The 144,179-nt window shown below is 32.1% G+C and overlaps 9 protein-coding genes across 10 annotated transcripts; 6 read left to right on the forward strand and 3 right to left on the reverse strand.

The window, feature by feature from the left end:
- Positions 1-11,419: 11,419 nt before the first annotated feature.
- LOC109801000 (two-component response regulator ARR16) lies at positions 11,420-12,877 on the reverse strand. Its single transcript, XM_020361957.3, has 5 exons — positions 12,604-12,877; positions 12,415-12,500; positions 12,249-12,329; positions 12,085-12,155; positions 11,420-11,969 (listed from the first exon to the last, which is right to left on the reverse strand). Exons 1-5 carry the CDS (start codon positions 12,860-12,862, stop codon positions 11,627-11,629), a joined length of 840 nt encoding a protein of 279 aa, XP_020217546.2. The 5' UTR covers positions 12,863-12,877; the 3' UTR covers positions 11,420-11,626.
- Positions 12,878-25,856: 12,979 nt separating this feature from the next.
- On the forward strand, positions 25,857-30,329 carry LOC109799814 (zinc ion binding protein). 2 transcript variants are annotated; one of them, XM_020360450.3, is made up of 11 exons: positions 25,857-26,096; positions 26,188-26,301; positions 26,405-26,523; positions 26,739-26,785; positions 26,878-26,978; positions 27,375-27,462; positions 28,015-28,123; positions 28,216-28,387; positions 29,123-29,194; positions 29,348-29,461; positions 29,865-30,329. In XM_020360450.3, the coding sequence occupies exons 1-11, from the start codon at positions 25,995-25,997 to the stop codon at positions 29,955-29,957; spliced, it is 1,131 nt and encodes a 376-aa protein (XP_020216039.2). In that variant the 5' UTR covers positions 25,857-25,994; the 3' UTR covers positions 29,958-30,329. The 2 variants fall into 2 exon arrangements, with proteins under 2 accessions (XP_020216039.2, XP_082923681.1); XM_083067555.1 differs by having other exon boundaries at positions 25,956-26,096; positions 26,160-26,301.
- A 2,519-nt stretch (positions 30,330-32,848) lies between these two features.
- On the forward strand, positions 32,849-37,657 carry LOC109800862 (zinc finger MYND domain protein). Its single transcript, XM_020361771.3, has 7 exons — positions 32,849-33,437; positions 34,571-34,711; positions 34,812-35,177; positions 35,454-35,696; positions 36,207-36,299; positions 36,851-37,051; positions 37,133-37,657. Exons 1-7 carry the CDS (start codon positions 33,123-33,125, stop codon positions 37,343-37,345), a joined length of 1,572 nt encoding a protein of 523 aa, XP_020217360.1. The 5' UTR covers positions 32,849-33,122; the 3' UTR covers positions 37,346-37,657.
- A 5,946-nt stretch (positions 37,658-43,603) lies between these two features.
- On the forward strand, positions 43,604-45,163 carry MMP (matrix metalloproteinase). The gene has a single exon (XM_083066941.1). The coding sequence runs from the start codon at positions 43,811-43,813 to the stop codon at positions 44,939-44,941; it is 1,131 nt and encodes a 376-aa protein (XP_082923067.1). The 5' UTR covers positions 43,604-43,810; the 3' UTR covers positions 44,942-45,163.
- Positions 45,164-56,995: 11,832 nt separating this feature from the next.
- Positions 56,996-61,022, forward strand: LOC109800350 (metalloendoproteinase 2-MMP). The gene has a single exon (XM_083067018.1). The coding sequence runs from the start codon at positions 57,189-57,191 to the stop codon at positions 58,098-58,100; it is 912 nt and encodes a 303-aa protein (XP_082923144.1). The 5' UTR covers positions 56,996-57,188; the 3' UTR covers positions 58,101-61,022.
- A 2,469-nt stretch (positions 61,023-63,491) lies between these two features.
- On the forward strand, positions 63,492-66,279 carry LOC145953499 (uncharacterized). Its single transcript, XM_083067467.1, has 5 exons — positions 63,492-64,344; positions 64,405-64,542; positions 64,690-65,163; positions 65,266-66,069; positions 66,176-66,279. Exons 1-5 carry the CDS (start codon positions 63,492-63,494, stop codon positions 66,277-66,279), a joined length of 2,373 nt encoding a protein of 790 aa, XP_082923593.1.
- A 22,616-nt stretch (positions 66,280-88,895) lies between these two features.
- On the reverse strand, positions 88,896-89,282 carry LOC109793204 (zinc finger protein 6). Its single transcript, XM_020352669.2, has one exon. It carries the CDS (start codon positions 89,280-89,282, stop codon positions 88,896-88,898), a length of 387 nt encoding a protein of 128 aa, XP_020208258.2.
- Positions 89,283-93,786: 4,504 nt separating this feature from the next.
- Positions 93,787-94,242, reverse strand: LOC109793205 (zinc finger protein GIS). Its single transcript, XM_020352671.1, has one exon. It carries the CDS (start codon positions 94,240-94,242, stop codon positions 93,787-93,789), a length of 456 nt encoding a protein of 151 aa, XP_020208260.1.
- Positions 94,243-132,176: 37,934 nt separating this feature from the next.
- LOC109801280 (uncharacterized) lies at positions 132,177-133,684 on the forward strand. Its single transcript, XM_020362309.3, has one exon. It carries the CDS (start codon positions 132,240-132,242, stop codon positions 133,515-133,517), a length of 1,278 nt encoding a protein of 425 aa, XP_020217898.1. The 5' UTR covers positions 132,177-132,239; the 3' UTR covers positions 133,518-133,684.
- Positions 133,685-144,179: the final 10,495 nt, after the last annotated feature.

A 144,179-nucleotide genomic window follows, 5' to 3' on the forward strand; every position in this document is an offset into this window, starting at 1 on the left:
TAAAGATTTGCACAACAAATGTAACGACCCGGCTAGTCACTACACACGGCATCGCATACTAGAAACTCCAGATAGATAGAACAAGTATATAAATATAGGATCTAGAATATATAAATATACAAAGTTCTAGTCTGACTAGGGTTAAAGTGTACCAAAGAAAATTACAACCAAATGCTACTATCCCAAGTAGCTACCAGCAAAATATCCACACAAGCAAAACAGCTCCAAGGTCCGCCGGAGACTCACCACTAGACGCCCACCTATTCCTGTTCTACTCCCATACACAGTATGATCATCGCAGTCCAAACACCATGGAAAAACAATGAAAGGGTAAGCTAGTGTAATTAAAAATCAGTATACAAATAGCTACATAGCAATGTAATTAAATTTCATCATTATGAGTATCAGCTCATCTGCACAGCTTATATCACGCATCAATACCAGCACCACGATGTGGCTACATCAACACTGTAGAACAGCAACAACAGCACCACGTCAAGTGGTTATAACAGCACCGCCTAGCGGCAACATCAGCACCACCTCAAGTGGTTATAACAGCACCGCTTAGCGGCAACATCAGCACCACCTCAAATGGCTATAATGGCCTCTCAACTAGGCACACATCAGCACCAGCTAGCGGTTATTACAGCACCACGATAGTGGCTAACAGCACCGACATAGCGGCTATAACAGCACCACACTAGTGACTAAACACAACATACAACTCAGCAATAAACAGCACAGCAAAACAGCTCACAGCACAGCACAGCAAAATCAGCATACAGCACAGCCAAGTAGTATTCAACACAGCTTACTACTCACAACTCAGCTCATCATTCTAGAGTACAGCCATATTATAAATTAGCATTTAAAATCATCAATAACAGACCAGCTCAGCATAGCAAGACACATCTATTACAACTTAACATCATCTTTCAACATTTACATCTAGTCAGCACAACTTATTTATCAATTTCATCTCAGCTCAGCAATCACAGCAAAATTCAATAATGATCAGCCTATAATTCAGCTCGACTCAAATAATAAAGTTTAGCATTAGCATCACATAGCACAACCCAGCGTTACATCATTAACAACATACCGCACAACACAACTTTTCATCACACAGCATTGGCAACATTAATCAGCACAACCTATCGTCTTACAGTACATCTAAGCATCTTATAGCAACATACACCTAACACAGCTCAACATCATCAAACAGCAATTTCAGCTAGTCATCACATCATAATCAACAGCTTCTCCTTAAACTCAACATAAACAACCTCTAACATCCATTAGTGAAGTCACATCCCCGCGCCCGGCACACTCGTGGTTGCGCCCAGCGCAGTGCAACCAGAGAGCACCAGGGGGCCAGCGCGCCCAGCGCAAGCATGCCCGCGCCCGGCGGGACCCAGCCAGAGAGCCAAAGGCTCACTCACGCCTGGCGCAACACCAATTGCGCCCAGCGCCCACAAGGCAGAGACTCCCAAGGAGTCTCACACCTAGCGCGACAAGGGCCGCGCTCAGCACAGCACATCAACATCATCATTCAGCTCAATAATCATTCATCACTAACAGCTTAAAACAACATGATCAACACCTAATACGACCCAACCATCTTATTTACAACTCATCTATCTTGTCCAATTACTCACCCAAACAACAAAAGTACACCTAAGCACCTAAAACAACTTTCAACTTAACCAAATCACTAAATGTGAAATGGCAACCATCACAACAAACAGCGCATCGGGAGTTATACTACTCCTACCATGCTCATCCTTATCTAATATGAAAGATAATCAAATTTCCTACAACTCTCATTAAGACACCAAGTCCAAATTCCTTCATCTACCTTGTTAAAAATGATGAAAACCGCAACAGCTATAACCAAAGCTGACAGCTCGACCCCTCTTCACTAAAACAGCCACATTTAGAGTTCTACAAATCCTTTTTGAGTGATTCCAACTCCATTGGAAAGCTAACATCCAAGGCTACAACTTTCATGAAGACCTCAAAATCAAAATACTCACGCCCGGCGCGCTAATATCACGCCCGGCGCAAAACTCAACACAGACGCGACTTTAAATTGAGCCCGGCGCGAAAAACTGCGCCCGGCGCAAATTCAAACTGCAACTGCCCCCAGATTCGAAAATTTCACAAAACCTGCAAGAATCAACCAAAAATCCACATGCAAACGGTCCAAAACATCACATTTTCATCAAACAACCCAAAAGTACCAGCTTTTTCAACATGCAACATCAAACAAGGAAAATCCCCAAATTTTCACTCAAACCCCGAAACCCCGGAAAAATCCATTTTCATCAACCTCAGCTCAAATCATCCAACGTTCAAACAACAATGAGCTACTAGAACTCATTTTCAGCAATTAATCTGCAAAAGAAACTAGCTTCCCTTACCTTAGCTTGAAGATTCGAGCTTCGAGAAGGAAAACGAAGAAGAAGAAGAAAAATGAGAAGCTCCGCACGGTCCGGGTCCAGAAGAGAATCACCTAGTCGGTGCCTTGAATTTGAATGGAGCACCAGCAAGAGAGCACAAAGTCAGCCTCAGAGAAGTACAGCGAGAAGTGAACGAGAGGAGAGGGTTAGCAATGTAAGGAAGAAGGAAATGAGAATGGGCCTCGGGGGAGAAGGAAATAATAAGGGGGTCTCACAACAAATACCGAAATTAACTTTTTAAGTTTAGGGTTTAGGGTTTAGGGTTTAGGGTTTAGGGTTTAGGGTGAAGGAGGGGACATACCTAAGACTGCTTTCAGGACTAGGTATGGTCACTATGAGTATGTTGTGATGCCGTTTGGTGTGACCAACGCCCCGACAGTGTTCATGGATTACATGAACAGAATCTTCCGGCCCTTCTTGGATAAATTTGTGGTGGTATTCATTGATGACATCCTTATTTATTCAAGAACCCCGGAGGAACATGGAGAGCACTTGAAGTTGGTGTTGGAGATTCTGAAGGCGAAGCAGTTGTGCGCCAAGCTGTCGAAGTGTGAGTTCTGGTTGGAAGAGGTGAAGTTCTTGGGACATGTTATTTCAACTGAGGGGATTATAGTTGATCCGACTAAGGTAGAGTCGGTGTTGCAGTGGGAACGTCTAAGAACTGTCATAGATATTCGGATCTTGGTGGGTCTAGCGGGTTACTATAGGAGGTTCATTAAGGGATTCTCCAAGATAGTAGCGCCTCTAACCTAGTTGACTAGAAAGGATCAGCCTTTCATTTGGACAGATGCCTGTGAACGGAGTCTTGATGTGATGAAGAAGACGTTGACTACTTCTGCTATATTGGTGTTGCCTGATTCTGGTGAGTCTTTTGATGTGTATTGTGATGTTTCTCACCAGGGACTATGGTGTGTGTTGATGCAGAACAGGAGAGTGGTGACATATGTTTCAAGGTAACTAAAGAACCATGAGAGGAATTATCCTACTCATGACTTGGATTTGGTAGTAGTTGTTTTTGCCTTGAAGATATGGAGGCATTATTTGTATGGTGTTCGGTTCAGCGCCTTCAGTGATCACAAGAGTCTAAAGTACTTGTTTGATCAGAAGGAGCTGAACATGAGGCAGAGACGGTGGATGGAATTTCTGAAGTACTTGTTTGGCTAATACACTTTTTTATTCATAAATGACCTCCATTTTTCATTTGATAACATAATACAAAGGAAAAAGTAAGGGTATTTACTTGTATTTTTATTTCCATTTTTTGTTTTTCTTTAATTAAAAATGATTGCATCATTTTCAATTTACTTCACATTTTTAAAGATTTGCACAACAAATACCGAAATTCTTTTTAAGTTTCTATTTTTATTTTGTTGGTATACAAGTGAATGAAAATTCTTCAATTGAATATATTAGTATGTTGAGTAACGTTTAAGTGAAAATAACTCATAAGCCTAGTGCTTCGAGGTTTTATGTTAAAATGTGATATCACATTCACTTGTGTGGTTTGCTCATGACTTATTATGGAGTTTTCTCTAGATTTAAATCCCTCTTGTGTGGTTTGACTATATAATTAACTTAGATAAGTATTACATAATGGAAGATAGTAAATCCAGGTATGAAATCCCTTGTATTAAACATTTTTCTATAAATATTGGGTAAAGGTTAGGGTACATGTTCTATTGATGTAAGCTAATGGTGATACAGATACAAGGGCATATCAATGACAATGACCATGCTTAGAGACATAACAAACAATGCAAATATCTAGAATATATTGATGATAATGGCTAATGATTAAACTTTGTGGCCTAATGGACAATGCAAATATTTAGAATATATTGATAACAATAACTAAGTTTTACAACATGATGGTGATACAAAGTATCTTAAACATATGTAAAGGATCACCATGTGAAAGAGACTCATTTGATGCAGAGATTGTTTATATACAAATGTAGATAAAAAGAATTACATTGGATAGAGATGTGTATGTTTAATAACATATCAGCGAGAATAAGTCATTATTCATTAATAAAATTCTTCCTAAATTTTAACTCTCTCGTATTTCTAATAATGTCATATATAAATCTTTGAATAAAAAAATATGAAAATAATATAACAATTTTGTAATTAAAAATTGAAAAAAGAAATAAACGTGCCTAAGTTTATTAATTTGTTTTTATGTAAGAACAAAGAGGTTAATTTCGGATTCTCAACTAATCTTATAAAATTTATCATAAATTTTGACTTTCATTCAGATCATAAATTTTAGGAAATGAAGGTGGGCATCTTTTTTAGTTATATTTATTATAGATGATGATGACCTCCAAACCACCGAAAAGAGAAGAAGCTGTCCCTCAACGATCTTCTAGTTTAGCCTTTATTAGTTTAAAACAATTCATTTGTTTTCCACCTACAAATTAATTTGCAAGGTGAAAGCGTGATACAATTATAAATAATCTATCAGCCATTTTTAAAAGGAAATTTTATTTTAAATGATGACTCCAAAACTTCCTAATACGAAAATAATATATAAAAGCTTTATTTTTTATTTTATTAATTTTTTTTACCATATATAATATTAATGAGAGTATATATCTATTTCGCCTCAAACTATTTTTCTTCAAAACCTTAATTGTTGTATGACTATCTCTCTTAATATATTTTTTATCAAATTTAAAATTCAAACTCAAAATCTTGACAGTCGAATCACTTTTTAATCTTGTTTTTATTAATTAATTCGGACGAGGTCACGCTGAGATTGGAAACCCAAATTAAATGTGAAAATAAAAAATAAAAATAAAAACTTCCCTCACTATCAATAGCCACATATTCCACCAAAAAAATATGTAATATAATCATTAATTTTTTTGGTCGGGAAACCCGTGGCAGGAATTTTATATTTTCAGCCCCAATAAGGTTTTCTGGGGTTTGTTAAATATGGGGAAAGGTAAGTGTCTTGAAATATATATTATGAAATATGAATATATTATCATAAGTATGGGAAACGACCTAAAACAATAGTAAAGTTTAGTGATGCCTAATTAAATATCCTGTAGCCAGAAAATGGGTTTGGTACTTTAACACACCGTAAGGAGTTCTTGTTCAACTGCGCTAGTTTTTAGTTCATAAATTAAAGCAAGTTATTTTTTATATTCATAAGAATCAAATTCAAATAGCAAGTAGTTTACAAGAACAATTCGTGCATGTTACTCCATCAATTTTAATTGAGTCAGGCTCCTTCAGCACGGCTATGTATTTTTATTGAAGCTAAAAGGAAGATAGATCATAGGAAACAGTGCATGGATTTTGATTCTTTGAATGTGAAAAATGTTATCAACTTTATTTTAATATTTTTTATTATATTTTTATGTGAAATTTTATTTACAATTAAGAGAGAAAAATTGTTATAAATGATGTGGAAGAAAGATGTAGATAAAATAAAATAAAAAAGTTGAAATTTTTATATGAATAATATAACTGATTTTATTTGTTAAATATAAATTTATTTAATGAGACTTACATAAATAAAAAACATTGTATAAAAAACAATTTAACTAAGAATATGACATTATTATTAATATACTTCCTTCATTCCAAAACTCTAAATGTTTTAGACTTTTTTTTATATATTTTAAAATTAGTCATTTTCAATTATTAAGTCCAATCAAGCCTTTTTTTTTCATACATTCATTTAATGATATTATAAAGATAATTAATTTAAAATTATTTTAATTCATTAAAAATTAAAAAATTAAGTAAATAAGATTTCAATTAAGGTATGATGAAATTACAAATTACTTATTAATTTCTTAATTTATGTGTATTAATTTAAAAGTTTTGGATTTGGCTCATCTACACTAAGAAAGTGTATTTAGATTTTAGAAGAAGATGAAGAATATTCACAATCATATATTTAAATTGTTAATTATGATAAAATCACACACATTAAAAGTTATAAACAATTAAAATCTCAATAATTAGTTTTATTTAATTTTGTTATTATATTTGTTATAATAAAATTATATATGTAAGGTATTTATTAACTTTATTAATGAGTAATATTTATGGAAGAATTTGATTAATCATATATCACTATTGAAATTTTTTCTTGTGATATATTTTTTTCATAAAACTTTAATTATGTTGATTTGATTACACTTTATCATTTAAAATACTATCTTTTCACTTAAAAAATCAAATCTCAATAATTAATACTTCTTCTATTCTATAATTAGTGTCATTTTATGTTTTTTTACAATCCAATAAAAAATAAATAAATGGATTAAAAATAATGATAATTTTATAAAATAATATTTTTATTAATCTTTTTTTTTATTAAAAATGATTTAACACGTGAATAATTTTTAAAAATATTGTTAAAAAAGTAATATCACATTGAAAAATTAAAATAATATTTCTCTTTTATTCAATATTTATTATGAGACAATGGAGCAGTGAAGTTGTTAGAAGGTTCTTTGTAATGCAAAGTTGTTTAAAGTTGGTGCATGAGTGATGGGTCAGCTAATTTGACGCACAAAATCAAACCTCTCAAAACATTGCGTCAATTTTGCCTTTATAGTCGCCACCAACATCTTCTCTGTCACCAAGTTATTACACCATGACTCTTAAGTGTAGAACTAGAATGTCTTATACATGAAAAAAATTTATTCTTTGAAATATGGAGATTTATTTAAATAATTGGTTAATTTTTTAATAAATGTTTATATATATATATATATATATACATGCATGAGAATCAATTTCCTTACGTATTTAAGAAATATAGTTATGTTTGTATATGATGTGAATTATTTTGAAACAGTAAGAAAGGGAATAATTGTGTATAGAAGAAAATTTAACATGGTTTTGACGAGTTAATAGAGTCGCTTGGCGTAATTAGTGAGGTCCTACATTATCAACTTAAGCCAGCTAAACTAATAATCATGAATATAAAGTCAGTCAAGTGGACATTTACTCGGTTGGTACCAAAATAATATTAGATAAACAAAAATCCAACTATACTATATAGTGTTTTAAATATTAATAAACATTTTTAATTCAAATAATAGTATATTCTTTCGAGCAACTTCATAAGTAAAATATAAAAATAAAATTATGTTGTCTATACCAAAATCATTTCAAGTGCCAATTGTAATACATATATAACTTTTCTCATATTTTAAGCGTCAATTATATTATATATATATATATATATATGTCATTTTTAATTATGGGATTAATTTTTATTTGTCGTATTAAGATTATGTCCCCCTCAAATATTTTAAGTTAAATAATATTTTTATTCTTTATTTTATTTTTTAAATTCATTTTAGTCTTTTATCAGTTAAAAATATTTATTTTAGTTTTTTTATTTTTATATTTGGATCAACTTGGTTTTTTTTAGATAATAATTATTTTGAATTTTGCAACACAATTTTGAATCAACTGATCCAAAATATGAAACTTGTAACATTAAATTTAACTATATAAAAACTATGAAATTCAATACATAATAAAAATTGTGTGAAAAATATGTCTCGTAAATAATTAAAAAATAGTATGAAATTATATTCTTAAATTTTTTTAATTATCTTTTGAACTTATTTTCATTCAATTTTTATCATGTTTGTAACCCTCTTTTATTTGAATATACAGATGAATATAATTAGACAAGTTTCAAAGTTTTAAATTAGTTAAAAGATGATCTAAAATTATATCTCAAAATTAAAAATTATTATTTCAAAAAATTTAATTGGTTTAAATTTATAAAATAAAATACTAAAATAAATATTTTAAAAAACAAAGAACCAAAATAAATTTAACAAATAAGATTAAAAAAAAATGAAAAGTATAATTTAGTCAATATTTTATTATGAATTAAAACCTTTAACTATTAAAAATGTCCTTCAACCGCTGAAACAGTTTGAACTTAATTAGTAGTTGAAACACTCTTTATAAACTATAAATAGTTTTGAAAACGCTGAGCATTGACTGAGGGTATTATTGAATTATATATAAATAAATAAAAATAGTTTCTCAAAGTCATTATATAAAAATAAACAACAAAGTTGTAATGAATTCCAAATTTTGATTATGTACAAGCAGAAATACCCTCTAGCCAATAGGCATGCAGAATAATTGTTGAATGGTGAGTGAATGTGAAGGAATTTCTTTATTCTGCAACTGGCTCATGACGATTCCCATTTAAGCATCTAAATTTAGCCCAATTAGGTAACAAAAAATGCATTTCAGATATGAGTCTTTTGTCTACAATGATAACAACAAATATTACAAGGCCCAGATATGAGATATGGCATAGTAACAGAATCAAACAAAAGAAAGCAGATTTTACGTATCATATTTTTGCCAAACATGAGGGACATGATTAAAACCAAACTTTGCACAATTATCATTTAAAGGGCACTGGATTATTATGGGGCCAGCCGACAAATACAATATTGGTGGCTAGTGGAAACTTTGTCTGCATCTTTCTTCTATTATGCCCTGCAATTTGGGTTTTATGGACCCCCAATATAACTATCCATGTTTGATTAGATAGGCCCAACTTCTATATATTCAATTGAATGAATTATAATTACTTCACATGCACCTCTTTTTATATATATTTTATCATTTTTTAACCTATCCTAATATTATTTAACATCTGACTAATTTAGGAGTTAAATATGCTATCAATAATGCTTTTAATGCATTTCCATTCTTAGAAATTTAAAATTAAGACTCTTGAAAAAACTAGAGTGGTCCCCATCATTTAATATACATATTTATTAAATTAGTTATTTTTATAGTATGATAAAAGTATATTTTAGATAGATTTATACTTGAAAGAAATTTTACTTAGAACCAATTATTTTTTCATGCCACCAACTATTGGATTAACCTATTAATATCTTCAAACTCTTGACTTTTAGTCAATAACATTTATCTTGAAACAACTACTTATTCGCTCAATGTACATTTATTTTTTAAAATCACTCAACCACTATTGACACAATAATATACATTATATACAAAAAAAAAAATATTTAGCATCACTTATGATCTAAAGTAATCTTTAGAACAACTACGATGGTACAACAAAGTTAAATTACAAAAATGTCACTTATTCACTTCTATAAATACTATGTAATTACCTCTGAGATATTATCCTTTGTTACTTTATTGACTTGGATGTCAAAGTTTTTTTCTATTTGATAAAGAGGTATAATTCCTTCTTATCAAATCTTCCCTATAAAAATAAAGTGATACTTCTAGTCACAATTTCATATCCAAAATGAGGATCGATCTCGATCTTTAATTAAAAAGTACAAGTATCAAATCACTTGAGTTAAAATCTTTTAGATGTAAAATATTTTATACGTGTACTTTGACACTTCAAAACTTTTGAATATGAAAGTTTTTACATGTATGTCTTAACATTTAAAAGACATCTTCCATACATTACTTTTCAAAAACAAATAAGTAAATCTTTGACTACATAATGTCCTTTTTATCTTTAAGATGACACTTATGATGAATAAAAAAAAACAAGTGTAAGTTATACTTTAATACCCTTATTTATTTACTTAAATTGTATTTACAATATAAACACATTTTTGATATACATATTTTTTTCCTAGTTCACTATACCGAAAGAAAAAATTCTTTAAAGTTGGTATAGAGAAACTTCAAAAGCATTTCACCTATTTAGTGGTAAATTTAGTGTGAGCAAAATCTTTACAACCACATCAATTGTAAGATGCAATTAGGGGAAGCTGTAGCTAGGGAACTCGACTCCCAGTCCACTTGTTTTGGCATTGGAACCCCCACCGAATGGTTGTTCATTCAACTATTGATATTTTTTCTTGAAACAATTGCTTTGCAAAACGTGATTCTCCAGTTAGCAAGCCAGGGAAATCCAAGACAAACAGGCTATCAGTGGTTGAGATTGCTTCCAAAAGAGAAGGTGGTCAAGCAAGTAAAACTAACAACTGTGAATATGGGATGTCACATTAATTCAGAAACTGTTCTGTGCAATTGTTGAAATTTTCATTAGTTTTTTTAATTTTGTAAATTTATAGTTTAATTCAGAAATTGTTTAGAGTATATCTTGACGAGTAGATGACACATTGTATAAATATAAATTAGTCATTGAATTATGAATTTTAGGACATTAGATGAATCAGGTTTATAAACACACACATATACATATATATATATCAATTTAAGAATGTTTCACCTAAGATATTTTTATATATATATATAAATTTGGAGTATATTTTCTCATCATATATTTAAAAAAAAAAAAAAAAAGATTATCCTCAAATATGTTATATGGAATTAAATTTTTTTATTAAAAATTTCATATTGATTAATAAATAATTAAAATAAAATATTTGAAAATAATTCTTATAATTATTATCTTATAATATTGAGTTAGATTCAAAATACATATTTTATAATAATTTAAATTTACATGATCACCTAATGAAGTCTAACCAAAAGATATGAACCTGTGCTAGTCAAACGTTGTGTTCCGTCCAAAAGGTACGAGGAGTGAAAAAAAAAAAAAAAAAAAAGATGGGAAAAAGATGAAAAAAGGAAAAGTGTGAAACAGGGCACATGTGGATGAGTATGGTCCAGTATCAACAACCAAATATTCTGGTTCCTCTTCCACATGACAGAGGCAATGTTTTCTGATATGGCAGAAGGTTTATTGCACCCAAACCTCCTCCATTAGAGACAACCAGACAAGTACATCAGTTCCAAGACCCCACCCTTCTTCCCTCCCCAATTCACATCCCCATTCTTTACTCCACACAATATCTTGCAAAACTATATTCCACATCATTTCCACACCATATATTATTTTATTATTTCCTCATTTTCATCTCACCAAAAGCCCATAATCTTTTTCAATTCAATTTTTCGCTACCCTTTCTCCCAAAACAAAGAAAAACAACATTTTTTTTTGCCACATAATATACTTTAATAACTTTATAACCCACCTTCGTACAAACAAACAAAATAAATTAGGGGCAATATTGCAACAAAAACCGTTACAGACAACGGGTAATTGCGGTTCCAACCCCGAAAGAGGAAAAACAATAAATCTTAACAAAAAAAAAAAGAAATGCAGCTGTGGATGGCGTAACAGAGAGTCAATCGGTGGTGCTGCTGCTCATTTTGAGCCGTCTGATTGGAGACGCGAGTACGCTGGGCGAAGACGTGGGAGAAGATGACGGCGACGGCGACGGCGAAGAATCAGACGGTGATGATGAAAGCGTAGAAATGGACGGCGGTGATGATGACACGTCGGAGATTTCTTGCTCTTCCAGCTTTCTTTTGTTGTTGATCTCCACACCACCACCACTCCCCTCAACACTTGTTCTCTCTTGGCTTCGCTCTCTAACCTCTCTCGGTGTCATGTAACCCTTTAACCGTTTCACGTCGGATAACTTCACTGGCTTCACTATGAAATCCTCTGCACCTTCCTCTAAGCATCTACACGTTTTCAAACATTCCAAATTCTTTCAATTTTCTAATTTTAGTCTATAGTGTTAAAAAAACTAAAATGCAACCATGTATCTAGAGTTTCATAATGACAATACATTGATACCTGTCTATGCGCGGCAAAATGTTTTCAGAAGACATAATCACTACCGGGATTTCTCTGAACGTGGTTGATTCCTGCAACAAGTTAAATTTTCTTAAGTTTTCACTTAAAAATTATATCAATAACACGAAAAAATGAAGTTTTTTTTATTTGAATATTTAATTAACCTTGATTTTCTTTAACAACTCATAACCGGTCATTTCGGGCATGCAATAGTCTGTGATAATTAGATCCACCTTCAAACTCGGCTAAAGAGAGAAAAAAAAACAACAACAGAAAATTAAGGTCTGGAAAATAAAATTCCATGAAAATGAAATTTCTTATGATACATACGACAAAACTATCAGATTCAGAGGCCCTTCTCTGTTCGTCCAACCCCAGGAATTGCAGTGCTCTGATTCCACTATCCACAGCCGTAACTGCAAAATTTTCCCATCCAGACAAACAAACGAAAATCCTTAGCCAAACACTGATAAAAGAGTAAAAAATATAATAAAAAAAATGTGCCTTATGTTTAGTTACCTTTACAAGCTGAGATTTTGAGCAAGCGTTCAATGACCTTTCGATCAACGAGGCTGTCGTCGACGGCCAAAACGTGAACCTCGTGGGAATCCTCCGGCGAGACATCAAAGGAAACGACGCCGTTGGTGTCCATGGAGGCAAAAGAGCAAAGATCGATAATTGAAAGCGAAAGAGAAAGAGAAAGAGAAAGAGGAGAAAGAGGATTCCTTAACGTGGGTGGGCAAATCTTAAATACGGTGTCATATAAATCTAATACCATAATGTACAGTGAGTAGTAATGTAATGTGACATGTTATGTTGTTGTTCTATATCCACCTGTCACCGCTCTATTTTATTTTTATTTTTTTTATGATAATAGTAATAATAATAAAGTCTCTTTTGGAAAAATCAAATCTTCTCTTTTTATTTATGTTTTTTGGAAGATGGCGCTGAGATTCTGAAATCCACTTTCGTCTGTGATCTCAACACACATTTTTTGTGATTCCTACACTATGCTACTAAGTAAGGTATTAATGACACGTCACCAACCCCAACGAAATCTCGCGAGATTTTGGTCAATCTTCGGAACTTGTGAACGACGTCGCACAGTGATTGGCAGCGTTGACCGGAGTCAATGCCGCGCCGTCAAATTTACGAATCGTTTTCACGGCGTCGTTTTACTCCGTTTCTTCTTGGTCAAAGGCGAAGAGAACGGTGTAATGAATGGTACGAAGATTGTGTGTGTATCTTTCTTTTTCTGTGGGGTTGTGATGAATTAGAGAGTATTTATGCTAAGCTTGTTTGAAGCGATATGACACACGTGCTGCTGCCTCGTGTGGGTTATAAACATTTTTTCTTGTCGACGTCGATGTGCCATTTGTGGTAAAAGGTTGCTGTTTACAATGTACTAGTAGAAGATATGCTGATGTTGGAATTAACATCAAGGAAGTGAAATATCGTTGGGATTTGCATTCTATTTTGTTCCTATTGTTGTCTGTTACACTGAATTCTTTGAATTTTAATTTTAAGCCTGTGTTTATTGATGTTTATATTTTAAAGAGATTTCTTCGTGGAGAATGATTGAAGAAGATTAGTCAAGATCGGAAAAACAATGTTAGCTCAAAATTCTACTAAACAATTCTCTTTGATTTTAGGCGTTGACCATGATACATTTTATTTGATTAATAATGTATCATGAGTATATCTAATTATAACATTGATAGAGAGGTATTCTGATTTAGTATCACCACTTTTTAAGTTTTTATATTTTTTTTAACTAATTTATTTAATTATTTTATTCTTTTAAAATTAACTGAACAATTTTTTTTTCAGCAGTGCTTTTTTCTCGCTAATTTAAAATAATAGTAATATGGAAAATTAGTGACTTGTAGTGTGAAGGACGTGAAATAATTATTAATCTTCATAAACCGGAGAAAAATATTAAGGGTATTACTATTAAACTCTCTATAAAAGAAATGTTTTAATACTATAAGTGATATACAGCTTATGTGTATTTATGTGTCATTATTTAAAATTCACGTTAGTTTTAAGTTTTTATTTATTTAAAATTTACGTCAGTTATATTATAGAAGTTCACATTTTTTTTATTTTTTTTCGTATCTTTCTCGGTTCTTTCTTGCTTCTTGGTTTTTCTCTGTTTTTTTTCTTTATGTCTCTCATGCTGCCATGCTGGATTCAATTCCGGGAGTTTAAGGTTTTTATTTTCCAGGTTTCCCTCTATCTCTTATGGGTTTGATGAACTATTTTCTTATTTTTAACTTTTCTTTATGTAGTATTCATGGATGGTGTTTGATGTTGCTGTGAACGATTTTGCATGTATAAATCATTTTTTTATTTTTAATTATTTAAATTTTATTTATTTCATCATATTTGCACTTATTTTTTAGGATTTTTGTGATTTTGAGAATGGTGCATTATGGTTAATAAACTTACGATCTTCATGTAAGTGACCAACTTTTTTTCCTATTGTCTAAATCCCCTTCTTTGATCTGTTTCTGTCGACTACTCTCACATGTTTTTCTATTTTCTTTTACTTAATTGCAGTTTATTTCTGATTTTTGATGCATCATTTTTAATTGAATTTTCTGCAATTGATTCTGACCTGTCCCTAGATTCCTGTGAGTCTTGATATTGCTTGTGGGTAAAAAATGAAGATGCTTGTTTTGTGATGTTTTTTATTGTTCCCTATGTAGGGCTATGAAGTTGAGCAAGTGTTGGAGGTGTCCTTATTAGAGATATTGTCATCTTGTATATTCAAAATTCTATATAAAATTTAATAATTTTTTGTAAAAGTTACAAGTGTCCAGCTTAAGTACTATAGTGGTAGCAACTAAGAAAATGAATGGTGAATAAATTCAGTTTTATGCTTTTTTTTATGCTTCATACAAGATTTTTCAATTTTGGTATTGTGGTTTAACATTCATTGATTCTGTACTCATTTCTTAAATTCTTGGGGGTGATGAAATATTTTCATTTTGAAATACTCCTTCCTATTCATAAAATATATATATATATATATATATATATATATATATATATATATATTTTATATATATTTTAGTTTGCATAAAAATATTTGTTATTTTAAATGTATATGAGAGATGAGTAACAAGAAGTAAATCCTTTGTGCTATAATCATAAGAACTCTATCTGAGAATGGAAAGATCGATATTTAGGATAATGGCTATAAGTTCCATCAGGATCTTTTATGAGCTCAGCATGTATACCTAATCAGTTGAAAGATATAAGAATGCAATAATCAAAGATGCATATGTGAAGGAAAAACGATAGCATTTGTGTTAGTGTGCGAGAGAGAGACTTGAAAAAAAACTGCCATAATGAGTTTCATTTATGTGGCAACATAGTATATATCTACCATTTTCTACTACTGTTCCTTGATGAATATCAGCAATCATATCAACATTCGTTATTGTGCTAAGGCGGTGTGCTACAATGATAGTTGTTCAGTTTATCATAATTTTCTCTATTATTTCTTGCAACATCAAGTACCATCCATGAATACTACATAAAGAAAAGTTAAAAATAATAAAATGGCTCATCAAACCTATAAGAGATAGAGGAAAACCTGAAAAATAAAAACCGTGAACTCCCAAAATTGAATCCAGTGTGAGAGAGATAACATAAAAAAAGGGGAAAAACGAGGAAGCGAGAAAGATATGAAAAAAAATATAAAAAAATGTAAACTTCAGTTATAATATAACTGACAGATTTTAAATAAATAAAAACTTAAAATTAACGTGAATTTTAAATAATAACACATAAATACATATCAACAACACATCATCTACAATACCAAAACTCCTTAAAGTTTACACTTATGTATATTGTATATTCAAATTTTGAGATTTTAAGAACAATCTTCTAAAATCTCAAAGTGGCTATCTCTATACTGTATACTGAATCCAAACATTTATGAAGGTAATTCATGAGACATCAACATATATTATTGATATGTCTATGTCAAACTTGAATCGGGGTAAATGATATCTCTAAATTAAGATCATGAGTGACACTATTTGGTCAATAAAAAAGTGGTATGTCAAGAGAGAACTTTCACAAAAATATACAAAATAATCTTCTTGGATTATCCTAAAAAGGTACACTGGTCTTTTAATCTCGAGCACAAATACAAAAAGGTTGAGACAATTTTCTCAAAATATTTTTCAAGAAGGTACAACATAATCAAAATATGAACTATTTATTCTAAATTATATATACACTTTTATGCAAATTTGATGGATTAATTCTCTTTAATTCTTAAGAAAACTTATTGAAATTAATTGAATATTTTTTTAACCATTAAAAAAAAACAAAGTTAGATTGTCAATCAAACCAACCACAACTTAACTAGGTATATTTGCAATTGGATACCAACTTTTGTGTTACTTATTAGCATATAGTCAAGATTCTATACAATCTTGATCAATCATAGATTAAGGGATACCAATTTAGTAAAAAGTCTAGTCAACTTTTATGGACTTTGTATTTTTTTATAAATAAAAATTATAATAATGATAATTATTATTATCAAACGTGTAAATCAACTAGTGTTTTAGTGATGTTAAATTTAAAATTAAAATATATAGATATGAAAACTTTTTCCTTCGTAATAATCCCGTTAAATACATGTGATATAGAAGAAAAAAATAGTGATAAAAAGTAAATATTTATATAATTTTATATTTTTAATTTCAGTATTTTTTACTAACCTTTTTTTTTATACGAACATAGCCTTAAATTGCATGGTGTTGGACTTTTGGCAAAAAATAATTGAAAAGTGTTGAGATTGAGGATGAAATCAATCTGGCAAGGTGTGGATATTTTTTGATGTAGTTGTTTTCCCAAGATTGATTTTGTTCATAAATTAATATCTCGTAGTCAGATCAGAAACACTGCTGAGAATCCGCCATTCAAGGCCGATTGACGCGTAGATGAGAATGTCTCACTGTGTTCTGTGTGCTTCTGCTTCATACTTCATCCCTCAGGTGTCCCTACTCCTACCGTCATACTAGTCTACTCCAACATCTCTTAACTTTTCTTTCTTTTACCCTTTCATTCACCCTCTCGGTTATTACTTATTACTCAAACCTAATTCGCATTTTCCGGATTTTATTTTCATTTTGCCATATAAAAATTTCATCTTTTAGAAATTTAAAAACACAATAAAAATTTAATTTTTAATTACGCCACATTCATAAAATTCAATTTTTATATTTTGTTGTAAATGATCAAACCACAACTTAAAAATAGTATCATAATAATAAGTAAAATGAGGATTAATTTTTATTTTATAAAACTAATTAAATTTTTAATTCACTTTCTTAAAATAATATTAATGTTTATCTTATTAGTATTATTAATCTTATCAAATCACGTGCTAAATATTTTATATATTAGAAATAGAATAATCTTCAAACATAATTTATTTTATTAAAATTTTTGTATGATCTTACTATTGTGATAAATAATATGAAAAGATTCAAATTATTTACTTAATATGAATTTAAGAGACATCACTAAAAAAAAAGAAGAGAAAAAATTATTTTTTATAAGAGGAAATAATATTTTGAATTAGAAAGTTATATTACCTTTTATATAGCACTTAACTAAAAAGAATTTGTTTAAGGAAATTTTCATGATTTTAACAGTTTCTTATCCTTCTTTTTTTTCTTCTTCGTCTTTTTTAAGATAAGGCGAAATGAATTAATTATTTTTTCATTCTACCATATATATATATAATGAGAATTGAACTTAATATCAATAACTCTACGACGTTCATTATAATTAATTAATTTAATTAGTCTCTTTAATTTATTAAATAAAAATAAAATTACATATTCTTATTCATAAAATTCGTTTGTTTGATTATTTTCTTAAAAAATGCTTTAAAAATATTTTAACCAATTTGGATTAAAGTTTTTTTGGAAGAGCTAAAATAAAAAATACAATATTTTCAAAAATTATAATGAATAGTTTGTATAAAAACTATAAAAAAATAATACTTTTGTTTCCTTTAATGTAAATTTATTTTCTTAATTTTAAACTAATTAAATCTAATAATCAATGTTAGTTAGTATTGATAGTAACTTATGTTCTTGAATTAAAATATTTAGGATTCGAATTCTGTATGGAATAGACAGTGTTGTTGAAAAGAAAATATTTATATTGTATATGTTTACGTTTTTCAACAAAGATTGATGATTTTTTTTTAATAAATATTTTTCATTGATACCATGATAACTTAAAAAAAGAATCTTCTTCAAAGGAATAATAACATTTTTATATATATTTTTCTTTTTAATTTAAGCTTTGTTCAAATCATGAAACATCGGAGACAATTTCACTTCAATTTTAAACTTTTATTTATAAAGTAATTTTTATTTAATAAACAATTGAAATCTACGAATCAAGATTGAAACCAATCACCGAATTTACTAATAAATTAGCACCGACTGAAATCATGAGTTGGTTTATATGCCATTTTCTAGCATGACACTTGACATTTTTCCATTTTTTAATCATCAAAAAGGTCAAAATACATTTCGAAGGAGATAAAATTAAAAATTGAAGAAATCGGCCTTATTCTAAAGTATAAACCACTGGTGACTACAAATCTACAATCAATGAACTCAGCCCTATAGTTTCTTCAAACTTAGCCATCTAACTTAACACCCATTTTGTTTTTTAAACGAGACATAGAAATTATTTAGATACTAACTCAGTACACTGAACCAAGATCACTCCTATGATAATAGACATTATATATAAATACAAATATATTAGACAACCCTAACTTTGATTTCTTGGTACCCTCCAAATCCTAGCTACTTGGTTAATTAACCTTTCCAAACAAGATTTATCCACATATATAAGTCAAAAGAACTAACAATGATGAATAGTGTGATAGTGATCAACATTTATTTTAGATTTAGGTCTACTTTATTATTGGTCAAACAGAATCTCAGATTATGCTCCCCTCTTTTTATTTCCATCCATCCTTCCATAGTTGTGGGCCAGTGACTACACACAACAAAGTTGAATAGGTCAAGTTCATATACTTTTGTCCCTTGGAACTTAATTTTGTGAGAGGGGTTTTGCTGAATGCTAAGGTTGGGGTTAATAGGCTAATAGGTATCATATATAGCTCATTTGGATATTACTATATTATATTCATTCACTACATGGAAATGGAATGTATATTATGCCCGACCAACTGAACAAACTGTTTGGATTAGATCCGATCAATTTAATTCGAGGTTCAAATATTCAATAGAATCATGGACTATATAATAACAAATATTAGCTACCTTTTGTAAAGGGGGAAAAAAGGAACCCACCGAATAGTTGGTATTTTATTTGATCGCTTAAGATTTGGCATCTCTTTTTTTTCAATGTCCGTTGTGATTTTGGGGTATCTTTTTTATTTGCTTGTACTATAGCAATATCATAGGAACTTTGGATCTCACTTTACCAAACAGGTAATCAAAGCACAAAGCATTTTTCTTGGAACGTCAAGCAGAATAAGAAAGTTGGTAGCATCCTTCATCTTTTCAAACACTAAAGAGATAAAGGTGGAATTCATGGATATGCTATAATATTATAGGAATACCAATGTTTAATTAATTACTAGGATTGTGAATATAAATGGCCTTTCGAATTAGAATTAATGGTTAAAGTGTTGTGTTTAATAAAGTTATGATATGATGGCCAGGAACTTGTTGAAAGTTGAAATAAAGCAGATAAATGTGTACGTGATTTTTTTTTTTCCTTTTTCTTTTCTTTCTATCAAGCGAAAGAGTTGTGCCCTATTTAGGTTTTGGTTAAAGAGAAACCTTGAAGGAAAAATTTGAAACGTCAAAAAAATGCTTTGTTCATTTTAAGAATTATTCATCAAGTGTTTAGAAACATGTTTGCAACACAAAATGTGTGAAAATCCATAAGCTACAATTAGCCGTGAAAATCCAATAAAAATAAATTATTAAGTCTAACTATTCACGCGCATATTCATTATTTATGTATGTAGATTTATCTATTTAATCGATGATATCTCACCTATATGCACACACACACACAAAAAAACATTTATGAAAGTGTTGAAATTTGGAAGAGTCTTGGATGCAATGACAACAACGTAGAGATGTTTTATTGAAGTGAAGATCGAAGTTCTCTTTAGCGAAAATCTCTAGCTTTGTTCTTGGGAATGGTGGTTACGCTAATGACAATTTGAGAAGTAATTTTATATGTACCCAATCCCAAGTGGTTGTGGTTATAATGTGACATGGACTCGACTTCAGTGCAAGAATAAAAACAGTGGATTGGTAGTGACAACTTTGCCACCATGAAAATCCTCATACCTAAATCAGTATTCTTTTTTCCATTGCTTTGCCTCCAATGCCGACACAATAATCCAACATCTTATTCAAATAATTTTTAATTATTCAATCATTAAATTAGAAATTTAAAAGGTAAAGATTAAGTTTAATAGGTAAAGATTAAGTTTTTTTTATGTTGTAAAAATTAAAAATCACGTTATATTTTGTTGTCTAGATTAAAATTAGTATATAATATTTTTTTGAATATATGTTAATTTAAATTATTATAATGAAGTATTAAATAATTAATTTTCAAATTTTATACAAATTTGTGAACCTAATTTATTCATTAGTATTTAATAATTAAATCATTAAAATTAAATATAAACATGAATTATTAACTAAAATAATTATATTATGACTTGATTTTAATTAGAATAAATAGATTCATTCCCATAAATATAATTCTTTTTTATCAATCTATTATAGCTACGTTATTTCACAAAATGTTTTCATTCATTGATCCACTCACATTATCATTGATGGTAATTGATTGAACTAGGATAAAAAATCAACCGTATTATAAAAGCCTTCAAATTTATAAAGATATCATAGAGAAAATGATATGAAAAACCATATCTCAAATCCATTTCAAAATGCACTATTACGATATGTTCTGTTTGGATGATTTTAAAGAGAAAAAATGTAAGTGATAAAGAATTGGATGATTTTGAAGATAAAAAAAAAAGTAAGTGATAAAGAAGTGTTAAAAAGAATGTCATTTTTAATTATTTGGAAAAGAAGAAAAGTGAAAAGAGAATGAAGATAAGTGAGACCCAAAAAAATCTCACAACATTTTGATGAAATTTTGTGAAAAATTAAAGAAAATAAATTGTAATTTTTTTTAAAATAACATATTCATATTTCTATGTAAATATATCATTAAGATAAATATGTCTTTATAATACACACTTGCTTTTCTTTTTCATTCATTTCTTTTTCACTTTTCTTAGTCATAATAATTTTAAATTTATTTGTATTCTTATAATACATGTGTACTTTTCTTTCTCTTCTTAATATTTTTCATCTTGTGCTCTTGGTTTGACACTTGAGGCATGAGATCCACACCTATTGAGAAGGGGAAAAAAAACTCTAACTCTACTCTAATTTTTTAAAAGAGTTTGGTGTGAAAATCTTAAAATACATAATAGACATGTAAACTAACAACGTACATTCTTATTTCTATTAGTCAAAATAACCTTAAATTTATTATAACACACATTTACTTTTTATAACACATATTTACTTTTCTTTCTTTTCTTAATATCTTTCATCAAAATATTAGTCTTGAACTCTTGGTTTGACATTTGAGGCATGAGATTCGTGCCCATTGAGAAGGAAAAAAAAATACTCTAACTCTATGAACATAAATATAATCCATATAATTTTCCAAAGTTAATAATTAGAAATTAATCTATGTTGACAGGAGGTGACTTCTGCTAATCAAATATTATTTTAACACGGACAAAAATCAAACATGGGAATATCATACATTTAAAAAGTAATAATTAGAATAAAAATAATGAAAATAAAAAATGAACTTAAGAAAAGAGAGCGATTAAATTATTTAATAAATTTTGTTTTTTGAAATATGTATTTTAAAAATGAGCAAAATATGCGTATGAAAAGAAAGCAATTCTCTCTTCTTTTTCTTATACGCTTGTTTAAATACTTTTATTGATTAAAGAGAGAAATAAGAAAAATACAAATGATAAAAATATATATATAAAAAAGTGAAATGACAATAACTAATGAAGAGAGTATTTTATATCATTTTATACAAACTTACATAAAAGATATAATAAGAAATTTTTAATTTTATAAATTTTTAAAGATGTCAGTGATATTGAACCCCATGAAAATAACGAAAATTAAAATATCATATTAAAAACTACTATAACGTTATCAATTAAACATGTATTTATAAAAATTTTTCGTCTGATAAAGACAGGTAATAATCATACTCAAGTCAATTAATTTTTTTTATATTTTAATAATAATTTAAGATTCATAATGAATGACAAAAAATCTTTCTTCAAATACTTAATTATTTTTTAAACTCAGCTACATACTTAATATTTGAATTCCATATCATTTCATTAAGTTAAAAAACTCCAAACTCATTGATTAATGTGTTTGGTGATTATAACTATTTTATGATTAATTGTTATATTAGTTGCATATTATTAAAAATCAAATTGTTAATTATGCGTGAATGCGCAGGTAACCTGACTATAATTATTTTTAACAAATCAGAGAGAAATGATTCGTTTAAAAACTTAAGCAAAGTTTTAAAGTAAAACTAATTATTAAACTGGTAAATTAAGGTTTTTATTTATTGTTCGCTACAAGAAGATGATTATATATAATTAAATTGTAAACAAATAGATAATAAATTGTATAAAATTATGCATGTATGTTAGTATATTTTTACTTCAATTTTTCATCTCTTTTCAGTTTTTGGACAGGATATTATTATTTTCTCAAATTTTACGTGACTTTTATCTCGTTTTTTCGCAAAAATGCGAGGATGGCATCTCGGCTTCTCCCCCTTTTCTTCGCCATTCTTTCTTTGCAAATTACCGAAAATAAACACTCAATTTCTTCACCTTTCATTGCTCGTAAACAGTAAATCACCGAAAAACACATTTAAAAAAAAAAGTCTGACACTATATAGTAAATAAAATAAAATATCCGAACATGTAACATAGATAAAAGTTAAGAGTACATGTACTATCTGAAAAAGAAAACAAAAAAAAGTACGTTGTACTCGCAATTCCCGTGTGAAATAGTAGGCTTTTTTGGCCATTCTAAATTAAAAAATAAATATTAAAAATTAAAATTTAAAAATTATTTGTTAAAACAAATAATTTGTGTAACATCGGATTAAAGAAAATGTCTCTGGAGGTTGACTTCTTCTGAATATAGAATATTTGAACAAAAATATCTCTCCCTTAAACGTCTTTTATTCAAAGTTTTTAATTTTTTTGAATGCTTAAGTTGTAATTTAATTTAATTTTAAAAAATATATTTATATTTTTATATCATTAAATTTTAAATTTATAAATTTAAATATTAATTTTATTATATGTACATATTTGAGGTAATATTTATAATTTTTTTGTATTTAATATCAATGACATAAAAGAAATTATTTCTTTTTATCACTAATTCTTAGCGATTTCATTATTTATTTATTTTTTAATGGGTTGTTGTGAGTTACAACAATCCTAGTTTTATTTATTTTTTATTTCTTTATTGGGTCATTATGACCCATATTTTTTATTATTATTAAAAATAGAATAAAAAGTAAGATTAAATAATTTAAAAAAATTGGAACCTTTTTAGTTACAATTTTTAAAAATTTATACTAGTATATAAATGGACCCTTTTAATAATTACATTGGTCTCTACATTTGGTAGACCATTATACATTTTTATTATTATAATTTTTTTTATCAAACTCAAATCTTGAACTAAAGACTTTCAAGTTTAAGGACCAACTAAAATATCAGTTGGATCAACATATTTTTATTACTTAATTTTAATTTAATTTAATTTTTAATAAATATGATATGATCCATATTGATCTTATAAAAAAATAGAGATGATATGAGTCATAATGACCAAATAAAAAAGTAGAGATACTATGAATCATAATGACCGAATAAAAGAAGTTTGAAAAAATAGAGATGATACAGGACATAACAATCTAATAAAAAAATATTTTAGAATAATACATGGTTCGAATGGCATGTCACTACAATCAATGACAATATTGACAAAGTTGCTATTGGTTGTAGTAACTCCAATATGACTTAAATGACTCTACTAACTTACAAAAATATAATATAGATGTCACTTAAGTCGTTATGACACATAACCATACTATGTAAAATAATTTTAAAGGCATAAATAACTTTAAAACAACTTCACTTATATAACTAGTTTCAAAAACTACCCTAGAAAGGTTAAAACGCCTTTAGACAAAGTTAAAAAAAAAAAGTGTGTCAATTTTAGCTAAATTCTAATATGACTCACTTATCCTACGAATTAAATGAGTTTGAGCTTAAATGAGTTGAATTAGTCCATTTAACCCACTAAAATTAAAAAATAAAAGTATATATTTATGTTTTATATATTTATCATTTAAAATTTTGATTGATATTTTTCTTTTTATATTTAATTCGAGTGAATAATAAACTTAACTTTTTGACAAAAAATATTTTTATTTTATTTATTAAAAATATAAATGTGTACTATTTTTTAATTTAAAAAATTTAGCAAGCCAACCTATCAATCTGTATCGAGTCGAGTTAGGTTAAAATTTTTATAACTTACAAAAAAGTGAACTAAATTGAATTAGTCTATATTTATAACAACGATAATTGTTATTGACAAATCTTAAATGTCATCCAAAAATGTCTTTTGATAATGATAAAATTATTGTCCTATAATGTAACAAAAAGTTCTGCAAAGACATTTATTGTCCCTTCCATAACTTTTATTTTAACAACAAAAATTGTTGCTTTCATATCAATATTTTTTTTATATTATCATTAGTAATTTTTTGTAACTATTAAAATCGTTGTCATATTTCACATATCTTATTATTATCATTGTGAAAAACACGTTAACAAGATTAAATGAATGTTCAGAATTGAAAAATAGAACAATAATTATGAATTAATATAAAATTTTAACATAAAAATTGAAGCAAAATAAATGAGTCTTTTCTTGTACGTTTGTTAGGAACAAATGTTTGATAGAGTAACATTTGCTAAAGTTGAGGAATTAGAAACATGACCTAGAATTCAAAGAGGTGGGATTGTGATGGTTGATTGCTTTTTATATGAAATAAAATTTTAAACATAATATTAAATATTAAAAATATTTTTTTTTGTAATACATAATAGGTAAAAATTCAAATAATATATATAAATAATTAAAAATTGAATTTTATAAAAATATGCATTATTAATTCACATAAAAAAAATCAATTTAAAAATAAAATGGTTGTGATTCAAGGAGAAAATTTAATGTAAACAAGATTTCAAATTAACTTGAGAGATAATTCTTTTTAAATAAAAATAATAATAAACAATTTAAAATTTTTAGAAAAATATAAACTTTATTTTCATTGATGAAATTATTTATTTTAAAATATAATATAAAGTTATCTCCTTATTAAAAGTGAAAATTCTATTTCAGTACAAGTTTTGCTATGCATAAAAATGCTTTATCATAAAAAGGAAAAATCCACAAAGATATTTATTTATTTATTTATTTTTATAATCAAGAATTATTGGTCAAACTGAAGCAATCTGGCTATTATGAAGGTTTTTTCTTTCTTATCTTCTGTGCAACACTAAGATGAAGACTTTTTTTTGTTAGTTATAGAATATTAGAAATGAAAGTGAATGGGCCGTGGTGGGCTTGGGCCGAGCTACCGCGCATCACATAACAGTCTGTGGTGTGGTTGTCGGAGAAAGGAGCGAGATGGAGTGCGCGGCGAAGGGGAGCGGAAGACGGTGCGGCGGCGCCGCCACGAGACTCTGCGCGCGCTGCGAAGCCGTTGCTTATTGCTCTCTCTCTCACCAGGTATGCATCAACCTTTGCTCATGTATGGTATTAGGTTGTAATTTCTGTTACATATCCACACAGCTTCATCGCTTAGCGTCTTGTCCCTTAGATTGCACACTGGACTCGTCACAAACACGAGTGTGATAGGTTGCAACAACAGATGAAGAGCGTCGAAGTCCTCAATGATTTTCCCTTCTCTTTCTCTCAAGAAGCCACGTTTCAGGTGATCACTGATCTACTTCCGTCCTATTACTGCTTTTCTGCACAATAGAATTATTTGATTTTAATTTTTCATGGTTTAATCGATTTTCATGTAAATTTAACAGGTTTGTGCGAAGCAGGAAACTAGGTGTTCATTTTTGAGCATGAGAGGCCTTCATCAAGTGGGAATGTGGATGCATGAATGCCACTGTGGGGCATCATCTGCTTCATTTGATTGTTTAGGGTTTGCTCTTATTTCTTTCATATTCTGAAACTTCTGTTAATTAAATTTCAATTCATATCAGTTATGAGTTCTTGTTTGTGTTGAAGAATAATTAAGTGTTGAGCCATATATAATACATCTAAAGATTATTGTGCAGTTAAAAGTTACAACCTTTTTAGTTAGTTTATTAATTTAGAGCAAACTTCAGGTTTAGAGTTAGATATTTGTTTTTGCAGGTTAAACAATGGTTGGGATCTCCCGAGTGTTTTATGTCCATGTTGTGGTAACTTTATTTCCCAAGCTTCTGATTCTTCAACTTTCCGTTCCTATTTTTTTTTAAATATTTAGGATAAAATGCAACATATAAATGGTCAGGGCCTAACTCCCCGGTATCAGAGCAGTTGCATAGTTGGAGAGACTACTATAAGTGGAGATGCATCCCGCTAGACTCGCCTATTGCTTTGCTTCTTCAGTGGGTATGGTTGTGTAACTTTTTGTAACAATTAGCCCTATGAAATTCTATATTTTTTATTATCATTTCAAGTTTTCAGTGTATGTTAAATTTGTTATCTTGTTTTGCTTGTAAGCAACAATGATGATGTGTGCAGTTGGCTCTTTTATTTTGTTTGCTGCTAAAATACAATGAGGGTGTTGGCTTAGCATTTTTTTGAACCCTCAGACTTTACTAAATAAAATCTCCAAAAGTTTTTTCCCCCATTAGTCACCGTAATAAAAAAGAAACTGCCACTAAATTTACTGCCTTTGGCACAAATTATAAGCATATACACGATGTTACAGATGTTTTAATCATTACTGTTTTTTTTTCTTTAATTATATGATTTTTTAGAATTAAGTGATTGCCTCTATTTCAGCCACTTACAATATATCATGCTGCTCGACTTGTTGGAATTACAGACTTGAATCCTGAAATCAGTGATAAGTTGTGCATACATTACCTTGGTATATCATCACCTATAAATTTTCTCTAAGCATTTTAATTTCAAATTTGAACTATTTTTTATTAGCCCTGTTTTATGCTTAGGAATGTGACCTGTATTGTGTAATTAGTCTCTAAATTCTTTGATCATTTTATTCATATATGAACGTATCTGAGGCCTAGGGATATTTATATTCGGTCAAACTTTCAAAAAAACAGAAATACTTGAAGAAAAAGATGCTACCATGAAGTTTGTTACTTTCAAAGAAGCAACTCAAAGAAAAAGATGCAACCATGGAGGTTTTTTCATTGCTTCATTTTATTCCACCCCCCCCTCCAAAAAAAGGAAGGAAAAAAGTTTGCTTTACTGTAAGAAAATGACTCAAATTAGAAAACTTGGGTTGATTGGGGGCTTTACCTTGAAAATTGATTTGCTTTAAGTTGAGATGATTACACTTTCACTTGATTGATACCCATATACACATGATTTCTTGAAGTTAGAATTATCTTACTAGTTTGTAGGTAAGATTAATATTTAATTGGTAACTTTGTCTTCATGAAATTTTATATGGAAGGACCTGAAAAGGAGCTGCTACAACTTGCTGTGTTTGGAGAACTACTGGCACTCTTCCCTGGTGTACGGATTCATATAGAACTTGTTGGACCTGCAATTCCTCCTCAAAGGTCTGATACATTCGCATAAGTCATTGGATTATCATCTGATACTGGTCGTTACTTGGTCTAATTATTTGTCCTTCCTGCTTCCCAATAAACAGGGATGGTGAGAAGATTCACATTTCTAAGTATCCTTGTTGCAATGAAGACAAGTGTGAATGCAAAATAGCAAGTAAAAATACATTCTTAGGAACACAATCTGGTAGCACTTCGGCATTGACATTGCAGCTTTGGCAAGGATTCTATCATGACCGCTATAGAGATATTGTTAAGGTAACATTTTGCAACATCTGAAAGACATCATGATAAGATGGACCTAGGGAGGTCCAAAAGAGATAAAATTAAATGGTTGAAGGACTTTATAGGTTGGTCTTACAATATTAGGTTATATTTGTATTTTAGTTTTATGTTATTTTATATTTCCTAAAATAGGATGATGACACTTGTAGGATCATCCTTAGTACTATTAGGTTATAAATTTGTATTCCTTTGGCCGTTGGAGGCATCAATGAAAAATATGAATGTTATCTTCATCTTTTTTATAGCTTTCTTATAGCCTTTTAATGGTAAATTTTAGGAGTAGTGATAGTATAGCTATTGATTCTCTATGAATTGGGGCTTTCGTTGAGAGTTGGAATATGGAAAGAGCTATTTTTAGGCTGAATTAAGGTGCAAACTGAATATTGATGGGTGAGTGAAACCATCGATGAGAAAAGCTGTCATGGATGTAGGCCCTTAAAGGGGTAACAATGTTAGGAATCCCACATTAAGTAGAATATGAAATTCAATGTGGTATTTGAACCTTAAGGTTCTCCTACTTGATGGACTAGTCTTTTGAGTTGGACTTTCCTCATGTGCTTAAGTCCTAACAAATCAATGTACAGATTCTAATGTTGAGTACTCGTTCCTAGTACATTGATGTCATTTAATGTAATCTTGCTTGATTTAATTTTGCCTGTTTAATCCTCCAAAATCCAAAATTTACCTTAAATAATGTTATACTTACAGGATTCCTTTCCTCACCTAGTAATTGCTCCAAATGGTGGCATTGCTGTTTATTCCAGTTGGTTACCAAGTATTGTACGTCTCTCACCTTGTGCTTGTCCTATATTTAGGTGTTAGTTTAGTTTTTATACTGCTTTTTGACAAACAAAAAAAATGAGAACAGTAAGACTCGTTTACAGCACTTTTTTTTTCCCTTCTTATTTTCTTTGTTTCCTATCAAAATTTCAGGAGTTAATTGAAAAGATTGATGTCCCAGCTGTTTTTACTGATTATTGTGAGGAAGCTTGTCATCTTGCAGCAAGTTGCATCAAGACTGTATCTGGACGTCCTCTTAAATTGCCTGTAAGATTCTTATTTGTACTTAGCTGTCCTGTCTCGAAAAATAATTCTTTTGAAGTTAAAACAATCATTTAGTTCTCATAGTTATAGTTGACATTCATTTAAGAATCCGTTCCTGTATGAGATAAACTTGAATTTTAGTTTCTATTCTCCATTATTAGTACAAACTGGTTTCTGTTGCTACTGTATTTCTAAAGATGTAGTTCCTCTGTGCCCATGTTAGCAGGGACCAGTGTGTACTAATAAAGGTGTTTATAGGGATTAAAACAGAAGTTCGTTTTAATGCGAGGATTGGTTCGTAAATGTTACAAGTGTCATATATCGGGATCAAATGATTATTTTAATTTATTTATTTATTTTTTTATCTTCAACATAACCTTTTAAGTATCCGTTGCACTATATGTAGGTTCAGTTAAATCCATTCAGGCAGCCCATGGCTGTGGAAGACAGTGTTCTGTTGCTTCCCTGCTACTCAAATTGCTTTCTTTTTGGAATGTAAAGAGTTACTCAATATCTTGGATTCGGATTCCCTGACTTTAGGGCGCCAACATGGTGAGTTTAGTTCATTTGTGGTGGCAGGATATGTAAGTGGCTTGGGACTTGTATAAGTGGATATCAACTTAAATAAGTTGCCAGCAACTTAAGTCTAAAATGAACTAAAATCACTATGACTTTCTCTCAAAGTGACCTAACCTAATCCATTTATGAATTTCTTGGGCCCCTATATATCGGCCGGAGCAACGAAGATAATTGTATCAGAAGCAAATGATTGCTTTATCAAATACGAATGAAAGAAATGGTAGGCAAATAACAATTGCAAGCTTTGCAAATATTTCTCACAATCAATAGAGACCCTTGGTTGGGCCATTCAGTAGTCGCTTCAATCATTCTAAATATTTCACTTGGGTAATAATTCTCATGCGTCGGATATGGTAGTTTAATTGACAGTATACTACTTTTAGGTCTGTGACAAGGTCTTATCTAGATAGTAGATTTGATTTTAAGAATCAAAAGATCCTTCTTCTGTTGCCTCCTATATATACTATACTGAACAACAAAATTCTCAGCCAAAATTTGTGACAGACCTTTTTTTTAATATAATTTTTTTGTTGTTATTTACCCTCTTTGAACAGTGGATATAAGCTTCAAAATACCAAGAGTATTTAAATTTTTAGAAACGTTACTAATATATTTCTTTAATATATTTTTATTATTGGATGAAATTTTATGATGACTTCACTTGTAAAAGGTATTCAATGTTTGAAATGTGTTTTTTATTTAGTTATGGCAATGAACTGTGATGTGTTTGGTCTGTCCTTCCATGCTGGCCATGTGAAGTCATCATAACTGGGCTAATTTAATTGCTGTCAACATTTTTTTTAGTTCAGTCCAGTTTTCAATAGGTTAATCTGGTTGGTCCTTGGGCCCATGTTTTTCTTTTATTGGTGCGTTATAAACAATGTCTAAGTTCAAATATCTCTTATCGTAGTATTAACGATGAATAAAGTTTATAAATCGAACATATATGACTAATTGTAGTATTTTTTTAAAGAGTTATATCGTAGTTCATCAGTTTGCATATTAACATAAGATTGCATATAATATAATTTATCATATTCATTGTCATCTTCCTAAATGATTTATTATTATCTTTGATATAATTATTTTCATTTGGGTCGTCAATCAAACTCATTATATCATTTATTATGTCACAAGAGCTCATTATATCACGGGAAAAAAATGGGATTTTATCACACACAAAAGAGCACATTAGGTAACATATTAACATATAATTGCATCCAGTAAAATATTGGAGCTTATCAACTTCATTTTTAATTTTCTTCCTCGATCAAAATGATAGCATTTTGATGATTACTATTATCAACTTTGATTGTTATATCATTTGCATCATCAACAGAAATTGGTTACCTTCTCTGACCTTGCAAGAAGAAGAAAAAAAATGCATTTTCCTAATCTAAACCATCCAATTACCAATAAATAAATAAATAAATAGTAAAAATTACCCGTCCAACTTTATCATTTTAATATCCCATGCGTTGGTAACATTCAAAGCATTTCTTTAGATGTGGCAAAACAGGTGCTGGTTATGGGATACTTTAAGCATACTTGTTTCTTTAATGAAGCAAGATGACTCAAATGGGACGCTGACTGCTGGATACTTTTCAAATATAGCGCTATTTTTTATTTTTAATTAGCAATCTGCGTAGTTTAAATTTATAATCGCTATCTAAAGTTCATTTCGGCGAGACGCAAAATATAAAATTATAAGTTCTTCAAACTCATAAATGATTTGCGAAACTGGGCAGTCTAAGGAAGTTAAAGTACGTTAATAGAAGAATACGAAGTTTTGGTTTACATAGTTTTTTAATTATCTATAACAATAATAATAGAGATATCTCATTTTTGTGTTTGCATTTTTTTACCTTTTAATTTTTTTAACTAATTTGTTTAACTACCCTTTTTTTTATATTTTTTTTAATCTTTAACTAATTTGTTTAACTACACTTTTTCGAAGTTCACTGCACACTTTTTTAATTTTCTCATTTTTATTTTATTTTCTTATTTTTTTAATAGCGCTGGAGTGTCTTATTTTCATTAATTATATATAATCTATAACAAATCTATAATAATAATAAAGGTAATACACAATTTTTTTGTACATTTTTTTTGAACCATTTTACTCATTTATACCTCCTAACCCACTCACAGAGATTTGATTTTCTAAACTTTTCTCGCTTTATAAGCAATCATCCTTGTATTTTTAATAACCACCAACTATTATATATATTTTTATTATCTATTATTTTTAATAATAATTCACTAAAACACGGAGTATTTTTTGTATGCTAGTATTTCATAATATAATTACCTTATTTTTTTTTTAAATAAATATACAAAGATATGAATACTGGAGTATATATATATATTTTTCCTTTCTAATTTTAAGAATAAAAATTATTTACTAAAAAATTTGTATATTTGGTGAACTTGTTTTAGTGATAAACTTTTTTTCTACACTAAGTATATATATATATATATAATCGTAACCAAATCTTTTGAGATTAAATTAGAAATTACTATATTATTTTCTTTGCTAACTTTTTTTTATTTTATATCTTTCTTTATCCACACAAACAGTTGTTAATTTTGAGTAGAAAGTTAAGTATTAAAATAATTAATTTTATACAAAAGTAATATTTTTAGAGAATTCAAATAAACAAGTTATCTTAAAGTTTGACAACTAATTTAACAGCATAGCATAATGATTATAGATGCTGTTGATTAAATGAGTAGGAATGTAACCGGTAACAAAAAAATAGATTTGCCCAATGCAAATGCAATGTACTCTGTTTCCGGTTGAACAAGGAAGGAGGAAAGTTATCAACACGTGGCTCGAATAGCAATCGAATCACGTTGAAGCTACTAGGAATATACCGAGACATATCTACTCAACTCAATTGTGAAGCATTTGCATGATCCCGTGCATTCCACGTGTGTTGGAAGCGTCCCCACCTGCACCGTAACCACCCGGAATAATTCCCTAACTACCACCACCACTCTCCGTCGTCGTCTCCATCATTACTTTACTCGCAATCCCTGAATGGACCAAATCCCCTAAACCCTCCCGATTCGAACCAAATTCATGTCTCCTTCTCCTCTTCTGGCGCTCTGGATTCTCTTTCTAGGGTTATCAATACCATCCCCTTCAACCCACGCGCTTAAGGTTCCGTTCAGAGTCAACGATGTTCTCCCCGTTCTCCCCCACGGAATCTCGTGGCCGGTCCTCAACAGTTTCCACAGCGCCGTCGATTTGCTCCCTTCCTTCGTCGGTTCCTTGACTCCCCACAACGCTTCCATTCAGTGGAGAGGCGCTTGCTTTTACGACAATGAAGCCGCGCTCGAGTTCACCGCCGCTTCCGACGCCCAAGGTTTGGGCGGCGCCGTGCTCCATCTCAAGGTATGCCTTGTTCCTGCTGCTTTTAGCTTGATTTGATCTTCGCGTGTTGTTGTGAGTGCAGTTAGTTGATGCTTTTGATTGGACTTGTTTGTGTTGATTGTCTTTGACTCTGTGGTGTTTGTGAATCGAGACTATCGTGTTGTCTTTCTGTGTGACAACGTGTTTGTGAGTGGAAATTTTGTTCCGGTTATGGCCCCAAGAAACCCCGGTGAGCTCCACTATGTGTGACCTCTCGAAACCACTGCATTGAGCTGAAGGATCAGAGGTTCATTTTCTATTGTTCGATCAAACAATAAAACAACATATTTATTCTCAAGCATCAAGTCTGAAAGGTGTGGACGCTTGCTTGGTCAGACAATCCTCAATTGGATTGGGCACTATTGTAATTGTTTTTATCTTTCTAAAAGACCTGAAAGCAATATTTGTTCTCTTTTTATTTCATGATGACTCACTGGCAGTATGATTCATGTTTTGTAAACAGATTCAGCTCTTTTACAATGAGCAAGAGGAAATTAAGTAATCTTGGTGTGTGTTTGGATATTAGGTCTGTCCAACTAAATCCACTGTCAATGTCAATCTGAAAATCACATTGTTTTTACGATGGTGCATTGCAAAGTGTTAAATCTATGTTTAAAACCAATCAAATGGGTTTCTAAATACACCATTAGTCATCAATGACAAAATTAATGGTTCATATTCCAACACTTGCATGATTTGTTATGGGCGCATAATATCAACTTCTGATATTTTCATCAATGGCTGATATTACTTTATCCTCTAAAAGACAGATTGGTAGTCACTAGACAGGGTACTAGTTAAGAGTAAGGTTCATTTGAATCCAATTATCAGGTGAACAGCTATCACTTTGTGGTTGTGTTTGTGATGAATTCTTAATAGTGTAACTGCTGGTACCTGAATGAATTTTGTGTAACTGTAAATTCGGAGCAACCATTTGTTTTCTTCTTTCTCTTTCTGGGTTTGATACTTGATATTGATAGGTTAGTATTTGGTACTATTAGGTATTGGGTGCAGCTCTTGGTTGGATTGCATAATGAGAAACTTATGTATATGTAGTTTGTTGTCCCCTTTTCCACCCTCTGTATAATATGATTTATAATATTGGCTTTTTACAGACAGCAGCTGCACACAGCTGGACCTGCATGGATCTGTATGTTTTTGCAACACCATATAGGATTACATGGGACTACTATTTCTCTGCACGAGAACATACTTTAAAGTTTGATTCGTGGGAAGAGCCTGCAGAGTTGGAATATGTAAATTTCTCTTTTTCTTTATGTAGTTTTCTGTTTTGTTTTAATCTTTTTAGTATTGAATCACAACTACAGAAAGGTAATATTCTCACTAAATTATCAGGTAAAGCAGCATGGGGTTTCTGTGTTTCTCATGCCATCGGGGATGCTGGGAACGCTGCTTTCTCTAATTGATGTTTTGCCTCTATTCTCTAACACTGCATGGGGTCAGAATGCTAACTTAGAATTCCTAAAGAAACACATGGGAGCTACATTTGAGAAACGCAGTCAGCCTTGGCGTGCTACTATTGATCCTGCAGATGTTCATTCTGGAGATTTTTTAGCTGTGTCTAAGATCCGTGGTAGGTGGGGAGGTTTTGAGACACTGGAAAAGTGGGTAACTGGTGCATTTGCTGGTCATACAGCAGTTTGCTTGAAGGATGAAATGGGAAATTTATGGGTTGGTGAATCTGGCCATGAGAATGAAAAGGTAAAAAATTTGGAGAATTTTACTGTGTCTGTATACAACACAACACACACAAATATATATTTATACACATTACAGACTTATCCATATTTATACACACAGACATATGTTTTCTAAAATTTTGCATAACGGCCATAACCTCATAACACCATCCTAGTGAGTAATGAATTTTGTAATTGATTTGTAGTTGCTGAGGGTAGTGACTAACCTCCATTCTGTTTTTATTGATTGTATTAACATAAAACAGGATTATGTTATGTTGATGGTATACCTTTGCAGGGTGAAGAAATCATAGTGGTAATTCCCTGGCATGAATGGTGGACATCAGCTCTTAAAGATGATTCCAACCCACAGATAGCCTTGCTTCCTCTGCATCCAGAGTTGCGTTCAAGATTCAACTCCACTGCAGCATGGGAGTATGCACGGAGCATGTCTGGCAAGCCATATGGTTATCATAATATGATATTCAGTTGGATTGACACAGTAGCTGACAACTATCCTCCACCTCTTGATGCTCACTTGGTATTCATCTTTTTGTTATTTGTATAAGATTAACATAAAAGCATGTGACTGGACCCATATATATTCAGAATATACTGCATTATGAGGAGGCTACTGTATTATTTTTTTGATGGGGCAATTCGAACTGATTACTAAGAAGCAAATTTGAATTATGACTGGGTTGATGGTAAGAAATATTAAGTACATAGGGCTTTCAGAAGCAACTTAAAGAGACATAGGATGGAAAGATGACGATGGGATGGGAGGAATATTTAGAATTAAAGGATTAGGTGATATTATTCTTTGCCGCTTTGGTGGTGATGTATATTTTTTCTTTTTGTTACAAGAAAAGGTTTGTGTGTTCTTTCCTACACTTCTGCAATGCTGAGCTACAAATCACAACCCTCCCTTTGCCCCTTGGTTCTCAAATTCAAAGGAAACATCTACTTTATAGTTTTTATCATATTAATATTGTAGGTTCTGGTTCTAAGAGCAGTCGAAGTCTGTTTCTGAATGACATGTTCCATGCAGGTAATTTCTGTCATGTCTATGTGGACAAGAATGCAGCCAGCTTATGCTGCAAACATGTGGAATGAAGCGCTGAATAAGCGGTTAGGGACTGAGGTATGTCTTGAATCTGGTTTATAATACAAATTCCCATTAATATGTTGTCCTTTAATTTCCTTTTCTTTATGTGGAATAATTCACAGTTAAAACAAGAAGTGGACGTCACATGTACTTTGAGTTGTAGGTTTCTAATGACCTCAAAGTGTTTCTGGTGCTATTCTGTACTTCTTGATATGTATGGAAAGACAAACTACAAAAGATTCAGGACATAAATTCTGTTTCACAATGCAAAATTGGTCCATGAGGACTTTGTGAAAAGCTTGACTCTGTTTCCATAAGGAAGTGATTTTGTCAAATGTGAATTTTTTTTTTACCTTTTTTAGTTCAGTTGGGCTTAAATTTTGAGTTTTTATATTTATGATATACACAGTATTCTCGATTTTATACAATTTTTTTTAATTTTTTTGCATTGTTTTTACCAAGCCCCAAATGATTAAATTGTTCTTCATTACAAATTCCATTGAATATATTTATCGGGTTTATTTTGGTTTATCATGTACTATTGATTTTTGTATTGTTATTGAGATCTAATCTGTTTGTGCTTTCAGGGTTTGGATTTGCATGACATTCTGGTTGAGACTGAGAAGCGTGGGATAGCTTTTGATCAATTACTTACCATTCCCGAACAAGATGAATGGGTATACAGTGATGGGAAATCAACAACATGTGTCGCCTTCATTCTTTCAATGTATAAAGCGGCTGGAATTTTTGGTCCCATTTCTAGCTCCATTCAAGTAACTGAATTCACTGTAAGCCAAGCTTCCTTAGTGATTAGATGAACCTCTGGGCGTTATAATTGCCTTTTCTTACGATTCTGTTGTTATTTGCAGATTCGTGATGCATACATGCTTAGGATTTTTGAGGATAACCAAACACGTCTACCAATATGGTGCAACAACGAGAATGATCGGCTTCCATTCTGCCAGATTCTTGGTGAATACAGGATGGAATTCCCTGGCTATAACACCTTGGATCCATATGCCAATATGAACGAGAACTGTCCTTCTCTTCCTCCAACTTACGATAGGCCATTAAAATGCTAGACCCGTCCATCCATCATTCTCGTTTTCTGATTTGCCTGTTATCCGCGACTCGAAGCACCAAATAGTTCGCTATTGTGGAATTGTCTATAAACCGAGGGAGAAAGTGCTGTATTGCATTTTCAAGTTGATTAAGGGACACTGTATATAAGAAATTTATATTGGTGGGTATGGTTTGATGTTATAGACTTAATGATCAATTGTAGGAGGATAATTTCCTGTGTAATGACGAACTATATTCTCCTACCCCATGCGTCAGGAAACATATCTATGAAGACCATTATAAATATCATGGCTTGAACTCATGGTTTAGAATTGGAGTTGTTTTTTTTTTTTTTTTCGAAATGAAATTTGATTATCACCTGTGATTTGGTAAAAGATAAAATAGCAAGATGTTTAGTAGATTTATGCCGCCTTGGGGATGATGCCTCAGTGACTACATAATGCTTTGACAACTAAATGAATTATGTGGCTTGGAAGGCATAAATAAAACTGCGTTAAGGTGTTGGTGTTTATACCTGGAATACGTCTTTCATTATATAGACAAGGGATTGTTGTTTTTTTATTTATTTTTTATTTTTTTAACTCGATGCTTTGAGATCCAAGTTACTTTCTGACTAGTTCACTTTGAGATCTAGGTTGTTGTTTGACTAATTCACTCTCAGATGATTTGTTTGCTCCTAGACATGCCCACTCTTCAGTTAGCTTATGATCAACTCGTTACTTCTTTCAGTTTGCTTTTGAATTTGAAGACTTCATCTACTTGGAGTGCCACCCCCTCTCCTAAATTTTGCTCATACACCAAAAAAAATAGTCAGCCGGGGTTGGGTTTTGAATAAGGTTATTTCTGTATTCAAGATCAAGAACGTTACCTGGAAAGAACAAGAGAAAGAAGAAAAAATTTCTAAACAATGGTTCTCATTTCCTTCTCATTGTATTACATGACCTTACACAAGGAAAGGCTAACAGAAACATAAATGAAGGAATCTAATAACGAACGAATTCCAATGGGCATCATTTGGGCCTTGTGCTAAGATCAGCGGGTCCATCCTCCTTAAGTCCAACATTAACATTTGAATGAAAGAAAGAAACGTGTAGCAGCAACTGAGAGGGAATTAGAAGAGAGAAGATGGACATAATACAATGGACAGTTGGTAGAAAAAGGTTAGAAGGAATAGGAATCGTAGAGCAAGAAGAGAGAAAAAGTATATTGAGGGGCCATTTTGGGTGGCTAGCCTGAGCGAGAATGCGTCTTCCTCAGGAAAAGGGTTTATTCAGTCTGATTTAGTTCATCATATGCTATATATCCGATTTCCTATTCATTTTGGTTGGGTCCTATCACAACCTATCATTCCCTGTCGATGGAGAAACACCTTGTCCTTAAGGCGATCTTTTGTAGAAAGAGAAGCCAATCTCCCCACGTTGTGTCCTCAGGCTCAGCTGATAAACTAGTCCATTCAACGAGGACCAAATGCCTTGGGGGTGCAGAAGTCAACTTTAAAAATAGAATGCTAAAAAAATACAAAAATTTGTTAATGCAAATAACATATCACTAAATAACATTAAAATTTAACGATTAACAAAAATTAAATTAACTATAAAATTAAAATCTCGTAGATTTAACAAGAAATTAAATATGTCTATTTTAAAATAAAAAGATTAAAATTAAAAATTGATAAAAATAAAAAGATAAAATGTGAAATTTATCTTGCATACTTTTTCTTAACATTGTATATAAATATAAATAAGATGAGCATTCTCTTACTTAATTTGATCTTTTATTAGGATAAGAAACAGAAAAAATGTCATGGTTAATTACGGGTATAATGATAAATAAGGAAAATAATGTATTACAATGGAACATTCCTATTCCTATTTCTTGACGGACGTTTGAAACGATGGCTGCAGCCAAAAGTTAAAGAAAACAACTTTGAAATTGTTGGCCACTTCAATGCCGACGTGTCTGTATATATATTTGTGAATGTGATGACGACGTACATGATTCCGCACCAGTAACGCCATCTTTGGGCTTTAGCAATTCATACCAATTGAGTTTTCTGTATAAAATCAATGTAAAATGGAATATACTTCAAAAACATAAATTATTATTATTATTATTCAAAAACAATTACTTTATAATTAATGACAAGATGTCATTGAAATTTGTAAAATGAAAAAACGAGTATGATATCTTTCATATAATTATTTTGATTTTACGTCGTTTAGGCCCAATTTTTCCCCCAATGATTAATGTTTAAACTTAATTATATAATTGCGAGCAGAATTAGTATTGGACCTAGCAGCAGACAAAAAATAAAAAAAACTACTATCTCCTGTCCTAACATACGACATATATCATCAACATAAGAAAAAGTCATTAAATTGATTATTTTTAATTAATTTTATCATAAATTTTAATTTTATTAAAAAAATACTCTTTATTTTATATACTTATTATATTTAATGTTATTTATAAATGAAAAGATAAAAATAAAATTAACAATTAATTAAAGATATAAAAGAAATTAACAATTAATTAAAGATATAAAAGAAATTTATAAAATGCAAATTAATGATTGTCGTTTATAATTAAAATAAGAGATAATAATATACATAGTCATAAATTTTTATTATTTTTCAATGTTTAAACGTAATAATTTAATTTAAATATACTTTAAACGTAAAACAAATTTATGCCTTTATCTAATGATATACATCATTTAATGACTTTATACCTCAAATATAAATGTAATCAAATTTGTTTTAATACCAAGGTTTTTTTTTCTTTTCATGGATATAGATCACATAATATTCCAAAATTAACAATCATAGATTAATATGTATTTATGAAGCGTAACTTTTATTAAAAATAGAGTCAAGATTTTTAGTCAGGAAAGCTAAATAAGAAAAATTATACAATTTTTAAATATATAATATTGATAATTATTTTTAAATGAAAAAATTATGAGTTTATAATAAAAATTTATAGTTTTATTAACTATAGTTTTCACATAAAAAACTTATTTATTATATTCTAAAAGTTTATGCTTAAATTCACTTATAGTCTTATAATTTCATTGTGTAATTTTGATTTCCAAATTTTTTTATTATCGCAAATTCTTATACTTTTTAAAATTAAACACTATTGATTCAAATCATTATAAATTCGAAAGAAATGTTGTATAGAACAATAGTCATTGTCTTATAAGTATAATAGTGTATGGACTTAATTATGCCCTTGAAACTAGAATCACATTGAACTCATACAAATGCAAGAAAAAAGAAGAAGAAAAGGGAGAGGAAAGATTACTTATAATAGTAGTAAGCTTATCCATTAATAAATATTAATAGTAAATAATTTTTCTCAAATTAATATAAATAAATGGAAATCGAATAAAGTGATTTGATTGTTAATGCAACAATTTATAGTCTTTAAAATAATAATAGATTATTTAAGAAAATACTATTAAAAATAAAGTTAATAATATTTAAATATTTTTAAATAACAAAAGTATATAATTATACTTATAATAAATATTATAAAAGGAAAATAATACATAAAGAGAAATTAAAAAAATTATCTTCACAATAAATTAATACTATACAAAGAAATAAAATATTTTATAAAAATATATCACTTGAATACTATTTTTTTTACCATCAGATTCTAAATAAAAAAATCTTAATATTAAAACATTATATATATATATATACATATATATTAAAATTTCAAAAATTATAAAAAGTCAAGGCCTCACTCCTTTGATATATTTGTTTCTGATTTTCATTAATTAAACATTATTTTAATAAACACGAGAGTTGAACTTGGGAGTATTGGATTAACTTCTTCATGTCCTGAGATGAAAATTTTACAATTAATGAATTAAGAGATTGGTTAGATTCAGGATAACATAAGATAAAACTTTGGAAGATGTTTTTGAAAAAGATGATTAGAAAAACGATTAAAAGAAAATCAAGGGAAATGTATAACATTAAGTTCGTTTTTTATCTACATTATAATTTTATTTATTTATTTTTAATTTTTTGCATTTTTCTTATTCAATTTGATATACCTACAATGTCATACATATCTCGCGATCAAAAGCTCTAAATTATTTTACATAATATGCTTGAATTCAAAAATTTTCAAAATTTAAATCTAATTCAATTTTGATGTTAAACATGAACAGATTATAACATGTAGCTTTCAAAGTTTTGATACCAATTAAAGAAAGAAAAAAATATAACATACGATATAATCATATAGATATAGTATTATATTAAGATTAACATCCTCTATCACGAATTAAAAAACATCAAAATTATGTAAATTACAATGAAGAAGGGTTTATTTTTATTCAAACCTCATTAAATTTTCTTTCAATCCCTCAACATCATCAAAGAAAAAGGAGACACTCTTCTACAAATTAATCCACTAAGTCATGCTTCGTTAATCATGGTTCAACTTCAACCATAAAATCCTGAACTAATATCTTCTTTAATTCAATGACTGCTCGATTTTAAAACTATTGTTACAAAGTCAGAAGTTTACATTGACGTGTAAAAAAAAATCACATATATCACTTGCTTCTTGACTGACGTTGGTAAAATTAAAGCGCCTTAAACCACATAAGAACCTTCAGAGATTGGTCTTGCGGGGCTGCCTCATCATTATTGTTTTCTTTGTTGTTTTTTTGACACCAAGTTTTCTTTGTTGTTATGAGCTACTGTTGTCGTATTATGTAAATCCATATATTTTCTTCCATTTACTTAAAGGTGAAGATAATTACTAACATTACTAGAACAAGTGAAATTAAGTTTGGGTTTAAGGTTTTATATTTTTATGAACGAAAAAAATTTGAGAGAAAAGATTCTATTAAAAATATTTTTTTATCAATTAAGATTAATTATTGACAAATTAAGTCATATACTTTGCATGCATAAAACAAAAATGAAAGATGAAGTCTATATTGAATATTGAAAATTAAATTAAAACAGAGACCATGCATCAAATATAATACTCATGAAAAGAAAAGTGTTCACCTATATCTTCTAGAGACAGGACTATAAGTAGAATTATTAAATCAACCAACTACATAGGTCATTATTGAATTAAATTGCACTAAGTTTAGCCCGACTATTCAAGTTAAATTTCATCCGAAATAACTTGTTATTATTTTTACCTCCAATAAAGTTAGGTTTGTTAATTAATTGTAAAAATCTATTAAAATTATTTCAAAATTAAAAAATCTTCATTTTTAGCTTTTAAAAAAAAAAAAAAATTTGTAAGAAAGTAACAGTATGATGCGGGCACCAAACTCGTTTTAGTTTGATTTGAATGCCTGCTGTGGCAAAGTAAAATAACACTTCTCTGACATTTGTTGGTGTCCAAATTGAACCGTATAATTCTAAGTTCTAAGGGAATATGTCAAAGTCAAACAACGCCCTCCTCATTTTCATCATTCAATATAGATTCTAGACATCAGACATCACGTTGGTTCCTCCATGTATTAAACTACATTATTTATTATTTATTATTATTATTTATTTTTTAATTTTATAACACAACTAATATAACCTGTACCGGGAGGACCCTATCGGTCACGTTGACCAACATGTGCCGTTCCGTCAGACATCCATGCGAACTGGACCATACCCAAGGCTGACGTTAGCATCGGCCCGGCTGAAGGCCGATGCAAACAGCATGATGCATCCCCGCATCTTACATATCGGCTCGGCCCAATGCCGATCCGATAAGATACCAAGTAAACGTTTACCGGCCCGGTTAACAGTCGAAGACACGCAACCTCCCAAGCATTAGCCTGTCGGCTCGGCAATGTGCCGATAGGTTAAACGGGTTATAGTACAAATCATAGTTAACAAGGACAAGTGCCTAATTAAGACATGATTAGCTGATTAGCATCGTATTACCTAATTTGGTAAAGATTAGAATAGGCCCACCACGTTCAGGCCCATGTCAGGTATTATAAATAGGTCACACGTAACGAGGTACGTCACTGTTCATTAATTATCCTAGAATATCGTGCTTGTCCTGACTTGAGCGTCGGAGTGCCTTTTGCAGGTACCTCCCCTCTCTGAAAAATCCGTTTGAAGTATCCGTTCGGCCCTTCTTACCAAGAAGACTACGAGTGTACTCTCGAGCAGGTACATAACTAATCCCACATTTCTTGTCTTCAACGAACAACACAAGCCAACGTCGACGTTTCCAATGGTGGCTTCTTCCAGGTGCTTACCATTCCGCGGGAAGAGAATCTTTCATTCACACGACACAGAACTTTTCAACGCATGCATAATGCATTCATCATCATCATCAAACACTTCGCTCAGCGAATACTTCAAGGCTCACACTACACCATATATATGCATCTTACTAAGTCCCTTGCTTATTCTTCTTCTTCATAATTTATCCCATTATTTCCATTGTTTTTTTCATTAACCAAACAAAACATGATGAACTCTCACCAACACCAACGTTGTCTTCTCTTCTCTATTGCAACGTTAATAGTATTTTCGACCACAACATTACGAGTCTCGGCGCGTTTATTCCCCAACGTGTCCTCAATCCCAAAGACGCTGCCGAACCACGCGCCACGGAACGCGTGGGACGCGTATCGCAACTTCACCGGATGCCAACGTGGCAAAACCTACGACGGCCTCTCGAACCTAAAAAACTACTTCCACTACTTCGGGTACATCGCCCACGCGCCGCCGTCGAACTTCACCGACGACTTCGACGACGCGCTGGAGTCCGCCATCCGCGAGTACCAAAAGAACTTCAACCTGAACGTCACCGGCGAGCTGGACGACGCCACCATGAAGCAAATCGTCCTCCCCCGCTGCGGCGTCGCCGACATCATCAACGGCACCAGCACGATGAACTCCGGCAAGTCAAAGTCAAACACGACAAAGTTCCACACGGTGGCGCACTACTCCTTCTTCGAGGGCAAGCCGCGGTGGCCCGAGGGGACGGAGGAGCTCACGTACGCTTTCGACCCTAACAACGGCTTAAGCGAAACCGTCAAGAGCGTGTTCGCGAGCGCGTTTGGGCGGTGGTCGGAAGTGACGACGATCTCGTTCAGCGAAACGGCGTCGTACGAGAGTGCGGACATTAAAATAGGGTTCTACAGTGGGGACCACGGGGACGGTGAACCGTTCGACGGCGTGTTGGGGACGCTGGCGCACGCTTTCTCGCCGACGAACGGGATGTTCCACCTGGACGAGGCGGAGGACTGGGTGGCGAGCGGCGACGTGACGGAGGCGTCGGTGTCGAACGCGGTGGACCTGGAGAGCGTGGCGGTGCACGAGATAGGGCACTTGCTAGGGCTAGGGCACTCGTCGGTGGAAGAGGCTATTATGTACCCTACGATATCGGCAAAGACAAAGAAGGTGGAGTTGAACGAAGATGATGTGTTGGGGATTCAGGAGCTGTATGGTTCCAACCCTAACTACACTGGGATTCCTTCTACCTCTTCGCGCGAGACTGATTCCAGTGACGCTCTTCGCCGCCTGGGCTCCACGTGCGGGCCCATGTTTTCGCTTTTCTTTTTCTTGTTCGTTGCATTTGGGTCGCACGTGTAAGTTTTTGAGGTTCGGTGTTCTCTGTTTTCTGGTTTGTTAGGTAGGGTAGGTTTGTACAGAGGAGTGAGGGTTTGATACGCGCGGACATACGGATACGGATACGTGTATTATTTGTTTGTATAGGGTTTCGTATACTTTGTACCATCATACATTGTTGCCATTCTTTTTGTCATAGCTTATTCAATTCTTTTTTTTATTTCAAATAAAGGAAGCTTTCTTACACGTCTGCCGTTACTTATGCAGGTTTTATTAGGTCATCGCTAATTAATATATAGTTTTTATAAAGAGTTTTTGGAAAGAGAATTTATTCTTTTTTATTATTTTTATTTTTATTTTATATTCTTGGTGTATATTGATTTGGTTTCCATGCGTAAAACTAAATTTTATTTAAGAATTCAAAAAAATTGAGTTCTTGTAGGATAAAAGAAATAAAGTTGATCCATCGTAAAATTCACATAAAATGAATTAACTAGAAAACTTAATTTACATTCATAATTAATACTTGCTTGTAGTTTATTGATTTTTTTGGTTTTATATTTATATTTTTAAATTATCCATAAAGTGATAATATTTCGTATCAATATGATAGCAGCTGGTAAAAGGTACAAAGGGTGTACCTTAACCCTTTTACAAATGATAGGAAACATGGTAGCAGTATATCTATGATAATTCGACAAGACACTACTAGCCTGACACATTATTGTAGCCCTCAAATAAGCATGTATATGTCAGTACTAATTTTTGACAAAACAACAAAGACTAAATTTTTTGCCACTTCTCTTCCATTATGCAGCAACGAGACACAACAAGTTGACACTAATTAATTTATCGAGTTTTGGCCCCCCTTTAACATGTAACAATAGTATTGGAGTGACATAACAACTAACCTCACTCCCTTGAAATCGTTTATGATAATAGTAGCTATGACCCAAGAAAATAGGGTGCCCCTTAACCTCAAGTCTCCAACATAGTTACCTGTTGCATTAGTCCTAAATACATTGTCCAGGGTTGATACTCCATTGTGAGAAAGTGTACTTGAAAGATTTGTACAATATATTCAACCAAGACCAAGCAAAGAAAAGAACCTCTTTATTCAATTTATCAATATTTAAATTTTCCCCATCAAAGACACATGAGTTTCTATGTCTCCATAGACACCATGATGTAACACTCCAAATTACCCTCCATTTTTTACCTCAAAGTTAGACTGTAGCAATGCCGGTATGAAACAAAAGGTGATGGAATCATGCCTAGGAAGGCAAGAGGTGACATATTGAAGGAGCCAAGAGGAGTTGGCTAGACATGAAGGTTTGGGCCAGTCAGGGCCCAATGGGCCTGATGGGCCTGGGAAGGCCCAAGTTGAACTTTTCATGGGCCATATTTTGTTATAGCTATTTTCATATATTTTGTATACATCATGTTAGTATAGGTATCATATATTTTGGTCTTGTATTTTGGACCACATAGAGTAGCATTTTAGGTTTTAGGCTAGTTGGGCCTAGTTTTGGGCTTCATGGGCCTTTGGGCTTTTGGTACCCAATATTGGGCTCATTTTCATTCTTGTAATTTTTCCTTTCTATTGTAATTGTTTGACCAATGTAATTAGGTCATTAGAATAGGAAAATACAAGGAATACTAAAGTATGCTAATTAGGTTAAATTATGTTTAATTTGGAAGTCATTTAAGTTACATTTGAGTCACATGTTTAGCACCATGGGTGGCTGAACATGTGCCACTCAAATTAACCCTAAATGACTCTCAAATCACACCTAAATGCACCTTGGTACCTAAATTTTCGGACTTACACATGTGCACCAAAGTTTGAATTCAAAATTCAAATTTGAATTCAAACTTTAGGCGCCATTTTGTGAGGCTTTAGTTTAGGCACCTATGGGTCACAATTCCGTGCATACTTAAGCCATTCTTTCACCTTTTGTATTCACTTTGAACCTTATATGAAATTTGAGAGCTAAGAGCCGAATTTCCTTTTCAAAGTCTTCTTGAGATATCACCTCAAAAACCTAGGGAGTTCATCTTCTTCCTTCTCTTTGAAGTGAGTCTTTCATTGATCTTTGAGCTTGGATGCTTCCATCCAAGGCTTGAGCCTTCATCCATCCGTGTTCCTTCTTCATTCAAGCTCCATTTCATTCGGTGTTATCTCCTTAAAGAGGATCCGTGGCTAGGAGGAGCTAAGGAGAAGAACATTCATCACTTCTCCCTACTTTTTCCATCAAAAGGGTTGCTCAATAAGATGTGGTAAGGGAGCAGGACAATCAATCCACCTCAGCCATTGTTTCCAAATAGCATCAGCTAATGGGCATGAGCATGTAATGTGGGGAGTAGATTCAACCTCGCTTTTGCATAATGCACACAACAACTCTTGTGATCCCAAAATAAATAATAATATCTCTGCTGACCAATAACAATATCTCTACATATCATGTATCCCAAAATCAAGGATTACATTATCAAGAATAATATATCTGTAAAAATATTTCTTTAAATCATGCAACATCATCTCTAAATCTAGAAATAAGATCAATCCCTTACATATGAGAAACACTAGACATATTACTCTAATCCTAAACTCATTCTTAATCTAAAATTTTCTCTAACATAAGTGTCGAAGTATCTTTGCAAGTACTTCTACTATCACAGATACTAGAGTAATCAGGACATCATCCTGTTGTTGAAGCACTTGTAAATTATAACAAGAACAATCAATATTTATTTCTTTGATAATCATTAAAAAATTGTCAATATACAAAAAAAAAAGAATTTACCAAAATAAATAATAATAAAACATCCTGACACTAAATACATCTCTATATTATAATATGTCATTCATAAGAAGAAGAAAAAAAGTCCACACAAGACATGTACGAAAAATAAATAAAATGTTTTCTATGTTCTAATTCTTTTGATTTTTTTATATTATTGTATATTTTTTATATTTATTTATTTTTCTGGAATATACCAGCCCAAACAATTCACAACCTATATATTTAATTAAAATAACTATTTCAAACTAGAGTATTTTTATGCCATATTCTTTAATAGTATTTTTAGCTATTTTTTTAATGGAACATTTTTCAAAATTTTCAATAACTTCTTTGATTATATATCCTATTATTCACTAAAATATATATAATTTTCATTTTTTTCTAAATAGAATTTAATATTATTTTATAAAAAGAATACCACTTTTTGGTGTCCACAATTTATTTTTTCAATTTTATCCTTTAGTTAACTAAAAAAAATAACTATACATGACTTAAAAGAGCTACTCATTAATTAACTATTAAAAAAATGGCTATTCTCTTGAAGGCATAAAGTACTTTTCATCTTATTAGTTATCAATAATAATCTTCTTTATATTCCTCTTTATCAATAAAAACAATAGTGTTTCTAGAAAATTTTCTTAACTTTTATCTCTTTTAATTTATGATTCTCATTTTTATTTATCATTTGAATTTCAATATTTATAAATTTATGTATTATGATATAAATTTTTTTGTCAATGAACATTGTTTTAATTTTATTAATCATAAAATTAAAATATAAATTATGCAAAATTAAAAAATATTTATTGATTATGATTATAATTTTAATATAATTTTTTATTGTCTAAAATAAAAACAATCCACAAATTAAAATACTCATTTAAGTATTAAATCCATATAATAACTCAAAGCAAATACCCCCAGAAAACATGGAAAATTGTTGTAAAATCCAGATGTATAGATAGCCCGACTTGTTATGCCCAAACCAAATTTAACAGGCCGCGCAATTTTGTATTACAGTCAGACGGCCCAAAGTTTAGATGGACTAAATAATATATATTAGGGTTAGACAGTTAACTCAAATTATTAAGGCATTCAACCCGAATTAGGCTAAGAACCAGACCCATAAATAATCAACTAACCTGAATTAGAGTAAACTAATTAAAATCAACTCAATATCGTTAAGATAAAATAAGAAGGAATGGTAAGGGAACATATATAAGGGTGGAAATATAAAGGATGCCCAACATGAATTTATGTGCTAACTTTCATACATAAAGTCTAAGTCAGACTATTTTTTTGAAATCAATGACCATCTCCATAATATTCCAACGTTTTTTTAAAGTATACATTTTATCATAACTAAAAGATATTGGGACTCGGACATTATAATTACTAGCATTTTTATCTATACAATGGACAAATAAAATTTTATTATATATAATTAAAATTTAAAATAAATTATGTATGTAAATAAATATTATTTAAATAAATAAATTGTATTTAAAATTTGAGTAAGTAGATATTTTTAAATATATAAATTATATTTCATGATAAATAATTTATATTGCAACGAATATTATTTTTGTTTAATGATAATTTATTTTAAAAATATTAAAAAATTTAATTTATTAATAAATATGATAAATAAAGATTGAATTAGATATGAAGTTGAAAGAATTTTTGAAAACTCTCTCATTGAAGAAGACCTCTTAAACACTCTCATATGAAATAGTCATTTGTGTTTTATATATAAGGGTTAATTTTTGTATTTTTTTCATATGTAATCTTTTATTAATTTTCTAAAAGTTAGGAATGATTAGATAGGATAAAATATTAAACAATGACCATGAAACATTGATTTTTTAACTATGCAACTGCATAGACCTTCTTCTTTTTCTAAACCTTCTTCTTCTTCATCTATGTTATTAATTATGCAAACACCTCATGATAGATGAAAATTAAAGAACTAGATACTAGGTTAACTCTAAGAAAGGTATTCCATTCATAATCTATCAGTACATATTTCCTCCCTCTCTATAAAGAAAATAAAGATACAAATGGATCTAAGTTGTACAAGTATAAGGACCAGAGAATTATTGAATTAAAATAACATAAGAAAATTGGGTAGCTAATATTTGGACTGACTTAAACATAGTTGTCCATCTACTTTGATGTCTTAGTGTTACGTTTGGATTTCTGGTATAGGCCTGACCCTGTATCACCTTATTTTGAACGCAAATGAGGAAGAGAGAAACATTCGAAAAAAAAAAAAAGAAAGAAGAAGAAAACCGAGTAAGTTTCTTGTTTTGAAAAGGAAAAGAGGGTAAATTAGATCATCTTGTTTTTCTATCTCTTGAAAAAAAAAAAAAGTACTCAAAGAATAGAGAGAGGAAGACCGGTCATAGAAAAATGAAGGAAAAAAATAGAGGGAGAAATAAGTGTATATGAATTACTGAAAACTTTAAATAAATATATCAAAAAAAATAAAAGTATGAGTAAATAGGCATTTTAGACATTAAAAATGAAAAAGGTAATGACATTAGTTTTTGAAATTATAAAAATAGTAATTAAATATTTAAATTTAATTACTTATTATCATTTTAGTCAACATATATATATATATATAATTTAAATATACTTTAAACTTAAAAAAAATTTATGCCTTTATCTAATGATATACATCATTTAATGACTTTATACCTCAAATATAAATGTAATCAAATTTGTTTTAATACCAAGGTTTTTTTTTCTTTTTATGGATATAAATCACATAATATTTCAAAATTAACAATCATAGATTAATATGTATTTATGAAGCGTAATTTTTATTAAAAATAGAGACAAGATTTTTAGTCAGGAAAGCCAAATAAGAAAAATTATACAATTTTTAAATATATAATATTGATAATTATTTTTAAATGAAAAAATTATGAGTTTATAATAAAAATTTATAGTTTTATTAACTATAGTTTTCACATAAAAAACTTATTTATTATATTCTAAAAGTTTATGCTTAAATTCACTTATAGTCTTATAATTTCATTGTGTAATTTTGATTTCCAAATTTTTTTATTATCGCAAATTCTTATACTTTTTAAAATTAAACACTATTGATTCAAATCATTATAAATTCGAAAGAAATGTTGTATAAGAACAATAGTCATTGTCTTAAAAGTATAATAGTGTATGGACTTAATTATGCCCTTGAAGCTAGAATCACATTGGACTCATACAAATGCAAGAAAAAAGAAGAAGAAAAGGGAGAGGAAAGATTACTTATAATAGTAGTAAGCTTATCCATTAATAAATATTAATAGTAAATAATTTTTCTCAAATTAATATAAATAAATGGAAGTCGAATAAAGTGATTTGATTGTTAATGCAACAATTTATAGTCTTTAAAATAATAATAGATTATTTAAGAAAATACTATTAAAAATAAAGTTAATAATATTTAAATATTTTTAAATAACAAAAGTATATAATTATACTTATAATAAATATTATAAAAGGAAAATAATACATAAAGAGAAATTAAAAAAATTATCTTCACAATAAATTAATACTATACAAAGAAATAAAATATTTTATAAAAATATATCACTTGAATACTATTTTTTTTACCATCGGATTCTAAATAAAAAAAACTTAATATTAAAACATTATATATATATATATACATATATATTAAAATTTCAAAAATTATAAAAAGTCAAGGCCTCACTCCTTTGATATATTTGTTTCTGGTTTTCATTAATTAAACATTATTTTAATAAACACGAGAGTTGAACTTGGGAGCATTGGATTAACTTCTTCATGTCCTGAGATGCAAACTTTACAATTAATGAATTAAGAGATTGGTTAGATTCAGGATAACATAAGATAAAACTTTGGAAGATGTTTTTGAAAAAGATGATTAGAAAAACGATTAAAAGAAAATCAAGGGAAATGTATAACATTAAGTTCGTTTTTTATCTACATTATAATTTTATTTATTTATTTTTAATTTTTTGCATTTTTCTTATTCAATTTGATATACCTACAATGTCATACATATCTCGCGATCAAAAGCTCTAAATTATTTTACATAATATGCTTGAATTCAAAAAATTTCAAAATTTAAATCTAATTCAATTTTGATGTTAAACATGAACAGATTATAACATGTAGCTTTCAAAGTTTTGATACCAATTAAAGAAAGAAAAAAATATAACATACGATATAATCATATAGATATAGTATTATATTAAGATTAACATCCTCTATCACGAATTAAAAAACATCAAAATTATGTAAATTACAATGAAGAAGGGTTTATTTTTATTCAAACCTCATTAAATTTTCTTTCAATCCCTCAACATCATCAAAGAAAAAGGATACACTCTTCTACAAATTAATCCACTAAGTCATGCTTCGTTAATCATGGTTCAACTTCAACCATAAAATCCTGAACTAATATCTTCTTTAATTCAATGACTGCTCGATTTTAAAACTATTGTTACAAAGTCAGAAGTTTACATTGACGTGTAAAAAAAAATCACATATATCACTTGCTTCTTGACTGACGTTGGTAAAATTAAAGCGCCTTAAACCACATAAGAACCTTCAGAGATTGGTCTTGCGGGGCTGCCTCATCATTATTGTTTTCTTTGTTGTTTTTTTTACACCAAGTTTTCTTTGTTGTTATGAACTAATGTTGTCGTATTATGTAAATCCATATATTTTCTTCTATTTACTTAAAGGTGAAGATAATTACTAACATTACTAGAACAAGTGAAATTAAGTTTGGGTTTAAGGTTTTATATTTTTATGAACGAAAAAAATTTGAGAGAAAAGATTCTATTAAAAATATTTTTTTTATCAATTAAGATTAATTATTGACAAATTAAGTCATATACTTTGCATGCATAAAACAAAAATGAAAGATGAAGTCTATATTGAATATTGAAAATTAAATTAAAACAGAGACCATGCATCAAATATAATACTCATGAAAAGAAAAGTGTTCACCTATATCTTCTAGAGACAGGACTATAAGTAGAATTATTAAATCAACCAACTACATAGGTCATTATTGAATTAAATTGCACTAAGTTTAGCCCGACTATTCAAGTTAAATTTCATCCGAAATAACTTGTTATTATTTTTTCCTCCAATAAAGTTAGGTTTGTTAATTAATTGTAAAAATCTATTAAAATTATTTCAAAATTAAAAAATCTTCATTTTTAGCTTTTAAAAAAATTTTTTTTTGTAAGAAAGTAACAGTATGATGCGGGCACCAAACTCGTTTTAGTTTGATTTGAATGCCTGCTGTGGCAAAGTAAAATAACACTTCTCTGACATTTGTTGGTGTCCAAATTGAACCGTATAATTCTAAGTTCTAAGGGAATATGTCAAAGTCAAACAACGCCCTCCTCATTTTCATCATTCAATATAGATTCTAGACATCAGACATCACGTTGGTTCCTCCATGTATTAAACTACATTATTTATTATTTATTATTATTATTATTTATTTTTTAATTTTATAACACAACTAATATAACCTGTACCGGGAGGACCCTATCGGTCACGTTGACCAACACGTGCCGTTCCGTCAGACATCCATGCGAACTGGACCATACCCAAGGCTGACGTTAGCATCGGCCCGGCTGAAGGCCGATGCAAACAGCATGATGCATCCCCGCATCTTACATATCGGCTCGGCCCAATGCCGATCCGATAAGATACCAAGTAAACGTTTACCGGCCCGGTTAACAGTCGAAGACACGCAACCTCCCAAGCATTAGCCTGTCGGCTCGGCAATGTGCCGATAGGTTAAACGGGTTATAGTACAAATCATAGTTAACAAGGACAAGTGCCTAATTAAGACATGATTAGCTGATTAGCATCGTATTACCTAATTTGGTAAAGATTAGAATAGGCCCACCACGTTCAGGCCCATGTCAGGTATTATAAATAGGTCACACGTAACGAGGTACGTCACTGTTCATTAATTATCCTAGAATATCGTGCTTGTCCTGACTTGAGCGTCGGAGTGCCTTTTGCAGGTACCTCCCCTCTCTGAAAAATCCGTTTGAAGTATCCGTTCGGCCCTTCTTACCAAGAAGACTACGAGTGTACTCTCGAGCAGGTACATAACTAATCCCACATTTCTTGTCTTCAACGAACAACACAAGCCAACGTCGACGTTTCCAATGGTGGCTTCTTCCAGGTGCTTACCATTCCGCGGGAAGAGAATCTTTCATTCACACGACACAGAACTTTTCAACGCATGCATAATGCATTCATCATCATCAAACACTTCGCTCAGCGAATACTTCAAGATATACATCATTTAATTTAAATATACTTTAATTACTTATTATCATTTTAGTCAAAATATATATATATAATTTAATTTAAATATACTTTAAACGTAAAAAAAATTTATGCCTTTATCTAATGATATACATCATTTAATGACTTTATATCTCAAATATAAATGTAATCAAATTTGTTTTAATACCAAGGTTTTTTTTTTCTTTTCATGGATATAGATCACATAATATTCCAAAATTAACAATCATAGATTAATATGTATTTATGAAGCGTAACTTTTATTAAAAATAGAGACAAGATTTTTAGTCAGGAAAGCCAAATAAGAAAAATTATACAATTTTTAAATATATAATATTGATAATTATTTTTAAATGAAAAAATTATGAGTTTATAATAAGAATTTATAGTTTTATTAACTATAGTTTTCACATAAAAAACTTATTTATTATATTCTAAAAGTTTATGCTTAAATTCACTTATAGTCTTATAATTTCATTGTGTAATTTTGATTTCCAAATTTTTTTATTATCGCAAATTATTATACTTTTTAAAATTAAACACTATTGATTCAAATCATTATAAATTCGAAAGAAATGTTTAAGAACAATAGTCATTGTCTTAAAAATATAATATTGTATGGACTTAATTATGCCCTTGAAGCTAGAATCACATTGGACACTACAAAAAAAATGCTATTTAGTGGGGGTTATTTTACGGCGGTTTTAGAAACCCCCTCAAAATAACATGAGTTGCGGCGTTTTGGGAGAACGCTCAAAATTGTAAAAATAGTGGCGGTTTTTATCACTTTTTGAGGAGGTTTATGCCCTCCGAAATTTGAGAGGCAATTTTCCGTAAAAAAATTTCACCATTTTCCCCCGCAATTTATTTTCACCCAATCCCTCCAATTTTGTCCACATTTACCTTTTACTGACTCTGCTCCTCCAGCCAAGCGCACCACTTCGTTCATCTGTGCACTTCCACCGTGCGCATTGCCTGGCTCATCCACTTCCACCGCTCCGCTCAGCCGCACACTGCTCCGGTCAACCGCACGCTGCTCTGTTCATCTGCACGCTGCTCCATTCATCCGCGCGTGCGGCATTGCTCATCCGTGCGTCGCTCCCACGTTAAGGCTAATCTCCCACATTTTCGCTCTACTCAACCCTCTCTCTCACCCTACCTTCTAGTGTTTCAAGTATGTTTCCTCTTTCTTTTCTATAATTTCATCTACTAAAGAGAAAGTGTTTGACAATTATATTGTTGTCGTAGGGTTTGTGATTGGTTGAAAATGATTGTTTGTTTCATTGATTTTACGAGTGGTGTGTGAACCTGGCAGTGTCTTCTTTGAAAAGCTTTTGATCGCGAGATATGTATGACATTGTAGGTATATCAAATTGAATAAGAAAAATGCAAAATATTAAAAATAAATAAATAAAATTATAATGTAGATAAAAAACGAACTTAATGTTATACATTTCCCTTGATTTTCTTTTAATCGTTTTTCTAATCATCTTTTTCAAAAACATCTTCCAAAGTTTTATCTTATGTTATCCTGAATCTAACCAATCTCTTAATTCATTAATTGTAAAGTTTGCATCTCAGGACATGAAGAAGTTAATCCAATGCTCCCAAGTTCAACTCTCGTGTTTATTAAAATAATGTTTAATTAATGAAAATCAGAAACAAATATATCAAAGGAGTGAGGCCTTGACTTTTTATAATTTTTGAAATTTTAATATATATATATGTATATATATATATATAATGTTTTAATATTAAGATTTTTTTATTTAGAATCTGATGGTAAAAAAAATAGTATTCAAGTGATATATTTTTATAAAATATTTTATTTCTTTGTATAGTATTAATTTATTGTGAAGATAATTTTTTTAATTTCTCTTTATGTATTATTTTCCTTTTATAATATTTATTATAAGTATAATTATATACTTTTGTTATTTAAAAATATTTAAATATTATTAACTTTATTTTTAATAGTATTTTCTTAAATAATCTATTATTATTTTAAAGACTATAAATTGTTGCATTAACAATCAAATCACTTTATTCGACTTCCATTTATTTATATTAATTTGAGAAAAATTATTTACTATTAATATTTATTAATGGATAAGCTTACTACTATTATAAGTAATCTTTCCTCTCCCTTTTCTTCTTCTTTTTTCTTGCATTTGTATGAATAAGTGTATATGAATTACTGAAAACTTTAAATAAATATATCAAAAAAAATAAAAGTATGAGTAAATAGGCATTTTAGACATTAAAAATGAAAAAGGTAATGACATTAGTTTTTGAAATTATAAAAATAGTAATTAAATATTTAAATTTAATTACTTATTATCATTTTAGTCAACATATATATATTATTTTAGTCATATTTTTTTTTTAATTTTAGACTCATGTGATTACATTTTCATGAACTTATTTAAAATTTTCTTAATTTTAGATATTAATATGACATTTTCTAAATTTAAGAACTAAAATGACTCTATTTTTTATTTACAATTAATTTCCATGTGTTTGTGGACTTGCATAGTTAAAACAGCTTCGATGTGCGCACAGCGAAAACAAACAGCTTCACTATTTGTTTCCAATACTTTTTGGCACAAAAAGAGTGAATAAATTAAAGAAGTAGCACACACTAGTGACTTGTAATAACTTAAATAATTAGGGGAAAAAATTGAATGCTTGACCTGGGGGTGATTGAAGAGAAATTTCGTAACGTTTGATAATATTTACAAATTTTCTGATTAAAATGGATAAGAACCTATAGATTATATAAATTTAATTACGTAATTTCCTCGTGATTGCACCCTGTTTGAATTGAACAAATAAACTCTTTGGCTTTTGAAACTACTCTTGTGCGGAACTTGCTAGAACATTCGACAGTAGTTGTAACGTGTACATCACTTAAAGACATATTCAACATCTTACTCTACAGTCAAAACAACTTACATTCGTATTTTACAATTCATGTATTTATCATGAGCACAAGGTATGCGACTATTTCCAATCACCAAGTTCTTATATATATATGAATTCTTCCTTGGCTCTGGCTCACAGTTCAATCACATACTAAAACATTCGTATTATTGCTCAAGAGACATAAAACATACTCAAGTATGAGATTAAGAGCAGTAACAAGCTCTACATTCCTTCTCATAATATTATCTTCTCTATTTGTTGATGTATCTGTCTCAGCATCTTTCCTACCAGCATTAATCAAAGGAATCCCGTTGTGGCTCAAAAACAGCAGAACAAGTAAATTTTCCAGCGTCTGGAATAAACTGAAGTCACTCTTCACGTTCAAGAAAGGACTAAAGCTTGGAGACGTATACAAGGGTTTGTCCGAAGTGAAAGAATATTTAGACATATTCGGATACTTAAACTCTACTTTGAATTCAAACTTCAACGACACTTTCACCCTCGAGCTCCAATCCGCAATAAAACAATACCAGAAAAACTTCAACCTCCAAGTCACGGGGCAGCTAGACCAAGACACGTATAGCATGATATCGCAGCCACGGTGCGGTGTTCCCGACGTCGTCAACACGACGTCGTTTACGCGGTGGTGGAAACCGGGGCGGAGAGAGCTGACCTACGCTATTCACCCTCGGAATAACGTCTCTAACGGCGTCAAGGTTTTGTTACGCGACGTTTTCGCGCGGTGGTCGAATGCGACGTCGTTGGGGTTGGCGGAGACGGCGTCGTTCGATGGCGCGGACGTTAGGGTTGCCTTCGTGGTGTTGGATGGAGAAGGTGGAACGGTGGGGGGTGCGGAGACGAACTACAGTGCGCGTTTTGGGAGCGTGTATTTGGATTCGGAGGAGAAGTGGGTGGTGAAAGGTGAGAGCGATGAGGGTGAGGTGGATTTGGAGTCTGTGCTGATGCACGTGGTTGGTCACGTGCTAGGGTTAGGGCATTCCTTTGTGGAAGAGGCTGTCATGTACCCGATCGTGTTGCCCGACAAGAAGAAGACCAAGTTAGCGTATGATGACTTGCTCAGGATTCACCGAATATACGGTGAAACCTAGTTCTTATTTAGTGTTTAGGTAATAATGTATCCTTTCTATTTTGCTTCTTTTAATCAACCTCCAAGTTGGGTCTAGAGTGCTCAAAACCCTCTAATTTACCTCTCCTATTTTATTTTATTAGTAAAATATTCCCCTATATTATACTATATTTATTCTAAATTATTTAAAAAAAAAGGATATATTACATATATAATTGTCTTACTTAATTTTAAAATAATACATAAGTAGTTAAAAATAATTATATAATAAGAAAACATATGAATAATTACAACTTTTAGAAAAATGAAAGATAAAGAAAGTTTTTTTAGAGAGGAAAGAAATAGGTGAGAAATAGAGTAGAGAGAAATAGAAAAGAGAGAAATAAGTGAGTAAAAATAGGTAAGAAAAATGATGAAAATTTGATTTTTTTTTTGTTTAAGAGAAATAAAAAATAAATAGGGAAGAGAGAGATAAAGAAAGGTTTTTAGTGAGAAAAAAATAGGTGAGAAATAGAGCAAAAAGAAATAGAAAAGAGAGAAATAAGTGAGTAAAAATAGATAAGAAAAAGGATGAAAATTTAATTGTTTTATTTAAGAGAAATAGAAAATAAATAGTGAAGAAAGAAATAAATAAAATAAATAATGTTGTAATTATTTTTTATGGTAAAAATATTTTTTTATACATAATTGATATTTATTTGCAGCCGTAGATTTTGATTATATAATTTTTTTTAATCTATTTTATCATTTTGTGATAGTTTAGAAACTTTCATTAAGTGTTAAAAAAATTATTTTGATTGTGACTGTCCAATAAATGTACAGGTAGGACAAAAATTAAATAAAAAAATTTGTGATGGTTAAAAATTGTCAAAAAAGCAAAAATCTTTCCTATTTTTACTAAATCTTGTGTGAATATAAAAAGAGGTATGATCCACTATCTTTTAATTTTTTATCTCTTTATTTCTCATTAATCAAATTACTTAACTTATTTCCACTCTCTTCTTTTAATTTATCATTTATTTCTCTCTAACTTGTAAAGACCAGTAAAAATGTATTAAGTAAAAAATAAAAAATAAAAAAATTTCGTAGTTGGTCAAAGTCAAACCATTCATCTGACTTAACTATTCCTTCAGTCACCGTCCCACTTCCAGTGATTGATATAAGGGTGTTGAGACTACTCGAAGTGATGAGACTCGAAAACGGTTTGACTAAGGGCATTGCCTCAAGATTACCATACATGGAAGACTTATAACTAGTCCTAAAGGGGGGTACTCGAGATAAGGTCGAATTGAGATTCGAGAGTATTCAAGCTGGAAACAAGACTTCACATGGAAACATTCAAGATAGGGTCGAACATAACGCACTTCGGAAAAGTCGAACAAGGAAATGGCTAAGCCAGAAGCGGTTATCAAAATCAAAGGAGAGAATAAGAACACGTGGGAAAAGCGGTTTAAAGAAGTTATTATTCTGAACCACATAGCAAATGTAGTGGGTAGCAGTTATGGGTTAAGAGCATACGTGTACAGAATTAACCACTCATTATGTCTCTATAAATAGAAAGATCACGGACCTCTTCAAGGTCGGAAAACTCATACTCTAACCAAATTCTGAAGCATTTTCTGCCTGCACATATGACTTCCATGCAAGGAATCATCTTTGGGTATGATTACTTCTCGGCCACTTGTCTTTTCTCTTTTTAGGAGTAGGATTAGTGTAGTCTTTCTTTTCTCTTCTCTCCTTTTAATTACGTAGTTATAGACTTTAATCTTGTAATGCTTGAACATTATGTAATTTGAACATGATTTGTATTGCGAATGTATACATTGTTCATTCTATTCATATTGTTATTTGCATGCAGGAACATTGCTTGTTTGTTTTAATCGAAGAACATTTTGAAACAAGTAGTTGCTAAGACTTTTTCATCCTACTCTCCATTCGCGGTAACACGATAACACAGTAAAGCACCTAAATTGAAATACGTTCGTATGCTAGTCTAAATAAAAAGAACCCAGGATTTGATGGTTAATTCCACCGTAAACAAATTGGCACTCCCGGTGGGACCCGTTTAATTCAGAACATAATTGGACTAGTTTAGGTGTGTGAATTGCATGAGATTAAGGAGTGGGAGAACTATGTCTACGTCTAATAATCCGAATGCAAGCCATAATAATGCAAATGTAGAACAACCTAACCCCAATCCTGATAGTGCTACTAATGTGACCGGGGGGGCAAGGTCTCCTCCTGTGTTACTCGAAAACACAGCAAGGCCAAATAATGTAACTCAGGAACTGGTAGATGTCACGAGGGAGTATCCTTGGGGTATGCCACCTAATTGGCGAAGTACCCAACCTATACATGCTGATATGCCAGTACCCTTGATAGGGCCTAATCCCCAAATGCATATATCCCCACAGGGATATAATCCTGGACCAAACGGCATGGGGTTTGTTATGCAAGACCCCTATCAACATATAGGAACGAGTCAGGAAGGTTCGTTAATTCGACAAGGCAGTTACGTACCCACTGGAATTAGTAACCAGGCTATGATGGCTCTTAGACAGCAAATGAACCATAGTAATCATGACATGGTCAATTTGTTGTCAACTCAAATGCATAACATTATGACTCCCCTGTATGAATTGATAAACAAAATAGGGGATAAACTAGGTGAGGGAACACCTTCGAGAGCTATGAGTGCGAACTTGAATGACAGAGAAAACCTTGGGGGGCATGGAAATTTTCAGAATGTAATTCGACCTAATGGGAATCCCAATGATCATTTAGACCAGATGGTGGAAAGAATATTAAATAGGCATGAATTTGATGTAGGTCGAAACGAACGCCCATATTTCGTGTCAGCTTTTCCTGATTATATTACCCAAGCAGAACTACCCCGAGGAGTAAAAGTACCCAAGTTCTCGAAATTTGCAGGAGAATTGACTGAGTCAACAGTCGAACACATAGCTAGGTATGGAGTCGAATGTGGGGATTTAGCAAATAACGAATATTTAAAAATGAAATATTTCCCTAGTTCATTGACTAAACATGCTTTTACATGGTTTACTACCTTACCTCCTAATTCGATACACACATGGGTACAGTTAGAGGGTAGTTTCCATGAACACTTCTTTAGAGAGGAAACAAAAGTTAGTATAGTCGATCTGATGAATATCAAAAGACAAGATAATGAAACTTTGGATGACTATTTGAATAGATTCAGGCAATTAAAATCTCGATGTTACACCAATATACCTGAACATGAATTAGTTAGGATTGCGGCGACAGGGTTAGATTTCTCGATACGCAAGAAGTTAGTAAACGAACAGTTGAGGGATATGGCCCAACTGGCTGAAAAAGTGAGAAGGATCGAACAAATTAAACTAGAAAAAGAAAGGTTGAGAAAATTTGACAAATTTGTTCGAAAGGAGAAGGTAGCGTATTTAGAAAATTCAGATCTTGGGGAAGATTCTAATTGTGAAGTCTCGAGTGAGGAGTTTGAGATCAACTTAGCAGAACTACGCCCTGGCCCTACGTATCAGTGTCAAATGTTAAAACCAGGAGATAATGTAGAAGGTAATTCGAGTAAGAGGTATAGTTTTGATGTAACCAAAGCGGAAAAAGTATTTGATATTTTATTAAGAGATAAACAAATCGTACTCCCAGAAAATCATAAAATTCCCCCATTCGAGCAAAGAAAAGGAAAGAAATTTTGTAAATATCATAATCTGTATGGTCATTGGACTAACAATTGTGTGCGTTTCAGGGATTTTATCGAAAAGGCGATTACTGATGGTCGCCTTGCTTTTGAGGAGAAAGATATGAAAGTGGACACAGACCCATTTGCTGCTCATACTGGATATGTCGAGCCAGTCTCGATAGGAGGGATCAATATGGTGGATGTCACTGTCGAAGAGGATGACAATATTGAGCCCATTTCTGATGAGAAGCTTGAGGAACTAATGGAAGATTTTGCTAAGGAGCAGGAGCCCATTTATCCTAAAGAGGGGGATAGCTTAGTTGATTTCTTGTCGAAAAAGAAAGAAGCTGATAGAGAAGTGATGTTATGCCCTCGATGTAGTGCTGTATTTGATAGGGCTGCTGCTAAGGCTTTTGAGGAGTCAGATATGATGATGAATTATAAGGCTGAAAACCTTCGACAAAAGCCTAAGCCCAACGTCGGGTTGAATGCTGGGTTAACTATGAGGCAGGTTCACATGCCTCAATATAACGCTCCAGTAGGAAAGATGGAGAGGTATAATTCATCGAGGTTTGGTAACACTTTTGTTCCAAATGCTAATGTGCCTATTGGCAAATGGAATGCACCGCCAAGACCTATGGTCGGAGGAATAGGTCGAGGGAAACAAGTGATGGCTTATCCACGGAACCCAGTGCAAGGAAATCTAGGAAAATTCCCAACGGGAAGTTATGGTCGTGGCTTTCGACAACCTTTCAACAATTTGAGTAAAACTCAGTGGAGAAGACAGCAAAGGATGCGGAAAGCTACTTTTGAAGGAGTAAAAGGAAATCGTTTTTCGATCCCTGTTCCCCAGAGAGGAGAGTCATCTCAAAAGTTCGTTGACGATGATGAAGACATGATCACTGATTGCTTCGAGAGTGGCTTCGAGGACTCTTTAGAGGACATTTGTGGGATAGTTTCGATCTTACCAACTGAGTATGCTGGAGCCATGGAAGCTGTGAATGAACAAGAAGATATCCATCGAGAGGACTTCTTCGAGGACCCCAATTATGAGTCAAAAATCGTATGGGTTAGCCAAATATCAAGGGTTATTCCTAAGTTTAACACTGCTGTGTTCGATTCTCCTATTGAGGAAATGAAAGGACACCTCAAGCCTTTATTACTGACATTGTTGATTGAGGGGCAAGAGGTAAATAAGGTTCTTGTTGATGGAGGGGCAGCTGTGAACATCCTACCCAAGACAATGCTGAAGAGGTTTGGAAAGTCCTTAGCGGATTTAAAACCTCACAACATAATGATTTCGGATTATGCCGGAAAGTCTTCTCAGCCTGAAGGTATGATTCTGCTTGACGTACAAATTGGAAGTGTGAGGAGGACTACAATGTTCATAGTAACGCCATCTAAGGCAAACTTTAACGTCCTGCTAGGTCGAGAATGGATTCATGGAGTAGGAGCTGTTCCATCCACTGTACACCAAAAGATATTTTTTTGGAATGATGATGAAGGGTTAGAGATGCTTGAAGCTGATCAGAAAACCTATGAAGTTGGGATGTATTTCGCGGACCAACAACTGACAGCGTTTGCGAAAACTAAACCTTTCGATGCTTACAATTCTAGAATGATGGATGAAGAAGAAGGCATTAAGAAGACGTTTTGCTAGGATGTAAGGAGAGGTTTTGTGATTTGAGCCGAGAAGGATTCGGCTCCACTTGAAGAATGAAGGATAAAGATCCTTACTCGAGCTTTTTAGCTCGAATATCGGCTTACGTAGCCGATCGAACGGCCAATATGGCCGAAGAAGTTCAAAGTGAAAAAGCATTTTTGAAGGAAGTTGATAAAAACAGTACGGCCACATGGGCCGATGAAAAACAAAAAATAGAAAATCAAGGAGACCAGGGAGTTTCCAACGAAAAAGAAAACCAAAAAACAGGAAATCAAAGAGACCAAGATGTCTCGAGCAAAAAAGAAGATCGAGGAAACGGAAAAGGCCACGCGGTCGAAAAAACAACAGAAAACCAAGAGCAGGAGCTAGATCCCAAGTTGGATTGTATCTTCGACGACTCACCATTGGGATTCGAAAGAACGGAGAAAGAGGAATATAAGTTAGAATCTCAGGATCCACTTGAAGAGGTAAACTTAGGAACGGGTGAGGCTAGAAGAGTAACCTACGTGAGCAAGTTCTTGCAAGGAAACCTAAAGGAGGAATTGCTTCGAGTTTTACATGAGTATAAAGATTGCTTCGCATGGGATTACGAGGAAATGCCAGGATTAGATCGAGAATTGGTGGAACATAGGTTACCCACAGTTCCTGGAAAGAGACCTATTAAGCAAAACCCTCGAAGATTTGCCCCTGAAGTAGTCGAGAAAATTAAGGAAGAAATTGAAAGACTGCTAAAAGCAAAGTTTATTAGAACTTCAAGATATGTTGAGTGGGTCTTGAATATTGTACCTGTGATTAAAAAGAATGGAAAACTCACAGTCTGCATTGATTTTCGAGATCTCAACAAAGCAACGCCCAAGGATGAATATCCTATGCCTATTGCTGAAAACATGATAGACGCAGCTGCAGGTAATGAAATTATGAGTTTGCTTGATGGTTATTCTGGGTATAACCAAATTTATATTGCAGCTAACGATGTGTCGAAAACTGCTTTTCGATGTCCAGGTGCCTTAGGCGTCTATGAATGGGTGATGATGCCATTTGGATTAAAAAATGCTGGTGTTACTTATCAGAGGGCAATGAATTTAATATTTCATGATCTAATCGGTAAGTTTGTACAAGTATATATTGATGACATAATTGTTGGGTCGAAACGAAAAGAGGATCATCTAAGCCATTTAAAATTATCTTTCGAGAGAATGAGAAAACATGGTTTGAAAATGAATCCACTAAAATGTGCTTTTGGTGTTACAGCAGGAGAATTTCTGGGGTTTGTCATACACCAGAAAGGAATTGAAGTGGATCGAAACAAAACGAAGGCTATTATGGAGACTAAACCTCCATCGAACAAAAAGGAACTTCAATCTCTCCTAGGTAAAGTGAACTTTTTGCGAAGATTCATATCGAACTTGTCTGGTAAAACTAAAATCTTTTCTCCTCTTTTACGTCTAAAAAAGGAACAAGAATTTCGATGGGATAAAGATCACCAGAAAGCATTCGATAACATCAAAGAGTACTTGGCTCATCCTCCAGTACTCGCACCAATCTCTGAAGGGAAGCAACTGAAGTTGTACATTTCAACTAGTGATTCGACTATTGCGGGCATGCTGGCGCAAGAAGATGAAAATGGCATCGACAGAGTCATCTATTATCTAAGTCGAATGTTAGTAGGAGCAGAAATTAGATATTCTCCTTTAGAGAAATTGTGTTTAAGTTTATATGTTGCTTGTACAAAGTTGAAGTATTACATTAGGACTCGTGATGTTGTAATATTTTGTCGAAGTAATGTGATTAAGTATATGTTGTGTAAACCTGTTTTACATTCTCGAGTTGGTAAATGGGCACTTGCATTAACTGAATATTCACTTACTTTTGAACCACTAAAAGCAGTTAAAGGTCAAGTACTCGCAGATTTTCTCGCTGATCACTCGAATGAGTCAAAAGAGATTTTATACTTAACCACGAAACCATGGAAATTATATTTTGACGGATCGAAACATGAGTTAGGTGCTGGAATAGGTCTTTTAATCCTAAACCCTCAGGGATTGCCGACAAAAGTGTCACTTAAAATGAACAAAAAGTATTCGAACAACGAAACTGAGTATCAAGCGTTGATAGCTGGACTCGAAATATTAATGGAGTTGGGTGCTCGAAATGTATTGATTCGAGGGGATTCACAGTTAGTTGTCAAACAATTAACACAAGAATATAAGTGCTTAAATGAGAAGTTAATTGAATTAAAGGCTCGAGTCGTGCAATTACTTAACACTTTTGATGAAGTCGAATTACAACATATTCCTCGAGGTTCAAATATCATTGCAAATAAGTTGGCTCAAACAGCCTCAGGGTATAAAGTAAGTGAAGAATGTCTCGAACATTTAATCCACACAGAAAATGAATTGGTGGAGCACCGAGAAATTATGAATGTTAGTTCAGTAAGTCAGCAAGATTGGAGAAGCGAATTGATTGAATACTTGCGAAATCCCAACCTAAAGGTAGAAAGGAAGATTAAACTCCAAGCCCTTAGTTATCTTTTACTGAATAATGAATTGTATAAAAAGGGTTTCGACGGAGTTTTATTCAAATGTTTGGGGAAAGATGAGAGCTACATAGCAATGGCGGAGATACATGAAGGTATTTGTGGAGCACATCAAGCTGGAAAGAAAATGAAATGGGTTTTATCGAGAAAAGGTTTATATTGGCCAACCATGATTAAGGATTGTATCGAATTCGCAAAAAGCTGTGAAGAATGCCAGAAACATGGACCCATACAAAAAGCACCAGCGAGTGAGTTGCATTCGATCATCAAACCTTGGCCATTTCGAGGATGGGCAATGGATTTAATTGGACAAATACACTCACCTTCTTCAAAAAATCACAAATATATATTGGTGGCCATAGATTACTTTACAAAATGGGTTGAAGCTATTCCTTTAAAAGAAGTCGAGCAAAAGGACATAATTGATTTTATCGAGGATCATATTATTACAAGGTTTGGGATTCCTCAAACAATCACTACTGATCAAGGCACAGTTTTTACGGGTCGAAACATGGCTCGATATGCAGAGTCGAGGGGAATTAAGTTAATAACTTCAACACCATATTATGCTCAAGCAAACGGTCAGGTCGAGGCTGCTAATAAAGTTGTGATTAATTTAATCAAAAAACATACATCAAACAGACCTTGAAGTTGGCACGAGACTCTTGTTCAAGTACTATGGGCTTATAGGAATTCACCTCGAGATGCCACGAAAACTACTCCATATAAATTAGTATATGGCCATGTAGACCCCTAAAATTGTCCGGGTCGGAAATAAAGCTCAAAGACTCTCAAAGACCAAAGGAAAGTCAGCCGGAAGGACTCCTGGAAGACCCTAGGATGATTCTTTGTAGGTCTAGAAGTCTTAGAGTAGCTTAGAATAAGGGTGTGCGAGGATTGGAGCTCAATACACCCTCCCAGAGGTTCAGTACGGCCGTACTGAGCCATTTGAACTGCAATACGGCCGTAGTGAACTCAATACGGCCGTACTGAAGTTCAAAAACTTCAGTACGACCGTACCAAATTCAATACGGCCGTACTGTAGTTCAAAATGGCTCAGTACGGGCCGTACCAAATTCAATACGGCCGTACTGTAGTTCAAAAACCCAGTACAGGCCGTATTGACCTCCCAGGCCGTATTGCGCCTCAATCCTATAAATAGGACGTCATTGGCACGTCCTCCCACACTTTTTCCAGACTTCTGGACCCTCGTGCTGAGTATTCTTGGGTTTTTGAGCTATTCTCTGCCCTAGAAGTCTCTCCGAGAGCCAATCCGACGAAGTTCTTGAGTCATGAGCCATTAGCTTGAGACTCGAACAAGTCGAAGGGAAATCTCTTTGATTTCCATAGTAAACATTATTTTTAGGGAAAGGAGCGAGCGAACGTGTAGTGGGAAGGAGCGCCAAAAAGCCTCCTAATTCCTTTTTGAATCTATAAAAGCACGCTTCAAAGGTTTCTTTCCAAATCCTTTCTTTTACCGCTTTCATTTACCGCTTTTTGATTGTTGCATTGCACGTTTAAGCTTTCATCATGTAAATATTTTATTCATAATCGTTTCTAATAAATAGGGGTAATTTAGTAACTTTACACTATTATTCATGAAATAATCGGTCATAGGGAACCCGAAAGGGGCGTTGTGGGGTGCTAACACCTTCCTCGCACGTAACCGACTCCCTTACCCGACTCTGGTTGTAATGGCCAAAGTTGATTTGTGAAAATCAATTGCCTTATATCTTTTTCCAATGTTTTGAGTAAAACATTGGTGGCGACTCCAAGAACCCTTCTTTTTGTGAAAACCACTAATCCATGGAGGGTCCCGCTTAGGATTAACATGGATGGGTGAGAATCATTTTAACAAAATTGTTAGCTCGATGAGGTCTCAGTTTGAGAATAAGTCGTTCTAACAATCCATCATTTTTCAAAACTTAAAAAGAGTCCGACCATCGTCGCGAATGCCAAGGTCCGTTTCGGCGGGTGGCGACAGATGGCGACTCCACTGGGGAAGCCTCGAGAGTCAGTCCCATTTAATGATGGATTGTTTCTAAAATAATAGTTTAAAATTACTTCATTACCCCTCACTTGTATGATAACATGTTTTACCTAATTGGCTTTAATAAACTGTTGGATGTTTAAAATTTTCGCAATTGTTTGAAATATAAACTGCACACAAACCTTTGCACACAACAGTTCCCTCTATACCCGGGGGCATGAGTGGAAAGCCATAGGGAGTGGATGTTAGTACGGCCGGTTGTCGAATGGGTCTATAGGTGCCCGTAGACCGTTGTCGGAAAGCATCACTCAAGGTGAAAACCATGAACTCAAGTCCGACAGTGCGTTGGAACTTTCCATCGACTTACGACGAGAGGGATTGGGTCCCTATAATGGGGGCACCTTGGGGGCCTTGGACCGGTGAGAACAGTTAGAACCTCCTTGAATATGCACTTTTCTGCAGGATACCCCTACCTCGTGATTCGCTCGTGACTGTTCGTGGATGAGTGAATTGTTTGTGCATTGTTTATGTGACATTGTTTGAGCATACATTGCAATCTTTAAACATACAACATTCCCTTTTTAAATAAGAATAAATAGGAATAAGAATCTTCCATTACATGGTGTTAACATCTACCTTCATCACATTCATGTAGGTAGTTTCCATTTTCACCCAAAAAAATACAAAAAACAAAATACCAAAAAAAAGAAGAAAAAATCATTTATCCAAACCTAGCAATATCATGCATCATCTTAGGAGCATCCTGAAAACATGATAATGCTTAGTTGAATAAACACAATGCATGCATATTCAACGCCATCATCTCATATCATGCATTCTTATCAAAGATCATGGAAGGATCTAGGTTTACATTTCATACATCCCTCCTAGTAATTCATTAATAAACATTAATAAAAAGAGGATTAATCGATGTGTATGTTCAGAATGGATCGCACGCCGTTTGTTATTAAGTGTAAACCAACAACCGCGCCAAGCGAACGCACATCAACTCCGTTGTTGGTAATCAAGACGAATAAAGGGGAAGGTCCGACACCATTAAGGATCACTGCTCCAAGACCTTTTCCCTACGAATCGAATAAGGCTGTGCCATGGATATACAACATCCATTCTTCTGCCGACAGCGATATCTCTAACATCGCTGGACTTGGGGGCATGACTAGGAGTGGCAGGATCTACACTCCCGAAGATCTTCATGATAAAGCTCCCAAGAATAAAGGAAAAGAAAAAGAAAAAACCGAGGAAAATAAAGAATCCGAGGAGGAGACAGACGAGCTGTTAAAATATATCCGACAAAGCGAGTACTCCATCGTGGATCAACTTCATAAGACGCCAGCAAAGATTACTCTGTTGTCGTTGATCCTATGCTCCGAACCGCATCGGCAAGCTCTGTTGAAAGTCTTGAACGAGGCATACGTATCGCACACTATCTCCCAAGACAAGTTTGAGGGGATTGTTAGTCACATCACGGCTAATGATCACCTCACTTTCACCGATGAAGAAATCCCCGCTGAGGGACCGAACCACAACAAGCCCTTGCACATCTCTGTAAAGTGCAAGGAATATCACATCGCTAAAGTCTTGGTGGATAATGGATCTTCCTTGAATGTAATGCCAAAAAGAACGTTTGATCAAGTGGCAATCAAGGGAATCCAAATGCGCCCAAGCAACATGATCGTCTGAGCTTTCGACGGTTCTAAAAGAGAAGTGGTGGGAGAAATTAATCTTCCAATCCAAATTGGACCCACCATCTTTAATGTCGAATTTAAAGTGATGGACATTACTCCCGCGTACAGCTGTCTCCTCGGCCGACCTTGGATTCATGATGCGAAAGCTGTTCCCTCTACGCTCCACCAGAAAGTCAAATTCATAGTGGGTGACAAGCTGGTGACCGTACAAGCTGAAGATGACATACTCATCAGCAAGCCATCTGCCATACCTTACGTGGATGCAGCAGAGGAAGCTCTAGAGACCGCCTTCCAAGCATTGGAGATCGCCAATGTCGAAACGTTTCCCCGAGAAATGAAGAAGGTAGCCTACATGCTCACCAAGAATGGATACTTGCCTGGACAAGGACTTGGCAAGGATTCCCAAGGAATTCCCGAGCTACCCATTATTAAGGATAATCCGGGGAAACAAGGGTTAGGATACAACCCTAATAAAGATCAAAGGACGAAGAGGAACCAAGATCCTTCTCGACGTTCTTTAAGCCAGATCTTTAGGAAGGCCGGTTCACAAGCGTCAAGGCCGGTCGTCGTCATCAAGTGCTCTTCTCCTTCCGATAGGGATGTATAGACCTGATGACTGTTAGAGATTACTCCTCGGGGACAGCCCGACCCCCGAGCCTCGATAGGGCACATGTTTCCGCTAGAATTATAATAAAATCATTCTTTATTATTTCTTATTGCTTCTTTTCTTGCTTGCAATAAATTTCTAGACCACATTATTTTAACCCTGTTTGAATAAGCATGAATGAGGTTAAAATTGTCTTAATAACAATAAACCCGCATCATTTCTATGTGGAAGTGTGTATGACAACTTGGAGCACCATTCCTTGGCCTCGACAAGTGCCATCATGGATAAAAAAGAAATCCTTTAAAAACAAAAATCATAAAAACAAAAAAACTCGGCAGGAAACCCAAAAAGGGGGCTGCGCAAAAATAAGAGCAAAGAACCCGCTAGGAATCCCACGAAAGGGTGACCTAGGCAAAAGTTAGGGTTGCAAAAATGAACAAAAACAAAGGTCCGCTGAGACGCCACAAAAGGGTGTTTTAGGAAAAAAATAAGGACAATCAAAAAACAAAAGAAATCCATGATGGTACCATGAGCTGAATTCAAAAAGAAAGGTTCAAGGGAAGCTATCTAAGTTGTCAAATCACAACGTCAATAACAGGACTTTCTTAACTTCATAAGTGTTTAATCAAACAAGCCTAAACACATGAGCCCACCTTGGCCAGCCATTCTTACAAAAACCACTTTCAAAACAATAAATAATCCCCTCTAAAACACAAACTTTCGAACAAAAAATATCTTTCCCTTCTTTTCTCTTGTCCCAAACGATTTTAGAGTAATCTAGCGGAAACATGGAGATATAGTGGTCAATAGGAGGGTTGATACATCTTCTAAAGGAAGGGAAGGATCACTGGGTTGATGACACCAATCTCAATATAACACACATCATTCCTCGGTTACAGAAATCGGCAGCGCACAGCCCGTCTAGAGGAATGGCAAAATCCAAGCAAAGAAACGCATCGGTTAATTCTTTTGAAAAAATAAATCAAATAGAATTAGGTGCATCATACCGCATACATGCATACAGATGATAGGTGTACTGGAAGATCACTTATTCTCTGTTTATTGAAAAAACAAACAAAAAACAAAAAACAAAAAAAAAAACAAAAACAAAAACAAAAAACATATAAACTTCAGAAAAAACAAAGCGCCCGTACCATGTTCAGTACACCCGTGCTAAAATTAGGGTTATGAACAAATTTTCAACTCAAATACGGGCGTACTGAAATGAATACGACAGCATTGGCCATAACGTCCACACCAATACGGGCGTATTGAATTCAATACGGCCCGTATTGGCCCATTCTTTTGTACATCAACAACATCTTCATTCCTCTGCATACTTTATCTGTGAGTGTGTTTGAGATCCTTCCATACAGAAAAAGCTAAAAATCGACAAAAAAGGCAAAAATTCAGAAAATCCAACAATCGGACAGAATAACTGAGCCTGGAGAGGCTTGCCGAAATAATACTCCCCAGAGACATCTCAGCTTGCACTCTTGGGCCGAATTCCCAGTGAAAGCTATCAGAGCAAGATCAGCAAGATTCCCCAATGGAAGCATGATCATCCAAACAAAATATCAGAGTCAAAGGACTTAGACTTCCTCAGTGGAAGATAGCTTTCCAACTCGAGCGACGAGTGAAGCTAAGCCTGAAGAGGCTTTCTAAATAATACTCTGGGATACATAAGATCCTCAATCCCCATTCGCCTACTCAGAGGCACCTTCAAATTCAGAAAATCCAAACAATCGTACAGAATAACTGAGCCTGGAGAGGCTTGCCGAAATAATACTCCCCAGAGACATCTCAGCTTGCACTCTTGGGCCGAATTCCCAGTGAAAGCTATCAGAGCAAGATCAGCAAGATTCCCCAATGGAAGCATGATCATCCAAACAAAATATCCGAGTCAAAGGACTCAGACTTCCTCAGTGGAAGATAGCTTTCCAACTCGAGCGACGAGTGAAGCTAAGCCTGCAGAGGCTTTCTAAATAATACTCTGGGATACATAAGATCCTCAATCCCCATTCGCCTACTCAGAGGCACTCCTCAAAAAAAAAAAAAAAATCCAAAAAGATCAATACCCATTCCCCAAGCGGAATTCGGTATTCAACCAAACACTGAACGTCAAGATAATCCACCTAACAGAAGAGGCCAATCAAAATCATACAATAGAATCCCCCAGCGGATAACAGCCTACGCAGAGGCAATAAAACCAGAAAATCAAAAAGAGTCACCCGAATAAGGATAACCGGGATACTCCACCACCGTCGAAAGGACGTTAGCCAACCATAAGGCACCGCTCACATCAGAAAGAGCATCTTTGTGTCTACATCCCCAAGGAATCAGAATTTCCCCAGTGGGCACCAACTACGCAATGGAAAGTTGGGACACAAGAACCTATGAGTAACTGCACATCCCCTAGACGGATCCCTACGCTATCCAGCCCTCAGCGGCACCAAAATCAAAAACAACCGTCGAAGCAGCATCGTGGACTGTGGAGACAAAATCATCACAAATCCCTAGAGAGGGCAAACTCACGCTACCAAAGTGACCAGAAGCACGGAGGTATGCAACCCTGGGGAGGGCAAACCGCAGACCCTGGAGAGGGCAAACTCACGCTACCGAGGTTGTCAGAAACACCGAGGTATGCACGAGCCTGGAGAGGCGAAGACTAATACTCAGCTACCCCGTCGTCAAAAACACAGAGGTATGCAGCTACCGAGATTGTCAAAAACACCGAGGTATGCACGAGCCTGGAGAGGCGGTACTCAGCTACCCCGTCGTCAGAAACACGGAGGTATGCAGCTACCGAGGTTGTCAGAAACACCGAGGTATGCACGAGCCTGGAGAGGCGGTACTCAGCTACCCCGTCGTCAGAAACACGGAGGTATGCAGCTACCGAGGTTGTCAGAAACACCGAGGTATGCACGAGCCTGGAGAGGCGACGACTAATACTCAGCTACCCCGTCGTCAGAAACACGGAGGTATGCAGCTACCAAGGTTGTCAGAAACACCGAGGTATGCACGAGCCTGGAGAGGCGGTACTCAGCTACCCCGTCGTCAGAAACACGGAGGTATGCAGCTGCCAACGTCGTCAGAAACACGGAGGCATGCAGACCCTGGAGAGGGCAAACTCACGCTACCGAGGTTGTCGGAAACACCGAGGTATGCACGAGCCTGGAGAGACGACGACTAATACTCAACCTGGAGAGGCCACTCAACAATTTTCCCACCGGAAGACACTACAAGTCGGAAGGATGGCTTACTCCCCGGACAATTGGGTCAACTCCTTTACTTGTCAACCGGTACACCAAAAATTCGTTCGACTAAGTAAAGGGGGGGCAGCTGTAGACCCCTAAAATTGTCCGGGTCGGAAATAAAGCTCAAAGACTCTCAAAGACCGAAGGAAAGTCAGCCGGAAGGACTCCTGGAAGACCCTAGGATGATTCTTTGTAGGTCTAGAAGTCTTAGAGTAGCTTAGAATAAGGGTGTGCGAGGATTGGAGCTCAATACACCCTCCTAGAGGTTCAGTACGGCCGTACTGAGCCATTTGAACTGCAATACGGCCGTAGTGAACTCAATACGGCCGTACTGAAGTTTTTGAACTTCAGTACGACCGTACCAAATTCAATACGGCCGTACTGTAGTTCAAAATGGCTCAGTAAGGGCCGTACCAAATTCAATACGGCCGTACTGTAGTTCAAAAACCCAGTACGGGCCGTATTGACCTCCTAGGCCGTATTGCGCCTCAATCCTATAAATAAGACGTCATTGGCACGTCCTCCCACACTTTTTCTAGACTTCTGGGCCCTCGTGCTGAGTATTCTTGGGTTTTTGAGCTATTCTCTGCCCTAGAAGTCTCTCCGAGAGCCAATCCGACGAAGTTCTTGAGTCATGAGCCATTAGCTTGAGACTCGAACAAGTCGAAGGGAAATCTCTTTGATTTCCATAGTAAACATTATTTTTAGGGAAAGGAGCGAGCGAACGTGTAGTGGGAAGGAGCGCCAAAAAGCCTCCTAATTCCTTTTTGAATCTATAAAAGCACGCTTCAAAGGTTTCTTTCCAAATCCTTTCTTTTACCGCTTTCATTTACCGCTTTTTGATTGTTGCATTGCACGTTTAAGCTTTCATCATGTAAATATTTTATTCATAATCGTTTCTAATAAATAGGGGTAATTTAGTAACTTTACACTATTATTCATGCAATAATCCGTCATAGGGAACCCGAAAGGGGCGTTGTGGGGTGCTAACACCTTCCTCGCACGTAACCGACTCTTTTACCCGACTCTGGTTGTAATGGCCAAAGTTGATTTGTGAAAATCAATTGCCTTATATCTTTTTCCAATGTTTTGAGTAAAACATTGGTGGCGACTCCAAGAACCCTTCTTTTTGTGAAAACCACTAATCCATGGAGGGTCCCGCTTAGGATTAACATGGATTGGTGAGAATCATTTTAACAAAATTGTTAGCTCGATGAGGTCTCAGTTTGAGAATAAGTCGTTCTAACAATCCATCATTTTTCAAAACTTAAAAAGAGTCCGACCATCGTCGCGAATGCCAAGGTCCGTTTCGGCGGGTGGCGACAGGCCATGAAGCTATTCTTCCTATTGATATTAACTTACAATCAATTCACATACAAAAACAAAATGAATTACCTGTTGAGGATTATTGGAGCTTAATGTATGATGAGTTGATTTCTTTAGAGGAAGAGAGGTTAATTGCGTTGCAGAATCTTGTGCAACAAAAAGAAAAAATCGAGAAAACATATAATAAGAAGGTTAAAACCCAACGTTTCCAAGTTGGAGATCTGGTATTAAAAGTCATCCTTCCTATAGATCAAAAATCTCGATACTTGGGGAAATGGTCATATAATTGGGAAGGTCCTTTTTTAGTCGAGCAAGTATATTCAAAGAACGCATACGTAATTAAGGAGATAAATAATTCAAGTGCAAGAAAAGTCATAAATGGGAAATACCTAAAACATTTCCATAAGAGAGTAGAAGAATAATTGTTCAACACGAGGCAAAGATAAATTAAAAGGCTGAAAGACAGAAAAGAAGAACAAATTATTACAAAAATTGCTTCTTGAAGTCCTCGAAAGCTTTATAAGCTTCGTCCAAATTTTTCTTGCGAGATGCACATTGAGATTCTAAGTGCTTCTTCTGCTCCAAAGTCTTGGCTAGTTGAGAAGAAATAGCTTTGCCCTCTTCCTTAAGCCCTGTCTGATGCTGCTTAATTTCTTGACTCTTAACCTTCACACTGTCCTTCTTCGAGCGAGTTCTATCAAGCTCGTGCTTTAAAGCTTCGATCGCGTGCTCGATATCAGCCTCCTCCTTTTGCAAAGCCTGCAAAGAAGAGATCATGTCTTCTGTTGATTTCTTGATGAAAATCAATTCATCTTGGAGTTTTTCGAGCTTAGCACGATCTCCTTCAGTCTCGACCTCAATTTGGGCTACTTCTTGATATGCAGTAGACCATTGAGTTCGAAGTTCCCATGCACGGCTAAAAGGCTTGATAAAAGATTGAAGCTCCAAAGAAATGTCAGAAGGAAGGTCAGAATAGCTCAGCAGGTCATCAAGCATTTGTTGAACTTCTGTTTTAAATTCAGGGATAAGGAAGGCTTGATCGAGATCTTCGACATATGCCTTCAATCGAAAAGATTCGAGCAAGGGTTGGTAAGAAGGTACTTCAGAAGCTGGTTCAACAGTGGGCAATTTCCCTTTTTCTGACCCAGAAGGGCCACTGGTCCAGTTGTCCAAGACCTCGAAGATACTATTGATATCTTCATCCTCGTCGTTGAAGAAACTCATCAAATCCAAATCTGGAGAAGGAATGGAAGAGAGGCCCTGGACAGAAGAAGTAGCACCTCCGTGGGTCGAAGGAGAAGTGGTAAAAGGTCTTGGAGACTCAGTAGAACCTACACAAGGAGAAATATATAAGAAATCTTCATTAACAAGTTATCATATCAAAAAGTAAAGTCGAAAGAAATATACCCTTGTGTGGACTCAAGGGAGGTCGTAACTCAAAAGAGGGTTCACCTTGAGCAGAGTCTGGTTGCGTCTCCACATGGGTCAAAGGCTCTGGTTGGAGAACCCTATCCTCTTCAGCCTGAAGAGGAACCTCTATCGAAGCCATAACTGAGGCCAATGTTGCAACATCCACTGGGGAGGTAGGCAACTGATGAAATGAAAGGGTAAGTTAAAAGATTAAGTTAAAACACCAGAAAATTTGAAGTCGAAAGGTATGAGAACATGAACCTGTTGAGTTACTTCAGTGACAAGAGGTACGTTTTTCTGTATCTCTCGAGACATATCTTGAGAGGAGTCCAAGGGGATAATCTCGATATCCTATTGAGGAAATGTTAGACAAATCAAAAATACAAAGTAAATGAAAGTAAAAATCGAAATACCTTTGGAACAGATTTCATGGCGTCGCTGAGTAGCTTCCCGCCAGAAGGTTGATGGGATTTCTTGGGAAGAGGTAAGACCATCTTCGCTTTTCCCTTGTCTTGCTTTTTTGTGGTCGAGACCTGAATTGAAAAGAATTGAAAGATAAGTAATTAATTATGAAATATGAGCATGAGAATAACCTTGATGTTTGAATTAAATTACTTACAGTTTTGGTACTGTCCGAATCCACTCTTGGCTTTTTCGAGGTTTCTTGTTTCTTTGAGGTTTCGATACTCTGTGAAGTTGAAGCTCAAAAAGAGTGAGATAGAATATTAGAATATTAATGGAGAAAGGTGGCAATCGAGACAAGCCGTACCTTCGAACGCAAAGAAACCTTGTCAGCAGCGGTTTTTCTTTTTCGACCTTTCTTCGAAACACCTTCATCTTCGTCACTCTCCCAATCGGGAGTTGGATCAGGATGTCGAGGAACACGCTGAGGGATAGCAGCTGCAAGGTTGGACCAAAGAAGTGAGACAAGTTCGAGGTATACTCGAAAAACAAGTAAATGAGAAATATTTACCAGGAGGAGGGTTAATGTTATTGACCCAACATAATGGCCACCACTTGTTTCGAGGAAAATCGTACACGGAACATCGCACGTAGGTAACTTTACGCTTTACGGGAATTTCTTTGCGTTCAAGGTAAAACGGGTCGAGTGTTTTCACCCAAGGAGGATGAGATACATGTTTAACCAGGCCAAAAAGGGCATTTGGAAGAGGAGGTATATACTTTGGACAAAATTTTTCGAAATTAGTTTTACCGAGAGGGTTTATTACCTTTTTCGAGCGTATGTTCCGTTGTACCATTTTCGATAAGGACACAGAAGCGTCAAAGATGGTGCGGTGTACATTGTCAGGTCGATAACAAACCTTAAAAAATTGTTCAAATTGATAAATGATAAGTTGATTCTTGAAAGTACCTGGTTGTTTAGGCCCCTGCGAACAAGAGAGAGGAGAGTTGATCAGCTTCTTCAAAAATATATCGAAAGAGATAAGCTTATCAGTACAATACTGACACCACCAACGAAGGTAACATCTAGAAACTAAGAAAGAAGGTGAGAAGTTGCAAGGGGTAAGTGTAAGTTTCTTGTCAGGACGCAAAATGAATTGTAGAACCTCTTCATAGTTCCCAGATTCAACGCAGATGTCAGCGTCTATGCCTTCTTTTCGACGAAGGGGAAGAGGTTTCATCTGGCACAATCCAAATTGTCGGGCAAAGAGTTGAGGGTGGTAAGGGTAAACTCGAACATCTCTTTGCCTCATACCAGAAAAAAGTAGATCCCATGATAAAAAGCCAAACCAAGTCTCGATCATATCTGAAGCAATATCCCCCACTTGGTTGTTCTGTCGAAGCCAAGGAGGACCTATCAAGGAAGGTCGAATAAACGGAGCCAAGTCTTCACTGAATTCCGTGAAGTTAAGGATAGTCTCTATGTAGATTCCAAAATTATTTATAGAGCGCTTTCGAGGGGTTAAAGTTGTCAGTCGAGCCCCTTCGAGTTCACAAGAAGAGTTAAAGATCGAAGAAAGGGAAAGTTTTTTCTCGAAGATGGCATTGAGCCATAGTTGAAGTAACCAAAGTGGACCAGAAAGATTTCGAGGGCCGGATTCGCGAAATAGACTCTCAGAAGCTTCATCAAGGCAAGTGTAAAGAGAAGCCAATAGCAGTTTACTTAAACAAATCTTCTTCTTTAAGTGTAAGGCTTGCGCAAGAGTATAATAGTACTTTGGTACTTGAAGAGAAGGCGTGCAGAAAACACAAGCAGATAACCAGTATAATAAAAAAGCAATATGTTCAGAAGGTGAAACGGAAGTCCCAGGTTGTCCCATATGTGCGTTTATGAAAGCTAAATAGGTTTTCTTATCCCAAGAAATCGAAAGGTCCTTGATCGAAATTTCATCGTCGAAAATATCAGGGTAAAACCTATCTCCTAATGGGGACAAGCCAGTGATAGCAGCAATATCTAACAAAGTGGGGCAAACAAATCCACAAGGAAACTCGAAAGCTCTTGTCTCCCTGTTCCAGAAGAAAAGTGCGGAAAGCAACAATTGGGGCTCGAAGAGATGTAGGTCAAACTTTGCAAGCTGAATGAATTCTGAAATCCCCGTCTCGACCCAAGACGAACTCATGGCATCTTCCACGCGTAATAACCATTGAAGATGTCTATCCTTGGTAGGGGGAAATGCTCGAAAAATCTTAGTGGTATCTTTAAATAAAGAAAGGTCTATGGAGGGCAAGTAGATGAAGGGCAAAGCAGAAGAATCCTCTGGAAGCATAGTGTTACCAAATTTTTTCTTGTTTTGACCCATGAATGGTCCTAAAAAAGCATGAATATTACCATTCTCAAGAGAGAAGGGAAGAAGTACCTGAGAATTGTAAATCTTGAGACTGGCTTCTTCCATGCCAGGGATAGGCACGAAGGTCTCTTTGCCTTCAGGGATGGTATGCACTGGGGCGTTAGTCATCAGCAACGCTCCTCCCTGAGTAGAAGTGGCTGCAGCAGTAGTGGTGGTTGTAGCAGCAGAAGCCATTGTTGTGGACAAAACTGGGGATGACCCAGTAGTAGGGGACACCGTTGAAGCTACGGCGGCAGAAGTGGAAGCAGCAGAGGAAGCCATGGACGTTAATTTAGTCAAAGAAAGGTAGAAGAAAGTAAAGGAGCACCGGAGAAAGGAAGAAGTAGAAGACTTGAGCGTGAAGGAAGCAAATAGTGAAAACGGTGGTTAACCCTAGAGTGAAAAAGGATATAAAGGGGGTAAAAAATCTGATGGGCTTAAAGTGTAATGGGCTTAACAAATGAATTTTTAAAATTTAATGATTATAACAACTGCCAAATATTTTGGTAACAGCAAAAGACACAAACACGCGCCGTATATGCAGTTAATGTCACCTCAACGGTCATGTACATTAAATGCTGATTTTAGTGCGAGCCAGAGTAGGGTTTCATCGAAAGAAAATACTCCTATTAGAGATATTAGTTAAAGAGAACTTAGATAGGAATTCGAATCTTTCTAGAACGAACAATCAAGATCGAATTCCTAGGGGGGCATTTGTTGAGACCACTCGAAGTGATGAGACTCGAAAACGGTTTGACTAAGGGCATTGCCTCAAGATTACCATACATGGAAGACTTATATAACTAGTCCTAAAGGGGGGTACTCGAGATAAGGTCGAATTGAGATTCGAGAGTATTCAAGCTGGAAACAAGACTTCACATGGAAACATTCAAGATAGGGTCGAACATAACGCACTTCGGAAAAGTCGAACAAGGAAATGGCTAAGCCAGAAGCGGTTATCAAAATCAAAGGAGAGAATAAGAACACGTGGGAAAAGCGGTTTAAAGAAGTTATTATTCTGAACCACGTAGCAAATGTAGTGGGTAGTAGTTATGGGTTAAGAGCATACGTGTACAGAATTAACCACTCATTATGTCTCTATAAATAGAAAGATCACGGACCTCTTCAGGGTCGGAAAACTCATACTCTAACCAAATTCTGAAGCATTCTCTGCCTGCACATATGGCTTCCATGCAAGGAATCATCTTTGGGTATGATTACTTCTCGGCCACTTGTCTTTTCTCTTTTTAGGAGTAGGATTAGTGTAGTCTTTCTTTTCTCTTCTCTCCTTTTAATTACGTAGTTATAGACTTTAATCTTGTAATGTTTGAACATTATGTAATTTGAACATGATTTGTATTGCGAATGTATACATTGTTCATTCTATTCATATTGTTATTTGCATGCGGGAACATTGCTTGTTTGTTTTAATCGAAGAACATTTTGAAACAAGTAGTTGCTAAGACTTTTTCATCCTACTCTCCATTCGCGGTAACACGATAACACAGTAAAGCACCTAAATTGAAATACGTTCGTATGCTAGTCTAAATAAAAAGAACACAGGATTTGATGGTTAATTCCACCGTAAACAAAGGGACATTGAGGATGCAGCAGATAAGTGATGATCTAGGATTTGACCACTTGTCTGTGGAGGAAGCGGTTAAGTACCCTTTGCTATTGCCCTCACAGCCAAGGAATGGGTTCAGCTACGTTCCAAATGATGATATAATTAAAGATGACACTGTGACGATAAATGTGTCGCAATGTTAGTTGGGGCTCGAGTTTGGGCCTCCTAAGCTTGAGTTTGTTTTCATGGTACTGTTGTACTATATATGTTGCACTTCCTTTTGTTCTGGGAAGGGAAGATGCTTAGTCATCTACTGAAGATTCTATTATTTCTGAGCACTATCAATGAGTAATGATACAATAATTGTCTCTGAATGATATTAAAATATTAATATTTTTAATAAATTTATTATAAAATAATTATTTAATTCAATATTTTATAATTTAAATTAATATTTTAATCATTTGAAATGATTTTCGGAACGTGCTTTCAGACAACCTATCATTTTTCGCTGTGAATACCACTCGTTTCTCCTAGTACTCGTATTGGTATAGTTGTTTGATCAAATTTAGCAATTAAGTTAAACTTAATAAAGTGAGACACCTCCAAATAAAATATGTCTATGTTTGATTCTCCTGTAAGTGTTAGCAACCAGCTATGTTTAATGTATGACTGTTTGACCCTATGTATTAAATGGTTTTTAAAATTCTGAATTTATAAAGTAATTATTCTCCAACATATAAAATTCTAGAAAAATGATAGATGAAAAATCTTTCTTTAGTGATATCCATGTATTTTATCAACTCAACTAAAATACTCTACCTTAGTAACTCAGTATACATATATAATAGATGATAATGATATAGCTTGATAAGAAAAAATAAATGAAAATGATAAGTGTTGTTAATTAATTAAGTAGATATATTCATTCACTCACTCTATCTGGACCAAGGTTTGTGGTTTGCCTGAACCAAACCAAATAGATCTGATCATGCTGTGATTTTTATTTGGACAAGCAAAATATTTCATTAGAAATACATCATATTTCAAGATGAAGAAAGTTAACGATTATGGGTTGAAATCACTTGTCGCATTTTCCTATTTCTAATCCTGTGCGCCCAATAAAATTATAACACATCAATTCAAATGTTGAGTTCATGTATAAAAAAATTTAACTGAATATTAACATTGTTAGTGTAACTTCCTATCTTCTCTTTGCATGTTCACCTTCTCCGCCATTAACATGTCATCGATCACACACACCACACTATAATACTCATTTATGAATCAGAGATATATAGTTAATATTCATCAATCATGGATCATATTTTTCCCATATTACTTCTTGATTTTGTCATTTTACATTTCACCAAATGGCTTCTTAAATTACTAGGACAGTCAGATTATATGGAAGGGTGGAGTGAGGTGAATCCTTTGTGCACTTCAGTTTCACAATTCAGTTTCTTGCAGTGCTGACTCAAAATTGCAGCTATTGTTTGGGTTCCACTATTGGTAAATGTGATCACCTATTGGATTTTCATTAACGCATGAAATTTTGGACATTATGGTGCCACTATTAGTTTTAGATATTTCCTGGTGGGTAGTCTTGTTTGTCATGAGGGCACATTTTGATGTGGAACATGATATTATGAATATGTTATATATGGTAGAGAAGGTAACGATAAGAGCAAAGAGAGGAAGTTATGCAAATTGCATGTTAATATCTATTAAATTCTTTTATACATGAGCTGAACATTTTAATTGATATATCATAATTTTATTTGGAGTTGGAGGGACGTATTTGGAAATAGGAAAATGAGACAAGGAAATTCAATCCTAAGATTACACCATAAAAAACTGATAAAGGAAAAGTCTATCCAAAGAACAAGTTTCTATCCTTTAATGTATCCTATTGAAATATATGATAAAATCAAATTATAGTAAAACAAGAAAAATCACCTCACCTTTGAGGACAATTATAGAATTTATAGTATAGCAGAATAAAATAAAATAAAATAATTGCAAAAAAATTACCATCAAGAGCACAAAAAATTGGTTACTTTTTTATTGATGTAAATAGAGATTATCTTTAGGAGTGAGGTGAAGGTTAAGATATAATTAGTGTTCAAAATTTTATTATCAGTTTTTTCTTTCTTTCTTCTAAGGATAGTATATAGTCATTCTATTTTCAAAATGCAATAGTCCATTTCATTATTTTTTTTTGGACAACAAAGATAATTATATCACTTAGGTACAAAGAATACCTTAAACTCATATACAATATACTTAACAGACCTACATAAGTACCTTTTCCTTCTTAAGGGATGTTAATAGGTAATTTACCTTTAAACTAGTATAAATTACCAATTAACCAAGGTTTACACTTTAATATGTATGAAGGATAATTCCCCCGTAGCTTGTTGCAAACCAGCAGTACTTGTGCCCATGTTGATATAACAGATTTGCACTTGCTAAATACATTTTATTTCACTTCCATCCTTTGGCCCCCATATAATCAACCACCCCTCATGTCTAGGCTCAAGACATTACTATGTTGCCAAAGTGGTACTCGGACTTGTGTTTTGGCCTCCCATATTTGCATTGTCAACTTCATCTCTTCAGAATTGGTTAATTCCTCACTAGCCCTATTTTCTTCAAGAATACCCCGAACCATGTTTATTTTCCATAAGCCAAACTCTAATCATTGAATCTTTGTGGATAATAAGTAGTGCACCTCCCCTTCTAGTTCCTTTGCCTTGAATTAGTTGCATAATGACAGAAGACACGGACCCGGATTAGAAGCCCATTGGGAGAATGAATACTTGAAGTTTTTGTTCATACTGGACAGCCAGGACCATGAAGCAAATAATATGTCCTCCAGCAGCCTCTCTCTATGAACTTGCCCTTTTTTAAAGACACACTGATTTCTAAGGTTCCAAATGCTCAAAGTTGTGGCACACCACACTACTTGCCACTATTCAATCTCCAACGTAGATTTCAGTGGTCCAGGTATAGCTAGAAAGTGTTGATCTATATCTTGAGGCCAGGGAGCAGGAAAATTCAGCCAACTAAGCCATTGATTCCATATTGTGACCACCTTAGAACATGTACGGAATAGATGCGATGCAGTTTCAAGACTGGCTCTGTAGAATACACATAATCTATGTTGGGGCTCCACCTGAATATTCCTCCTAAGAAGGTTCTCCTTAGTTGGTAGAGCATTGATAAACAATCTCCAGACAAAAAAAGAGACTTTCGGAGGGACATGTAGTTTCCACATACATACAAATAGTTTTTGTCTTTCATTAGTTGACCTCTGTAAAGTTAAGAGTTTATATGCAGACTTTACTGAAAATTCTCCTGATGGTTCAAGCTTCAAATACCAAGAGTCATTCTTCAACTTCTTCATGGAGAAGGTATTTAAGATCTGATGTAGTGTCAAAATCTGATTTGCCTCTCAATCAAACCTCTCCCTCCTCCACCTAAACTCCCAAACCCATGTCTCATCTACCCACTACCCCATTTTGTGAACTGTATCCTGTTTCTGTTAAGAAATTAAGAATAACCTAGGATATAATATAGTTAGGCATTCCTCACCAGTCCACTTGTCCAACCAAAATAGAGTTTGTTTTCCTTCCCCCATTTTCCAATCCTTCGAATTATCAAACCACTTGTCTTCATTATCGGCTCCACAAGCCTTAAGCATATCCCTCCACCAAATTGAAGCCTTAGCATTGTTGTAACCTGTGCACAAATTAGGCTGATCAGCACCATACTTTGATAACAACACACGTGCCCACGTTGAATCAAGATTGTGAAAGAGATTCCACCTCCATTTTGCCAGAAGAGCTACATTAAAAGGTTGCAATATTTTTTATTCCAAGCCCTCCCCCTCTTTTGGCCTGGTAACTTTTTCCCATCTCACCCAAGCTATCTTCCTTATGTCGTCTGAGTAAGCCCATAGGAACTTCCTCTGAATAGAGACAATTTGTTTTACCACACTCTTTGGAGCTCTAAAAAAAGAGAAATAGAAGAGTGGCAAGGATGTTAGGACAGAGTTGATACCCTCCCTGCCATGGAAAGTGATTTGTGCTTCCACTTTGCCAACTTCTTGTTATACTTACTAATTATAGGTCTCCATGTCTCTGTTCTCCTCGGGTCTGCTCCTAATGGAATGCCCAAATAATTGAAAGGTAGTTGGGTCACGCTACAATTTAGTAGGTGTGCAAATCCTTCTATCACATTCCTTTCTACTCCCATCCCCCCAAAAATACTTTTAAAAAAATTTACTTTTAGACCAGCCACCAATTCAAAGCACCTGAGGATACTCTTCATAGTGATGACATTCTTAATTATTGCTTCTCCTATAAAAATTGTATCATCTGCATATTGTAAGATAGAGACTCCAACCTTCTTCTCTCCAACCTTCACTCCTGAAAACAAATTTTTTTCTACTAGCTTCCCTCATCAATCCTGTTAGACCTTCCACCACAATAGTGAAGAGAAATGGCAACAAGGGGTCTCCTTGTCTGAGTCCCCTAATCATTTTAAATTCCTCTGATGGACTGCCATTAATTAACACTAAAACATGAGCTGACTCCAAGCATGCCCGTATCCATTGAATCCATTTAGCGTCAAACCCTAGTCTTCTTAGCATATATTAGAGGAACTCCCAATTTACTGAGTCATACGCCTTCTCATAGTCCACTTTAAAAAATATGCAACTTTTCTTTTCCTTTTTGACTTCATCCAGGGTCTCATTTGCAATCACCACACTCTGTAGTAAATTCCTCCCTTCTAGGAATGCACTTTGTCTATCATCTATTACTGATGGTAGTACTTTCTTCAATCTATTAGCCAAAATCTTAGCTAGGATCTTGTACAAGCAACCAACCAATGAAATAGGTTTGTAATCACCTAAAGATTGGGGATCATCAACCTTAGGTATCAACGTGATGAACGTTGAGTTTGTACCTTTTGGTAGTTTACCATTTGCATGAAATTCTTTCAGCATTCTCACGATATCCTCCTTCACAGTTTCCCAAAAAGATTTGATAAACTTGAAATTGAATCCATCTAGACCTGGACTCTTTGAACTATCACAATCCCAAACTGCCATTTTGATTTCCTCTAGACCAATAGCAGCTGTTAATTGAAATTTCTCCCTGACTGAGATCTGTTTGAACTGAACACCTTCTAGAAGTGGTCTCTCCCAATGTTGTTCCATATTATAGTGGTGTTTGGATTACATTTATGTTAAACCTAACCCAATATTTTTTCAATCCATCCGTTTCTTCCTTTTGTGTTTTGAAATGTGCAAACGAACGTTTGATGCCTCTGAACCCAAGATTTTTCAGGTTGGATTATCTATCAAATGTTGATTAATTGGGATGATATAGGTTCTTTAAGAAGAGAGTCGTTGGTTCCTTATGGTCATTTTATTTGAATCTAATCACAATTCGATTGAGATATGAAATATATGAGATGGAAGCAAGTCGATCCAACAATTTAGTATAATATAGGATAAAATCTATTTTGGTCCCTTATAATAATTGTTTGTTTCAATTTGGTCCCACTTTTATTTTTGGTTTCAATTTGGTCCCAAATAAATTAATTGGTTTCAATTTAGTCCCTAATAAATTAATTGGTTTCAATTTGGGACTAACGTCCAAATTATTTAAATGGAGTTAACTATTGGCCATGTGGATGCCATGTAGATGCATAGGTAGATGCCACGTGGATGCCAATTTTTTGAAAACACCTGGAACCAGAACGGCCCGTTCTGAAACGGGCCGTTCCGGGATGCAAAATTAACACATCAAAAGTGCAAACCAAAACGACCCGTTCTGGTTTCAGAACGGGGCCGTTCTGGTTCAAGGTGTTTTAAAAAAATAGCATCCACGTGGCATCCACCTATACATCTACGTGGCATCCACGTGGCCAATAGTTAACTCCGTTTAAATAATTTGGACGGAAGTCCCAAATTGAAACCAATTAATTTATTAGGGACCAAATTGAAACCAATTAATTTATTATGGGACCAAATTGAAACCAATTAATTTATTTGGGACCAAATTGAAACAAAAAATAAAAGTGAGACTAAATTAAAACAAACAATTATTATAAGGGACCAAAATAGGTTTTTAGCCTATAATATATGAATATTAACATTATATATGATTTGCTTATAAAATAAAAGAGATATATATTTTACAGCATAGTATTCTAAAGTTATTCTAAAAATTGTATCCGATCTGGTTTTAAAACCTATCCAATTCACTTTGCCTAGGTCAAGACAGTGAAACAACTCAGATCTTGCTCACCTCATAACTAATTTTTGTATTTTTGTTAAAGTATTTTTTATGCTTTTTTTTTAAATTTTCTAACATGGCCCTTCTTAAAAAAAAAAAGGAGATGAAGCCTAATATATATATATATATATATAATATATATATAGAAGAGAGAGAGAGAGAGAGGAGAGAGAGAGAGAGAGAGAGAGGAGAGAGAGAGGAGAGAGAGACGAGAGAGAGAGAGAGAGAGAGAGAGAGAGAGATGAGAGAGAGAGAGAGAGAGAGAGAGAGAGAGGAGGAGAGGAGAGGAGAGGAGAGAGGAGAGAGGAGAGAGAGAGAGAGAGAGAGAGATGCGAGACGAGAGGAGAGAGAGAGAGAGAGAGAGAGGAGGTAATTTATATAATTCTTTTAACAAATACGTAATTATTAAAAACATTAAAGAGATCAAAATAAATCCAATTAAATTTCTCTTATAAGAAAAATTAACTTTGTATCTCAACCCTATTTAATTACAAGCTTCTTTATGATCTTTTTTCAGTACAAAAAAATTTCAAATTAGGATAAAGATAACTCTATTTAGGCTGAGAGTCAACCCAACAATCAATATATTGACAATTTATAGGGAGATTATGGATTAATTACCCTATTTCCAAGACAAGTTTGCATAGAAAAATATGTAGTATAAGAGAAGTCAAATTCGATCCCAGATTCTAATTAATAGAAAAGAATGAACTTAACTATTTATATCACTTTTACTTAAGAGGACAAGCTTCTTTGTCTAACATCACTATTAATTGATGAAGTATATAAGTTAAATTTAATTCAACTTACAACTTTGATTGATTTTATTTTCTTATATTATATGCTTAATGTCACATTTATTAAAACGATCAGATCTGGATTACACGATAAATAAATTCTCAATTGAATTTGAATTCAGGCACTTCTTTTCTCTTCTCCCCTTTCTCAATAGGTAATAAAGAAAGAGTTAATAAAAATATTACTACAACTACATATATTTTACAAAAAAATCATTCTCTATTTCTATATACAAATGAGTTTAATTTCATATATATTGCAACAAATTTGAAAATTCTGGGGTAGACTTGAAAAGATTCAATTCATAAGTAGTTATGATCATAAATACAACCTCATAAACTCTTTCTATTTCTAAAAAAGAGACAAGTATCACAAATCTATCATTTTTACGTAATGATAAAAATATGCACTTTGATAGAATTAGCTGGAGGATTGATAAGATGTTTGAGACCATTCAGCATAAATTTTCATGCTTTTCAATAATAATTCAAGCTCAATCACTCGTGCATATATTACAAGTCTGAATTTTATATTTTAAACCTAGAATGTAATGATATTTGTCAATTGATTAGATTATACAGTTCTAATCTATTCTCTCAAACTCTAATTCAATATTACATGTCTTATTTTCATATTTCAAACCTAGAATTTAATGATAGTTGTCTTTTCATTAGACTATACTATTCTAACCTATTCTCTCAAACTCTCAAGAGCATCTCTCATATGTCTTAGGAAACTTCAAATTTTTCAATCGCTAATTATACATCCATAACATAGTAAATTGAAAAGACTAAAAAATCATAACTTTGAAATGTTTTACTCATAGGGTTAATGAACACACCAAAACTAAGGCTGATCAAACCAACACTTATACACTTTATTTTCATTTTCGAGGTGCCTACACCCAAATACCATGGAGCGAAATTTATATTACAATCATCACAAATCCTCTTTCCTACCCAATTAATTTGCGCCTTTATTAAATAGCCAAATCCTAAACATACATTAATATACCATGGAGAGAAATTTATTAAAATCATTACAAATCTCTTCTCCATCTAACTAATTTTACACCTTTACTAAAACAGGCAAACCCTAAATATATATCTCACATCCCATATTTCTTAGAAGATAGCCTCAGTTCTAGATCGATATTGTCATCAACCCCCTACTACTAGGTGGCACGTACTTGGTGGTTGTGCCACAGGTAGCTTTTGTGATGACTCATCATGTGTCCAAAGCCGAGTTGCACCACCAGAAACATAGGTTGTTGATGCTTCTTGTGCAACCATGGGAGGTGTAACCGCGTGGAATATCTGGTTTTCTTGATGTGGAAGCATATATTCAATTTGGGCAAACCTAGCCATTTTTCTTTCTCTTCTATGCGCATTTTGGTGGCCCCCTAACGCTTGCGAATTATGAAACTCACGATGGCAGAATCGACACTTCTTGCTTTGGCCATTGCTATCAGTGGGATGAGTTATGGGGAAACCGAATAGCTTCAACGCTGAAGAAGAGGAAGGTTTCTTCTCGGAGGATGAACTCATTATGTTTCTAACATTAGGGGTGTGTTCAATTCTCTTGTACTGTATATGATGGAAATTAAAATTGATGATTGATATATACTTGGTTAAATCCCTGACCGTTGAAGTTGCAATTTGCAAACAATATATCAACGTCTATTGACACACAGAGTGGTTTCATTCTTGTCCATTCTTCAAATGTCGGATAGAATAAATCAAAATTTCAGGTCACATTATACTTCACTAGAAGTCTAACAGCTGTCATTTTTCTTATCATTATTGTACATTGCTAAATTGCGAATGTACAAGCCAATATATATATAAACTATTTGAATTATTATTAAAGACAGTCTTGTTTGAGATATTATTGGGGACAAATTTGCTCAAGTAAATTAAGATAATTTAGTAAAACTCTTTTTTCAAGTATTTATTATAATTGTATATCTAGAATTTGAGACTGATTAAATTTAAAATATTTTTCCACTAATTGACCCTCGTGTTGAGTATAATATGTTATTTTAAGTTATGCAAAATAATATTGTATTTCAATGTATTCGTTTTTACGCCAATGATCTTTTAAACTTAATAAAAGTTAAATTATGAACGTAGTTCAAAGCTAAGATAAATAGTGTTCAATGTTCTATCCTTTTCAAATCAGTGTATATTGATATTGTAGAATCCTTCCTTTTATCCTCTAAAATGACTTTGTGTAACACTTTTACATGAGGGTTATTGTACCCTTATACTAAATTTCTTTAAAAAAAAATTGTTTATAAAAAAGTAATATTTTTTGTACACCCAAATATTATATACATTTCATTTACACATTATTTATTTATTATTATTTATTATTATTATTATTATTATTATTATATAATATAATCTATTTATACTTTTCTTTATACTTTTTCCCTCTCCGTATAATATTCGGGTTTTCATGAAACATTTGCCTTATTTAAGCATAAAAGGTTGATTTAGTATATATATATATATATATAATTATTCTAATCCCTCACTTATTTATCCTTCTCATTCATACACAATTAGAAATATATTCTAAATTTAATTGAGAATTTTTTTTATTATCTCATTTTGTTGACAAATATCGTTATCCTTTCCAATATATAACAAAGTTATCCAAAGATCAACTTAACTTGATGTATCTTATACCATGCGGATGGAAGATAATGAGATATATGACTAAGAAAATACCACTGCTCAAGATTTTGAACTTCAAAGAGACGTGTGAATTTGCAACAAAATAATGATATTTGAATACTCACATCTTTCAAACACCTTCTGTATACCTCAATTTATTTTTATTTCTCTCTTCCTATCATATTACATAGCTATTAGTCTATCACTTGTTCCTACATTTTTTCTCTCTTTCTAGATGTAGTTTAATATTTTGCGGTGTCCAATTTTTTTCCTTTGCAATAAGATAATACAAAATTTGTTCAATTATTTGATACTATTAAAAGGAGGTTTAATACATCACTTACTTCCTGATTTTTTTTTAAATTCAATTAAGTTCTTAAATTAAAATAAATTACAATTAAGACTTTTTTTTATCTTTTCTATAATTTTGTAATTTAGTTTTCATAGTTAAAAATTTATTTACGATCCATAAAATTTTACAAAATATTCTTGAATTGTAAATGAATCACTAAGAATAATAATTTAAATAATTATATATGTATGCAAATATTAAAAATATTTTGTAAAATTTTATGAATTGTGAATAAATTTTTAACAAAAAAATAAATTAAAAAATATATTCTTTTATAGCTTTGAGATCTAATGAAAAAAATTCAAAAAGTTTATGGACTAAATGTTGCATTTAATCTTAGAAGAAAAAAAATTAAAATGAGCTTGAGGTGTATTATCTAGGATTGGACCACTTGTCTATGGAAGGAGCGGTTATGTACCCTTTGATATTGCCCCCCACAGGCCACAGCCAAGGAATGGATTCAGCTACCTACCAAATAATGATACAAAGAGGACACTGGTGACGATGAGTGTGTCGCAATCTTAGCTGGGGCTTTAGTTGGGGCCTGCTCCTAACCTTGAACTTGTTTTCATGGTTCTGTTGTACTATATTTTCTAGGTAATCGTGTTGCACTTCCTTTTGTTCTGGGAAGATGCTAATGTTAAGTCATCTCCTGTAGATTCTACTATTTCTCACCGCTGCGAATACCACTACTTTGTTTATCTTTCTCCTAGTGCTATTGATCAAATTTAGCAATCAAGTGAAACTCAATAAAGTGAGACGCGTCCCAAATAAAATATCTCTATGTTTGATTCTCCTGGAAGTGTTAGCAACCAACTATGTTTGAGTGTTTGACCCTATGTGTTATTTAAATTTTGAATTTATAAAGTAATTATTGTCCAACATGTAAAATTGTAGAAAAATAAAAGATAAAAAATCTTCTTCTTTAATGATATTCATGTATTTGATCACTTCGATCAACTTAAATACTCTACCTCAGTAACTCAGTATACATATATAATAAATGATAATGATATGATGTGACAAGAAAAAATAAATGAAATGATAAGTGTTGTTAATTAAGTAAATCTATCCATTCACTCACTCTATCTGAGCCAAGGTTTATGACTGCCTAAACCAAAACAAATGGGCCTGATAAAGCATGTTGTGATTTTTCTTTTTTGGATATGAAAAATATTTCATTAGAACTAAATCAGAGCACCAAGATAAGCGGAGTTTAGGATTATAAAATAAAAGTCTATCCAAAGAACAAGTCCCTATCTTGTAAAGCATCATATGGAAATATATAAAAAGTTGCACTAGAAAAACTACCCCACTTCAGAGGGCATTAATAGCAAAGCAACATAAAATAACCAACAAATAAAAATAAAAATAAAAATTCAAAGGTTTACCCAACAAGAGCACATCAAATTGGTATGTTTTTTAATTGATGCAAATAAAGATTATCTTTAGGAGTGAAGGCTAAGACATATTGGTGTTCAAGTTTTTATTAAGACTAGGTTTGCATTTTTTGTTTTTCATCTAATGATAATATACAGTCCTTCTTATTTCGAAATGTATTGGTCCATTTGATTGTGTTGTAGTTGGGGTCAGCACAATATATAGATTTGATTGGATTTTGACTATATCATTTATTTGAATTCAATTATAAGTTGATTAAAAATTAGGTGTGGGAACAAAAAAAAATTGAACTAAACTATAAAAAATTAAATTATTTGTAAAAATATTGAACTGAACTATTTAAAAAAAAAACTAAACTAAACTAAATTGTTTGAAAACTAAATTGAACTATAAAAAAATTGAGCTATTTTTATGAAAGTGTAAAAGTTAAATGTGTTTAACATGTTCAATTTTAATATGGATTAACTCGATAGTCCAATGACCTAAGCTTAAAAAAAGTTATTCAAAAAAATTATGTCAATTTTGTCGAACCAGACTATATTGGTAGACTAATTTTTAGACTTGAAATCCATTGAATTTGTTTGAATCGATTTTTTTTTTTTATATTTTTTCCTATAAAAATGTTAGTAAAATAGAAAATAAAATAAAGTTTACAAATGTGTCTCATCTTGATGAATTAACGAGTTAAAAATATTTAATTCAAAGTATCATAATAGTTTAATGTAGTTTTGAATTGTAATTTAGTTTAAATTTTTATAATACAATTCAATTTAATTCAATAAAACAAAAAAAAATAATTCAGTTCATTTGAATTAATATATAATCCAATTCAATTTACATGAATTATTATTAAGTTCAATACAATTTTTATTAGGGTTTAGAATTTAAAGTTTAAAATTTAAGATTTTTATAAGTTCAGTTAAATTCATTTTGTTCACCACTAATTAAAACCCAAAATATATGATTTTGTTGTGGTGGTTGCTTTGTCCTGGTAGCTATAAGTTGGGCTAAACACTATAAATGAATTTAGTTTAACTTATATTTGTCTTTATTTTGACTAAAATTTATAAAGTGATTGTTCAACATATTTATTTATTATGCTTTAGATTTTTGAATTTTTATTTAAAGTGATTATTGTCCAACATATTTCGACAACTCATGAGACTATACAATTCTAACCTATTTTCTCGAACTCTAAGGAGCACCTCTCATCTGTCTCATATATATGATTGACATAATGTGTTTCAACAACTAATTAAACTTCCATAACACATTCATTTGAAAAGGCAAAAGAAAATCAAAACTTTGAAAAGCTCTACTCATACGATTAATGAACACACTAAAATTAAGGATAATCAAACCAATACTTATACACTTTATTTTCATTTTCCAGGTGCCCTACACCCAAATACCACGGAGAGAAATTTATATTACAATCATCACAAATTTGTGACCTCTCCTACCCAATTTTTTTGCGCCCTTACTAAAATAGTCAAACCCTAAACTTAAATTAAAATACCATGGAGATAAATTTATTAAAATCATTACAAATCCCCTCTCAATCTAATTAATTTTACACCTTTACTAAAACAGTCAAACCCTAAATATACATATATCTCACATCCCAGATTCTTTAGAAGAGGTTGCTAGCCTTAGTTCCAGATCAATATTATCCTCATCAACCCCATCAACCCCTACTACTAGGTAGTGCATACCTGGTGGCTCCACAACAGGTAGCATTTGCGATGACTCAGGTGCTGTCCAGAATCGAGTTGCACCACCAAAACTAGAGGCTGATGATGCTTTTTGTGCAACTAGAGGAGGTGTAACTGCGTCGAATGTTTGGTTTGTTTGATGTAAATACACATATTCAATTTGGGCCAACCTAGCCATTTGTCTTTCTCTTCTATGCGCATTTTGGTGGCCCCCTAACGCTTGCAAATTCTGAAATTCACGATGGCAGAATGGACACTTCTTTCTTCGAACATTGTTGTCCGTTGGGGACGTTAGAGGGAAACCAAATAGCTTCAGCACTGAAGAAGAGGATGGTTTCTTCTCTGAGGATGAACTCATTATGTTTCTAACATTAGGGATATGTTCAATTCTCTTGTGCTGCATATGTGATGAAATAATTGATAATTGGAACTTGGTAATTATAGCATTTATCTTGTCCACTCAGGGAAAAAAAACTTTTAAAATTGATTATTTTTTATTTTTAAAATTAATTTTCTAAATAATCTTAAAAGAGCCAATTTTAAAATTTGAATTTTTAAAATTTGTTATTAAATGATCTTAAAAATATATCTTTAAAATCGATTATGCAATCTTCTAAAAGTTTTAACTTCTAAGATGAATTATGTGATAGTCAATTTTAAAAATTAAAATTTTAAAAGTATTAAAATTATTTATAAAAATGTCCCCACTTTTAAGATTAATCTCTTTTTAATGATCTTAAAATTTTAATTTTAAAAATAATTTTTACACTAGTAATTATTTAAATGTGGATAGATCAATCTAAATTTCATGTCACAATAAAACTTAATTGAAGTCTAAAAACTTTAAGATGTCACCTAACTTGCATTGTTTTTTTTTTACACCAAAACATTTAAATAGTTAATTATAATCACATAATTGTGAGGATAAAAATGATTTCAAATTTTTTACGAGTGGAAATAATTTACTAGTACAAAAGAGACATTTTACGTATGTTATTTTAGATTTTTTACATCAGAAAAAAGTTTGACGTCAATATGGGAGACGTAAATTTACATTGGGTGTTTTAGCCGACGTAAAATTACGTCGGACATCCTCCACGTTCGACGTAAAATAGTTGACAGACAAATTAAAAAATAATCTCAATCCATGAACACGTCCAAAAATATCGTAATGCATCAATCCAATCGGCGAGATAGGTTCAGAATCAAAAATGGGTTTCGTCGCTGTTGTCATCACCGCTCACTGTAACCGAAAAACATCCAAAGGTCTCATACAGTTGCCAGAAATCCCATTCAATCGCTGGTGTAACACTTAGTAAAAGTTGCACTGGTGTCGTTTGAACCCTTTTTATAAATATATATATAGGGAGCATATCAATCAAGTGAAAGAAAATTTATTATGAGAGATGAGAGGGTTAAAATATAACTCTTAGATTAATTTCCTCTCACTTGATTAAACCCCAAATTTTCTCTCACTTAATTAATCTAATGATTATATTTTAACCCTCTCATCTCTCATAATAAATTCTCTCTTACTTAATTAATCTATATATATAATAAAAATCAATATTAAATATTACTTACCTTTACAAATACAAAACTTGAACCTAAGATCTTAAAATTTGAAAATTAAGTACAACACTAATTAATATAATAAATATTAATAATTTTTAAATATATTTATTAAATAAAATATAGAGACATTGAGTGTTTCAATCTCACTAGTATTTTTATAATATAGTGCTTTACCTTGCGTAAAGATTTAAATTTTTATATAAATAAATGAAATAACAAAAAAAAAAAAAACAAATTCAAAACAATATGATCATATCATAAATTAGTTACTAGTATCTTAGTTTGTATAATGCACATATATGTTTATTATATATAATTAAAATTTATTTAAGTTATATATAAAATTAATATTATGTTTAAATATATAATTTTATTTAAAATTAATATATATATATATATATATATTTTTTTTTTAAACATATAAATTATATTTGAGATTTATGATAAATAATTTGTACTATAAAAAATTATTTATTGATAGTTTATTTTAAAACATTAATATTAATTCATAAATAATTTTAGTAAATAAAAATTAAATTAAATAAGAAACTAAAAAAATCTCTATAAACCTACTTGTCAAAAAAAAATTCTTTAAAAAAATTATCACACAAGATAGAGATTTATATTTCATATATAAGAATTGATTTAAAAAATAAAAAATGATAATTAAAAATACATGAATAATTTTACTCTTTGAGCAAGATATATTTTCCTGGATCCTCGTGCTCGTTCGTAAATCGTAGTTGAGGAGATTATGGCTCCAATTCTATACATGATCAGATGAATCTTCTTTTTTTATCGTATCTTTCTTGGATCTAATCGAAATCAAAATCCGGTTCAATAATGCATTCAACGAACTCTCTGGACCAGTGCTTTTAATTTTAAAGCATTTAGGTTGAATTATAGAGCTATATCACCAAGGTCTATAGCACTACTCATTTATTATAGAACAAATCACAGTATTAAGAAGGAAATGTGAACTAGCAGGCTTTCCTAGTGGGGTCCGACAGAGTATAGCTTTTGGCAATTTATGTGCCTTTCAACTTTCATGCAAGTTTCAAGTTTTCAACGACCAATTCGAATGCTAATTTTATAAAGTGATATGCTTACATTTCTACCTTTAATTTTTGTCCGTGTGTGCTAGACTATTAGATAATAAAACAATTGAAAACATAAAATTAATATTCGGTTATCCAATTAGCAATTTAAATTAAGTAATAAAAATATTTTTATTATTCTTGTAGCTGATAAAGTTAATTTTTAAATAAGCAAAGTTTTCTTTTCTTTTTTAAGATTAGATAATGGGTACTTCGATCACCGTTCCTCTCCTTCCGGTGATTTCTATAAAGACATTGAGGATGCAACAGATAAGTGATGTTCTAGGATTGGACCACTTGTCTATGGAGGAAGCGATTAAGTACCCTTTGCTATTGCCCTCACAGCCAAGGAATGGGTTCAGCTACGTTCCAAATGATGATATAAAGATGACACTGGTGACGATAAATGTGTCGCAACCTAGGTTGGGGGTCGAGTTTGGGCCTCCTAAGCTTGAGTTTGTTTTCATGGTACTGCTGTACTATATATATCTATGAAATCATGTTGCACTTCCTTTTGATCTGGAAGGGAAGATGCTAAGTCATCTACCGTAGATTCTATTATTTCTAAGTGCTTTGAATATCACAACTTGTTTCTCCTATAGTACTAGTATTAGTATAGTTGTATGATTAAATTTTGCAATTTAGTCTCAATAAAGTGAGACACATCCCAAATAAAATATATCTATGTTTGATTCTCCTAAGTGTTAGTAACCATGTTAATGTATGAGTGTTTAACCCTATGTATTGATTATTATAATTCTGAATTTATAAAGTAATAATTATTCTCCAACATATAAAATTTTAGAAAAATAAAAGATGAAAACCTTTTTCTTTGATGATATTCATGTATCTTATCAACTCAATTAAAATACTCTACCTCAGTAACTCAGTATACGTATATAATAGATGATAATGATATTGCGTGACAAGAAAAAATATGAGAATGGCTGCCTAAACCAAAACAAATGAGCCTGATAAACCAAGCTGTGATTTTTTTATTTTTTATTTTGGGATAAGGAAAATATTTCATTAGAACTAAACGAGAGAACAAGATAAACAGAGGTTAGGATTACATATGGAAAAAGGATGATAAAAGAAAACGCTATCTGAAGAACAAGTCCCTATCCTTAAAGTTAAAGCATCCTATGGAAACATATAAAAAGTTGCACTATAAAAACAACCCCACTTCATAGGACAAAAATAGTAAACCGAATAACTTCAACACTGAAGAAGACGATGATCTCTTCTCTGAGGACGCAATCATTATTTTTTTGACATTAGGGATATTAATTTTCAATTCTCCTGTGTTGCATCTATTGATATTATACGAAGTCGTTTCATGCTTGCCCATTGTTCAAATATCTAACACATCGACCTAATAAATTCCAGGTTATAATAGACTTTACTAGAAATCTAAAAACTTTCATTTTTGTCATCATTAATATTCTATAATTCTAAGTTGTGAATATTCAAGCTGATATATATAGATATATAATATATATCAGATGTGTCTTGTTATACATTTTATTTGGTGGACATCATTTATTAAAATAGCCACCTAATTTACATTAAATATTTAAATAATTAATAAGTGTCACATAATTGTATTGATAAAAAAAATGATTAATTTCATATTCTTTCACGAATGGGAATCATTTTTTTTTTCAAAATCTAATTTTTTTTATAAAATTAAAAAATATATTTAAGTCATATATTTTTATATAAAAAAAAACATTGTCATGAGTCAATTATCAATGATGGTCTTGTTATTTTTAATTTTATATTATTTAAAATACCAATAAACTTATAGAGCAATGTGTTTATCATTGAACATCTTAATTTAAAATAAGTTGGAAATACTTTTGGTTCTCCACCAACAGTTTAAATTAGGTAAAAATAATTTTTTTTATTATTTCTGTACATGATAAATTTAATTTTTTCACAGACAAAGTTTATTTTTTTTTTTTGAAGAAAAATATAATCAAAGTTTTTTTAAAAAAATCCAAGTTATAAATTTAACTGTTTTGAGTCTGATTTGCAGATTCTTTAACTTTTTATAACAGTTTATGTTAGAACTGATGCATATTAAAAAATAAAAATGATATTAGAAAACATTGATAGTCCCCAAAATATAATTAAAAACCACTACATGTATAATTAAAAGATGATTTTCCTTATTTTTTATTCATGTACGTGATTGATAGAGATATAATAAAAGTAAGTTTTATATCATAAATCACTACATAAAAAAGAAATCTTGTAGTATATATTATATGATACAATACTTGTTACTAAAAGATATTTTTACCTACAATATATATTAGTAAATATATTCTTTTAATTATTAAAAAGTGTAGGTAATGATATATAACATGTTTATAAATTTTATTTAAAATTAATATTAAAATTGTGTGTAAATATATGTTAAATAATTTTATAGCTCTATATATATATCTAGTGACATTTTTTTTTGTATATCCTACATATCTTTATTTTTTGAACTATTAAAATTAATAATTGACTTTGGAACCACAATTATAATTCTTAATGATAAAAAAAATAACACAATATAATTAATAGTATGCATAGAATCTAAATTTTGAACCATATCAACATCATTGTAATTAGGGATGGCAAAGGGGCGGGGCGGGTACGGGTTTCATGATACCCGTCCCCGTCCCCGCAAGTTAAACTCATCCCCATCCCCGTCTCCATACTCGTCGGGTATAGATTTTCATCCCCATCTCCATCCTTGTCGGGTATCGGGTATACCCGTACCCGTCAATTTTTTTATTTTTTATTTTTTGTAAAAAAATGATATTTTTAAATTATTTTTTTCATTATATTATAATTATAATTAGATTATTTCTTTATCTCATATTATAATAAATAATCACACATAAAAAATATTAAAATTTTTAAATATAATTAAATTGAAAGTGAATATTAAAAATGAGAACGGGGACCGGTACGGGTACGGGTACGGGGCGGGTAAGTACATACCCGTACCCGGTCAAACCGGGTATTCCCCGTCAAAGTCGGGACGGGTTCGGGTATTACCCGTGGGTACGGTTATATTTGTCATCCCTAATTGTAATGTATAATGATAAAAAAAAAAAAGACATACATAAGAGATCAAATAGTTGATGTGAGACCCTCCTTTTTCCTTTTCCTTCTTCCGCTCTCACTCACAACACTCTCTAGTCTCACTTTGCTGAATTCTCTCCTTCAACCTTGTGTTTCTTTATTTGGATTCAAGGTGCTGATCCTTGAGATTTTGGACTTGCTGTGGTGCGGATATTCTTTTCTCCTCTTCTCTTCCCCGTTCTAGCTCGTCTCTTACCCCGGAAGCTCGGATCTTCGCACCGAGGTAAGGGAAGCTAGGATTTCTTGTCGGTTGTGTGTTGTAGTGAGCTAGGACTCATGAATTGTTGAGATGCTCAAAGATTTTGAGCCGTTTTGGATGAAAATTCATATTTCAGGGTTTTCGGGTTTTGAAGAAAATTTGGGGTTTTTCTTTGATTTGAAGTTGCATGTTGGAAATGAGGTGTTTTTCTTGATACTTGATGAAAATATGGGCTTTCGGATGGATTGCATGTTGGTTTCCTAGTTGATTTTGCAGGATTTGGTGAAGTTTTTCGAAAGTTATGGGTTGCTGCTGAGCTTCGCGCTGGGCGCTGTTCTTCGCATCGGGCGCTTGACCATCAGGGGCTCCATTTAGGCAAGCCCGTCGGGCGCAAAGGTGTGTGCGCCGGGCGAGCTTAAAAATGTGAGCCTCTGGATGGCCCACGCCGGGCGTGACTTGGACCACGCCAGGCGTGACTTAGACCACGTCGGGCGCGATATCAGTTGTGACATGTTTTAGGTTTTTCTAGAGCTGCGCTGGGCGCGATTCTGTCGTGCTGGGCGCGGAGACTCCTTGGGAGTCTCTACCATGGGGGCGCCAGGCGCAATTTGAATTGCGCTGGGCGCATGAGACTCCTCATAGTCTCTACCTGGGGTTGCGCTGGGCGTAATTGGTATTGCGCCAGGCGCGGGTGAGCCTTGGGCTCTCTGGCTGGGTCACGCCGGGCGCGGGCACTTTTGCGCCGGGCGTGCTGGCCCCTGGTGCTCTCTGGTTGTGTCACGCTGGACGCGACCATGAGTGCGCCGGGCGCGTATGATGAGGTGGAATTATATGCTGAAATTATTGATAGATGTTGTTTAAGCCGAACTAAGCTGAAATTGATGAATATGCTGTGCTGACTAGGTGAAAATGCTGAATAATGATGTTAAGCTGAAATAGATGTATATTGTCGTGCTAAGATGGGCTGTTATTGATGATTTTTAAATGTTGAATTATAATATTTTTGTAATATAGACTATTGAGTTGAGTTGTGAGTAGTAAGCTGTGCTGAATACTACTTAGTTGTGTTGTATGCTGATTTGCTGTGCTGTGTTATGCTGTGAGTTGTGTTAGCTGGGCTGTTAAGTTGTGCTGTGCGATGTTTTGCCACTAAGTGGTGTTGTTATAGCCGCTAATTCGGTGTTGTTATTACCGCTAGCGGTGCTGTTATAGCCACTAGAGTGGTGTTGTTATTGCTGCCATGTAGTGCTGGTATTACCGCTTTGCGGTGCTGATATTGCTGAATGTTGTGATGAATTATAAGTTGATCGATGTGCTGATAGCTGTAGCTGTTTTCCATTCATATTTTTATATATTTATGTTGATTTCTTTTCACTAGCTTACCCTTTGTTGTTTCCATTGTGTTGGACTGTGATGATCATACATTGTTTGGGAGCAGAGCAGGGATAGGTTGGTGGCTGGTGGTAAGTCTGCAGCTGGCAAATAGAGCTGATTCTCTTGGGTGTTTTGTTGATTTAAGGTACTTGGTGTAGTAGCTATTGATGTATTTTGTGCACTTTAACTCTATCCAGACTTGGGCCATGTATATATATATATTCTAGACACTATATGTATACACTTGTTCCTTTCTGTGTGGTGTTTCTGGTGTGCCGTGCCGTGTGTAGAGACCAGTCGGGTCGTTACACTTTAGTGGTATCAGAGCAGTTCGAGTCTAGTGGGCACTCTTTGGGGGTGGTTCCTTTAGGTTTTTGATGTGCTGAGCTCTGTGTTGTGCTGTCTTACTGTGTTGTTTTGCTGTGTTGATTGTTGTTTTGTTTTGCTGCGCTGTTGTTTGTTGTTTGTTGTTTGGTTTAGTTATTGTATACTGAAGATGTTATTACTTTTGTAGACAATGACTAGAACCAATGAGTAGATAGCCCGTGCCATGGAGATGATGGTTATGGCTATGCAGCAGCAAAATGCCTATTTTGCTAGGATGGAGGCTGATAAAGTTGTAGCTGGTGCAGTAAGGCCCGTGGGGTCACAGGAGAGCGGGGCTCTAGCTGAGTTCCGGAAATGCCATCCTCCACAGTTCAAGGGAGATGCAGACCCAGAGGTAGTTGACCACTAGATCTGTGAGCTGGAGAAAATCTTTACAGTGCTAGGATGTTCTCAGGAGAGTAGGCTGGCATATGTTGTGTACATGCTGGTTGGGGAAGCTGAGCATTGGTGGAGGGGTACTCACCATATGCTGATCGCTAGAGGAGTGGTTGTTGATTGGGAGTGCTTCAGCAGGATGTTCTTGGAGAAGTACTTCCCTAAGAACGTGAGACACACCAAGGAAGCTGAGTTTATGCGGTTGCACCAGGGAGGGATGACAGTATCTGAGTATGCGATGAGATTCAAGCACCTGGCTCGTTTTTATTCACAGACTATATCTGAGGCCTGGAAATGCAAAAAATTTGTCGAGGAGTTGAAACAGGAGCTGAAAAGGGTGGTGGTGCCTATGGCCATCACTGAGTTTCCGGCCTTAGTGGAGAAGGCGTAGGTTGTTGAGCGGCTGGAGGGTCGCAACCGTGTGGTGAAGACTGCTGAGGGACCGGCTGGGTCCAAGAAAGGAGGAAATCAGAGGAAGCCGTATGATAGGCCCCAACCCCAACAAGGAGGTCCTGTCATTAGACAACCTTCTGGTGCTGCTAGTGGAGGGAGACAGGGTGGAGGTGCCACTCTTAAATGTTACAGGTGTGCTGAGCCCCATTTTGTCAGGGATTATCCACACACGAAGAGCCAGTGTTTCAAATGCCATCAGATGGGTCATGAGTCAACCAACTGTCCTGCTAGAAACAGACCGGAGAGAGGTGATGCCTAGAGAGGTGATGCTCAGAGGGGTGACAGACCCACTATAGCTGGTAGGGTATTCGCTTTGACGGGGCTGAAGCTTCTACTTCCTCAAATCTGGTGAAGGGGAAGGGTAGAGTTGCTGGTAAGGATGTGATGTTTCTTTTCGACTCTGGTGCTTCACATTCCTTTATATCTTATGCTTGTGCTGCTATGCTGGGTGTGCCTGTGTGATTTAGGGTTGAGACTGCTAGTGTCGACGCCCGCTTCTACTTCGGTAGTTGCTTTTGAGTTATGTGCTAGTTGTCTGATTGTTGTGAATGAGAGAAGGTATAAGGTGAACTTGATCTGTTTGCCTTTGGTGGACATTGACATAATCTTAGGGATGGATTGGTTGTCTTCCAATCGCATCCTTATAGATTGTGCCAATAGGAGGCTGATTTTTCCTCAGATGGAGGAGGAGCTGTTGATTTCAGCTGGCCAAGCTGAATCATTGCTGAAAGATGGAGCAGAGTGCTGTCTTTTGCTTGCTGCCATGAGTGTGGAGACGAAGAGAGTTATAGCTGATATTGATGTGGTGAGAGACTTTGCTGATGTATTCCCTGAGGAGGTACCTGGATTACCTCCTGTTAGGGAGATGGAGTTTAGCATTGACTTGATTCCAGGTGCGGGGCCAGTGTCGGTGGCTCCCTATAGGATGGCTCCTGCTGAGCTAGTTGAGCTGAAGGGTCAATTTGAGGACCTGCTGGAGAAGTAGTTGGTGTGGCCGAGTGTATCGCCGTGGAGTGCTCCTGTTTTGTTGGTAAAGAAGAAGGATGGAGGTAGTCGACTGTGTGTCGATTACCGGCAGTTGAACAAGTTGACCATTAAGAACAAATATCCACTTTCCCGGATAGATGACTTAATGGATCAACTAAGGGGAGCATCCGTTTTCTCGAAGATTGACTTGAGGTAGGGTTATCACCAGATTAGGGTGAAGGAGGGTGACATACCGAAGACTGCTTTCAGGACTAAGTATGATCACTACGAATATGTTTTGATGTTGTTTGGTGTGACCAACGCCCCAACTGTGTTCATGGATTACATGAACAAGATTTTCCGGCCGTTCTTGGATAAATTCGTGGTGGTATTTATTGATGACATCCTGATTTATTCAAGGAACCTGGAGGAGCATGGAGAGCACTTGCGGTTGGTGCTAGAGATTTTGAAGGCGAAGCAGCTGTACGCTAAGCTTTCAAAATGTGAGTTCTGGTTGAGTGAAGTGAAGTTCTTGGGACATGTGATCTCAGCTGAGGGGATTGCTGTTGATCTGGCTAAGGTAGAGTCGGTGTTGTAGTGGGAGCGTCCAAGGACTGTCATTGATATTCGGAGCTTTGTGGGTTTAGCGAGTTACTATCGAAGGTTCATTGAAGGATTCTCTAAGATAGTAGCGCCTCTGACCCAGCTGACAAGGAAGGAGCAGCCATTCATTTGGACAGATGCCTGTGAGAGGAGCTTTGATGAGCTGAAGAGGAGGTTGACTACTTCTCCTGTGCTGGTGTTGCCAGATTCTGGAGAACCCTTTGATGTGTACTGTGATGCTTCTCACCAGGGTCTGGGGTGCGTGCTGATGAAAAACAGGAAAGTAGTGGCATATGCATCAAGGCAACTGAAGAATCATGAGAGGAATTATCCCACTCACAACTTGGAGTTAGCGGCTGTGGTGTTTGCCTTGAAGATATGAAGACATTATCTGTATGGTGCTCGGTTCAGCGTCTTCAGTGATTACAAGAGTCTGAAGTATTTGTTTGATCAAAAGGAGCTGAACATGAGGTAGAGACGGTGGATGGAATTTCTGAAGGATTATGATTTCCAGTTGATGTATCATCCTGGTAAGGCCAATGTTGTGGCGGATGCGCTGAGTAGAAAATTCATCCACATGTCTAGTATGATGGTGAGAGAGCTGGAGCTAGTTGAGGAGTTTAGAGATCTGAACCTCTGTGTGGAGTTAGCTCAAGATCACATTAGTTGTTGGATGATTACCATAACTAGTGAGTTCTTGAGGCAGGTTGGACTTAAGAAGTTGCAAGATGTGGAACTGGTGAAACTTCTTGGTTTGATGGGTACCGAGAAGGTTGTTGGCTTTGAGCTGGGTGAAGATGGAATCTTGAGGCTCAAAGGCAGAATTTGCCTACCTCAAGATGCTGAGCTGAGGAGAGCTATGTTGGAGCAAGGCCACAAAAGCAGACTTAGCATACATCCGGGTATGACTAAGATGTACCAAGACCTCAAGAAAACTTTCTGGTGGTCTGGTATAAAGAGGGAGATAGCTAAGTATGTGGCGGCCTGTATGACCTGTCAGAAGGCAAAGGTTGAGCATCAGAAGCCGAGTGGGTTGATGCAGCAGATGGAGATCCCATAATGGAAGTGGGATAGTATCACTATGGACTTCATCGTCGAGTTGCCTAGGTTAGCTAGGAATAGTGATGCTATCTGGGTGATTGTGGATCGGTTGACCAAGTGTGCACATTTCTTGCCTGTCAACATCAAGTGGTCCTTGGAGAAGCTGACGCAGTTGTATGTGAGGGAAATAGTACGGTTGCACGGGGTGCCTTCCATTATTATTTCAGACAGAGATCCGAGGTTCACTTCCAGATTTGGGCAGAGTCTACATCAAGCCTTAGGCACGAAGCTGAAGCTGAGTTCTGCTTATCATTCGCAGACGAATGGTCAGTCGGAGAGGATAATCCAGTCCTTAGAGGATTTGCTGAGGGCTTGTGTGTTAGACCACTTGGGTAGCTGGGAGGAGGTCCTACCGCTGGTTGAGTTCACGTACAATAATAGCTTTCATGCTAGTATTGGGATGGCGCCGTTTGAAGCCTTGTATGGCAGAAGATGTAGGACTCCTTTGTGCTGGTATCAGGATGGTGAATCAGTGGTTGTGGGACCGGAGCTGATCCTACAGACTACTAAGATAGTGAAGATGATTCAGGAGAAGATGAAGACCGCTCAGAGTAGGCAAAAATCTTATGCTGATAAAAGGCGCAAGCCTTTGGAGTTTGCTAAAGGGGCACATGTGTTTCTGAAGGTGACCCCGACTTCTGGTGTGGGTAGAGCGCTGAAGGCGAGGAAGTTGACACCGAGGTTTGTTGGTCCCTATCAGATCAAACAGCGTGTGGGTCTGGTTGCTTATCAGTTGGCTTTGCCACCGTCTCTTTCAAACCTGCACGATGTATTTCATGTGTCCCAGCTGAGGAAGTATGTCCATGACCCGAGTCATGTGGTGGAGCTGGATAATGTGCAGGTGAAGGAGAATTTGACTTTTGAGAAGTTACCAGTAGCTGTTGTTGATCATAAGCTGAAGGAGCTGAGGGGCAAGTCTATTGCTCTGGTAAAGGTATTGTGGGATGCAGCTACCGGTGAGGCTACTTGGGAGGTGGAACAGCAGTGCAGGGAGCGGTATCCGTTTCTTTTCCCAAGTAAGTATGTTTTCGGGGACGAAAACTTTTGTTGTTGGGGAGGTTGTGAGGCCCTCCTTTTTCCTTTTCCTTCTTCCGCTCTCACTCACAACACTCTCTACTCTCACTTTGCTGAATTCTCTCCTTCAACCTTGTGTTTCTTTGTTTGGATTCAAGGTGCTGATCCTTGAGGGTTTGGACTTGCTGTGGTGCGGATATTCTTTTCTCCTTTTCTCTTCTCCGTTCTAGCTCGTCTCTTTCCCCGGAAGCTCGGATCTTCGCACCGAGGTAAGGGAAGCTAGGATTTTTTTCCGGTTATGTGTTGTAGTGAGTTAGGACTCACGAATTGCTGAGATGTTCAAAGATTTTGAGCCGTTTTGGATGAAAATTCATATTTCGAAAGAAAATTTGGGGTTTTTCTTTGATTTGAAGTTGCATGTTGGAAATGAGGTGTTTTTCTTGATACTTGATGAAAATGTGGGCTTTTGGATGGATTGCATGTTGGTTTCCTGGTTAATTTTGCAGGATTTGGTGAAGTTTTTCAAAAGTTGTGGGTTGTTGCTGAGCTTCGCGCTGGGTGCTGTTCTTCGCCCCGGGCACGTGACCATCAGGGGCTCCATTTAGGCAAGCCCGTCGGGCGCAAAGGTGTGTGCGCCGAGCGAGCTTTCAAATGTGAGCCTATGGATGGCTCACGTCGGGCGTGACTTGGACCACGCCGGGCGCGATATCAGTTATGACATGTTTTGGGTTTTTCTAGTGCTACGCTGGGCGCGAAGACTCCTTGGGAGTCTCTGCCATGGGGGCGCCAGGCGCAATTTGAATTGCGCTGGGCACGAGACCTTGGGAGGTCTCTGCCTTCCCCGCGCCAGGCGCGGGTTAGGGCGCACCGGGCGCATGAGACTCCTCAGAGTCTCTGCCTGGGGTTGCGCTGGGCGCGGGCACTCTTGCGTCGGGCGTGCTGGCCCCTGGCGCTCTCTGGTTGTGCCACGCCAGGCGCGACTATGAGTGCACCAGGCACGTATGATGAGGTGGAATTATATGCTAAAATTGTTGATAGATGTTGTTTATGCCGAACTAAGCTGTAATTGATGAATATGTTGTGCTGACTAGGTGATCATGTTGAATAATGATGTTAAGCTGAAATAGATGTATATTATCGTGCTGAGATGGGCTGTTATTGATGATTTTTAAATGTTGAATTATAATATTGCTGTAATATAGACTATTGAGCTGAGTTGTGAGTAGTAAGCTGTGCTGAATACTACTTAGCTGTGCTGTATGCTGATTTGCTGTGTTGTGTTATGCTGTGAGTTGTGTTAGCTGGGCTGTTAAGCTGTGCTGTGTGATGTTTTGCCACTAAGTGGTGCTGTTATAGCTGCTAAGTCGGTGTTGTTATTGCCGCTAAGCGGTGCTGTTATACCCACTAGAGTGGTGTTGTTATTGCTGCCATGCAGTGCTGGTATTGTCGCTTTGCGGTGCTGATATTACTGAATGCTGTGATGAATTATAAGCTTATCGATGTGCTGATAGTTGTAGCTGTTTTCCATTCATATTGTTATATATGTATGTTGATTTCTTTTCACTAGCTTACCCTTTGTTGTTTCCATTGTGTTGGACTGTGATGATCATACATTATATGGGAGCAGAGTAGGAATAGGTTGGTGGCTGGTGGTAAGTCTGTAGCTGGCAGATAGAGCTGATTCTCTTGGGTGTTTTGTTGATTTAAGCTACTTGGTGTAGTAGCTATTGATGTATTTTGTGCACTTTAACTCTATCCAGACTTGGGCCATGTATATATATATATATATATATATATATATATATATATATATATATATATATATATATATATATATATATATATATATATATATATTCTAGCTACTATATGTATACACTTGTTCCTTTTTGTGTGGTATTTCTGGTGTGTCATGCCGTGTGTAGAGACCAGTCGAGTCGTTCCTTTTTGTGTGGTATTTCTGGTGTGTCATGCCGTGTGTAGAGACCAGTCGAGTCGTTACAGTTGAGTTATACAATCATTTTATATATTAACTTCATATTAAGAAAGAATTACAAGAATAAGTGTGTATGTATAGACATACGATTTAAGTGACAACACTTGAGTACATAAAAATAACCAATAATAATTTTTAGATTAATATAGATGAGTTAAATTAAAAGATTATAAATACAATTATCAAGTATTGTCACATTCATAATTATATTTATTATTATCGATGTTATTACTGTCGTTGTTATCCGTTTCACTTTAATATGGGAATTATTATTAATAATGTTCTCAAAATTAGACCAATTATTGAACTGGTCTAAACACTGACTCAAGGTTTAATTGTATAAATAAAATAATAATAATTAATATTATTTATACAAAAATAATATTGAATAAATTAATATAGTATCATAATTTTATAACACTAGAAATTAAAATAAAACGTTATATATAGGTTCTTAACGATACTTAATCTATACATACATTTATAAACTAAATACATATAATATAATATTTAAGTTTAAATTTTAATAAAACATAACAATATCCATTAAAAATAACAAGTTTACATCTAGAATAAAGCTATTAAATTAATATAATATAAATTATAAAAATAAAGATATTAAAAATTATAAATTAATATAAATGATAAAATTATATATATAAGAAAATTATTAAAATAATAAATAAATAATTTATCCTAATTTATAATTAATTTTTTAATATGTATTTTTATTTTTATTAAAAAATTTAAACTAATTTTTTTATTAAATATTTTAAGTTAAAATTAAAAATATAATTGGACCAATTTGACCAGTTTTGATCGATTATGGACATGTTCTATCGATTTTCCATCAATTCGATCGTCACAAAACGGTTTCATGTATCAACTAAATCAAATAGAAATCGATTTTCATTCGGTCCAGCTAGGTCTTGATAATCATAATTATTATTTATTCATATAAGCAATTATGTGTGTATGTATACATACATTAATTTATAGGCTAAATTAATTTTTTAATCCTTCTATCTATAATATGTAATTCACAATTTTGTTTCCTCAATTTTTAATTTTGCAAGTCTCTCATTTTTATAAAATTCACAATTTTGATCTAAAATTGTAACATTGGTTATATAATGAAAAATATAACTAAATGCTTGTATTTTTTTATTATATATTGTAACCTTTAAATATATAGAATAATCATCAATAATTATATATACATTGTACAACCAAATCTCTCAAGATTTTTGATGTGGCATATGTCCAAATTTTTATCTTGTTATTTAATTTCTTGCATCTATCGTATAGGTGAATCATGCAAATCATTCATTAGGAATCTTCCTTTGTTGACTATCAAGTTTTTGTTGAAAAAAGTTACAATAGGAAAGCAAAAATAGTTTTGTCAAAAATAGCTTCGCCTACCCTTTCAAATGATGTCCTAAAGGGATAATCTTAGTGATAATTCATATATTTAACACTTATTTTGAGTAATGAAATATAAATTCTTCTCTCCTTTTTACAGAAATATCAAATATCTAAAAGGTTTACAACAAATGATTTAATACTTATACTTTTTAATTAAGAAGGAAGAATTGTGATAAAAAAAAATACTATTTTTTTTTACATTGAATCACAATAAAAATTACACTTTATCCCTATAAAATATAAACAAAGGGATGAAGTTACATTAATTAAAAAAAATTGAACACATCTCATCAATTAGAAAAAAAATTGCATATATATGACTCCAAGTACTTGAACTGTAAAAATAGTTTAAAATTCAAATCCACACCAACTCCAATCTTTTTCCAAATTAAAAAGACTTGTCATGGTTAATTGCCTTTAATATTAGGGTACTTATGCCTTGCTTATTGCTTTTCTTTTTCATCACTTTTCAAGAACTCTTACTAAAAAACAGAAAAGAAATCATGCAATAATGACAAAGCTTGCATGAAAATACACCACCCAATTTAAAATAAAATAAATAAAAAATCACCCAATTAATATAAGACAAAGTTTGTATAAAAGGCAGCTGTCAACAAAAAAATAAATTGATGATACGATAGAATAGGCCTAGAGAGATCTAAAAAGATAAAGTTGAATAGTTAAAATATTTTATAGGATGTTGTTAAAATTACTATTAGAATTTTTTTTTATTACATGCGACTTGTCCTGTGAATTTTTATGAAAAATTTGTAGGAAACGTTGTTCTTGCAAGTTTTTCTGCAAAATTTTATTTGCAGGTAATACTTTCGTGAATAATATATTTTTGCGAATTTTAAAATTCGAAAGAAAGTTTCCTGCAAAAAATAAAATTGTAGGAAAGTTTCCTGCAAAAAAAAATTCACAGGAAAGTTTCTTGCGAATCTTTTCGCAAGAAATTTTGCAAAAATATTTTTACAAAAAAAATTAAAGAAATTACTATAAATTCTATCAATAATTTTTCAACTTGCAAATGCTCATAATGAATTCATTCGAAACATTTTTTTCCATGCCTCCAACATGTGATACATAATCTTTTAAATTCTAAGATTGTAGATTATAAGCTTAATACTCAACCATATAAATCAACTTGTAAAGTAGGTGTTGCATCAACTTATATACTCTTTAATTTCTTTATTTTCAATCGATGTGGGACTTGAAGTTTTTTTAAAATATTAAACTTATAAATTTAAATATATTTTTTTTATTTTTCCTGCAGATTAAAATTTGTAGGAAAATCCACAGAAAAAGTTACTTGCAAAATTTTTCTACCAATTTAGTAAACATTACTTGCGAATTTATTTTTGCAAGAAAATCTGCAAGAAACAAAATAAAATTCTTACAATATTTTCTGCAAATTTTTACCATGGAAAAAATTTTCTATGATTATTAAAATTGTAGCAATTGTAATAAATATCTGTAAATTATTTTTTGCAAATAAATTCGCAAAACATTTCTGCGAATATTTTTTTGTTGGAAAATTCGCAAAAAATTTCTGCGAATATTTTTTTGCAAGAAAATTCACAAAAAATTTCTGCGAATATTTTTTTGCAGGAAAATTCGCAAAAAAAATGACATTTTTCTAGTAGTGAATACTATTGTGATTATTTTTTTAATGTTGTGATTTTATTTTTGGATCCTCCTAAAATACTTAGCCTCTTCATGCCACAATGCTTAAGGCTGAAAAACTATTTCTAGAAAGTGTATATAAAAGTATATTAAAAAATAATTTTATGGGCCAATTGAATTGAATAAGGACCAATTCTTGGTCAGTCGTTCGGTGTTGATAAGTATGATTATTATTGATTCTCATATAAGCAAAAGCAAGTGTGTGTGTGTGTGAATTTATAGGCTAATTGAATACTATTTTTAATCTTTTTGTATGTGATATATGATTTGAAACTTTGATCCATCAACAAATTTTCATCCATTGATCCTTAAAATTGCAATATTGGTCATGTGATGAAAAGTGTAATAAATTAAAATGCTTGTATTTTTTTATTATATATCTTGGTCCAAAATTAATATTTAAAATTAGTTTTTAGAAAACTATTATTTATTTATTATTTATTATTTTATTTTACTTAACTATAAATTCAAATATTAATGGAGCTCCTTGACTTATGGCTTGTGACAATCTATAATTGCTTAATATTATGGTCATTCATGGTAAAACTTGGATGAAGAATTATATGGCATTAATCAAGTCATTTTAGGAGAAATATTAAAGAATAGAAGTTACATTCATAAAGTATTAATTGAATTGATCAACTAATCACTTTTAGGTTTGAGGATATCTAACTCAAGTAAGGTCATATAAGCCCTACATAAAGAAATTGAAATCCTATGTGCTGAGAGGTCATCTTATTGGTTACTTTTGAAGTTCAAAGAGTTTTAATTACAATCCCAAGTTAAAAATTTTGGAGATGAAAATTGCCAAGTTCTTTAAAGATATTGAGTTTGGGAGAGAGATAACGTTAAAGAACATTATTTTTAATGAAGAATTTGTTCTAATTTCTAAACAAATTCATACAATTGCTATTGATATAGCGAGTTTGGATCATTGTGAATATATTATTATTATTCCTCCCATTTTAAGATAAGGATATTATTCTTGCAGATCAAACTCAACACCCTCAACTAGTAGTAAAGCATTAGATAACACCTCAATCACTAAGAAAGATATTTTAGTCTAATTATTGTTCAAAAGAAAATTTGATAACTTGATAAATATCAAAGTTTTCCTATGTTTTAGTATTGGAGAAAGTAATTCACGATCTAATTTATATGCATATGGAAGTAGCATACAAAGTAGTATAATTTAGCAAATACATGAGAAATTCAAGTATGAATTATTAGGAAAACAACCATAAGGATTATTAAAGAGAAAAAAATGAATGTTCTCACTAATCGAAGAAATGATATTTTAAAGATCATTAAAAATTTTGATTTTTTTTATTATGTTAATATAGTGGACATCTAATCCACTAAGGACTTGACACCTAAGGTATATCAGAAGTATGTTGTTCATATGAGTATTATTTAAGGTTACCTTAGTTTAGTGGGAGTGTTTCTTTATGTTCTATTTTTTTATACAAACATATTATGTTATATTTGGTTTATGCAAAAATAATGAATGGGTTTATTAGTCCTTTTGTTTGTATCATATGTGTAAAAAAAAATTTTACAATTAAGAATTTTGGATTAATCTCACTAAAGACTAAAGTTGGATCAAATAGAAATAGTCAATATCGATATCACATTGAATGTAATTTCTATATTGCTCATTCATATTAATTTATGTAGTTTTGTTTATTATATTGATGTGGTGGTCATTAGAGTCTATTCACATTTTATCTCCCAAGATTTTTTATGTGGTTTATGTCTACATTATTATCTTGTTACTTAATTTCTTGCATCTACTATATCGGTGAATCATGCAAATCATCCATCAATGAGTCTTTTTTTTGCTGACTATCAAGTTTTTCTTGGAAAAAAGCTACCGTAGGAAAGCAAAATAGCTTTGTCAAAAATAGTTTTGCCTACCCTTTCAAATGTTGTCCTAAAGGGGTAATCTTAGTGATAATCCATGCATTTAACACTTATTTAGAGTTATTTTTACCCAAAAAGGAATTCATATAACATGAATTATTCTTCTTCTTTTTTTGCATAAATATAAAATGTCAACTAAAAGTTGTTAGTACAAATGATTTGATAGTTGCACTGCTTAATTAAGAATTGGAGTTTAATATCTAACTTGAGTATAGAATTACAATACAAATACCATTTCTTGACATAAAATCGTAATTAAAAAAATCACTTTTATCCTTATAAAAATTGACACAATGAAAAGGAGTTATACTTATTAAAATTTTCTCTCATCAACTAAAAAAAACATGCATATAAGTTTCCAAATACTTCAACCGTGAAAATATTTTAAATATCAAATTCACACCAACAACAATCCTTTTCAAAATTAAAAGGACTTATCATGCTTAATTGCCTGTAATATTAGGGTACTTATGCCTTGCTTGTTGCTTTCCTTTTTCAAGAACTTTTACCAAAAAGAAAAAAAATGAAATCACACAATAATGACAAACATGACATGAAAACTGACCATTAATTAAAAATAAAATAAAATAAATAAAAATTACTTAGTTAATATTAGACAACTTTGTATAATAAGCAGCTTGCAACAAAAAAAAAAGGAGTGATGATAAAATAGGTTGGGCTTAGAGAGATCTAAAAGAGATAAAATTAAGTAATTGAATTTTTTTATAGGATGTTATTGAAATATTGTAGCTACTTATCTTTTAATGTCATTTTATTTTTGGATTCTTCTAGGGGCAAGTACAGCCAACCATAGGTCGCTCAATTATATCATGTGCTAACATACTAAAGTACTTGGCCTCTTAGTGCCATGACGCTTGAGACTGAAGGGTTGTGAACTCTCCTAGGCTCATGACTGATTGACAATTATCAATTAACTGAATTTTTATTCATTAGCCTCTTTGCACCTTGACACTTGAGGTTGAAGGGTTTTGGACCCTCCTAAACCCAAGATTGACCATTATGGAATGAACTTTCTCATGTCGATTAGCTCATAATTGGTCCACTACTTACTGAGCTTTTGACTTAGGCTCATTTGACTACATAAGATATACATCATTAAAAAACATTGTCCTTGTTAGATAACAAAATGATAATCCTCTACATGATAAGCAACCCTTAATATACAAATATAAATAAACTAAAAGATAAGAGTCAATTAGAATTAATAGGATTAAAAGAAATATAATCCTACTACTATATAATGCTAAGGTTAGACCAGAATAAATATGTTTTTTACTCATCATCTCACTCTTATGCCTTGGTTAAGGGTACCATAAGTTCTATATTAGAACAATGTTAATTCTCTAAAATAGAATAATGACGGGTCATCCTTAATTGTTATCAAGTTATAAATTATTATATCTCTTTAACCCTTAGAGATATCAATAAAAAAAATTGTTATTTTTATTGTAGTTTTTATACTCTTGTTAACTCTAATGGTTACTTTAGGTTATTTTACAATAATGTAGCTATTTGTTTCCTATCACACGAAGGGTTTGTTTTTAATATATTTCTTCTATACATTTATGAAATTAATTTTCGTAATTTAAAAAAATTATACTACGAACACTAACTTTCATAATATAGTAAACAATGTTGAATTACACCTTCACAAATACATTTCAACAATTAATTTCAAAAAATATATTTTTATAAAAGAAGCCCAAAATATAATAATAAGCAAGCAGTGTAAAAAGTAAAAATTGTAATATCCTAATGTTTTTAGATAACAATATTCTCAACATTATTATTAAGTGTATTGAAATTTTTAGTTATGATTATATATATATATATATATATATATATATATATATATATATATATATATATCAATAAGTATAATATTTTCACTATATATATATATATATAAATTTTATTATAACATTTTTAGTGAAATAAAATTATAAAATATTTATAATTATTATGATTTAATTAATAAAATAGAATCACCTAATATTTATAATTTTATTTTAAATCAAATTTTTAAATTTTAGTTAGTAAAATAAATAAATAAATATATATATATATATATATATATATATATATATATGTGTGTGTGTGTGTGTGTGTTAACTAATTATATTATAAATATTATCTACGAAAAATAACTTATTATAAATTTGCATGATGTTATAGACATATAAAATAAAATGGTTCAGTAGTTTAACCAGTTGAGCTTAAGGACTACATGTACTGGGTCCTAGGTTCAAATCCTATCATGGCCTTATATATTTTTATAAATCAATTAAAATTAGGAAAATATAATAATAATAACTTTCTCAATGTAAATAAGGATGCATATATGCGTAAATGAATCAGAGGGACAGAACTCGAGTGCTTACGTGGTGTTCTCCCAAGTGTTTTTACGTGGTGTTCTCTCCTGTTCCGTATGCATACGTGCACCTGTACACCGAACCGTGAAAGAGAAAAGTGAGAAAGAAAGAGGGGGAGGAGAACTTTATCTCTTTAAAATTTTATATACTATTATGTTTATTTATGTTATTTTTTATGTGTATTTATTCAGTGGGGTGTCCCTAACCTCATTTATTTGCTTAATCTATGATTATTTTTGTCCATATTAATTATTAAGATGTTCATATTTTATATTGTTTAATTATTTTATAATGATTGTCATTTTTATTTATATCATTGATATTCTTAATATATTTTTTTTACGTAAATATATTTATTGTAAATATATTTATAATCAATTATGATATAGTTATGATATCTTGGACTCGTCTTGTTATTTCTTCACATATTTATGAAGATAAATATTGTTCTATGGCCATAGAAGATAAAGTTTGAATTATTTGTAGCTAGAGGTTTGACCTTGGGGATTTAAATGAGTAAGAAATGAAGGTGAAATATCCTATTGTTGGTTAAGGTGAAATATTCTTTTATTGGTTGATATTATGATGATGCTCATTTATCCTGACTAGTCACTACAAGTTTAATTCAAATTTTAATGTTAATCATTATTAATATATATATATATATATATATATATATATATATATATATTGTATTAATTATTGCTATGCATGTTATGTGATTATAAATATTTATTTGAAAATCGTTCTCACTCCTTATGTTTCTTGTGTAATAAAATCATAAAAATCATTAAATAAATATAGATGGATGTTCCAGCGATTCCCGCTCCTTTTCCTTCAATAATTTCTGCAGTCTTCTCTGACACAACATGGAGTGTTGATGCTCAAGCCAACTCAGTGACTTTCAATGGAGTAGTTGTGTCTTCATTCACTTTTTCTCCATATCAAGAAATTCCTTCAGTTTAATAAGAAAAGGAATAATGAAGGAAAACCTTATGATCGACCTCAATGGAAACCTCAATCTTCTCAATTTGCAGGAAATTTCAGTAGACCCATGAATAGTCAAACTAAGTGTCTTAAGTGTGGACAGGGTCATTATACCAAAGACTGTCATCTCAAAGGACCTGTTTGTTTCAAGTGTGGAAAGTCGGGTCATGTGTTTTCTGAGTGTGGACAACCAAAGGCGCACGCGAATACCTCAGGACCCAAACCGAGACTTCCTACAACTGGGAGAGTTTATACCATGACTGGAACTGAAGCTGCTCAAAACAATGATCTAATACAAGGTAAATGTTTCATTAAAGGCAAAACTTTAAATGTACTGTATGATTCAGGCGCAACTCATTCTTTTATCTCTAATGATTGTGTTCAACACCTCCAATTACCAATTTCTTCTTTAAAGAATAATCTAATTGTTTTAACCCCTACAAACAAATCTGTAATTGCCAATATAGTTTGTTTAGACTGTCCTATTTTTATTGGTGATAAAAAATTTCTTGTAAATTTGATCTGCTTACCATTATCACAATTAGATGTGATTTTAGGTATGGACTGATTATCTTCCAACCATGTTCTTCTCAATTGTGCAGAAAAATCTATAATATTTTCTGATTCTAAGGACCTATTGATTTCATTATCCAAACCAATAAGCAAGTTTTCTTGGGGTAAAGTTCAAGGATATTTAATCTTATCCTCTATGGAAGCTAAAGAGGAAGTCAACTTGAAAAACATAGCTGTTGTTCAAAATTTTCCTAAAATTTTTCCCAATGATATTCCTGGGTTGCCACCTGACAGAGAGATTGAATTTTCGATTGATTTAATACCTGGAACTAGACCAATTTCAATGGCACCTTATAGGATGTCACCTTCTGAATTGGCGGAGTTGAAGAAACAATTAGAAGAGTTACTTGAAAAACAATTCATACGCCCTAGTGTATCACCTTGGGGGCTCCTGTTTTGTTAGTTAAAAAGAAAGATGGAAGCTTTAGGCTGTGTGTGGACTATCGGCAATTAAATAAGTTTACCATAAAGAATAAATACCCTTTTCCTAGGATAGATGATTTGATGGATCAATTGAGAGGAGCCACTGTGTTTTCTAAGATAGATTTAAGATCAGGATACCATCAAATCAAAGTGAAAGTAGAAGACATACAGAAAACTGCATTTAGAACAAGGTATGATCATTATGAATATCAAGTGATGCCTTTTGGAGTAACCAATGCTCCTGCAGTGTTCATGGATTATATGAATAGGATTTTTCGTCCGTATTTAGACCATTTTGTGGTGGTCTTTATAGACGATATCCTCATATATTCTCGAACTCATGAAGAACATGAAGAACACCTTCAAATTGTTCTCCAAATCCTAAAAGATAAACAATTGTATGTCAAACTTTCTAAGTGTGAATTTTGGTTAGAGGAGGTTAAGTTTTTAGGACATGTGATCTCCAAAGATGGAGTATCTGTGGATCCGTCTAAAGTAGAAGCAGTTCTACTATGGGAACCCCCAAAGACGGTAACAGAAATTCGTAGTTTTTGGGTTTGGCAAGATATTACAGGAGATTCATTGAGGGATTTTCTAAAATAGTTATGCCTTTAACTCAACTCACTAAGAAAGGACAACCTTTTGAATGGACAGAAACATGTGAGAATAGTTTTCAAGAGCTTAAGAAAAGATTAACCACTACGCCAGTCTTAGCCTTACCCAATCCTAATGGACAATTTGTCATATTTTGTGATGCCTCAAAAATGGGATTAGGTTGTGTTCTTATGCAAGATAAAAGAGTAGTAGCATATGCTTCTAGAAAATTGAGAGCTCATGAAAAGAATTACCCAACCCATGATCTAGAACTAGCTGCCATTGTTTTTGCACTCAAAATATGGAGACATTATGTGTATGGTGGTAAGTTTGATGTTTTTAGTGATCATAAGAGTTTAAAATATTTGTTTGATCAAAAGGAACTGAATATGAGACAAAGAAGGTGGATGGAATTTTTGAAAGATTATGATTTTGAATTACATTACCATCCAGGGAAAGCCAATGTTGTGGCTGATGCACTGAGTAGAAAATCTTTACATATCTCTTCATTAATGATTCATGAGATGAATTTGATAGAAAAAATTTAGAGATATGAATTTATCAACTACAGTAAGTCATGATAGAATACAATTGCATGCGGTTCAAATTACTAGTGACTTACATGGACAAATTGGTGAGGCTCAGGTAGTTAATAAATTCATTCAAAAGAAAAAGAGATTGATAAGTCAAAAGGATGGTGAAAAGTTTAATATAGATCAAAGAGGAGTTTTGAGATTTAATGATAGGATATGTGTACCCAATGATTTAGAAATTAAGAAAATAATTTTAGGTGAGGCACATAAGAGCAAGTTGAGCATACACCCTGGGGAAACAAAGATGTATCAGGATCTCAAAAGAATGTTTTAGTGGCCCAAAATGAAAAAAAAATAGCACAATATGTGGCTACATGTTTGATTTGTCAGAAGGCCAAGATAGAACACCGAAAGCCAGCAGGGATGTTGCAACCCTTAGATATACCTGAATGGAAATGGGACAGTATAGCAATGGATTTTGTAGTTGATTTACCACAAACAACACATAAATTTGATTCCATATGGGTTATTGTGGATAGACTAACAAAATCTGCTCATTTCTCCCATCAACATTAGGTATTCTCTAGAAAAATTGACTGAACTATATATAAGAGAGATCGTACGGCTGCATGGTGTACCATCTAGCATAATATCTGGCAGAGATCCTAAGTTTTTTTCTAAATTTTGGGGAAGTTTACATCAAGCATTAGGATCTAAGTTTCGCCTTAGCTCTACATATCATCCTCAAACAGACGGACAATCAGAAAGGACCATTCAATCCTTAGAAGATTTATTGAGAGTTTGTGTACTAGAGGATTCTGGTAGTTGGGATCAATATCTGCCTCTGATTGAATTCACTTATAACAACAGTTTCCATTCTAGCATAGGTATGGCACCCTATGAAGCTCTATATGGGAGAAGGTGTAGAACTCCTTTGTGTTGGTTTGAGACAGGAGAAAATTTAATCTTGGGTCCTGAATTGGTGCAACAAACCACAGAAAAGATCAAAATGATTCAAGAAAAATTGAGAATGACTTAAAGCAGACAAAAAAGTTATGCTGATAAAAGAAGACGACCTCTTGAATTTCAGGAAGGTGATCATGTATTTTTGAAAGTTACACCAACAACTGGAATTGGTAGGGTAATGAAATCAAAGAAACTCACACCTCAATTTATTGGTCCTTATCAAATTCTCAGAAAAATAGGTCCTGTAGCTTATCAAATTTCTCTACCTCCTTTTCTTTCTAATCTTCATAATGTTTTCCATGTGTCTCAATTAAGAAAATATATTTATGATCCATCTCATGTAATAATGTCTGATACAGTACAGTTAAAGGATAACCTTACATTTGAAACAATGCTTGTACAGATCACAGACAGGAGGATCAAGCAGTTGAGAGGCAAACAGATTTCACTAGTAAAGGTCATCTGGAATGATGTTACTAGAGATGTTACGTGGGAATTGGAAGAAAAAATCAGGGAAAACTATCCTTATTTATTTTTAAGCAATAAAAATTTCGAGGACGAAATTTCTGTAAGTGGGGGAGAATTGTAATATCCTAATGTTTTTAGATAACAATATTCTCAACATTATTATTAAGTGTATTGAAATTTTTAGTTATGATAATATATATATATATATATATATATATATATATATCAATAAGTATAATATTTTCACTATATATATATATATATATAAATTTTATTATAACATTTTTAGTGAAATAAAATTATAAAATATTTATAATTATTATGATTTAATTAATAAAATAGAATCACCTAATATTTATAATTTTATTTTAAATCAAATTTTTAAATTTTAGTTAGTAAAATAAATATATATATATATATATATATATATGTGTGTGTGTGTGTGTGTGTGTGTATGTGTGTGTGTGCGTGCGTGTGTGTTAACTAATTATATTATAAATATTATCTACGAAAAATAACTTATTATAAATTTGCATGATATTATAGACATATAAAATAAAATGGTTCAGTAGTTTAACTAGTTGAGCTTAAGTACTACATGTACTGGGTCCTGGGTTCAAATCCTACCATGGCCTTATATATTTTTATAAATCAATTAAAATTAGGAAAAGATAATAATAATAACTTTCTCAATGTAAATAAGGATGCATATATGCGTAAATGAATCAGAGGGACAGAACTGGAGTGCTTACGTGGTGTTCTCCCAAGTGTTTTTACGTGGTTGTAACAGTGAAAAGAAAAGTGAGAAAGAAAGAGGAAGATAAAAAGAAAGAAAGATAAACAACTTTAAGTAATTAAGTTAAGGGGAGGAGAACTTTATCTCTTTAAAATTTTATATACTATTATGTTTATTTATGTTATTTTTTATGTGTATTTATTCAGTGGGGTGTCTCTAACCTCATTTATTTGCTTAATCTATGATTATTTTTATCCATATTAATTATTAAGATGTTCATATTTTATATTGTTTAATTATTTTATAATGATTGTCATTTTTATTTATATCATTGATATTCTTAATATATTCTTTTTACGTAAATATATTTATTGTAAATATATTTATAATCAACTATGATATAGTTATGATATCTTGGACTCGTCTTGTTATTTCTTCACATATTTATGAAGATAAATATTGTTCTATGGCCATAGAAGATAAAGTTTGAATTATTTGTAGCTGGAGGTTTGACCTTGGGGATTTAAATGAGTAAAAAATGAAGGTGAAATGTCCTATTGTTGGTTAAGATGAAATATCCTTTTATTGGTTGATATTATGATGATGCTCATTTATCCTGACTAGTCACTGCAAGTTTAATTCAAATTTTAATGTTAATCATTATTAATATATATATATATATATATATATATATATATTGTATTAATTATTGTTACGCATGTTATGTGATTATAAAAATTTATTTGAAAATCGTTCTCACTCCTTATGTTTCTTATGTAATAAAATCATAAAAATCATTAAATAAATATAGATGGATGTTCCAGCGATTCCCGCTCCTTTTCCTTCGGTAATTTCTGCAGTCTTCTCTGGCACAACATGGAGTGTTGATGCTCTAGCCAACTCAGTGACTTTCAATGGAGTAGCTGTGTCTTCATTCAATTTTTCTCCATATCAAGAAATTCCCACGGTGATAGATGGACCTATCGTTGTTACTTTTTACTTACCCCGCAAATCATGTGAACCCTATCATAAATTTGTTCCAACCACCCATGTAATTATTATAGAAGTAGAAAAAGAAAAACTATGATATGTAGATAGGCAAGTAATAATCTGTACTATATATATGTAATGAAAGCAACTACGCGCGTAGTGTAAAATATTTATGGTATGATATGATGTATAATATTATTATACATGTGTTTTCTAGCTACAAATATTATATATATATATATATATATATATATGTATATTACTGAGATTAATATTAATATGACTAGGCGTTACAAAAAAAAAAAATAATAATAATAATAATAATAATAATAATAATAATAATAATAATAATAAGTACTAACTTGCTTAAGTGGACCATATAAAGTTGGATCCAACTTAAATGGGTCACAAATGAACAAAAAACAAAATGGGTCAACAGAGCATGCGTCTTTTGTTTTTGTTACAAGGAGCTAGGAAAAACAAAACAGAAGGGAAATAAAAATATCTAAAGCCTGGGGAACATACCTAAAAACAAAACAAGAAAATAGTTAATACTAATAATTAAAATCAAATAACTATTATAGGGAGTACTCACAACTATTGTGATATATGTTGGTATATATGTAACATTTTTTTAAAAATAAATTATATATTTTTAAATAAATATTATTTATTTATCTTAAATTAATATTAAAGACAAAAAATAACAAATTTAAATTTTAGTAGAATGAAAAAAAATAAAAAAATAAAACCAAAATTTACTTTTTTTTACAAGGACAAAAACACTACAATTTTTAAACAGATAAAAATATATTTTTTATGAGGATCAAAATAAATAAAAAAATTAATTTTACATAGACCCGAAACATATTTAAATTATTAATAAAATAAAAATAATGAAAAGTTAAAAGAAAAGGAGAAAGTTTGACGTATTGATTCCATTTTCACGCAAGATGGTTCATGCGGATGTGGTGTCGTTGCGAGAGAAAAGTGGGTAAAATCTTATTATTATTATTATCATTTAAGATTAAAAAACGATTGATAATTTTTTTTGAAAATTTTTAATAAAATTATGAAAAGCTTAATTCATCTTAATATAACTTTTCATAAAAAGATATAAAATATGAGAGAAATTAAATTTAATCTTAAAAAAAAAAAGTCTTAATTAAAGAGAGAGAAAAAACATTAAAAGAGAAGAAAATAAGAGCTAATTTTAGAGGTCAACTATTATGTTTTTCTCTTTAAAAAGTATTAATGTATTTTTTAAGGTTTAATGGTAATATATTGTTAGTATAAAAAAAATTATACAGTTAACCAATAAGAATTATTATTTGTATGATTTTAAGATACTTGTTATAAAAATCAATAAATTTATTATTTATGTATATTGTAATTAGATGATAGTGTATTAATATTAAATATTTTTTTAGATTAATTTTTAAATGATCTGAATGTTGTTATAATTTTTTATTTTGCCAACATACTTTTTTGTTTTTATTTTTGCATTAGCTTGATTAGTTTAAAGTTATAATATTTATCTTATTGTAAGTATATTACTTTCTATTTCGTTCTACTCTTATTTTAAAAGAAATATGGTATTATATAGAAATTAAATTAATTGCGGTTATATTGATTTTAATTATATGAAAATTTGTAGAGAATATATATATATATATATATATATATATATATATATATATATATATATGAGGAGGCTTCAAACGACACCGGTGTAACTTTTACTAAGTGTTACACCGCTTAATAACTTTATATTAAATATGAATTTTGAAAATTTAACCGTTAGATTGAAAGTTCATATCTCTTAGATCATATATGTCAAATTTTGTTAAAATTGAACAACAACTTGAAGGTAATCAAAGTGTTCATATTTTGGTATATTTTGAAACGTATATATTACGTCAATTTTGTTTTATGAGAATGAAGTATCAAATCATCTTAGATTAATATAAAATTTGATATATATGATCTAAGAGATATGAACTTTCAATCTAACGGTTGGATTTTCAAAATTAACATTTAATATAAAATTATTGAGCGGTGTAACACTTAGTAAAAGTTACACCGGCGTCGTTTGAACCCTCCTCTATATATATATATATATATATATATATATATATATATATATATATATATATATATATATATATATATATATATATATATATTATTTTTAAAAGTGGTATGTCATGTTTTTAATGTCAGAAATTTATGTATTAATATTACAATTTATATTTGAATATTGTGCCCACAACTTAATTTCTGAATTTTTTTACTAGTTATTTTTTAATAATACATTAAAAATTATAAAATAAAAAATTAAACTAAAGAAAAAGGAGTAAAACCAATAAAATTTTTATAAATTTCATTTAATAATAAATAATATATTTAAAAAATGTGTTTACAGCATTTCTCATTTTATTTAAAAAATAATTATATGCAACACAAATCTGATTTATTTTCTCATATATGTTAAAGCTAAAAAGGCTTTAATGCCTAACACCCACTTACCAATTTTATTCATAACGGCCTTTTAAGTCTGTTTTTTTTACTTATTATTATTAAGAAGTATTTTCAGTTAAACATAGGATAATTTCTCTCAATGATTTAACACGCACTAAATAGGTGAAAATCCCTTAATGGTGTGTTTGGATGAGGAATTTTACATATTCAAGGAATTTTAAATTCTTGGTATTTGAATTACTTTGATTTCAATTTTTATTATTCTTAAAATATTTTGTTTGGATGAGTCAACTCAAATTTCTTAAATTTTAAATTGTTAGGTTAAATATGATAATTTGATTCCATCATAGTAAAATTGATTTTAAAAATATATTTATATGTTGAGATTTTTAAATTAAATTTTATAAAATAAATATTAATCCATTTTTAAATATTTAATAATTTTAAAAATTAATATAAGATAATATTTAATAATTTTAAAAATATTTTTATATATCCAAAAATTAAAAGAATGAAGAGATAAGATAAAATATATAAGTGAAATAAGAAAAAAAAATATAAGGAATTTCAAATTCTCCCATTTTTGGGAGAATTTGAAATTCTATTATTTTAAGGAATTTCACAAATGCTTGGATTTCAAATTCTTTATAAATTCATCATCCAAACAAAGCATTTCACCTCAAAGAATTTGAGAATGAATTACCCTATATAAATTTCTCATCCAAACACACCATAAGCGATATAAGTCTTTTGTCATTACGTCAATTCAAGTTGATAAGTCTATTTTTATTTGAATCAAGAATTTATATTTTTTGATAAATAATTATAAATTAATTTATTTTGACCCATAAAGATTATTTAAGTAAGTTTTGTTTCTTAATAAAAAACTTTATACACACAGCCAATAAATCGAACCCAATTGCATTATGTGCCAAAAAAGGAAATTTTCAATTTGTTACTAATTAAAACGAAACATTATATTAATTTATGGACAACATAAGAAATTCCACTAGTGCTGTTTCCATTGTTATCCAAAGGAAATAATTAATGGATTTGTACTGAATGGTGGGTGGGCTTGAAACTTTTAAATTGTATATGGATGATACTCTACGATTCATCTAAATGTATAATTCACAAATCAAATTGGCTGCTTGTGCAAGTGGTGGAGCCTAGATCATACGCGTCATGAAAAAAGTTTAAGACAAAATGAAATACCCCTCTGGCTCTGGGTCCCCATTCCCCAACCAGATATAGATTTATACCCAGCCAATATAACAAACATTCTTAATCATTATGCACCATCTAGCCTTTATTTCACATGATTGGTTTTTAGCAGCTAGTAGCTACCATATTCCATGTCAACCAAAACTATAAATAGAAATGCTAAAAAAAATTATTAAAAATTATAAAGTTTATATGAATTTCAATTCTTACTTAATGCAAACCAGTGGTTTTAAAATTTTAGCTAATAATAAAAAATAAAATAAAAAAGTGTTTTAAAAAATATGTTTGTAGGACCCTCAAAGTATGAATTACATAAAAAGAAAGAGAGAATGAAAGGTGGGGAAATTTCGCAACTTGCATTGCAACCTCTTTCGTGGAATCATCTGGATTGATCTCAGGAAAATCAACTAGTGGCACCGCAAAGCCACACAGTACCCAGATCACAAATCTTATGTGCTGGAAAGATTTTCCCAACGTGCTTCTGGGGCCAGCAATGTGAAAGAATTGATCCATAAATTCCCCTAAATTTTGGATGAAATTCACATAGGGAAATGGAATAGGGATATCCCCTAGCTGTTCATGTTCATACAGTCAACTTTGTTTTTGTATTAATTAACTTGTTGACTCAAATAATGTAGAATACTTTTTTTTTTCTTCTAAATTTGATTTGACTTTAGTTTCTTCTTGGTTACAAGGTCAAGGAAGCTATAGAGCCACTTGCGCACATGTTTCATACTAGTACTAAAATTGGTTGGAAAGAAGGCTAAAATCAAATACAAGAGACATAATAACTCACTTGAAAGTCAAAACTAATGGCGTCTCTTTGAATTAAATGATGTAAGTCTCCCTTATCTCTTTATTTTTAATCCAAAATAATAAATAAAAAACGCTAATCAATAACTTAACGCAAAAAAAAAAAACTTAAAACATTAATTAAATAAGCAAAAGTAATATATATATATATATATATATATATATATATATATATCGAAAAATATAACCATGGACTCTCCATAATTTCTTATGCAACTTTTTAATAGAAAAAATAAATTTAATTCCTTAAATAATATACTACATTGATTAGGAAAAGTTAAAATAATATCTATAAAATTTTAAGTTTAAATTTTGTTATTATCTTTGTAATTTCTAAAAACATGAAAAGGATATTGACTAATTGAACTCAATAACTTTTTGAAAATGAACAAATGTCTACAAGTTATATCCTTTGTCGTTACTTTGTGGAAAATTGTTAGATATCAATACTTTAGATATTTGTGATTCGATTAGTGAATGAATATCTCCCTCCCAAAAGAACATGGTTTTTTATTATCCAAAAAGAAAATATTTTGTTTATTTCTTATTTTATTTATCTCAAATCTGTAATCATTTGATATTAATTTGACATTTCCATTATAAGTACATATTGGGTAAGAAGAAAAATATTTTAAAATAAGTGTGTTAAGTCTCATTTATACATATGTTTAGATAGAAATTATATATTGAACAATTTCAATCACTCCATGCACTCTTGCAATATAATTGTTTTCTTTTTTATTCAATTTTTGTGCAGATATAGTTAACCTAAGACTCATCTAACAATACCCTGATACACCTCATTTTTTGTGTAGGTATTGAGTGAAGAGTTGAAGTTGAAGACTCATTAGACTGAAAATTAAAAGAGCAAAGGAGCAGGAGAAGTAATATCATGTCGGGCGCAAGAGTGCCTGCGCCGGGCTTAATCAAGACAGAGAGCAACACACTCTGTAACTCAGCACTGTCCCGGGCGCAAGAGTATCCACGTTAGGCATGCTTCGAGATAGTAATTACCCCTCTGGAAGAACCTACACCGGGCGCGAAGTATAACGCGCCGAGCGTGTAAATCCTATCCTGTCTCACCCAACTCATATTTGAGCAAAGCTTCGAGGCTTTTCTGCCTCATTCACACATTGAGCGACTTCTAGGAGCTGTGGAAGGGATTCTCGGTGCTTGAGACCGTTCATGGTGGTTCTTTCTTTCGGTTCTTCCATCTTTTCCATCTCTATTTTTGTTTCACCCTCATTATTTTGAGTGGTTCTACCCATGGGGTTAGATGTAACCAACGAAACTCTTTTATAATCTTCACTTTATTAATGATATATATATGTTGTTTCATTCATTGTTGTGTTATGTTTCTATTCTTCATGTTTGCTTTGGATTAATTCCCCTTTGCTTGATATAGAGTCCATTGGGTATTAGAAAATAACCTTTGAAACTAGCTCTGAAACAAATGCCTAGTGGAAAATGTATCTAGGAATGGAGCTTGGCCCATTAGTAGTCTTAAACCCTAACCCGTAATGCAGGTGTATATTGGATACTCAAGGAATTGATATTCATTACCTGTACCTAAGCTCTTACTCTAAGGGATTAGGTTTGAGTAAACTTATGAGTCCACAATCTTACAAACTCACAACACCGTTTCTGTCCCTTCCACACACACAATTTATATTGTAATTTTGAAATTTCAATAGTCATAATCTTTATTTCAAATGCACGACAATCTATGAAAATTGGAATTATTCTTTGGTCACAAATAGTCGTTAAATGCTTGTTTTACCTAATTAGTCTTTGTAGATACAATTTAAATTTACTACTTGAACGGCCGGTATACTTGTCGTGTTTGAGCCCGTTGCCAGAATTAAAATAATTTATAATGAGAACAAAAGTTAATTTCAACGAAAATCTCAACAAAGTGTTATTATAACTTTGCAATGCAATATTGCGTACCTCTTTTTCATTTTATCTGTAATACTTTTTTTTTTTTTACTTGTTGATTTTTTTAGTAAACTTTTGTTTCTATTTATCTATCGATTTCAAAGTTCAAGATAATAACTTTAGTTGCTTTTTTTCAATTATAATCTTACATCTTATATAACTTTTAATTAATTTACATATCAACAACTACAGTGCATTTATTATAGTGTAAAAATTCTAATAGGAAACATAAAAAAAATGACAAATAGGGAAATTCATTATATTTCTTAGTTTATGTATAAACAACTATTAAAAAGTAACCGATGTAGTAATATTTGGACAAAACTTAAGTATAGTATCTTAGATATTGAGTTTTCTCTAATAAGAATTAGAGTTTCATCTTTGTAATATGTATAAATATATATTATAAGGGTATACATTAATGTAAATATTAATTACTAAAATAAACTTCAATTTTAATTGGAAAACATTAATTGTACCTATGATATTGTACCTAAATTTTGAATGCAATAATTTTAAAAAGTTATTATGTTGCATTGTTCCTAACAAATAGATTGATAATAAAGTTCATTTTATATAAAAAGAAATTATTTATTTATTAATTTTTTTTTGTCTTTATTAAAATACTTAATATGACATTTATTATGCACAAAGAAATTACTACTATCTCATTAAAAAAATTCATTTTTGTAAGAAATAAATAAATACTAGATAGAGTAAGTGTCTATCAAATAAAATTATAACAGGAAAAATGTATTGTTCTTGTCAAAAATTGTGTAGAAAAAAATATTAGAAAGAGGTGTTGAATAATGTCAATAAAAAACTCCACACTTTTTTAAGATAATGAAGTAGTAACATAAGCTTAAAAGGAATGCAAGCGAAATAAAAAATATAGTATTTTTTATACTAATTTATCTTAACCATCAAGATTACATTCAATTGTTGATCAATTTAATCAAGTTCTATTATCTTTTGTAAATTATAAGTATTCTTTCATTAGTTACTTTTGACTTAACCTAAGTATTATTTAATTTACTTCTTCAAACAACAACGTCCAAGTATTTTTTAAACACAGTTAAAGTTGAATAAGGATAACAATTTTTTTGTCTTTCTCAAAAGACGTGATACAAGTTTTAAGTACAGAGTTTTACACAAAAAGTAAGAATGAAAAGAAATGTATAAGTTTATCTCACTCAGTGATTTCTTCAAACTTCCTTATATAGGTGCTTGATGAAGATAATTGTTGCAACATCTTGAGTTTCACTTGTAGACTTACTTTTTTTTATATTTCATTTTCCTTCCTTGAAGAATAAGAAGTCCATTGGTGCATTAAGTACATTAATTTTTATCAAATTGTCATTGATCCATTACAAAAAAAAAAAAGTGACTATTGGCTGGTTATTATTGGGGCACTTAATAAACTGCTAGAAAAGTCTTTATTTATGGCAGATATATTAATTGCTACAAAAGATCACATTTTGTGACGGTTCTAAATTGCCATAACGCTTCCAATATCTTTTATCTTTTACTTTCCTTTATTGATATCTAGTTTGCTAGTTCCGTCACTTCTATGTAACATCATTTACTTCATTGGCTTAGTTACTTAACAATTAACATATCTTTTTTTATCTATTCTACTTATTCAATTAAAAAATCAACATTGAAGAATTAAAAGTTTTAAACTTATACATGCGTTATATATTGTTTAATATAGAACGCTTTAAAAAAATAAAAAATCAACACAACATTTGTTTTTATTCTCACATTCAAACTTGAGAATTAGAGAGAAAGATAATGGATGTCATTGATTTTGTGTTCGATTCGCTCAAAGAATTCACAAAGAACTACATGATGAAGGTGAAACCCTAATCCCAAAGGTGAAACCCTAATTCCAAAGGTGAAACTCAATCACTATCACAAACTTAATTGCAAAGAGGAAACTCTAATCTCAATCCTCCTTCTTTGATTTGAGTCTATGTTGTGGATCCTAAGTTTTTTGATGCATTGTGAATTTTAGAACGTGGAAGGGTTAAAATGTTATGATGTTTATTTTTTATTTAAAAGTAGACATTGATGAATGGGTTAAAATTTGAGAAATGCTACACATACCCACATAAATTTGATGGATTTTGAAATTGTTAATTTTAAATTAATAATAATTAATTCTTTATTTAATTTTTTGTCATGTTATAGTTTTGCACTTGTATCAAGTAGTTGGTTAAAAATATTGTAGACATCAATTGAAACTGGTGAACAAACAACATAAAAGTTAGACCTCTTACATTTTATTGGATCAAATCAGAATTACAAACATTATTTTACTTCACGTTTCATAGGTCTTAAATTGTATTTTCACACTTCTATTAAATAATTAATATATCGTAAGAAAGTAGTTCAAATGTGAAAAGAAAAATTATATGAATTTGAAATAAGTAACTCAACGTAAAAAAATTTTTTTTAAAAAACTATACCAAAACACCTTATTTTATAAGTATTGTAGAAATATCCTTAAAATTTTTGCATTTTAAGAGACGTACATTAAATGAATTTTACTTATTTTTTAAACTCATTAATACATTTAATAAATCTATTTTTATAAATTAAAAAATTAATGTTAAAAACATAATAAATTGAGTTTTATAAATTAAATATATCAAATCAATTTGAAATTTTGATTCCTATAATAAAGATCGAGTATTTAAAAATGAATGTAAGTGTGCATTTAATTTAGGTTAATTTAAAGAATAACCGATTTAAAAGAGTAATTACTTTTATAAAGAAAAGTTTTACCCATTACAATGTGAAGGGGACAATATAAAGTCTACTGCGACACCTTCGTCTGGTCATATGCCTAATTTCAAATTGTTATTGTGCGTGTCTAGTTTTAGTAAAAAATTAGTTTCAAGATGTTTTTTTTTTTTTAAAGAAGTTTCAAGATGTTTTAAGATGATTATTAGAGAATCGAAATTGAAAGTGATGCGGTAGTATTTTTGTAAATAAAATCGTAATTTAGTTAAATGTTTTTTATTATAATTATTTAAAAAAGCATATTAACAATAAAATTTTAACTTAGTGCGAGTATAATTTTTTAGACTAAAAATACATGAAAGTTAAACCGTTTTAAAATAACTAATTATAAAATCCTCTGATTTTTTTAAAACTCAACTATTTAGTTTATTAAGATAATTTTATTAATTTAATCAACAAAATTAAATTCATCTCAATCTTTTAAGAATTGATTTTAATAAGTCATGTCTATTAACACTGAGTATAAGTTTAAATAATTAAAAAAAATCTTATATTTTTAATAATATTTTGTATAACATAAAATTAACTGATTTAATTATATTCGAGATCATATATATTAAATTTTATATTATTTAAAATTTTTAAATATTTATATTATATATCTAAAAATGAACATACATATTTTAAATATTATGTATACATTAAAATAAAGTAATTAAGATCAATAATTAAGTAATTTTAAAATTATGTAAAATTTAATATATATATATATATATATATATATATTTATTGAGTATAATATCACACAATTTAATGATTAAATTGGTTAAATTTTTATTATATAAAAAAATATTAAATATATAAAATTTAGTATAAATATTTAGATTTATACTTAGTGTAAAGAGATCTATATGACAATTAATTAATATATTAATTATTAAATTAAGAGAAATCACATGAATTAATTAAGGATATGTTGTAGCTAATGATGGTTAAAACAAGTGATTAAATTGTGAAGGGGGAGAAAGGAGACATCTTGGTCCTTGGTGACGCCTAATTAAAAAACGCTAACATGCACCGTTGCCAATCTTTAAATGGCTAACATGAGCATGTCTCTATAAAAGCCACCACATCTCAAAACAAGGCCCAAAAGGGCAACAAAGCCAAATGGGAGTCCTTCAACGCCCCTCGTGTTCCAGCAACTCAAAGCACCAACAACAACCACACTCCCAAGATCATCATCACCTTCATTCAGAATCATCCTCCCTCTCTTCCCAACCAAGTCTCCCTTCTGTTCCCTCCCTCACCCCACCACAAAACCACCACCAACCACCGCAAACCACCACCCACCACCGCCTCCTAGCCACCGTCAAAGCCCACACCTCCCCCATCTCTGCCCTCACCCTCCACGCCAAGTCCCTCTTCAGCGCCTCCTCAGACGGCCAAGTAAAAACATGCAGCAGAGATCCCTTCACTCTCCAAACCTCAGACACCAACAACAACGTTGTTGTGGCATCCACCACCGCACCCATCAAGTCCCTCATCGTTCACAACGATGTCCTCTTCACCGCACACCAAGACCACAAAATCCGCGTCTGGAAAACCGACGACAACCAAAGCCAAAACTACAAATGCATAGCCACGCTTCCCACGCTCCACGACCGCATCTCCAAGCTATTCTCCTCCAAAAACTACGTCAAAATCCGCCGCCACAAGAAACGCACGTGGGTGCACCACGTGGACGCTGTCTCCGCTCTCGCTCTTTCCCAAGACAACTCCCTCCTCTACTCCGCCTCATGGGACAGAACGTTCAAAGTCTGGCGAACCTCCGACTTCAAATGCTTGGACTCCGTGCAAAACGCGCACGACGACGCCATCAACGCCTTAATTGTGTCGCAAAACGGCGTCGTCTACACGGGTTCCGCGGACACCAAAATCAAGATGTGGAAGAAGCAGGAGGAGGAGGGTGATGAGAAAATGAAAAGTCAAAAGCATTTCCTGTTGGGGACGTTGGAGAAGCATAGGTCAGCGGTGAATGCTCTTGCGCTGAGCGGCAACGGGTCGGTGTTGTACTCGGGCGCGTGTGACAGGTCGATATTGGTGTGGGAGAGCGATGGAGGGAGCGAGGGTATGGTGGTGGTGGGGGCTTTGAGGGGGCATACGAAGGCTATACTGTGTTTGGTGGCGGTGGGGGATTTGGTGTGCAGTGGTTCGGCGGATAAGAGTGTTAGGGTGTGGAGGAGAGGGGTTGAGGAGAAGGGGTATTCGTGTTTGGCGGTGTTGGAAGGTCATCGACGACCCGTCAAGTGTTTGGCTATGGCTGTTGACTCCTTCAACATGGGTAGTGGTCCTCATCAGGATGATGCTAATACTACCTCTTATCTGGTTTACAGTGGAGGGCTTGATTGTGACATTAATGTCTGGCAAATACGTCTTCCTAGTTAATTAGTAATTTCTTCTCATATTTTTTTCTTTTTCTTACTATTGTTTGCTTCCTACACTGGCTTTGTAAATACTACAATGAGGCTTTTTTATTTAGGTTAAAAATATATTTTCCTCTCTTATAATAATTGTTTGTTTCAATTTAATCTCACTTTTATTTTTTGTCTCAATTTGGTTCTTAATAAATTAATTAGTTACAATGTCGGACTTTCGTCTAAATTATTTAAATGTAGTTAACTGTTGACCACGTGGATGCCACGTAGATGCAACCAGAATGGGCCGTTCTGAAACCAGAACGGGCCGTTCTGGGTATACTCTTAGTGTGTTAATTTTGCATCTGAAACGGGTCGTTCCAGATGCAAAATTAACATATCACAAGTACAAAAGAACAACCCGTTCTAAAACTAGAACGGAACGACCCATTCCAGAATTATAATAATTTTGAAAAATATTTTTTTATAGTAAAAAATTTAAAATTACTTATTTTTATAAAATACAATTGTCTTATAAATAGAGTGATAACTTTTCTTTTTTCTCTTTTTGTCTGAAGAAATATTTAAGTGTCACTTAATAATTTTTTGCAACTTATTTAAAACTAGAGGAATAAAATGATAAAAATTAATAGGATAAACATAATAAAATTTATTAATTTGTTTTCTTTTAGTGTCCTCTAAATTTTTACACTCATTTAAAATAAAAATATTTTATATGTAATTTTGAATTAATTTAATGAAGTATCATATGATTTTTAATTTTTTTAAAAATTTTATAAATTTGATCTATACATGAAAAGCTTTTTAATTTAACAATTAAATTTTTAAAAATTTGATATAAAACATTAATTATTAAGTAGAACAAATCTATCAAGACTTATTCTTGAAGTAAGTAAATTTTTTCTTCATTAAAAATGAAGATAATTTTACCACAAAATAAAAAATAATTAAACAATAAAATAAAATCTGCTACTATTGTCTTTAGTGATACACTGCATTGTCCTTAATGATGCACTGTATAGTCCAACTATTTAGCAATTGAAGTTATCAATTTTCATTAACAATATTATCAAATCTAGTGTTTGAAATGTTTTGTCCCTTGGGTCTTTTTCCTTCCACGATTCACAACAGTGAACTATAATCATTGATCGTTTGTATTTAGCAGTCTGGAACCAGAACGACCCGTTCTGAATTTAGAACGGCCCATTCTGGTTGCACTCTTTCAGAATGGGTCGTTTTGGTTCAAGGTGTTTTCAAAAAAATTGGCATTCACGTGACATCCACCTACGCATGTACGTGGCATCCACGTGGCCAACAGTTAACTCTGTTTAAATAATTTGGACCGAAGTCCGACATTGTAACCAATTAATTTATTAGGAATCAAATTGAGACAAAAAATAAGTGAGACTAAATTGAAACAAACAATTATTATAAGAGACTAAAATACTATTTTAGCCTTTTATTTATTATTCTCGTCTGTAAATTGACTTTTTTTTTTCTCATCGTGTAGTGTTTCTACTACTTTGACCCATAATGAAGAAGATTTGGAGATGGCCGGATGCATCCTCTATCATCCCCAAGTTTAATTTGCATTATTTTGTGTTTATGATTGAATTATAACGTTTAATTTTGTGGGGATGGGATTCATTTTAGTTTAATTTTATTTTTTAAAAAAAATAAGAAAAATTACAAATGGTCGTAAACCTAGATCACTATTTTTTTAATTATTTTAATCTATTTTCATTCAATCACTAGTCTAACTTTAATGATTTATTTTAATTTAAGTTTAAGTGTAAGGGAAACTTTTTTAGTTTTTATTTCAAAATATTACTTTTATTAGAGTGTAAAATTCTCGATTTTCTATTAAAAATATAAAATTCTTGGTTTAATACAATAATAAATTAAGAAATATAAAAAAATGTTAAATAACTATGCACTATTAGTATAAAATGTTTAAAAGAAAATTATACTGGCAGTCAATCCAAATCATTGTCAGTATATATAATTTTTACATGTTAATTTGGAATTAAATAATTTGTAAAACTGTTTTACATTGATAAATTAATAATTTTTTCCTTTTTATCATTAAAATACATTTTTATCAACTCTTTTCAACATACTTTTTAAGGTTGACTTCATTTTGTAAATCACACAGCTTATTTAATGAATTCTGTTTATGATTGAATAGTTTAAAAAAAAAAAACACTTAAACTATTACAGTATTACTGAAAACTGTCTTGAGGAATATGTCGTCATTATGAATTTCTATTATATATATATACATATATATATATATATATATATATATATATATATATATATATTTCCTACATCAATCATAATGGTCTATATTTCTCACTTTTTGCTCTTTATTTTTCCCCTCTCTTTCTGTTGTAAAAGACCTGTACAAACACAAGTTTTCATATAAAAAATGCATTTCTTTTTTCACTTCATCATTAATCCGTACTTCTAAAAAACATTTATCTTCTAAAAAATGCATTGTGTTTATAAAGTGTAGTCTTCTAAAAAACATTTATCTTCTAAAAAATGCATTGTGTTTATTTCCTGACATGTAGTATTCGATCAGTTCTTCTTTTGACTATAAAAGGATACAAAAACATGACGTCGGAGCTTAGCAAAAGAGAATGGTCATTTGTCCTTTCTTGTTGTACGTGAGACTTCATAAGTGCAAGTTGCATACTCTAGAAACTTTTTTATGACTAACTTTTCTTTCAAGTTCTTGCGGTATGAAAATTACACAAGAATTTAATACAAAACCTAGCTTAAAAAGTAAGTAAACATTAACGAGTAAATTATTTTCTTGGGCCACAAATAATGGAATCTAAATATTTTCTCTGCTTTCATATATACCTAACATCAGGAAATGGACTTCTCCTATACGTTGCATACTTCCACTGGCATACCCCCTTCGATTTTCATTTTGTGTAGGCTGTAACGCACTACCTACAAGCTTTCAATTCTCAAACACAACTATTTATATCCTCGTGATTTGCCCACAAGTACAAAGTACAAGCACATTAAGAATAAAAAAATCTCTCTGCTACTTCGTTCAAGGTTCCCTAGTATACATAGCTTGTTTTTTTTCATGAATCGATTCGGTAATTGTGGGACCAATATATATATAATTTTATATTATCTCCTAGAGAAATTAAACTATTGCACAATATAATCAATTGGGTAATTTAATTTGTTCTAGAGGGTACCAGTGCACGCCCCATATAACAAGGAGGATTCACCTCATCCCCACCATTTCAAGATGAATCTTCTATTCACGGCTTAATATATATCCTACTTGTCACCTGATTCATATATCCTATAAGAACGTGAATTATTAATGAATAATTTGAAAATATCTTTATACAAGTGTTTGTTAAGTTTGAAGGCATGCTCTACCCTAACAGGCTTCCGATATTTAATTGATCACCTTGGCAGAACACTCTTAATTTCAGGGATGATTAATTAATACAAATTTTAATTGATATAAATAATATTAAAAGTTCATCAAAAAATGAGAAAAATAATTGATAAAAAGGATAATGTCAGAAAATGATAAATCTATTTTTAATAAATAAAAATCTTCATTTTAGTATTACTATTTATTAATTTTAAGAAATATTAATAATAAATAAATCTTTTAGAATGTTATACACTGTGATCAATTCAATCTTGTAGGAAAGTAAGATTATAAAATTCAAGATAACGTTTATTTGAATATTAAAATAAAACAAAAAAAAATTATTCCATTTAATTTAAAATGTAAAAAAAATAATTATATATAATTATTCATGTAATAATTATTTTATAATATTTAAGTAATAAACATGTTTCCCGTACGATCATCCGATGATGATAATATACACTCCGACAGCCAACGCGAGCCACCTACATGGCATGATGGAGGCCACGAATGCATCATTAGTCATTCCAGTTGTTACCAACCTGTGAAACAAAACTTGCAATCATGTAGTTTTCAATCAATATTTCAACTAGGTTTTTACGACAGGAACATACTAAAAGCCCGACCACTTCAGCAATAGCAAAAGAGAAAAAAAAAATAAAAATAAAAAAGAAAACCACTCGTGTAAACATATCTTTTATTTGAATATACGGTCGAGATTAAAGATGTTATTTTATTTAAAATAAAAATTGATTCAATAAAAATGAGTTATACATTTTTATCAAATCAAAGATGGCTATGTTTATTGAAAATGTGGTTAGAAATTTGATGCCTAAATTTATGTGCATGAAAAACTTCTTTAAGAAAATTCCTTAACACTATCTTTAGTTGCAATGAAATAATAAAGAAATACTAAGTTTGTGTGTTTGATTGATCTCATATGTATTTTATTTCTTCGCCTCTTGTAATCTATTGTTTGTGTTCAAGTAATTGCTTATGAGAATTCATAATCAATTACATCTTTACGTAATTTTATTATAATTAATTTTTACAATATTGTAATTGATTACAACCATGTTCTAACAATTAATTAAATGAGGGTAAAATATATATGTAGTTAGTTTTATAAAGGTAAAATAATAATATTTGTTATATTATAATTTTTTTTCTTTTTAGTGGTGAAAAGTTAAGATAATATATATAGGATTCTAGGTCTAAACCTTATTATTGTCAATATAATTTTGATGGATAAAAAAATTATATAATATTACTTTATATATATATATATATATATATATATATATATATATATATATTTCAAATCAAGTAAATTAATTCTCAATTTATATATTATTTATTTTCCCTCACTTATTTTTTCCTTCTTTATTTCTCTATCTTATCTTTTCACTTATTTTTCTCCTTACAATCTAACCCGGTGTAAATAATTTTTGTATTTCAAAAGATTGGTCTCTAAATTTTTATCGAAAGATATCCTAGCTAACCAAAGGAAAGAAAGAAAAAAACTAATATTGACTTTTCTAGAGCTTTAGTTTTAAGGTGATTGCTACCGTGAACAACTTTATTGAATGGTCCATCGGGAAGGAAGTGCATAGGATTTTTTTTTTGAACATATAAAATTACTTTTAAACCCTTTTAAAATATTTAATTTATAAAAAAAAATTTCTGACTTGCTAACTAATATCTGTACTCTGTTTCTCACCCTAATGTTTATATTTCACACATGATTACATGCTATCGTGGCACACATACTATTTTATAAAAATAAAAAAAATAAAAGAATCATATAAATTATAAATTTAATATAATATAACTTATAAATTTACTTGACATAACTTTTAACTGGTTTGAATCCTCTTTCATTTATTACTCGTTTGGGACCATACGATTTTGCTTAATGATCTTACTCTACATTTTAATCAAATTCCACATAGTCTGACATGTGAAGTGGAGAAACAAAAATAAAAAGTAGTATGGTGTACTAACACGTAGTGTATCTGGAAGTACAGAAATAATTGTGTCTTTAATGAAAACGTCTTAGATAAAGAAAAATTGAAGGAGGATACATTTTTCACTTCATCGTCTTAGCTTATACCCTCCCAACTTTTGGTAGACTACTAATTCAATCAATGGGTGGTTAATCTAAGAGCTTGCCTATCATCATCATGTGTGCGAGGATAAAGAGGGCTACAAAATATTATAATAATCAAAATTTAGGGTTAGTATGGAAAGAACTGAAGGATATTATAGCTGTCATAATCAAAATTGGCAGGCTGATTGGGGAGGGGAGTTGTACTAAAGAGAGAAGAAAATGCTTCAGTTGAAAAGTTATTTTAGCTTTTTGTGGATGAACAAATTTCTATAATCTTCTAGCTAAATAATTTAATAAATAATTTATTAAATTATTTATGTATATGAGTTTTGGTACCCCTTGTACTAATATATATAGTAATATAAATATTTATTGGCTGATCAAAAAATTTTTTTTATAATGCAGTAAAATAATAACTAGTTGCACTAGCTAAATAATTTTTAAAATTTTATTTAATAAATAAAAATAAAAATAAGTTTCAAATAAATTAAACATCAACAAATTTAAAAAGGAAATAGTTAACTCAAATAGTGATATTGTGTATAATATAATTTTAAAGTTATAATAAAAAATTTAAGTAAATTAATGATTTAAAAGATGATTTTCATAAAAGATCATCAATTTTAATTCACTTTTTCATAACTTTTAAATAATTTATATTTTTTATGATAATGTCACGTCATTAGTTTGTATTATCATTAAGGTGTTACTTTAAAAGGTGTTAAATTGAGTTGAATTGTTTCTCATGAGTTGACTCACCAATTGATGTTTTAAAGGATTAGTCTAACCCGGCTCACTTTATATGGTGAGCCAACAAAATTTTAATCCTGCTTAACCTACCATGAGTTGGTGGATTAAGTGGACTAGTTCACTGTGTTTTTAAAAATAAAAAATAAAAAAATAATTAGATGCACCTATTTTAATAAATAAGATAGAAAGTCATAAATTTTTTTGTATAAAAAAAATTAAGTCTATCATTGATTCAAATTCAAATACAAAAGAAAATATCAATCAAAATTTTAAATAAAAATTACATAAAATATAAATATTTTTTTTAATTGTAATGAGTTAAACAAACTTATATGACTTACTTCGTCTTGTATCCATTTGAATCAAAGGTTAAGTGAGAAATTTAATCAAAATTGATACACTTTTTTTTTTAACTTGACCTAAATTTATGGTTAGTCATATTGATCTATTGGATTAAACCCACTTTAACACTTTTATACCTCATCTATTCATGTTAGTTGTCACTTTATTATCAAAGTTACACATAATAGTTCAGGTTAACATTGACATCATATCATTTTTCTTAAGCCAAAATTGAATAATTAAAAAAAGAAACCAATATCGCATATCAAAGATTATAAGAAGATCAAAAATGTAATTTAATTTGTATTTTTAACTCTATTGTTCTCATGCATGCCTCTTTGTACTAAACTTTGACATGTCTTATGTAAAATTTGATAATTTAGTTAAATCTTTTAATTTAATTAATTAAAATAAAAATTAATTAATTAAAAATAGATTAAAAATAATTGCGAACATAAAATATAATTTATCGTAAATATTATTAAATATTAATTATCATGTTATTTATTTATGTTAAATCACAGTCCATATAGATTTGTGTTGTAATATAAATTATTTATCCTAAATTTAAAATTTTTATATGTTTAAAAATATCTATTTATTTATATACATTTTGTGTGTGATTGATATAATCTAATATTTTATCTCATGAAATGTAATATTTTTCATGAAAATTATAAATACCCAAAAGCTTGAAGGGTAAGGGATGATCTTAAATGTGAACAATAATATATCTGATCTTATAATTATTTTATTAGCTTACTAGTGCCCTTTCTTTAAAAGACTTGTACTTAATCCTTGTACATTTGTCTACCTAAAACGTAACAATAAAATTTTATTAATGATTATCCTTACCATTTTTCTTAGTGAAAAATAGTTAAAGTCTGTAATTTGAATAGAAAAATTGTTATAATTTATTGTTTGAAGAAACAAGTTAAAAAATATTCATTATTAAATTAGAAAATACTTGTACCGGTGTTAAGATAGTGAAAATTTTGATAAAATAACCAAGGACAAAACATAGTCTTATTTAAAATGAATTAATATAAAAAAAATTATATGGTAATCTCGTACTCTTGGTCTTTTATCTTTTCAAACGATGTTTTGTTAATCAACTTAAAAAAAGTTTTTCTAAGGGTTATATAAGATATATATAACAATCGTTTCCTTTAACTTCTTTATCTAATCGTGATATGATATTTTAATTTATGAAAATATTTGCAAAAGTATTTTAAAAACACAATTCAATCACTCCTTACGTATTCTCCTATGACTTACAAAGTATGATGATTAGTTTCTTACCAACAAATAGAACAAATAGGGCATGCATAGGTTGATGATTAATTTGGTTTGGACAAATTTCTATAATCTTCTACCTATCTTATGTATATGGATTTTGGTACCCCTTGTACCAGTATATAATAATATAAATATTTATTGGCTGATAAAAAAATAAAAATAAAAATAAAAAAAGAACAAATAGGACATGCATGTGTTATGCCCTTTAACAATATATTTGAACCGAGTTTTCATACGTTGAAAAGTCATTTATAATAGATTATAGCACCATCTTGAATGACTATTTCCCAAATAAATCAAAGACATCAACACCATCCTCCTACATTTTCAGGTCTTCAATTAACGGTTTTAGGTTGCATCAATGCTTTATATTCTGTGACATAGAATCCATTTTAACGCAATAAGCTATGAAGGCAGAATAAGTAAGAACATTCTTGAGGCAAACCAATATTTGTCCACATGTTTCATGGGAAGGAAAATCAGAGAAAGGGATTAATTTGAGCCTTAAAAAAACTATTTCGACGGTATGTTAAGACACAGGTTGCAGTCTTGCAGATAATAACGAATAAAAAAAAACTCTGCATATGATGGTAAAAGGATCTTAACTATTTCGTTATTTCTTCTACCCAAATTAAAGTTGTTATTTTGGCCAAAAAGTGGCAATTCATTTTGTGTGTAATAAAGTTTCAACTTAGGATCTTATATAAACCATCTAGACTCTTTATCATTAGGCATACCCTGAGTGTTATAGAGAGTAGCAATGTGCGACAACTAATAATCTGGTTCTAGTATTAATTGCACGATTTGCTTTTTGCTATAGCCCTTAGTTGTTGGGAACATTTTTGCGCCTCCTTTTTACACTAAAACCTTCTCTTTAGGAACTAGCTAAGATAAAAGGAAGACAAGGGAACTTGCATTTTCTTTCTTTCACTTGCTTTTCCGAACAGAAAAAATTAATGTGTAAGTAAAAGGTTCGGAAATTACACGTATGAGTATCATCACTATTTTGAATAATCATATTAGCTAATTCACTGAAATTTGAGAAAGATCAGAAGATGCAAGAGAAAACTGAAGTGTTAATTACTTTCTAGTCACTTTTCAGCCTCATCAATTTGAAAGCCAAAGTTCTATATATACCTAGTGACATTTCTTTGATTGATATTGCAAGATACCTACATATATGAAGAATCAATATGAAAGCTCCATTCCATTTTGATCCTCCTGCTATATAATATAAGGTTAAAATTTGAATATTAAAATTAACAATTATTCACATATTGAGGTGTAAGAACTGCTTATTAAGTATTAAAGAAACCAATTTTCTTGCATTCTAGGTGGCTCTGTAACATTTTTCGCGTCTAAAAGCTGCAAACCTGCTAGTGAAAAATCACACATCAAAGTGAAACTAATGTAATTCAAATATATACAAAGGATTCGATTAATAATACAAGTTATCAAAAGGAATAACAATCCAAAACCAGCATCTTAAAAAAAAATAACGTATGAACTGTGTGCTCTTAATTAACATCACACAAGTTTGGAGTAAAATTCACGAATCCTTCCTATTTGCAACTACCATTTTTTTTTCCCAGTATGATACAATGAATTGAAGAACGATTCAAAACAGATACAAAAGATTTAGAATATACTCGTGATGAGACAGATCAGTCTAAGTCTTCTTTCTCGAAATCAATCTTACCCGTATGAACCTTGGCCACATATATTACAACTTGGAAATTAAGTCCTTTTGTTACCGTAACGAATTTTAGTTTCATTATGAGCTTAGTGACTTATCAAACATATGGTGGGGAATGCATGTTGATAATTATGGAGTGATATAAATGAACCCTAAACACTTAAAGGAGTGTAAACATTTAATTGAATAAAGAAAATATATTAACTTTGGTTATAAGTAAAGTAGAACAAATCATCACAAAAAAAAAAAGTAATTAATATGATTAATTTTAATTAATTCTAATATAAATTTAAATTTTATTTTAAATATAATTATTATTTAAAATAATTGTCATATTTAATATTATATAATTAGATGTATAAAAAAATAGAGTTGCCAATAAATGAAAAGTATATATATAAAAAAAAAATTAACGCTGGTCAACTTTAAAATTTAATAATTGTTACATATAGTTAGTGTACCGGAAGTCCTATCGGCCACGTGAATCGGTCACGTGGACCGACACGTCATGTCCTATCATATATTGACGTAGTTCGGACATTATTTCGGCTCGGTAAGTGCATACAAATCATGGAAAATCCAACCCTCTTCCTATCAGCTCGGCCAAAGAGGTTCTCTCGGCCGCTCCCTGTCGGCTCGGCCAAAGGGTTTGTCTCAGCCGTTCCCTGACGGCTCGGCCAACGACCAACAGTCAGCACAGTTAGGACGATAATCACGATTAAACCATGGAAAATCCAACCCTCTTCTTATCGGCTCGACCAAAGAGGTTGTCCTGGCCGTTCCCTGTCGGCTCGGCCAAAGGATTTGTCTCGGTCGTTCCCTGTCGGCTCGGCCGATGACCAACAGTCAGCATAGTTAGGACGATAATCACAATTAATAAGAACAAATGCACGATTAAGGTATAATCAGCCGATTAGCGTCGTATTACCTAATTTGGTAAGCTTCAGAAGAGGCCCACGACTGGCAGGGCCCATCAAAGGTAGTATAAATAGGTCACTTATATCGAGGTACGTCACTGTTCATTTATTACCCTAGAGAATCGTGTTTGTCCTGACTT

The sequence above is a fragment of the Cajanus cajan genome, chromosome 11 (genome assembly GCF_000230855.2).
Source record: "Cajanus cajan strain Asha chromosome 11, NIPB_CcT2T_4, whole genome shotgun sequence".
Lineage (NCBI taxonomy): Eukaryota > Viridiplantae > Streptophyta > Magnoliopsida > Fabales > Fabaceae > Cajanus > Cajanus cajan.

What these genes read in the sequence shown, in the direction of transcription:
- LOC109801000 (XM_020361957.3), bottom strand. Translation starts at nt 12,862, where the DNA reads ATGGTATTAGATTTATATGACACCGTATTTAAGATTTGCCCACCCACG. An exon ending in CAAAATCTCAGCTTGTAAAG is followed by an intron (nt 12,501 to 12,603) that starts GTAACTAAACAT and finishes AAAATTTTGCAG; the next exon opens with TTACGGCTGTGGATAGTGGA. An exon ending in AGTTGTTAAAGAAAATCAAG is followed by an intron (nt 12,156 to 12,248) that starts GTTAATTAAATA and finishes AACTTGTTGCAG; the next exon opens with GAATCAACCACGTTCAGAGA.
- LOC109799814 (XM_020360450.3), top strand. Translation starts at nt 25,995, where the DNA reads ATGGAGTGCGCGGCGAAGGGGAGCGGAAGACGGTGCGGCGGCGCCGCC. An exon ending in CTCAAGAAGCCACGTTTCAG is followed by an intron (nt 26,302 to 26,404) that starts GTGATCACTGAT and finishes TAAATTTAACAG; the next exon opens with GTTTGTGCGAAGCAGGAAAC. An exon ending in TTGCTTTGCTTCTTCAGTGG is followed by an intron (nt 26,979 to 27,374) that starts GTATGGTTGTGT and finishes CCTCTATTTCAG; the next exon opens with CCACTTACAATATATCATGC.
- LOC109800862 (XM_020361771.3), top strand. Translation starts at nt 33,123, where the DNA reads ATGTCTCCTTCTCCTCTTCTGGCGCTCTGGATTCTCTTTCTAGGGTTA. An exon ending in CACCTCTTGATGCTCACTTG is followed by an intron (nt 35,697 to 36,206) that starts GTATTCATCTTT and finishes TGTTCCATGCAG; the next exon opens with GTAATTTCTGTCATGTCTAT. An exon ending in TTCAAGTAACTGAATTCACT is followed by an intron (nt 37,052 to 37,132) that starts GTAAGCCAAGCT and finishes TGTTATTTGCAG; the next exon opens with ATTCGTGATGCATACATGCT.
- MMP (XM_083066941.1), top strand. Translation starts at nt 43,811, where the DNA reads ATGATGAACTCTCACCAACACCAACGTTGTCTTCTCTTCTCTATTGCA.
- LOC109800350 (XM_083067018.1), top strand. Translation starts at nt 57,189, where the DNA reads ATGAGATTAAGAGCAGTAACAAGCTCTACATTCCTTCTCATAATATTA.
- LOC145953499 (XM_083067467.1), top strand. Translation starts at nt 63,492, where the DNA reads ATGAAGGATAAAGATCCTTACTCGAGCTTTTTAGCTCGAATATCGGCT. An exon ending in CATGATAGACGCAGCTGCAG is followed by an intron (nt 64,345 to 64,404) that starts GTAATGAAATTA and finishes TTTATATTGCAG; the next exon opens with CTAACGATGTGTCGAAAACT. An exon ending in TTTAAGTTTATATGTTGCTT is followed by an intron (nt 65,164 to 65,265) that starts GTACAAAGTTGA and finishes TACATTCTCGAG; the next exon opens with TTGGTAAATGGGCACTTGCA.
- LOC109793204 (XM_020352669.2), bottom strand. Translation starts at nt 89,282, where the DNA reads ATGAGTTCATCCTCCGAGAAGAAACCTTCCTCTTCTTCAGCGTTGAAG.
- LOC109793205 (XM_020352671.1), bottom strand. Translation starts at nt 94,242, where the DNA reads ATGAGTTCATCCTCAGAGAAGAAACCATCCTCTTCTTCAGTGCTGAAG.
- LOC109801280 (XM_020362309.3), top strand. Translation starts at nt 132,240, where the DNA reads ATGGGAGTCCTTCAACGCCCCTCGTGTTCCAGCAACTCAAAGCACCAA.